This window comes from Strix uralensis, chromosome 1, assembly GCF_047716275.1.
Source record: "Strix uralensis isolate ZFMK-TIS-50842 chromosome 1, bStrUra1, whole genome shotgun sequence".
Lineage (NCBI taxonomy): Eukaryota > Metazoa > Chordata > Aves > Strigiformes > Strigidae > Strix > Strix uralensis.
The window spans coordinates 150193037-150307869 of NC_133972.1; the positions used below are offsets into that span (position 1 = coordinate 150193037).

The 114833-nt window shown below is 40.8% G+C and overlaps 2 protein-coding genes and 1 non-coding gene across 3 annotated transcripts; 1 reads left to right on the forward strand and 2 right to left on the reverse strand.

Moving 5' to 3' along the window:
• The first annotated feature begins 15792 nt into the window (after nt 1–15792).
• Nucleotides 15793–92320, forward strand: MATN2 (matrilin 2). Its single transcript, XM_074885096.1, has 27 exons — nt 15793–15857; nt 25282–25450; nt 39386–39955; nt 45384–45506; nt 49924–50046; nt 56662–56784; nt 63996–64118; nt 68028–68150; nt 70082–70204; nt 72424–72546; nt 72704–72826; nt 73185–73307; nt 73401–73523; nt 73734–73856; nt 76894–77016; nt 77111–77233; nt 77324–77446; nt 77616–77738; nt 77929–78051; nt 78193–78315; nt 78482–78604; nt 80658–81071; nt 83675–83827; nt 87862–87933; nt 88498–88605; nt 88844–88939; nt 91972–92320. Exons 2-27 carry the CDS (start codon nt 25318–25320, stop codon nt 92022–92024), a joined length of 3813 nt encoding a protein of 1270 aa, XP_074741197.1. The 5' UTR covers nt 15793–15857; nt 25282–25317; the 3' UTR covers nt 92025–92320.
• A 1537-nt stretch (nt 92321–93857) lies between these two features.
• Nucleotides 93858–97885, reverse strand: RPL30 (ribosomal protein L30). Its single transcript, XM_074885108.1, has 5 exons — nt 97810–97885; nt 97669–97719; nt 96498–96643; nt 95258–95388; nt 93858–94025 (listed from the first exon to the last, which is right to left on the reverse strand). Exons 2-5 carry the CDS (start codon nt 97687–97689, stop codon nt 93976–93978), a joined length of 348 nt encoding a protein of 115 aa, XP_074741209.1. The 5' UTR covers nt 97690–97719; nt 97810–97885; the 3' UTR covers nt 93858–93975.
• On the reverse strand, nt 94250–94384 carry LOC141935131 (small nucleolar RNA SNORA72). The gene has a single exon (XR_012626470.1). It is a non-coding gene; the product is annotated as a small nucleolar RNA SNORA72 (small nucleolar RNA).
• Nucleotides 97886–114833: the final 16948 nt, after the last annotated feature.

The window sequence follows — 114833 nt, forward strand, 5'->3', positions numbered from 1 at the left end:
TGTCCAGAACTACAGGAAATTTTCCAGGTCTGATGAAGTGTGTGACACAGAACAGGGCTAAACTGAGCTACACTGAAAGCTGGGGCTTCTTTTTCTCCACATCATTATAGGGATAATGTTGTGCTAATTCACATGAAATTTCTGTAAACTTTAGCTTGTCTAACTAAAGAATCAAGGCGTCTTCACACACACCATACGTGCATAAGTACAAGTACATGTGTCCTGCCAGTACTTCTAATACCTTTTGGATTTTGTCCAATTTGAGTTAAAGAGGGCAGGGAAGTTATGGTATAAAACCCATGACATTCCTGGTCATACTGTAGATAGACAGCTGAGTAGGAGGGAGCAGATAATGTAATATCAGTTCAGCTCTGGTGACGTATCAGAGAATCCACATGGGAGATGAGTTTCCCCGCTCCCCAAAAAAATTAGATTCTCTGGGTTACATGAAGAGACATGAACTCAAGATGAAGGGTTTTTATCCTCAGTTGTTGAATTCATTCTCCATTTCCACATCTAATCCTGGGGAATTCACACCACAGCTTTTCTGCAATTCATTTTTAATAGTCAGTCATCTGTGACACAGAAATCCGTTAAAAGCCTGGCTTCTTAAATTCCTGTGCTTTGGGAACTGCTTTCTCCTAACAGTGTTTTTTTCACTATTCCTTGCATTTTTTCCTTTCTCCCAGATATTAGGAGCATATGCTTACTCAAATTCTCTCCTGTTTTCTTATCTTAAACTCTAATATAGCAGTTTATTATTAATAATTTCTAGTAACTTGAGTGGAAAGAATATTTTTAAGGTATGTTGACATGGAACATGAGAAATATGGGGCCAAAACCAGCAAGTAAGAATGTAAACCTTGATAGTACCAGAAATATAAGTAGATCTTTTGCTGAAATCTTCTAGTTTTTTAAAATATCTGTTATAAGGCATTGCAGGCTTCACAACTCCTACACATGCTAAGGTACAAATCCCATTTCTCTCATCTGTGCCTGATGCTCTTATTCCTGATGGAACAATGCAGCTTCCCTTCATTGTACACTCATTCATGCATCATATTGAAGAAAGCAAAGAGGAATTTGTACTGGTGACCCAACAGTGTGGCACTTGTGCCTGTAAGTACATTACATTTTCTAAAACAATCATTAATTACCATTATTTTAGGTGTTAGCCTGTCTGTACTTCTTTGGGAAAACCTCTAGTTGGTAAAAACAATCCGGACATGATATGTTACCAAAGGCCATATCAGATTGATTTATGGCCAGAGAAAAGTTTGGCAAGGAAGCAGAGGGAATGATAATTAGTTTGAAACAAATGCCAAATTCTGTGTTTTCAAAATACGATATTTCTCACCATTACCCTGTTGGCCCAAGTATAGCAACTAGGGACACCATGGACAGTTTTAACAATTTTTTGCGAATATCAAGTACGCACACTGATGCTTGGCATATGCAGGATGGAATACTTGGCTACCGGTAAGGACAGAATGGAGAGAAGAGCAGCAATAGGGACAGAGCACAAGAGGGCAATGTTCATGTATGTCCTTTAAACAGCACAGAGAGACAGATGTCATTGCATCGACAGGGTTCACTGCTACAAACCTGGTTGGCTTATGTGCTCTCTTTCTCCTGTGCTATGGCCAGGAGGAAACACAATTGCTCCTGTAGCCTGTTACATTAGCTGTTATGCCAGCTCTGTTTCAGACTTCTATCACTGGAGTGGATGATACCTTGGTCTTACTTGTTGTAAGATTTATTTTTTAAATCTGAAGGAGTATTGGTTAAATTCCTGCCAAACTGTCTAGTTTGACAGAAGACTCCGAGCTGCTTCTCTGGAGCTAAGTTATATCCTTAGATGTTGCTCCCCTTAGAGGTTCTCTCCTTAGAGGCTACTCTCCTTAGAAGCTCCCTCCTTAGAGGTTGCTCTCCTTAGAGGATGCTTCTCTGGAGCTAAGTGATATCATTCCAATTTACATGTCTCTGTTAGCTGCAGAAATTGAAGTCAGGTACCACAAAAAAAATCATTTCTTGCAAAATTTCAGTGCCTGTGGCTACAGAGATGTTCCAGCACTATATCAGTTCACAGCTCTGAGAAACCCAAAACAGCAGAATCACAGAATCATCTAGATTGGAAAGGACCTTGAAGATCATCTAGTCCAACTGTTAACCTAGCACTGACAGATCCCAACTACACCATATCCCTCAGTGCTAAGTCGACCCTACTCTTAAACACCTCCAGAGATGGGGACTCCACCACCTCCCTGGGCAGCCCATTCCAACGTCTAACAACCCGTTCTGTAAAGAAATGCTTCCTAATATCCAGTCTAAACCTTCCCTGGCGCAACCTGAGGCCATTACCTCTTGTCTTATCACTCATTACTTGGTTAAAGAGACCCATCCCCAGCTCTCTGCAACCTCCTTTCAGGTAGTTGTAGAGGGTGATGAGGTCTCCCCTCAGCCTCCTCTTCTCCAGACTAAACAACCCCAGTTCCCTCAGCCGCTCCTCGTACGACATGTGCTCCAGACCCTTCACCAGCTTCGTTGCCCTTCTCTGGACACGCTCGAGTAATTCAATGTCCTTTTTGTAGTGAGGGGCCCAAAACTGAACACAGGAATCGAGGTGCGGCCTCACCAGTGCCGAGTACAGGGGTAAGATCACTTCCCTGTCCCTGCTGGCCACGCTATTTCTGATGCAAGCCAGGATGCCATTGGCCTTCTTGGCCACCTGGGCACACTGTTGGCTCATGTTCAGCCGGCTGTCAATCAACACCCTTAGGTCCCTCTCTGACTGGCAGCTCTCCAGCCACTCCTGCCCAAGCCTGTAGCGCTGCTGGGGGTTGTTGTGGCCCAAGTGCAGCACCTGGCATTTGGCCTTATTGAAGCTCATGCAGTTGGCCTTGGCCCATCGCTCCAGCCTGTCCAGATCTCTCTGCAGAGCCTCCCTACCCTCGAGCAGATCAACACTCCCACCCATCTTGGTGTCATCTGCAAACTTACTGAGGGTTAGCTATCTAAAGGGAGGCTTGGCTCTGATAAATCAGTATTAGAGTTCTTTCAGAGAAGGACTCTGGTATTTGTAAGTGATGTTTCCACACCCATGGATTTGACCCAAAATGGTTCTGCAACGTGGCCAGTTTTTTAGCTGAATATCTCAGCAGGGTGTGGAAGCCAAATCTGTGACCTTCTGCCTGCAGCCTGTGTCTACCTCCAGCAATAGAGGATACTGAAGCAGCAGGACTACAAACCTCATTGTCACCCAGAAGATATAAATTTATTTCAAACCAAAAAGGCAATTCTACAACTATATCCTAGACAATGAGCTACAACAGTAGTTTATTTTAATGAAGAACTTATATGAAATCTAATGCAGTAATTTTTTTTTTTTCAGATTATTCTAATGTTTCAAACAGGACAATTTTCAGAAAGTCATGACAGGTTTGTCCTTTGTAGCCAGAGCTGGACTTAACTAATTAGTCTGAGCGGAGGACACAGGGTCACTTGGAAGGTTGAATAAACAGCAAGAAGATGAATCAGAGATGCAGCAGAGCTGGCTACTTGGCTTACAGGAGAAGCTTGCTAGCCAGCAGAGACAGAAGAGCTGTGAAGCTACTCTGAGAGAGGGAGTTGCAGCACAGCAGAGTCTCTGCAGCCATTTCAGAGGACTTCTGTTTGCTCTGAGGTCAACATGAACAGCAATAGCAGGGATGAGCCACACACAGCTTTTTAGCCCAGAAACTGGGCTCCTTTACAATTCCTAAGTGCATCCTGCTAATAACTCTAACAGGTTTCTGTTTTCATATAAACTTTGCCTAAGTATCCAAATACTTCTGGGCTTTGGAGGGGTTGAGAGATTTTTTTTGAGATTCCTTCTACTTCATCATCAGGAACTCTGGGGAGTTGATCGCCTGTAATTTTGAAACTTTCCCTCTCCATAGTGCCCCATCTCAAGTGCCTTCGTGACAGCAGAGGCAAGGATGCAGTTAGAGACAGAGGTCCAACATTGGTAGACTTTTAGCATCAAATCCTCTGAGAACATTCAGTGTCAGGATGGGCAAGGTGTTCTTAAAAATACAGATACTGTCCTACTAAGATATGTTCTACTTTGCAGATAGCAGATCTTTCAGACTCCTCTCTGGGCCAGAGGCAAGTACAAACAGGCATCCTGTCTCTTATGGAGAAAAGATGGATGGACAGACAATTGCTTTTATAGTTATATTTTGTGCGTCATCAATACACCTGTATAAAACCTGTATAAATAAACAATAAATTGGTGGGACGCTCCCGAAGACTGGTATTACTTACATGAATGCAGTCATTCTTGGCAATATCAGATGCACCCACCTGAGGGCAGCAAGGGCAATGAAAGTAAAGGAACAAAGGCAAGAGCTGGCAATTAGTTACAAATATTTATCTTTTGTGAGTTCATAAAGTCTTCTCCTCGTCAAATCATTAGAAAATTGGAATGGGTTTCATTTCCCTCATTGCATTAGAGCTGAGGATGAAATTAGCTTTATCAGTTGCACAGGTCAGCTTAAATTTCCTGCTAGTGTGTGATCCTGCTTTGCTTTTCATAAAGAAAAAGCAACTAAGGAAGTTCAAAATGCTTTTAATGAACTAGACTAGTTGATACAATAGTTTTGGGGGTATTTTTCTCCAAAAATATTGAATCTTTCTTCTTTTTTTAATGCAAAGGTTTTCCTTTTAAATACAGACATTTATTAAAGGTATCTGGCCACATTTTCATCTTAGGAACTGGCTGGTTTCTGTTTCAAAGGTATATTTTCTTTGTGTTTTTTTATCTTGTAAATTAGCAGCAAAAAAAGCCCAAAGCACAACATAATACACTGTTATCTTTTGGTTGCTTTATCCTCTTTTTGCAATTCCATTTTTCAGCCTGGATAAAAAGTCCTGACACAGTAGTTTGAAAAAATAAAGTACAACAAAGGCAAAGTACTGTTATGCTGAAAAGACACTGTAAACACTCCAGGGATCTAGAAGAGTAGACCCCCTGTGAAAAACTGAAGCTCAGAAAAACTGAATTGTAACCATTGTACTCTATTAGCACTGAGCAACATAACATATGTTTTCATAATTGCCGCTGTGTGGCTGTGCAGCGGCAACATTTAGATGTGGGCCGCATTTAACCTCTAGACCTGCCTTAGGTGTGGCCCTTGTACGAGAGGCTGCATGGGCAGCAGTCCCAGCTGAACTGGGACCAGTTCATTTCATACAAGCAGCCTGAGGATGAGCTAGAAAAAAGGGTGTCTGAGAAAAGGAGGGAAGTGAATGTTTGAGAATGTGCTTTTGCCTCAGAGGTTATGAGACCAGGTAGAGTTACAAGCTGTGAAAGTTTTGAGATGTGATCCCTGGTCATGTTTGTGATGTCTGCATACACCCAACATGTGATGTCTTTTCCGGACATTTTTTTAGTTTCTAACTAGCATTCCTGCACTATACTTATCACAGATAACAAAGTAGATAATTGATTATTCTTTGCTTTTGAAGCAAAAAGAGTTTATTCATCTTATTTCAAGTGTAACTTTTCCCTTTGGGTTAGATTCGGTGGCAGTATTAGTAGTATCCTTTTACTACCTAACCAGGTTTAACTCAGCAACAAAGTGTCCCAAGGTTACTGCAGATCTTTTTTGGCATCTCATACTTGTTCTTGTACCACAATTTTTCTTTGATGCCTTTTCCTGTGAAATACCATCTTACATTTGGATGGATTTTCCAGATATTTCAGGTCAGAGAGGATCGAGGACTTTTTTTTTTAACATTACTATATCTATATCTACAATATCTACTGCTATATCTAGTAGTATTTTCAAGAAGCCTTTCATCCTTTGTCCTTTCTCTACAACTTCTTTTTCAAAGTTTTCTTGCTCTTCAGTCTTTAAAAGCACAATGATCTGGTGCAGAGCCAAAACATTGGCAAATGCCACCACCACCATCAGTGGTGGTACTCAAAAAGCATGTTTTTGAAAGTTCCTGAATTAAAATTTTTAGACTTCAGGTATAACAGAAGATTCATCATACAAGGCTGTAACTTAGCAAGGCTGAGCACCATCCTTGGGGATCTTGTTTAGCTCACTTCCTACCTACATTTTTCCATAATTCTGTCATTTAGTGCATTACTCAGAAAACTGATAATAGAACACAGGACTGCTTGGGGAAACAGTCAAACTATCTTTTTTTATTTTATAAAGGGGCTATGAAATGGATCAATATGGGGTAGAGTGTAAACATTATACACTTGGACATTTCTTAGGCACTTTACATGATACAACAAAATATTTTGACTAGACAACTAGAATGATATAGCAACAGTGTTGCACATATGAAATAGATTGCAAAACAGCCAATAAATCTCAGCTGTATGTGAGCAAAGAATATTCAGTGAGTGTGTTTCAGGAGAAATTCTGCAAGGATCAGTTTTTGACTCCATGGTGCTTAAAACTCTTCATCCATGACTTTAAAGAAAGCATAAATCATCAATAAAAAGGGAAAAAAACATCTATTTTGTCAATATCTTAGAGCTGTAAATAATTCAGGCAGAATGTTTAAAAAACCTTGCAGTGGGTTAGCAAAGAGCTGAAAGAACCATTAGAGAATTGGAAAACATGCCATCACGCGAAAAAGTCAGGAAACACAATGTTTTTAATAACTCAGATTTAGGAGGTGACTTAAGGACACCATATAAGTACATAGGGAACAAAACTTCAATAAAAGGTGTCTTCAATGCAGCCAACAGAAGTGTAACAGCACCTAATGATAGAAACCTGCAGATAAAAAAATCGGACTAGAAACAAGCTGTTTTCTGCTATTTTACATCTCCATCCTCATCATAATGTTTTGTAAGGGATTTTTTTCTCCTTGGCAATTTTTTGAGTAACAAAGGACTGTTTTTGTAAGGCAATCCCAGGAATGAATTCAATCAGGGAAATTCTGTATCTTTTGGTATGTAGAAGGCTCAAAAAAGAATGTTTAATTCCAAAATTGATGTCTAGACAGCATGTTCAATGGTTGCCCAAACTTAGAAATGCTTCAACTTGCTCCCTTTGTATCTGAAGTTCTGCACTCTGAACCAGGTTTTCTCCAGCCTGTGGAGCTTGACATTCACCTCCTGCCTTGTCCCCAGGGGGATCTGGTAAGGAGAAAGACCTGATAATTTTGTTTAACACACCACCAGTTTGGACAGGGCTGAGCATGCTGGTGCCCAGCTCATGCACAAGCTCCCTGAAGCCGTTCAGCCACCTGAGTCCCCCTGCATGCTCTTAAAACACACCCAGCACAAACTGGCAGAAATCTGCTCCTCAAAATGCAGAAGTGGCTCTTAGAGTCTTGCAGGACAGTCCGAGATGCAGGTGTGGCTTGGCTGTTGTTAACTGCTGTTTGCGCAGAGGCTTGGAGCATCTGCCCTGGAAGTGTGTCTGAGAGAGAGCACAGGGTCACCAGCGCAATGACTCACAGAGAGCCAGCCAGACTTGCCACCCTTGTCTCTCAAGGTCCTCTGCACAGCCCTGGCAGCAAAGACCAGACTTCTTGTCTTATAGGTGTTGGAACAGGATTGGCAACAAAGGGAATTAATATCTACATTTCCTTATGCACTTCATGGAGCACCAAGTTTTTCTGGGGCCATTGCCAGAAACCTAGGTGTTGCATGGCCAAACTTTCAGGAGTCAAATATTTTTTAAGGTGATAATTTTTTAAGAAACCACCAAAACCTCTGAACACAGGCTTAATTTGAAGACCATGAGTATCTCCTTTAAGTTCAGTACAGGCTTTGGTGCCTCCTATTATCTCCTCAAGATGGTTCATGAGTCGGACTTAACTGGGCATCAGCATTGTAGCTGTACCATAACCAAAAGAAAAGATGCTTCCAGTATGCAACATTTAATCAACACCAAACTGGTTCATAATAGCCACAGTTCTCTGTATTAATTAATATACATTACCATACTAGCCTTTTAATAGAACATATTTCAGCTGGCTCGTTCAGAGGCAGGCAAGTTTCACTAATATGTTTTTTGCGTTAGCTTTTTTTTTTTTAAATACAGACCAGTGTATGTGTCTAAGTACTGCATTTTTGTTGATACCTGCTAGGAGACACTCTGCTTCCTTTTTAAAGTAGTAATATCATCAATTAATTTCACTAAAGATGGAATCAGGGTAAATCTCAAGTCAGGAGTCACAGCAATGACAGATCAGTCAGGCAGGTATTTCTGCTGCAAATGATACCACAAAAGCACCCAGGGATCTTGTCGGATGGGCTACCATTTGGTTGCTTGGCATCTGAATCACTAAAATTTAAATGTTGATGTAGTTTTCTTTTTTTCATCTTTGACTTACATAATTCTGTATGAACACCATTAGGTCAAGAGCCAGATTGCCTAAATTCTGCCAAAGTTGTAGTTCAGATGAAATTTGGGTGCCTGTTTTGAGAACAACACAGATATTACCTAAGATTCATGAAGAACTTTGTTATTTTGCTTAAGATCCAGAAATGGGTGAAAATTCAAACACATCATTACATTTTTCATTGTGCAAGGACTGATTTAGAACTAGCAACTCGCAGGCTTTCAGGATCATGTTCAGATCTAAGTTCAGCTCCTTGTGTATATGATATCAATTTTGTCCCAAGAACTGAGTAAAAAAACATCATCTTGGATTCTGAAGGAGAGTTGAATTTAAGCATGGCATGGCTCAAATTACCAAGGGAAATGCTGAAAATGAATCTTTACTGTCCACATGTTGAAAGTTACAGCAAAAGTAAAGCCTGTGAATATAATTGGCAGAGTAGCAATCCCGGGACAATTTTTCAGCTATTTAAACTAGGTGACTGCTGTCCGCAAATGAATTCAGTATGTATTTTAACAACAGCATATAACTTCATTGAGACCCGCCTCTGATGATATCATCTATCAATTTTTTTTTCCATCCATAAACATTGTCTAGTCTAAACAGTAATCATATATTATCACACAATTCTTCTGAGGAAAATGAAGAAAGGATATAACCTATACATAAGGCAGATGCTTGCTTTTCAGGTACCAGCTGCAAGAGTTCTCATTTTCTTCTTCCGAAATATTTTAAAGCATCAGATGAAGTTTCCAAGAGAACTTCAGTAAGAAAAAACTTTGTTAGTTGCAACGTCTGGGCTTCAACAAGCAAAACTTTTGCCTTTTGCCCATTTCTCTGAGCCACTGCAGGAGATTTTAGCTGCTATTCATGGCAACCAGAAAGATGAAAGTCTGCAGTGGTACAGAGACAGCAAAGCAAAAAGGGCTGAACCGAGGCTGTATATTGTCTAGTCATGCACACCAGTGAGTTATTTGCCTTTTTCAGATGTCTTAAGAATATGAAGTGGTTCTTAGAATTAAGTACAGAGCCAGCCAAGTTCCTAATCCTCAAACATCTGGAACTAAAACACAGCAAAATCAACACAGAAGTGTGGGAGAAAAGTGCATGCTCTTTACAAACTCATAGTCCTTCAAATCCTTTGATCTGTTTCAGTTCCCCTGGGTTTATATATCTATAATGAAGTTCATAAACTGTGAATCATGAACAGAAACATGCAATTCATGTATCACTGGTCCATCAATAACACTCAGGCGAGTCCTTTTTACCACAAGTGAGAAATAAACACTTTGTCATTACATCTGGGTTTGAATCTTTAATGAATTTGTTTTTAACCAGCAGCATGTTCCTGGAATTAGGGAAAGTGTCAGCTGAACAAGGGTATCCATGTACACGGTTTTCAAAAAATCTCTCTCTTCATTTCTTTTTCAAGGCTATATACTGTACCATGTTCAAATTAGAATCATGTAAGTGTCAAGGAGGTGGCTACCAATGAAAGAGATGCTCAAAACAGCAAAGAAAAGAAGTTAAATGCATGCCTGAAGTGGAAAAGGCTTGTGAACATAGCAAAAGGATGTTTTTTGGGGGGTGATGAGATATAGCATGTTATCTATCTACTTCTTCAGGAAAACAGATTAGATACAGCCTTGAACCTGTGCTGGGTCTGTGTGGCAGGGTTTTTGGTAGCAGGGAAGGGGCTACAGTGGTGGCTTCCTGTGAGAAGCTTCTCCAAAGCTCCCCCGGCTCCAAGTCAGACTCACCTCTGGCCAAGGCTGAGCCAATTAGCGATGGTGGCTGTGCCTCTGCAATAATGTATTTAAGAAGGGGAACCTGAGAGGGGGTTGGGAGACTTGCAAGGAGGAGTAATGAGAGAACACCTCTGCAAACACCGAGATCAGTGGAAGGAAGGAGGAGGAATGGGTGTGTGGCGGGGTGTGCACCAGAGCAAAAAGCTCCCCCTGTATCCCATGGTGAGAGGGCAGGGCCACCCCCCCACCCCACCCCCCCACCCCCCCACCCCCCCCCCGCCACCTATGGAGGTCACCAGAGGAGCAGAGATTTGCCTGTGGCCTGTGGAGGATCCCAGGGACTCTGTGGGAAGAAGCAGTCCCCACTGTTGTAGTTCAGCGCTGGGAGGACTGCAACACACGGGGGTGACCCACGCCAGAGCATCTTGAGAAGAATGCATCCCGTGGGGAGGACTCATGGTGAAGAGAGTTTGTGGAGGACTGTCTCCTGTGAGAGGGATGCCCCTGTGGAGCAGGGGGAAGAATGCAGAAGGCTGCCCTCCGCCCTTGCAGGAAGAAGCATGGACTGACTGCACCCCCCATGCCCTGTCCCTGATCGGCTATGGGGAGGAGGTAGAGATATTGGGAACAAAACTGAGCCCGGGAAGAAGGGAGGGGTGGGGGGAGGTGTTTCTAAGATATAGTAATGCTTCTCATTGTCCCCTTCTGTCTGTTAAGTGTTGTTGTCGTTAGTGTTTTGAATTAAAGTTATGTCCTTATATCATCCCCTAACAAACCCATCTTTTTCCTGTGACTCTAATGGGTGAGACACCCCCCCCCGTCCTTATCTTGATTTCTGGGCCTTTTGCTTCATTTTCTCCTTCCCAGCGCTGGGGGGGAAGGGGTGAGTGAACAGCTGGGCTGTGTGGTGCTCAGTGGCCCTCTGGGCTCAAACCACAACAAACCCCATATCCTTATCTTTTATTTAAATGATTATAAGTGATAACAATGGAGAATCATACAGTAATTGAGAGCTACTGACCAACTGTAACATACCTGCTTTACACAACAGTAGTTTTAATCACAACAGACATTTAAGCCAAAAAAAAAAAATCTTTCTTCTCTTTATTTAGGAAGAGTAGTAGAGAAAGAAAAGATTGATATGGTTTTACTTTCAAGCTATTGTAGAAATTTGAAAATCCTGCTGTAACTAGAAGGAACTTGCATTGTATGTTTCTTAAGATACCAAGTATCTGCTGATCCAGCACTTCAGGGGTCAGTGGAGACAGCTTCATTTCAGTGAGCACTGGACCCAGGAAAGGGCATGTCTTCTAATTATATAATTAAGTCTGATCTTTCCATTGATAGACTCCAATTTACATATTCATTGAAAACTCTGCTTGATTAATTGCAGTGCAGTGTGGCTTGTAAACCCTGTGAGTTAATATTTCACATACGTTATAACATTTCCAATTATAAGGCTGTCAGTTTCAAACATTTGAAGTAATTTTAAAAATATGGTTTGATTTTTCTGCAGATTAATAAAGTCACTTAATAGTACAACAGCTTTATGATCTTGTTTATAAGCATTTCAGACCTTGCATGTGAATAAATAAAATTTGAATTCCTCCACTAGTAAAAGCCATAGACTTGTTATTGCACTAATAACCATTTTCATGTATTTATTTCAACCGTTTTTACTAAAGTCTAAGTATTTTCCTGTCTGTAATAGAAACTAACAAAATTTTTGTCTAGGCCTTTGAGAAATCTGTCTTACTTCTGCTTGACTACCCAATGCTAAAAACTTTGCTATCTATAAATATTTTATTACAGTCAACACAAAGGCAGGATAATAAGCAAGAGCAGCAGCAACTACAAGCAAGGGTGACATGAACCTTAAAACACATTCACGTCAAGGGGAGCAGACAATTTCCATCCCAAATGACAGATGGTATCATACCAATTTCATACAATTTTCATCCCAAATGACAAGTATCATATCAAATTTTCTTAACAATTGGATTGAGTCAGATGGTGCCTAATGAAAAGCAGTTAATACCTTAGAGCAACTTGATTTGTACAAATGCAGTCTCAGCTTTTGTTCTGATCCAAGTAGTACTAAAGACTTCAGAATAAATTCAAAGCAAAAAATAAATATGTTGTGAACCATGAACAAGTGAATAAATGGAGGGTTAGTTTCCCAGCATTAGGTTGTGCTCATCTAACCTGCTTTTTTTAGGCAAAGGAAATGCAGTAAATCTGATCTGTCTGCACTTCAGAAAAGTATTGTGACAGAGGATATTACTAATTGAAATAGGAACTAGGAGAAGGACTGTGAGCTAAGTATGGACCTAGATCATGGTAATAGGATATGGAACAAGGGATTGTTCAAAGGGGAAAGTCAGATAAAAAGTTATTAGCAATTACTGAAAGATCAGTTTGGGAATCTTATTTAACATTTAACTTTTTCATTCATTAAATTGGCAGGCAAAAGTGGAAGTTTTCTGATAAAACACAGGAGAGTCAATAGGCATTGTAAATGTGAAGGGGGAGGATCTCATTTGGAAAGAGCCGAATAATCTTAAAAATGAAAGTATTAGAAGAGAGAGGAAATACCATAGTATAAAATGAAAGATCATATATTCGGTAGAATTTATCCACTGGCAAACAGGTGCAGCTGCATATATAAACTGAACACAATGAAGACCATCAGCCCTCAATGGTAATGCGGACACTGAAAATTAAAATGAAATCCTAGACCGCATCAGGCAAAGTATTTTCAATAAAAAGAAATGTTCTGGTGAGAGCTCGTATGGCATATCATGTTCAACTCTGCCACATGCACCAGAGGAACCAGCTCAGCACATATACAGTGAGAGCTTGCTTGTTGAGTGAAACAAGTGAAGGTTGCAAATGATTGCTGTCACTAAATACAATACAATACTAAATACCATACAGTTCTAAATACAATACAACACTAAATACAATATAAGCCAATCCTTGGAGAAGGAAAAGAGCTGTTTAGGTTGAAATACAAAGTTGGTACTAGAAAACCAGTGTAAAATGGCCATAAATACATTTAAGCTGGAAATTAGTAGGAAATGTCTAACTACCAGAAAGGTCTGAAACAGTCCTCTAACAGCAGGAAGAAAACCAATTCACTGCTGTTTTACTAAAGCACCTGCCTTTAAGATGGAACGTACTTTCTGAAATGTGTTTTTCACATTATGTGGTTGCCTGCGATAATTCAAAAGCAGCCTACATCACTGGGAGTTTCTTCCAGACTGAGAACTATCCTTCCAGCCACTGAGAGAAGCCAGGAAAGGAAAGAAGAGACTCAGAAAGCCTCTGGTATCCAGCTAGTGATCTTCAAGAAGCTTAATAATTGCCTGCAGATCAAAGCACGGCTTAATAGAAACCTTCAGTTTTTTCTAACTTAACATCTTCCAACTTTCCTCTACCCATCCTCCCAAATGTTGACAGACTGAACAATGTCTCTCCCAAATCGAAAAGTCACACTGTGGGAGTGGAGGACAGAAGCTCATCATTTGAGGAAGGACAAGTGGCAAAGAGGCAATAAGACTCTGTAATGTGGAAAACACACAGAACTTCTGGGACAGTATTAAATAAATAGCAAAGTTGATTAATAAAGTCAAGTAAAAATCCCCTAATCTTCTGAGCTGTTTATGAAACAAATAGATGCCTTACTGTGCTGACTCACTGCCATCATACCCCCTCCTCTGATCTCCAGCTGGGATACCTTCTGTGTTCAACAGCAGCAGGCTGCACGGCCTCTGGGAAGAGGTAGTGTTGGGACTTCTTATGCATAAATTGGAGCTGAAGCCACCAAGCTGAGCCTCTGGGCTCTCACATCATCTTCTCACCACACTACTTCCTCTCCTGCCTTTTGTTGTCCTCTGGCAACTCAGCTGGTGCCTCAAGCCACAGCAAGTGAAATCTTCAGGGGTACAGATGCTATATCTTGAGATGACGGAGCATTACCTGGGACCATGTCTGGGGCCTTGTCCTATGCTACAGTACAAGGGATGAAACAGAATGGCCTAACTGTTCTGCACTTGGCTCTGCTGGGTTTGCTGTAATGTCTATCAGTGTTCATCTGCCTTTTTAATTTTTCCCTTTCCTCTGGCTACAGCAGAGGTTCAGGAGCCAGTGCTCAGAATGAAAGATGGGGTGAGTACGGCCCCTTTCAGTTTGAGATTTGCTCATCGTTTATACCCCCCTTTTTAGGGATTAGATTTCGTACACTCACCTCACAGACAATTAATTGTGCCTTACAAAACTTACCCAAATCAGCTCTGATGATTTCCAAAGTTGCTCACCACCCCAGCAACTCTGAGGGGTACAGATTCCCTCTCCCAGACCCCGCTGACACCTGATGCACCGGAATTGGTGTGGCTTGGTGATTTTGTCCCTTTCTTGTTGGACGTGACAGTAAGCCCTGCTCACCTCTGCCGTTTGGAATGGCTTTCACGTTTGTTTTTTTCCAGGAAACAGAAATTGCCATTGCTTTGGAACAAAGCAGGAATTTTATTTTTTCTTCTTCATACATAATAAAACCGTAAGTGTTGATATAAACCCCACACTCCACACTCAGCTTTTTCCACCTGGACTATTGACCGCGCCACTGCCGTGACAGCTGAGAAACGACAGTCCCTTCTACCTGTCCCATTTATTTCACGCCTCCCCCGGCGTTTTCGCTGACGGGGGCTCCCACAGGCTCGCCGCTGTGGCAGACACCGCATGATTCACCAGGGACTGTTTGCCTTGGCCCGGAGGTCCTCCGCGCGGGGAATGGGATTTCCATTCCCCGACTTTTCCCTTGGTCGACTTCCCTGGAAGGGAGCGCGGGCCCGGCCCGGGGAGCACGGCGCTGGCCGGGGAAGGATGCCGCCGGCCCGCCGCGGGGCCGCCAGACCAAAACCACGCCGCTTTCCTCTAGCGGGGACCCCACGGCCCTCTCCTGCGGGCAGAAGCCGCTCGGCCGGGGCAGGCCCTCCCCCTCGGGGCTGCAGGAGCTCCCCTCGCCGCCCCCCCGCAGCGCAGGGCCAGGTCTGACAGGGAGGAACCGGCGGCGGGGCCGGGTTGCGCGGCGGGCGTGAGGCCGAGATGGGGCCACAGCAGCCGGGAGCCCGGCGGGGCCGGGACCCCGGCGGCGCCGGCAGCCCGCGTCCCTGACGGGAAGGAGCGGGTCCCGCGTCCCTCGGGGGGCAGGCGGGAAGGCGTGAGGCCGAGGGTCCGTGTCCCGTGAGGGCCGTCGATCCCCCTTCTTCCCTCACGGCAGGCGGGAGGGAGCGGGAGGACAGCCCGCGTGTCTCCCGCGGGACAGGCGGGAAGGAGCGGGACCCCGTCCCTTACACGGGGCAGGCGGGCGGGAGCGGGGCGAGAGCCCGTGTCCCTCACGGGGCAGGCGGGAAGGAGCGGGACCGCGTCCCTGACGGCGGAGGTGGCTGAGGAGAGAGGGGCTCGGCCACCCGCGGCTGCCTCCCGGGGAAGAGCCAGCTCCGGAGGCCTGGTCAGCGCGGCCGGTGTCTCCCCAGCGGGACCCCCCCTTTCCCTCCCCTCAGGACGGCCGAGCTCGGGGACGGGGCTGGCGGGAGGCGGCAGCTCCCCTCAGCCCGCGGCGCTCCCGGGGGGGGCGGGGGGGGAGCGCCGTCCGGGGCCGCGCCGAGGGGGGAGGAGGCTCCCGCGCTCGCTCCCGCCCGCCGCCGCTGCCCGCCGCCGAGCGGAGTGGCCCCGCCAGCCCCTCAGGTAAGCTCGGCTCTGCCGCCCGCGCTGCCCTGCCCCGCCTCGCCTCTCCCGCCCGCCCGGCGGGGCCGCGGCGCCCCGCCCGGCAGCTCCGGCAACCCCGCTGCCTCCCGCGCCGCCCGGCGGGGCTCGGCATCGCTGACACCGCCGGGGCACGGCACAGCCCCGGTCCCCCCCGCCCAGCGGCCCCGGCTCGGCGGAGGGACGGTCCTGCCCCGCGGCGGCGGTGCCCCGGGAGCCCCTCCGGGTGAGGAGGCGGCCGGAGAGGGCCCGGCGGCCGGCGGGGGCTGCAGCGCGGGCGGCAGGGGCCTGGCGGGGAGCGGGAGGCCGAGGCGAGGGGCCGGGGCTGGGGTAGGTGCTCGCTTACGGGGTCCTGCCGGAGCGGTTTGCTGCTCGTGTTCCAGCCGCAGGAGCAATGTTCCCCTTTCCTTTGGGCTGCCTGGGTCTGAGCATACACTCTCTTCCCCGTGCATGCTTCGGTAACTCATTTAACAGTGTATGTGCTGTAAGCAAGAAACCCACTATATTTTAAAGTCAGTGCAGAGGCTGAGCCAAACTTCACCTAGAAACATTTGTTAGTGAGTAGCCTGCAGGTGTCTACCAGCTTCCAGCAGGACAGGATGCGGTTTATCCCCGGGCAGTGGGTACAGCCCTGCAGGTAGCTCTGCACTGAGCGGTCACCTCGGACATGCGGCGGGGGCTGCCGGGCTTCCTGAGAGCAGTGTGTTTGCTGGAGGTGGAAGGAGCAGGGGACGGTTTGCTGCATGTTATATACTTACCCTGGAAACCCAACCTAGATGGTGCTCTTTAATCTTATAAAAATTGTTGTGGCATCTTTAATGGCCACATATTCCTGTTTCAGAAGGCAGTCCTTTCCGTGTCAGACTAGCTGCTGTCACTGCTTAACCGTGGTTTAGTGCTGACTGAGAGGGAAGAATGCAACCTACTGATTTATGAATACTTCGTAATGCTTGGGTTTTCTTTTGGGGCCATTATTCAAGGGGTGTATGATCCTGACTGAGGTCTGAAAAGGTGACATGCTGTGTTGCGTGTTACAGCTGTGCTACTGTCAGGCAGCAGACTACTTCAGAAGAAATTATCATACTGAATCCCATCATAACTTCTCCTTAAATCAAGAGCTGAATAAAATACACATACGGCTTTTCCATAAGATCCTACAAAATCAACAAAATAATTTTTGAATTATACACTTTTCATATAGATGTGTCAGCTTTAAGCACCGGAGTTTTTAAACTTTTCCTCGTGTACTGTATATCACTATGAGTATAATTATATTCATCAAATTAAATTTGATTTATTTTATATCTTAAGAAAATGTGGCACTCAATTACAAAAGGGTGCAGCTAAGATTCTCAGTCTTGCACTCAGTATTCACACCTAATTACTTTACATGAGTCTTTCCATTGACTTCACTGGGATTTCTCACAAACAAACTAATGCACACTCTAGTGTTTATGAACTGGGACCCTGGGACCCAGCTGTAATAGCAAAAGATGTTTTAGTACAGGCAAACTAAGGAAAGGCTAATCAGATCTAAATACTCTCCTGTGACTTATAAACTTAACTCCATGGGAGGGTAAAACACTGAGCACTGCTATTTAATTATAATCTGGACATCATTAACAAGCTCCTTTTATAAAGCGTACTCATTGTGAGATCGTGTTTTCATTATGAGCAAGGAGTGTTTGGAACGGAGAGGTTTTAATCCCCAAATTACTGTTTTACACTGGTGCTGGTACTGAGGTCAGTGTGGGTTTGCAAATAAGTTTCAGAACTATTCTTTTAAAAAAAAAAAAAAAGTGCCTTTCTGTTTGGAATTAACAGTCTGTTATGGTTTGTGACTGTACTTCATAGAGACAAAACTAAGCAGCCCACATATGTATTATATGTCATATAATATATGCTTTCATATAAATACCTACTCTTCATGGTAAAAGTGAAGTTTCTCAATTTTTCCATACTATTCTTCTGGGAACATTGTGGAAACTCTGATGTCTAGATCAGATTCAGAACCAGAAAGTGCAGAGAGTCTTCCCCAAAAGAACAAGATAATGAAAAGGTCTATTGTCCAAGTGGCAACTGAAGAAAATCATAACACGGAGATTGATGCTGTCATAAAATAAGAATTCCCACTGCTAAAGCTTGCTGTCTGACCACTGGAAACTATGCTGAGTAAACCATACTATGGGTGCACTGTTCTACAGCATCACCATTAACTTTTATATGGTGAGTTTCTGAGATTATTGAAATGGTCGTCAGCTGCTGTTCTGAGCAGGGGTTGGACCTGATGACCTGCAGAGGTCCTTTCTGACCTAAATTATTCTGTGATTTACTAGTTATTATTTTTACAACAGTGGTACCAGGAAGCCTATATGTGATTTAGATGAATGACTTAAAAATAACTAATAGATCCCTTAAAGTTCTTTCTTTCCTTAGAGTTGTAGAAAATTAAATTATACATGTAGTACATATACTCTAAGACCTTTAGATGGCTGAGTCCATTGCATAAAAGTCCTACCATGATATTTATACCTCACAATTAAATGTAATGCTGATCTTTGCTCTTTCTGATATGCTCTATGTTTTGGTGTGTATACTCATCACAACGTGTGTGTGCTTATCTGACCTCTGTGCTTGGACAGGCAAGTTGTTCTTGCCCCATCCCCAATGCTCTTCTGATGGCTTCCAGAAAGCACTTGCCCTCCCATATCCTGTAGCACCTTCAGCTGCACTCTGTGTATGGGTACTCATGTACAGTGTTTGGCTTGTGAGAATATTTGGCTGACTACCAAATATCATTCACTTCCCTTCTAGAAACTGCTCTATGATGTATTTTGGGTCTTCCCTTTACTGTTTCAAAATCTGAGTTAATTTAGTCCCCTGTCACATTTGATTTTATTAGTCCAAGATACAACTCAGCTGTGGGCATGTGTAGCAGCAGTCAGAATAATTAAGTACTGATGGAGTTTGTTTCAGCTGCAGCCCAATTGCTATACAAGGCAGGGGGATCTCTCAGTACAGAGAGCACTGGAATATCCTATTAGCTGCTGAGGTAGGCATTCATGCTGGGCAAGGACTATGTGAACACATAGGAAACAAATCTGGGAGACTTTGTGAATCTGTGGTTGTCATCCTGTCCCCATCACTATGCAGACATGTCTGGAACAGGCAAATTGCCATCACATGCTAGGATCATGCCCTTCTGCAGACATAAACCAACGTGTGGTCCTAAAACTTCCTGTCAGGAAGTAGACCTTCATGGACCCATGCAATGAATTTGTCCCAGTCTTCTTGTGCTGGAGTACATAACTTCTGGTCCTAAACCCACTGCAGATTTGGGTTACTCTTACTGTCTGGACATTCATTATTTTAGATTGATAAAAGACTGATGTTGTCAAGTCAACAATTAGTTTTGTTATTGTGGTGGCTTGCTGTACTACTATGAAAGCTGTTTGTATTTGGGTTGTCTGTCTCCAGATACAACTGAATGACTAATTGACTTTTAGATAATGAGTTTCCCAGATTCATCTAATACTACTGACAGCATGAATAGCCAAAGTTAGGTTCTTAAAAGGAGCTGAAGAAGGTGTTAACAAGGAAGTACCACTCTGCTGCTTTTCAGGACTTGGTGCAGTGGTGGGTAGGTTCATGTGCATGTAGTGCCTGCCCTTAGGGTTGAGGAGCAGGTGAGGAATTTACAAATTTAGAGCACCTGCAGCCTACTTTCTTCTTCATGGTTTACTGTATTGGTGAGACGCAGTTGACAACTGTGATTTAGGGGAGTTTTACCTGTCCTGTGATGCTGAGCCTAGTGAAGCCCTTCTTGTGCAGGAGTGAGTCACAGAAAATCCAGTGCATCATTTGGTGGAACAGCATGACAATTGAGTGCTCCTTTGTAAGGGTGAAGGCAAGATGTTGCTTCTTGCTGATGTGCTAAATACCGTGCTCCTGATTGTGGCCCGCTGTCCCCACGTGACACCTGCATAGCTAGTGACAGATACAGTGTTGGACTCTGGAGCTCTATAACTGTTTTTCAGAACTGGAAAATGCCTGTGGCAGCAACTGCTCCAGAAAGACAGAGGAAGTTATTAATACTCCATGTTCTGATACCCATGCCACACACAGTGATTTTAATGAGTAATGGACTAGTAATGCATATGCTGGTTTATGGATAGTGAAGTACTTTGGAACATGCTGCAACTGATAGTTAACAGGGCTTTACAGTGCCTGCTGTACTTAATTTTTTTAATTTCTGAGGTGATGGGATTGAGAATGAGATATTTTGTGGCTTTCATGTAATAAGAGCTCATTGGTTTTCCAAGTATTTCACTGTGCTTGCAAACTTGGGGACACAGACTCTGATTTTATTGACTTGGATCTCTTGCAGTTCCTTTAACTTCAGTAAAAGCTTTTGATTTGATCGCAGTTTCCTGTTATCTTAGAAATGGGTAGATAATGAGGGGTGCTGAAAGAACTTCAGAATGTTTTACCTTTTATGCGCTTACATTCCTTGTAACTTAAAAACACTGAAGTTAGGTCTTCTGGCAGCTTAATGAAAGTAAATGGCTGTCTCTTTTAACTATCAAACAAGACAAGCTGAAGGCAGCCTCTCTGGTGGTAATAGCTGCTGCCTCTGGTGCTTTTTTTGCCTTCCCTTTCCTTCCCATCTATGATGAGAAATTATATAGGGATCAAGAGAGGGGATATTATCTGCAGTTACTAAAGGTGTCAATGTTTCAGGTAACTGCTGAGAATTTCCCCTCCTGTGCATTGTGCCAGTTTTGGTGGCAGCTGAAGAAGGTGGAGAGGTAGGGGTTTGTGGAGTTCATATTTCTGATTTAGCCTTGGAAGGGAACTTGTACTGCAAGATAAGGAAGAAGACCACCCAGAGGAGCAGGAGGCATGAGCTGACACATATTACTACCCTGGTTTTCCAATTTCTTTTTCAGCATCATCTGCCCAGCAAAGACAGATACATTTTTAAGGTACCTGAATGAAAAAAAGGTGGCCTTCCAGACTAATGGAAGGGTTTCCTGATTCTGTGAAAGAAATTTCCCTGAAGTGCAGTAAGAGACGGAAGGGCACTGACTTCAGCATTGAGCCACAGAGCATCTCTTCTCCCTTGACATTATTTAAGAGTTATCACAGTGAAGAGGACAAATCTTAATAACATGCACTGTGCAGTGGAGAAGGTCATTGATTTATCATCAGTGACACTGAATATTCAGTAGTGTCTCTGCCCAAAACAGTCATCAATCCCTTATGAGGAGGCTTCCATGGAAAGATATTTGAAAGGGTAGAAACAGGCTTGTGGTGTTTGCGTGCTGTCCAGCAAAGGAAAAGGTTATTTTAAAGATGAAGTCACAATTTCATTTTTCAGCATTCTTACACTGTAGTTCATGAAAATTGAAAATCCATAGCAGCACATGAGAAAAAATATTCTCTTGCATGGGTGTATGGCTAAGCAAGCACAGGTAAAATTGATAAGAAAACACCATGGAAATATTTAGCTCTTGACTTGCAGCCAGTTAGGGAGCAAGGGAAGCCTGAAAAGAACAAGAGATCCTGTCTATTTACTTGCCATCTTCTAGGAGATTCTCCCCCTTTATACCAAACTTCTTCAAGATAGCCGTAGCTATTGCAAGTAGCCCTCGTCAAATTGTACCTCTGTGAGCAGCAGTTGCCTGTTCTCTGTTAGGAGCTTCTTCACATATCTAGCAGAGTGGTGTGCTGCACTGACTGCTCCAAGGTTGCTGTGAAAACCCTGCATAGGACCCTCTTCTTCCTCTCTCCATGGGTAGAAGAACGGAGCAGTGCAAGCCGGTGCATCTGGTGCCCAACCTGGTTAAGGCCCACGTGTTGTCACACCTTCTCTTGGTGTCTTTTGCTTTTGAGGTGTTTGGGATGTTTGTCATACAGTGACTTGGTCTTGGGTCTGACCAGGGAAGTTGGCTCCCAATGGTATAATGCTGAATACTCCTGCTGTGACAGCTGGAATTGAAGTGCTTGAAACATATTTTCCAGGTAGCCACAGAAACATGTGCTTGTAAGTTTTGTGCTTTGGGAATGTGTTCTCAGCTGGTAGGTTAGCCGGCAATGTGAAGATACAAAGAGCTGTGCCAGCAGCCTGGCTTAGCCTGCTGGGAAAATGAGGTGTTAAATACCAAATGTGGTGCACTAAGCACCATCCAACTTCTAGAGAGAGGACAGGGGACCTTGCAGAAGACCCAGAAAATAAAGAGAACCATGGGACAACTGTGCGGAGAAGCCGTGCAGCCACAATACAAACTGGTCATGTAAAAATGCAAGCAGCAGTGAACACAAATATGTACCTGGAACTAGAGCAAAGAACACAAGTCCAGACTCTCATGACCTCAGGAAAGCAGCACAGAAGCTTTCAGTGTGAATGAAAAGGTGGCAGCAGGCTTGGATCAGTGGCATCTGTTATCACATAGACAGCCTTTGGCTTTGGGAACTTGTTTGGGTTTGTTGTTTTTTTTTCCTCATTGAAAATTGATGCAATTTCATGTTAATTTTGATTTTAGATTAACTTATATATCAAAATTTGTAAGATGGGGCAACTAAAGCTCTCATCTGTTAAGCATTGTTTTCGTTTGAAACAGTATTTTAAAACACTGTGAGGAAAGGAGTGTGTTGATAATAGATCTTTCTTTTTTTAACGAGAATTGGCTCTTTTTTGGTGGAACTGTAAGCAGGCTTGTTTTCTGGTTATCAGGCTGGTAAAGATATTAAGATCTAAGGTTTCTGAATCAAAATGAGATACTGTTGAACAATAGAAGTGATCTTAAGTTTGAATAAAAAGATCCCCAGAAAACTAGGCACTGTTATTCAATGCTCCTGTTGCTTTAGTACCCCCAACCTTACTTTTCAAAGGGACTGGTAAAATCACACAAAACTGAAAATGTACGGCTTTAATATGTTTCAGAATTCAGGGACAGCTATAAATGATTACACAGGCATTTCGGTTTATGTGGTCAGCAAATATGAGATTTGCATGCTGTATAAACATTTTCCTAACAGAATTCAAACACTTAAAATCACAGCAAACAAACACTTTTTTTTTTTTTTTTTTTTTTCTCTTATTTCTGAAGTTGCCTGGGGACAGTTGTGAGCCTAGTGAATTTGAAATTGCAACCACGTATCAACAATTGCTACAAAGGTATAAAATATGTTAAGTGCCAGAATGTAAGAGGGTTTAGTTTGGGGTACTTTGCAGAGCTGGTAGGACTGTACTGAGTCACTTCTTTACCACAGTTTCCTTTGGCATCATGCTGTTACTGAATGGTTCAGCAGCATGTTGTGAAGGTGCTCTGCCACAGTATCCTTGGTTCTCCATTAGTGTGCCATCAGGAACTGGTAAAATGGCTTTACGTAGAGATTAGCCCAATCTTCACAGCTGTTTAGGATGGATAGAAAGGAGTTAGGCCACTGGTAACTGGATAACAGCCAGATAGCCCTCTTGAACAAGCTTTTCATGCCTGGTTCCTGTGACAGCCTTGTAAGGAGCATATTTCTGTATGCTCCTTAGCTCTCTAAACATGGCTTCTGTGCTAGAACTGGCATGTACCCTTGAGGTCCTGTTGCCTTGTGTGCTGAAGGAACAGGCTGGAGAGAGAGGAGGCTCCCTTGCACAGCCCTGTGTTTGTTGACAATGTTCTAAGGAGTGAGGAGACAATGTGGGAGAAGTTTTCATCGGTAATCGCCAGCAGTAACAACTGTAGCCTCCAGCAAAATTTGTCCTGTTTTCAGTGGTGTGCTATTTGCAGTGTCCATCTGTTTCTGACTAGAGCACTGGAAATACTCTACCAATAATACCATTCAGTTGTCCATGCTGCTAGGGCTCCAAAAATTTAATTTTTTGTGGCCACTATTATAAACACTGACTATTTACACCTCTTTCCTGGTTTGAATGTCCTTAAATCACGTATTGCCTGTTACTGGATAGTATTGAACATTTAAGCAGGGCTGAGCATTTTGAGTGCAAATACTCAGTTCATTTTGCTCTCTGGCATATACACCAAAACGTGTTCGCATGTGGGGATGCTGACTAGGATACACAGAAGGAAAAATAGATTGATAGATAGAAAAATTGATCAATGTGTAATGGCTGTGCAGGACAGATTGAAGAATAATGTATAAAATCTCTTTTTTAGAGAAAATATTTACTCAGAATGTTCTTTTCTGCCAGTGGGAATGATTACACAGCCATTCCCATCATGGTGGGAAAGAAACCAATTTTCTTTCTGAACTGGGGCATTTAGTTGCCTTCTCTTACAGACCTGTGGTGCTCTCTATCTGCTTATCAGGTTTAGGACCCTATTAAAATTGTTTTCAACATCATAATTACTTAACCAAGAATTACTGTTAAAATTTGCACTGCTTCTAAAGTTTCCACTCAGATTCAGGTAGAACAGTTCTTCGCTGTGAAAGTGGGTAGTTTTATCCATCTCTTGCACACCTAGAGGAGCTCTTGACTAAGCTTCATCATATCACCAGATCGAAGGCTGACTCTAGCTCCTGTGAGATGCTCTCTCCACAACCCACAACAATAAAGTTTTGAGGGAAGGTAGAAGGAATTTCCATCTGAGGAAGCCCACCAACAGGGAACATGGCCAGAAGATGAGCCTCTGACATGTCTTACCTGTCTGTTTGTGGGCAGAGTCAGCCATGGCTTTTGATGATGCCTTAACATACTCCTTGGCAGGAATCATCTCTTAGTGTAGGAATTTTTCCTGTCAGCTATTCTGTTTGACAAAATTTCCTCATAACCTATGGCAAGCTCATTGCCAGTCCTCAGAAGTCTCCTTCAGTAAACAAGATTAATTCTGCACTGTTATCTTCATGCGAGCAGCCACAGACAGTCTTCTGAAAAGGAAGCATGAGCTGTTGCCAGTTTTCATTTACAGTTGCTGTTTCTGGAATATATTCCCCCCTCTTGTTTTAATTCTTCAAGTATTTCTGAAGTGAGTATCCCTCAGACTGCAAGAACCATTAAACTTTTGAAAAAATGCAACTGAGTGCTGAGTAAAATAATGAAAATACATTTGTGCCCTCCTCAAACCTGTTTATTCTGACAGGCTGACTGAAACAAAGCTCCTTTCCTTGCTTTAAAAATACTTGATTATTATGAATAATTGTAAAAGTCAATACATTTTAGATGTTAACTATGAACTTCAACTAACAATACTTATAAACACTATGCAGGGTCTGCTAACTGCTACTTTATTATGTAGATCTTCTTTCTTGAAGGTCTAGGTATTATTCCATGCCAGTATATCTCCATGTTTGCATGGGATGGAAGGAAAGTGATGTAGCTGGGTGGCTGACATGATTACAGTGTATCTTTTTGTGTAATTAAAGAGCTCATCTTTCTCCTTTATTATAGTTTCACATCCTTGAATATCCCTCTCCTTCTTGGAAGATGAAGAAAATGATTGCATGCTTCTTTCTGCTATTTGGACACGCTCTGCTTTCCACTGTATCTGTCATGGCAAAAGATCTCCCTGGAGGACGTTTCACTCGAAGAAGGGATGTTAACTCACAATCTCTACTAGGTAAGTTACAAAAAAAACTCCAACAAACCCAAACACCACTACCAAAAGCCATCTCAAATACAAATGATAAAAGGCATGAGCAACTGGCCAAGCCTCGGCTGAGCTAGTTTGTAATAAAAAGGAGATTGCTGTTTACAAGGAGGAATATGAGAAAGTTTGTTGACCAGTTAGCAGCTGTTGAAAGAAGATGTTTACTTTTGGGGTACTAGATCTACTTTATGTAAGTGGTATGAAATAAATATTTGCTACAGGACTATTGTCTTGGAAAAAAGACCTTATTTTCACTGTTTAGAGAAAACACATATTGGTCCATGGAGTCAAAGCTGCCTTTTACCATGCCAGCAAATTTTAGCTGTCTATGTGTATGTGCTCTGCATAAGGACGATTGAATGGGAATGGAAATGAGGCTTGTCATTACATTACTTGATGCTTATCCCTTCATTTTGTCAGGTTAATTTTATTTATAATGAGTAGCTCATTTTTCCTCTTTTGCCAAAAATCTGAGGACAGGATCTAACACTTCTAGCTTGTGACTGTCATATTTTAAAACATAAGGTTCATCTCTCTTGTTGATCACTGCCTGTACATCATCAGGCAGTTTGCTGGTCAACTTTTTCATCTGCTAACAGTTCATGGCTTAGAATCATTTTCTTTTGCTCATTGTTTAAAGTAATTGTCAGATTATGAAAACATAGTATGGATGGGGTTTGGACACAGCCCATCATTAGGGATTCATGATACACATCAGTAGTAGATCTAATCAGATGTATTTCTCCAGCCACTGGGAGATGTTAAGTAGCCTACCTCCCCATAAAGGTCACCTAACCTCTAGGGGTGAATATGAGGAATGTGAAATGTCCTGCAGAAGATGTATTGGGAAGAAATAAGAAAGCAAGCTAGAACATGGGAGAATGGGTGACAGAGAGGGGAGCACCAAGTTTTATCAGTGAAACTCTTCTCCAGACAAAACATAATCCTTTAAATATGTAAAATTCCATAAAGTAACATGCACAACCTGTCCTTTGTTAACTTAAACCCATTTGTTTTCAATTCCTATAGAACAAATTTAAGCCAAATGACAACAGATTTCCCTTTCTTACTCACCTTTCTCAAAATTAATAGATGTGGTCTTGAGACACTTGGGGTTCTGCAACTAAAGGCTGAAAACCACAGCTCTGGAGATCTAGTCCACCAAGAAACATGGATGTGGAACAGCAAAGAGAAATACCCACATTCAGACCTTACTCAGGAAGACTCTCAAACTTTCTTAAATACTAAATTCTAAAATGTGATTAAATAGCAGCCCCTCCTGAATATTTTAGGGTCCCCAGCAAATAACCTAAGTGAGCTTATTACTTTAAGAAATAATATACCTGTCTCTTTAGAAAATTAACAAAATAGCAAAGTGTTATCTGGAGAAACTAAAAGGTGTCACATTTCTCAGCTTGCCTTTTTTCCCCGTGATGTTTAAAATTGCTTTTATAGCCTCTTTTTTCATATTTTAAATAGTGGAAAATGTATTAAAATAATTAGCACTTGATATAAATCAAAATGTATAGATTAAATTATTTCTTTCTTCTTTCAAAAGCCATCCAATTTTTGGTCCCTGCATTTGGGGTATTCTGGGTCCCTGTTCAGTTTGTCATGTGCAGGATGCAAACGGTTCTGGCAGCTCTGGCTGAAAGAACCTTTTCAAGACATTAAATGATGCAAGAAACTTGGGACATTCTCTGGTCCAGCCCATAAAAGTACGTGGCAGTTTGGAGTCAGACTCTTGGGCCTTGCATTCTGTTACAATAAATTAGGTCACCTGCTTCAGATTCAGCAGTGCATATAAACAGTGGCACGGTTAAAACGTGCCTCCCTGTAAAGAACAGAATGTGTAAAATGCATGCCACTCTGCTGGAAAGCTGTAGCATTCCTTAAATGACATGAGAAAGAATGGGGCCAGACCATGATCTCAGTGACATCAAGTCTATTGACTTAATAAAATCATTCCAAAATTACGCAATTTACGTGCATTAGAAACTGTCCCATTCTATATAATATGTATATTATAAATAGTAGTGGCGATGACAATTGCTGCTGTTGTGGAAAGATGTGGTTGGCAGGCAAAAGTGAGCAATATAGCTGCAAAGAACCAACAGATACCTGGAAAAGTAATAAAAGTTCATGCTGGGTTTTTTTGGGGGCCTTTTTTGGGTGTCTGTGTTTTGAGGACTAAAATGAAGGATTATGCTATGTAAATATTAGTAGCATTAAAATAATTTTATTCCTTTTTACTTCATTTTGCCATTTTTAAAACAAAAGTGTACTGCTGTGATGACTATTTACTGGTAAAATACTAGTAGTGTCCATGTACAGAAGTTAAAGTCCTTGGTCCAGAAAACTGACAACATGAATAAGCAAAATGGAATGGATGAAAAATCCTGTGGGATTGTCCATGTAGAGATAAAAGTACTTTGGGATCCAGTTTTAGGAGGATTTAATTTTCTGGCAGCCATGCACTAATACTTCATAGATTTCTTAATTGTCTTGTTAGGGCTAATAGCCTATATGTTTTAATGAAGATTTCAGAAGGAATGAGCTATGTCTTTTCTATGTTTGTGTTATTGCCAGTCTTTCTGCTAAACCTCAATGTGTATTTTTTTTAATTTGTCAGATCTTTGCATTGCTTATTGTTGTTTAAAATTATTATTGCTATAGTTAATAATTTCCATTAAAGATCTGAAATCTTTTGTGCAAGGATCAACTGGACATGAAGTTTTTGGAACAATATGTGTCCCTTGAAAACCAAACTGCTTTGCAGGTTTTCCTGTATTTAAACACTGAATCAAACTTCAAAGTATTTAAAACTTGTCATTTGTGCCAATTTACTTAAATTTGTTAACATTTGCTTAAATCTTTCTTGCAGCATATTAGTTGTAGAACATGTATAGGTGCTTTAGAGATAGAAAATATACATGTATGTCTCATAATAACAGAATTTCTATTAGATTGCTGGAAATATTGTTTTAATGTAGGTGTACTTATGTTTTAAAGGATCATTTCCATAGTCCTGCAAGATCTTGTGAAATAACAGAAAGAAATAGGATGGTCCATTTGTCTTTCCTGTAGCGGAGGGCAGTCTCCTCTCCCCTCATGTGACATATGAACTAAATTTTGCCTTCTCTTTCCCCTCATCAGTAATTTGATCCTGAATATTGGATCTTTGGCCCTATCCTAATTCCTTAAAGTAAATTAATCTTTTATTTTAGAATCTTCCATTTTAAAGGTTTTATCAGAGCTCTGGAGAGTTTTTACTTAGCTCTGACAAAATAATTGCCCCTGCTGAGCACAGCTGCTTTGTTAGATTACACACAGATCACTGAAAGCACAGTTTGCCAGCTTAGCATTGCTTCTTGGATGCTAAAGAAAAGTAGTAATGGAAATATACTTGGATACATGGTTATAAAGATAAAATTATGTCTGTTATATTAGCTAATTCCCTTCAGATATAACTGAAATGGACTTCTGCACCTAAATAGACTGATGAAGAGCTGTATCAGTCATCCAGAGTGGTGATTTCCATACTGTGATTTCAAGGCCACGGTCAGAGGTCCACAGCACCTTTCAGCACGTTCCATGTTCAGAAGCAACATATGCCCAGTCCTTGCAAGATGTAGCTTTTTCGGAGTTTGATGTTGTGAGGTTTTTTGGTGGAGCAGATTTGGGACTTACGCCCTACTGCATCTTAATCATTTATTATAAAACAAAGCAAAGCCAAATTTCAACATTGTGGAAAAAACCCAAGTTTTTGTGTGTTTTTTTTCTTGGTGAACTCTTGTAAACTGGGCATGTATTTCATGTCACATGGGCATATTTCTTTGCAGAGTTCTGGAAGTGGATGCATGGGAATAATTGAATAAGCTGTAGAATAATATTCTAAGCAATAACATTCCTTCTGTTCATTAGGAATATAAAACATGCACCTACCAGTTTTTGAAAATAACTATGTGAGGAGAAAAGCTAATTTGAGGGGCATTCCTTTAGGTACTACATGATACCAGAAGAAAGAAACTACAGGAGATTAACTGATACTGCACAAATTGAAACAGAGAGGGGAAAGGAGGCCAAGAAGGAAATGTACTTGGCTCCTGTTCAGTAGAAACTGCTGCTAAATGCAAATGTCCCTGTCTGTGTTAGATTATATTTTGCAACAAAATATGTAATGATTTATCTCTTGGTTGTATATATATGATTCCACTAATAATATGAAGGGAAGTAATGTGAAATACACAGAGTGCTCACTAAATTTATGAATCACTCAATAAAGTCAGTTAAAATTATTCCAAACATTCTTATATCCAACCCAGTTCTTAAACTTGTGTGTATGTAACTTTAGGGCTCAAGGACATTATCAGGTTAACCATTCTGGGTTAAATTTTAGCTGCAAATCAGAGAGGAAAATATGTGACAAAAGTGAGTCTGGTCCATGATGCTTCTGTGGAGTGCAGATAAGATTTCTGTTTAGTTTTGGTTGAAGTCATTGTACATGTATACACTCAAAGCTGGCCAGAGATCTCTAAATCCTGCTAATGTGGACTGCTGAGCCAACATGGGATGATAACTGCTGTAAGAAACTCATTCACAGCCTCAGTATAGAATCTTCATAGAATCATAGAACAGTTTGAGTTGGAAGGTATCTTAAATATCAACTAGTTCCAACCCCCCTGCCATGGGCAGGGACACCTTCCACTAGACCAGGTTGCTCAAAGCCCTGTCCAACCTGGCCTTGAACACTTCCAGGGAGGGGGCAGCCACAGATTCTCTAGGCAACTTGGTCCAGTGTCTCACCACCCTCACAGTAAAGAATTTTTTCATAATATCTAATCTAAATCTATCCTTTTTCAGTTTAAAGCCATTACCCCTCATTATATTACTACATGCCCTTGTAAAAAGTCCCTCCCCATCTTTCCTGAAGGCCACTATAAGGTCCCCCCGGAGCCTTCTCTTCTCTAGGCTGAACAACCCCAACTCTCAGCCTGTCCCCATAGGGGAGGTGCTCCAGCCCCCTGATCATTTTTGTGGCCTCCTCTGGAGCTGTTCAAGCAGGTCTATGTCTGTCTGATGCTGGGAGCCCCAGAGCTGGACACAGTACTCCAGGTGGGGTCTCACAAGTGCAGAGTAGAATATGTAGCGTATGTGTGTATGTGTTATTTCTTCACATAGGGGCAACTCTGCCAAGTTTTTTTGTCCTCAGACATGTTAAGTAACTCATTGTAACTGAAGTCTGCATTGCAATTGAAGTCAGAATTGTGTCATAACTACATCATGTGTTTGACATATTGTGCTGGTATAGTATTTGGGAAATCAAAACTATTCCAAGCAGTAGATAAGGGTAGGAAGGGGTTGCAAATTATCTTTTGAATTATCACATATTTAGTTAAAATATAAGCAAAATCCTAACCAAACTTTTATAAGGATACAAGATCATCAAATATGTATCAGTTTAGACTCTCTCTAATCAAAACATAAATTTGCCATATAAATAGAGATGTGTTGTATTTGGAAAGAGAGAAAGCAAAACATTTACAGTCTGTTAAATCACCTGTTTCTTCCTTCTGATGTGTGTAGGTACATCTTACAATCATTGTGCCTTGAGGCAATATTAGTAATTGCATGCTTTGCTTCCCAGTAGTGATTGTCTCAATAGCTGAGAGGTTTCCTCTGGACTTTATGCCAAGTCTTGAAACTTCAGCTTTCATCTTAATCTCCCCTGCAATAGCTGTGGTCCATTATCTACCCAGCTGGGGTCTAAAACAATAGCAGGAAGGTTGCACTTGCTCAGACCACCCCACACTTTCAGGTTTCTGGGTTTTGTTCTCAGTGGGAGACCCTCCTCTGTGGCTCTGAGGCTTGGTAGCCTGGCTTGTGCTGAGGTTGTGCCTCCCCAGCCCCTAACAGGGGTCCTGGAGTCTGAGAAGGTGAGATCTGGACAGTGATCGTATCCCTGCCCAGCCAGTTGTTCCCTGCAGAAGCTGTTACCCTTAAGCAGGCCTAACTAATGAGCCATGAGGGCTAGCTGGGACCATGACAGACCCCAGGGATTTGTGTCCTATTCTGAGTATGCTCATCTGCAGTCAATTATGATGGAGATCAGAAAGTTGGGATTTTGGTCTGTGTTAGCAATTTTTAACCACATAACAACACTATGCTTGCCAACTGTCATATTTAGTATTCATTATTAATTTTCAAGTCATGTATCAAAATAGCATTCGCTTTTAAGCTGCTTAAAGGGCAATTCAGTAATTAATGTTATACGGGTTGTAATTCTATTTCTATGAGCACAAGAAATTTTCTTGTATTTCTTTAATGTGTATTTCCTCTAACAAAGCCTTTTCTTTTCCCTTCTTCCTCCTTCCTCTCTTCTCTCTTTTCTTTGTTTTGCTTTCTTATTCTTTTATCTTTTCTCCTCTCTTTTCTTTTTTGTTTTTCCCTTTTTCCTTCTCCTTTTCCTTTTTTTTTTTTTTTTTTTTAAAGTGATTTGTAAGTTTTCCACAAGGAGGAAAGAATATCTGCTTCTACAGTAAAACTGAGTCACGTACTAAATGGCAAATGCTCTTTGTATTTCTGAAATTGTTTGTTACTACCCTCACAAATTACTGTGAAATACCATTTCTGTTTGAAAAAGAGTTTGCCTTGACAATAACTCACTGATTAAAATTGCAAACTGGTTTTATGTGTATATTCTAGAAGAGCTCAAAGCCTCCTCTGTGTATTTTGTCTTGAAGGAAGATCATGCCAAAAGAAAGAACACTGAATGTTCAAAAGTGTGGTGTGTTTTGCTTAATTGTGAGTACTTTAGCTTAATAATTAATAAAGCACATATGTGCAAAATTAACTTGAAAATCCTGGAAACAGCATTTGCATAACTTAAGGAACATCTCATTTTATAGGCATGAGTGGGTAATCACTATTGTGAATGAAGTCAACATGCCTTTAAATTGCTTTGGAAGCTGGAAGACACCTTCTACTTATTCAAGTGCTGCTGAAGTGGTAGAGCTAATGGTTTGCCAGTGGGCATGATGTCCCACATACTGTGGGGGGCAGGGGGGATATGGTGTACGGCGCTATCCCATGGTACTGTTTCTGGAACTATTCTGGAGAAGTGTCTAATACTTAGACTGTTACCAATGAATAGAAATATGTGGTTCAGGTCAGCTGATCAATGAGTAATGTTGAGGTTGCTAACAGATTTCCCTGTAAACAAAGACATGGGCAACTTTAAAAAAAAAGTATGGATAGGAGCTTTTAAAACATTAAGCTAATGTACTGAAAGCAGAACAACACAAACTCAGTAAGGTCACATTGTTTCACTGAATTTTCTACGCAGCTACCAACAGTTACTTACTTTCTCTATCTGTTCCTTCTCTAGTAATTTATGTGTCCTTTCAACAGTGCCCCAAGTAGCTCAGGCAAGAATAGGAATTTCAGATCTTCAAGGAGAAAGGTATGAAGATCACCTTCTCCCATACAATCACCTTTTTTTTGTTTTGGTTGTGATTTCTTGTTTTACAGATGCATGCAGGAAAAGACAGAGTCACAGGCACAGTAAATGCTTCCAGACTGTCTGTGGGAACTGGATTCCAAGTACCATTAACTGTGTGTACTACAAGGTTTCTCCATCATGGCTCAATCAGCAAGTTAATTCCTTCTCTCTCATGGGTGTGAGCTATGCTCAGCTGAGAGCATGTAACATTTGTTTCTGTTAGGAAGTGGTGGGTAGGTGTTGATGCTGCTGGGACTGGCATCTTCATCCCTCTGTCCGGGTGTTCCCGTGCCTGCAAGGGAAAGCAATCCACTCCCTGGTCCTCCTGACCATAAAAGCAGGTTTTCCTCCTGTCAGGAAACCCAACATTTTCCATCTCAGAACAGCTGAAACATGCAAAAAGAACTAAGAAACTTGAGAGTATCCCTACACCATACTTTGGCCTCATGCCAGAGACAGCCTCAGTCTCAGTAAAGAAATGGAGAAATACTAGGAGTCAGTTTTGGGACTCTGGAATTAAGAAGACTTTATATTAATAATGACATGTTGGAAAGGATGACATAGAAGGAATAGAAATAGTGAGGTGAAATGAGAGCAAGGTAATGGACCCTCCTGCAGTGACTGATAATGAAGCATTTGCATGTAGAAGGAAATGGAAATCTGTGGACAAGAGCCTCCTGCTGTACAGTTCTCCCAGAAATTTTGGAAGTTCAGAAAAGATTTTGTAAGAGGCAATAAAAAATGTCTGGAGGCTGTGTTGCATTTAGAGATTGTTCCCAGATGAAGAAATTTGTAAGGAGGAATCAGTGAGCTGCCAAACTCATAATGAATCTTTGGGTTAGGGCCAGAGGCCTGTGAATTTGGGGAAAGGCTGAGCAAGGATGGGCCCAGGGAGCACAGGGGCAGGTCTTAGACTCAGGGTCTGTTACAGAGCTGGCAAGAGGTGGAGTCACCTGCAGAACCAAGTGCAGCATGTATGTGTGCCAGGAAAAGGGTACTGAGCAGTTTCTAACATTTACTTCAGGAGCTAGCTATGATTATATCTTAAATGCGCCATAACACCCTTTGCCTTTCTCTCAATTAAAATGGCAAAAAAAAAAAAAAAAAGGAGTGGAAGCTAACTTGCACAAAATGTCTCACTAGAGCCAAGAAGTGCTTGGAATTACCGTTATTCTTCATTTACTCTTGGCAACAACCACAAAATGTGTTTTCCAAACAGGAACAATGTTACATTAACTGCCATGTACTTCGTGCTTGATCTTTGCAAAAGAAGCTGCTGCAGTTTCCCAGACGGTGTATGTAGGTAATTCACAGATACGCCTTTTTTCCCATCCAAGCATTTTGCTTTTGGTATATTTATGGATGAATTGCAAATTTAAGTATTCTTTACTTGTATGATTGTGCAGCAAGAGGATTAAACCTTCTTGATGAACTAAGAAATCTTTTGGAAATATCTGAGGACCTGTCAAACCCAATCTTTCTGTCTGTATATTTAGCTAAGGAAAACCAGAATTCTGGACTTCAAGAACAAATATTTGACACCCAGCAAGTTCATACATTTTGAAACAAATTTGGTAGGAGTTATACCAAGATTTATAAAGAAGGAAGTTGTAAAGAAAAGAGAGGCAAGTAAGGTTGAGGGCTAGAAGAAAAATGAAATAATAAAATGTCAAAGAAGAAAGAGAAATTTTATATTGTGCTGGGAGAACAGTTTTCTCCTCTTTTACTTAATTCTGAGTGGAGACTTTTGTTCTGTCACTCAAAGATAAAATCTAAAAATAAACCCGGTGTTATTGCTGGCAGTCCGGGACATGTAATTTTTTGTATATACATGACTGTGGAGTGAGCTAAGAAACACAATATATTGAGTCTTAAAATTGCTATTAATGCATTGCCTGCTCAGGCAATAATTTTTCTATGCTCTCATTTATTCTTAACTGATCTCATCCTTCCTTTTTGCTTGAATTGTCTTACTCTATAACAAACATCTTCATGGAACTAATATTTAGTTGTTATAGATCACTTTTTCAGTGTTTTAACTTTGCTGTAGTATTTACCAAATTGGGCCTTTTGCTTTGCATACATCAGTAGCCTTCTTTAACATTTATCCATTCTCATGTATTAGGATAAAGACCTACATAACCAAATAAGTAATATTCAGATTAAAAAAAAGAAGTATTAAGGAGTCCTAAAGATGTAGGACAACAATAGAAAATAAATAACCCATCTTTAAACAATCAAGTTTTTCAAGGGAGTTGGCTTGCAAAAACTTTTGAAAAATCATCATTGGGTCCTTTGAATGTGTTCAGTTTGAATATCCCAAAATGGAAATGTTTGAGGAAATTAAACAGTGCCAGGGGACATTTTTAGGCGTTGGGACTCCACCATTATTGTTGCTGTTAAATTGCTGGAGCTGTCTCTGGCCCACAGTGGTTAGCATTCCCCAAGCAATCCCAGTGCATGGTTCAGAGGCTACAGGGGGACAGGAATTATTCCCAGTAGGCAGCTTGCATACAGCCACTCTATTTTAGCGGGAAGGTGAGTTTAATACTGTGGATCCAGGCCAGCTTGGCCTCTGAGCTTAGCCTGTATCTTAGACTGCTCTCTGGCACTGAGACCAGTGGTATAAAACAGCCTGCTTCTGTACTACTAAATACCCTGAGCTTACAGTGTGGCTGCATCCACATTGCTTATTAGGATGGATCCCTGGCTCATACTACTTCCCATATCATGCCTGAGGATTGTTTGAGAAAATGTTAATTGTCCTAGGACAAACAATACCAGGAACTGTTCTAATGATTTAACAGCCTAGAAGAGACAATTCCAAAGTTCAGGAGAACTCCTTGGTGATGCTTTAGTTATATTAAGGCAATATAGCATTAGTTAGAAATAAGATGAGAGGGTACAAACACACTCTCAGACAGAGACCCTGGGTGAGTAAGCAAAGTCGAAGCAGCGTGAGCTTCATCAAAGCCGAAGTAGGCGTTCAGGCCTGAGCATAGTTTGCTTTGAGAAAGGAGTAGAAGGAAACCAACAGAGATCAGAGAAAATAATTTAATAGAATTTTCAGCTTTAGAGGAAATTAAGATGCTCAATGTGAAATATTCTTTTAAGCTTTGTTTTACGTATGCCTCAGTAATTAGATCCCAGCTGGATTCTTCTAAGTAGAATTGAAATTTTGTTGCATTGTTAATTTTGCAAAGGTGGTATCACTGTAACTGCCATTTACAGACAAACTGGATATTGAGTGGAGGAGGAGAACATATTTACTATTGACTTGACCCTTCCTTCCCTTGCCTGTCTGTCCTTGTCTTGCCTTTGGATAATACAACTCACACTGAGGGTTTTTTTAACTTTTGTGTTGGCAATACAAAACCTCTGCTGACTTAGAAGCAGGTTTATGGATGAGTAGCTCTTTTCAATGAGTATGTCACTTTTCATAAGAAGAGTGGAAGGGGATTACTTTTGGGTACAAGGATATTTGCCAAAGTTGTGAGAAAGGTCCCTATTTAAAATAAGAGCTGGTAAGAGGAAGAGGTTATAATTTACAGGGCAAGTGCAGAAGCATGCAACTGCTAAAAAGGTGTCACTGAGAGTTAGTCATTACTGATTGCCACTCCTCAAAATACCACCCAGCTGGAGTTTTGCTTACTAAAAGAGTTACAGTTTAATTTTCATGGAACCCATCTCAGCTAAATCAACTTTAATAATTACAAGGTTGTTAAAAATTCCCACCACATCAGAAGACAAAGATCTTAAATACATTTTAATTTGGAAATGTTTTGAATTTCTATAGATAGAATTTTGCTAGTGAAAGTAGTTTTGAAATATACTGTATTACATTCAGACTGAAATTTTTCTTAAGTAATTTAGCACAATGGGGTGTGTTTCTGGTAGTACTATCCACTAATGCTGTTGAGGTTTTTTCCCACCAAGATTCATACCTGACTTCAAAATACAGTCTCTTCAGACTGGGATTCAAATCTTTACATTCAAATTAAAAAGATTCAACACCATGGTTCTAGCTTTGACTTGTTTTAAGGGAATTTTACTCTTCTCCCTTCTCTGACCTTCCCCTCATGTACAAACACATATTTGTAGCTTTTTTCTGTAATTATCTTTCTTTCCCCTTGCTCTCCTCCCATAAATCGTATCTGAGAGTTGTCTTGGTATTACAACTGTGCTGGAATATTTAATATTATATTAGTAAAAATAGATAATAATTAGATATGCCACTAAGATAATAAGATGGAAAATAGTTAATATGCCAGGATATCTGTATCCCATTAGATTGGGAATTTTGTTTCTGCTCAATTTGGCTTGCATTCAACATTCTCTGATTTTGAAAGAATAAGCAACCCGAGCATATTCCTACGCTTATGAATAAAGCCATACTGTAGACTGCACATGAATAAATCCAAGTAGTCATTTTTATTGTCATCAAAGAGCATTTTTATTCTATGCCCACAAATGTTCTTGGTAATCTATGAAAGAGGCCTCTGAGTTAACAAGTGAAAACAGGCATCTTTCTCACCCCTTGCCTTGGCAGAAGTACATGATTAGCATTCATCAGCAGTCACAAGTGAACTCATGTAAAGGCTTGTCTACAGACAGATGTTCTTCCAGTTGAGTCTTTGATTGGCCCACTTGTACTTGTGCAGTATGACATGACCTTTAACTATATAGTCAAATACTACTTTTCCATGGAGCATTTGCCTCATTCAGTGCACAAGATGGATGAAAGTGCACTGGGAACTGAATTCGGCTGGGCAATAAGGGAGCTCACTGATTACGGATATTTCAGCTTAGTAAGATGAGGATGCCACTGCAGTTTGTTGAGTATTCTTGCCACCTTTAATCTTTCAAGCCAGGCAGACGAACAGGCAACTAGCTACTTCACAGGTTTATTCATAGCCACAGGAATTTAAGAACACAAGCAGACACACTGATTGAAGCCATAGGTCTATCTAACTCAATGTCCCTGACAGCAGTGAAAAGTGGATGATATGAAAAAGTTTAAGGACAAGACAATACTACCTGCAGGTATTCCCCCAACTGCCATGCTTTTGTGGCTAAGGGATTTCCTAATCTGGGGAGGTCTTTAATGTAAATATTAAACCTCAGTTGATTTCTCTTCATCAGCATCCCATTAAGCCCTTTAAAGTCCTTTTAATCTTTTGCCATATGCTACCTTCTGCTGGCTCACCTCCCTCTGCTTGCCTTAAGCCTGCCATGTGCTGACTTTCTGTGAATGGTCAGTCCCTACCCATTCTCATCATGACTTCATGCATATGGCTTATATCCTTTCAAAAAAGAAGGATGTTGATGCCAGAGGATATACCCAGGGTCCCAGAAAGCTTGTAGCATGACCAGAAGGCAGCCAGCCTTCACTTCTGCTGTTACCCAGGCTAGCTTGGCCTGCCCGCCTGTGCAATTGTCAGATATAGACATACCCTTTGGTATTTCTGCTTCAGTGGCTTTTGGAAACAAAGACTGATGATGGCTGAAATAGAAAATTTCAGGAAGTGTATGAGTGGTCTTTTGGCCAAGTTGAGTGCCACTGTAGATAATAGGATTTTCTCTCTGATGCAGCCACAGAACTTCTGTGTGTTGCTGAGCTAGTCCAATAGACAATACTTTTCCCAGATGGCCATTAATTATGTGTTTGAAATGATAGGGTTTGATTTGCAAAAGTGCTGAACACTTACAGCTGCAGCTGACGTCACTGAGAGCTGTACTTTGTACGTGCAAAGTGCTGCTTAATGCCAAGTTTCCTGAAAAATCAGTCCCTTCACATCTTGTACTGTTGGACTAGATGATCTTCAAGGTCCTTTCCAACCTAGATGATTCTGTGATTCTGTATCGGTCACTGCAATTAACAGATGTTTTTGACCTGAATTTCTTTGTATTCTGTTTTCCCTGTTTGTAATGGAGGACTGATACCACCCTGCCTCTTCGGAGTGTTAGATTTCTAAATTCTAGGACACTACCACAAGAAGCATCACAGTGCAGCCCACTCAAATAGTAACTGCGTAATTCAGAGGGGGTTTCCATCCTGCATGGGATATGAGGTCAAAATCTCAACAACAATGGCAGAACAGGGTGTGGCACAAGTGTCTACCCATTCCACTGCTGTTAGCCATTCTGGGTACCGATCTCACAAAAAAAAAAAAATATATATATATATACACCAATCACGTAACAGGCAGCTTTTGTTATTTACTGGAGGCTGAATTTATATTGCCTAAATAGTCTTTGTTCTGGCATTTGTTATTTTTCCTGTATTTTCCCAGCACTTGTCAGGGTGTTTGTTTAGACAGCATGTTTGAGACATCAGGTCAACCTGAACTGATTTGCATGTTGAAATTTTTGTAAAATACTTCTGTTTGCATTTTGCTTTCCAGAAAATACTTGCAACAACAAACGTCTGGACCTTGTCTTCATCATTGACAGCTCTCGCAGCGTAAGTCCTTATGACTTTGAAAAAGTGAAGGAGTTCATTTTAACTATCTTGCAGTTTCTGGACATCAGTCCTGATGCTACCCGCGTAGGTCTGATTCAGTATGGCAGCACAGTCAAACACGAGTTTTCGCTGAAGACATTCAGGAGGAAGCAGGACATCGAAAGAGCAGTGAAGAGGATGATGCACCTGGCAACTGGCACCATGACTGGACTGGCTATTCAGTATGCAGTGAACATCGCATTTTCAGAGTCAGAAGGAGCCCGACCTCTGAAGCAGAATGTGCCCCGAATTATCATGATAGTCACGGATGGGAGACCTCAGGATCCAGTGGCAGAGATTGCCACTAAAGCACGTAACTCGGGAATCCTGATTTTTGCCATTGGAGTGGGAAGAGTAGATATGAACACACTGAAGTCCATTGGGAGTGAACCGCATGAAGAGCATGTGTTTCTGGTTGCTAATTTCAGTCAGATTGAAACACTGACCTCTGCCTTCCAGACTAAACTTTGTGGTAAGGTTTTTATCTATAGACTTGAATGCACAGATGAAAGTAAAACACAGAAAAAAAAATGCATTAAAATTGGTTTTTTACATGGAACCTTATCTGTCAGAATATATATACTGAAAAAAGGGAGACTAGCCAGACAACATTCAGAACAGTCATACATATAGGGAAAAACTAACTCTACTGCAAAGTGCCATAAAATGTGATCTAATTCCTAGTGGTCATAAGGAGTGAGGCAAATGCACATATCATGATTTTCTTATTCATTGCGTAATAGCAATAAATTTACAACCCTCTGCTATTTGAATATTAGATAAGTTGTTGTCTATTGATTTTAAATGTGAACTCGCTTAGTGCTGAAACTGCAAACGGATAAACAATGTTTTGGTTATTTAAAAAATTCTATGGAGTTCATGTACTCCTCTTCCAAAGCTTACATATTAATTCTCTGCAAACAAATATCTCTGCAAATGCCTTGTGACTGGAAGTGAAACACAGATACATGGTAGTGGTTTTATTCCATCCATTTTAAATACAGAAAGTTAGGAAAAGCCATTACAGTGATATTATTCATTCATACAATAAATTAAACAATATGTTAATAGGTATTAATTTACCACAGAGAAATTGCTTTTATCTGTAATACCCTGATAAGTAATTACCTTTTACAAATATCATAGCATACATGATTAATTTTATTCCAATCTGTGTACTTAATATAGTTTTCTTTTTTAGTTTTTCTTGAGATAAATATGAAAGATCTCCATGCAGATTTGGCATTAAGTTGAGGCATTTTCAGCAGAGGCCAGAAAAAGAATGCATGGTGGGATTGAATGCTCACTCATCTCTAGGTATGCTTTTGCCAGAAAAGAACTGAGGCTTATTGTCAGGATAGTCTGGAGAATTTTCCTTACTTGGTCTTTTCCAAAATTGTTTCAAAGAGCAACAGGACTCCAGCTGAACTGCATCAGCACAAAACACCATCACAGACATTCATCAGATAATAGATTTTTTCCTGTTTCTTCCTTGCCATATTATTAGCTGGCATAGTAAGATACACTTAAAAACCAAGAAAGAGTAAACTAAACATGGATTGAGAGTTCAAATGGAATGAACAGTAAATGCTTCAAAACTTCATTTTACTGGATTTTTTTAATTGCATTTTAGAAACAAATCCAGTACAAATACCACTTACTCATTTTTTTCTGACTAGGCAGTGTCCAGTAAATGTATTAGAGTTTTATAGCTCACTTTTAGTCCAAATACATGTGATCCTCAATAAAACCACCCCTCCTGCAGATGGAGGAGTATGGAGGTGACAGGCATTGCTGCTGCCTCCGTTTCTCAGGGAATGCCTTCACAACATTTGCTGTGTCAGGAATTGAAGGTGAGATCCAAAAATGCACTTAAAAACCCAGGCTCAGATGCATCAGAGAATTTAAGCTGTTAGATTCATATAGATTTCAATTTAAGGGACTAAATTGCAGATAGGATTGTGTCTGGATTGCCCTTATGTCTGTGGGAATGTGTCTTTATGGTTCCTGTGAAGATAAGAGAAAAACCTGGCCAAGTGATGAAGCTCTGTAAGGAAAATAAAAAGTAAACCAAATTAACCACTGTTTGCCCATGGATGGCAGAGATTACCCAGTGCCTAGCAGCTATATTCTCAGAAGAATCCATATAAACTGGCTGTGCTCCATTCTCTGCTAAGCCAGACTTTCCCTACAGTTGCTGTCTGTGGCTGCTAAAGACTTGGGGGTGTCAGAATCAGCAGTTGAAGTCAGGGGATCCCAGGGGCCCTTTTTTTATTACCAGTCAGCAAGGTAAAAGACAAGCAAACAGCATCCTGGGAAATCAGAGGCATGAAGAGTGAGACAATAGTTGAAAAATCAGGAGAAACAGAAATGGGGACAGAATCCAGGAAAGGAGGTGGAGATTGAATAGAAGAGTGAGAAAGATGGAAGTTGGGATGGAGCAGTCAGAAGCAAATAAAGTCTTTATTATTCTCCTGTAAAGTAGATAGTGGTGTAATCCCCATTCTACGTTGAAGGAACGGACACAGAAACAGGATTAAGACTGTCAAGACTGCCCACTAACTTTAAATATTTGACTCTGCAATTCCTGGTCTGATTTTCTGGGGCATTTACTGTTTTTACACTAATATGACATACTAGTCATGGCTTTACAGGCTTTACCTGCAGCAAATCCAGATTCAGGTGTCTCTAGCTGAACACACACCGCATAATGGTTGATGCTTGCTTGAAGATACTGATATTATTGGCTTGCCCAAAATCATATAAGGACCCTGTGACATAGACAGAGATAAAATCTAATTCACAAGGCTCACATTCAAATTCCTTAACTATGAGATCACCCTTTCTATTACTTCAGTCCCTGGCTGTGTCCACCAAACTCCTCCTGCAACAAATAAGGTTGTAGAAATCATACAGACAGCAGCTTCCTTCACTGCAGAAATCTGACTGATGACCAGAGTATCACTGATTCTTTCAAATAGGTGCAACAGAGACACTTTGGAAAAGATGTTATGTGATAGTATATCAGAAGATTGGTAACAGATGGTAACAATGTATTAAAATCATAGAATGGTTTTGGGTTGGACGGGAACTTAAAGATCATCTAGTTCCAGTCCCCCTGTCATCAGCAGGGACACCTTCCACTAGACCAGGTTGCTCAAAGCCCCGTCCAACCTGGCTTGAACGCTGCCAGGGAGGGGGCAGCCACAACCTCTCCGGGCAACCTGTTCCAGTGTCTCACCACCCTCACAGTAAAGAATTTTTTCCAAATATCTAATCTAAATCTACCCTTTTTCAGTTTAAAAGCGTTACCCTTCATTCTATTGCTACACTCCCTGATAAAGAGTCCCCCCCCATCTTTCCTGCAGGCCCCCTTTAGGTACTGGAAGGCCACTATAAAGGCCTCCCTGGAGCCTTCTCTTCTCCAGTCTGAAGAACCCCAACTCTCTCAGCCTATCCCCATAGGGGAGGTGCTCCAGCCCCCTGATCATTTTTGTGGCCTCCTCTGGAGCTGTTCAAGCAGGTCTATGTTTGTCTGATGCTGGGGGCCCCAGAGCTGGAGACAGTACTCCAGGTGGAGTCTGCTCACAAGAGCAGAGTAGAGGGGGAGAATCACCTCCCACAACCTGCTGGCCACAGTGCTCTTGATGCAGCCCAGGATGTGGTTGGCTTTGTGGGCTGCGAGTGCACATTGCTGGCTCATAGTCAGTTTTCCATTCACTGATACCCCCAAGTCCTTCTCTGCAGGGCTGATCTCAACCCACTTGCTGCCCAGCCTGTATTTGTGCTTGGGATTGCCCTGACCCATGTGCAGGACCTTGCACTTGGCCTTGTTGAACTTCATGAGGTTTGCACAGGCCCACCTCTTGAGCCTGTCAGGGTCCCTCTGGATGGCACATCCCTTCCCTCCAGCGTGTTGACTGCACCACACAGCTTATTGTCATCAACAAACTTGCTGAGGGTGCACTCAATCCCACTGTCCATGTTGCTAACAAAGATGTTAAACAGCGCCGGTCCCACGACCGACCCCTGAGGAATGCCACTCGTCACTGCTCTCCACTTGGACATCGAGCCCTTGACTGCAACTCTTTGAGTGTGAGCATCCAGCCAATTCCTTACCCACTGAGTGGTCCATCCATCAAATCCATGTGTCTCCAATTTAGAGACAAGGATGTTGTGTGGGATGGTGTCAAATGCTTTGCACAAGTCCAGGAAGATTACGTCAGTTGCTCTTCCCTTGTCCACCAAAGCTGTAACCCTGTTGTAGAAGGCCACCAAATTCGTCAGGCACAATTTGCCCTTAGTGAAGCCATGTTCTCTGAAGGGACTGAGTTATTGGGATGCCTATCATAGAATGCTGCTTTTTCCTTTTTTTTTTTCAATTTTTAGTACTCTGTTTTGCAGCCTTATGTTCTTTTGATATGGGAAGACTGACTGTTTTTGTAGTAATGTTCTGTAGATTCATATTCTATAGCATTAGTACACAGTAAGATTTTCTGACTCTAACTACTGAAATTAGTATATTTTTCATTTGTCATATTTGAAGTGCTTCCTTGGTCATACCAAACTGTACCTGATGTTGGAAGCTAGTGAAATATAGCCAGGAGGAAACTTCTGTTTAGAAAGTATCAGAGATCATAAACTTCATCTTCAGAATGACAGAAAGATGAAAAGACAAGAAGTCCAAGCAGGTCTGTATTCACATAAATAAAAGTACTTGAGAAGTTTTATTATGACTGAAAACGATGAGATCCAAGAAGCTGATTAAGAGATTTGGGAATTGTGGTGGTTTGTATATTAGTAATAAATGCATAACTCTGGAAACCATTCCAAAGACCAAATACATAGTGTGTATCTCAAAACCACATTTTTTTTTCCACAAGTACCACACATACCACATGTTAAGTTATTTATCAGGCTTCTGTTGTGGCTGCTAGAAGATTACTGTTAATATCTATTCCATAAATCTGGAGATTTGTCAACCTAACACAATAAGGAGCACATCAGCCCCTAGTTGTTGTTGAGTAAAATATATTATTTTCCACACAATGTTCTCTGAGAAGTAATTCACCTATATAGTATAGAAATTACATACAAGCAATGATCCAGTGAAAAGAAAACATTCAGATTTCTTAATTCCCAAATACTGATCTGGAGAAAAGTAGTTCAGCAATTAATTTGACAAAATGGGCCCACTATTCTTTTTCTTTCTTACTGTCTCAGTCTTGTTGCATTTTACTACTTGCTATGAGAGACATAAAATACAAATATTTAAAATAGACTCAGAAAGACTTATACGCTGGAGTGTAGCGCAGCTCAGCTCCCACTTACTGAATCTCTGAGATGCATGACCTCAGTGTCATCATGTATTACTTTATGGTCCTCAACATTAATAACTAAGCAAGCAAGACTCTTCATCAAGTTGTTTTCTAATCATTCTTCTTTAGTATTGTGCTGTGTGGTGATTTTCTTCATTCAAGAAATTGAATGTCCTCTAGAACAGTTTGTACTTAAATTCCACTTACTTTCTAAATTTGAATGTGGTAGGTTTGTTTCATTGTCTTCTTGGGATCACCAAGTAATTTGTGTTTCCAGATACTCTATTGTATATTTTTATTTTGTTTATTCCACATGTAATTTCATATCCAAAAACATGCCACCAGTATCAGCCATTCATAAAATACTTAAATTCCTACTTTTTTTAGGAATAAATACATAGTACTGTTTGTTAAGGATTTTTTTACAGTCTTACAGGTTTAAGCTTCCATTTTTGTCTTTACTGTCATCACTTAATTTGAAATTTCTAAATTACTTCAGTAAAATTTTCTACACCTTTTTTTTTTCAGTTTTGACTACAAGTAAGACTAGCAGTTAATAACATTTTACTTTTTTTGTTTCAGTGCCCCATATGTGCAGTACAGTTGAGCATCGCTGTGATCACTTCTGCATAAACACCCCTGGCTCCTATGTATGCAGATGTAAACAAGGATACATTCTGAATGCTGACCAGAAGACTTGCAGCAGTATGTTATCTTTCTTAACTTTTCTCTTTCGTGCTCCCAAAAAGTCCTTAACATCACATACCCTTATTCTTGGGTTCATAAAGAGGGACTGAGTTCAGTATATGGTAATGGTAATCATCATATGGTAATCATCAGAAAGAGTCTGAAAAGGTGAAGTTGTAATTCTTTTTCTTGTTTTGTGTAAATGAAGTGCTTCATTTATCTTCCTGAAATATATCCAGGTAATTTTTATACAGAGCTCTGCAGAGGTATGCTGTGACTACATAAAATTGCATTTAAATTCTATTGGTGTAATAAGTTCAACAAAGAAAGAATGGTTTTATCATCTCACATAAAGTGAATACAACTACTTCAGTAACTTGTCTAGATAGCAACCAGTACTAAATAGTACAGAAAGGTTCCATAAACCCCATACTAGAGAACTGTGAAATAACTTCCCATTCTGAAAAGCTCTTTCTAACTGCTGCTTAAAGTATAAGGGTTTGCAACCATTCAAAGAATAGTTTCAGAAGTCTTGCTTCTGCTCTCATTTCCTTCTTTAAATGGGTTGACTTTTTTCAGTTTTAAGTAATTGACTTTATAGTTTATAATAACAAACTGTATTTCACTTTGTGACCTTTGTAAGCAATACTTCTTTTGTCCATTTGGTCCAAACTTGCTTTCTAGTAATTAAGAGCAGACTACATTAGATGGGTATGCCAAATTTATTTCTGTATCCACCATAATTTTAAACAAATTATGTAATACTGTTTTTAATTACTTGTGGAAAATATACTTGCTAAAAGTGCAGTTTCTTATCCCATGACAGTGCATGGATTCAAGTGAAATTTGCCAAACTGATTTTAGCCAGAAGAAAAATTTTGGAAAATGTCTTTTCAAAAAGCTGGTGAGAGCATAGGATGTACCCTTCACAACAGATAGTTTAGATTTAAGGTGAGGGATGCAGGCTCCAATCCTATCCTTGTGCTTGAACTCACATGTTCCACATCTCAGGAGAGTGCCATAAAGCAATCAGGTAGCTTGGGGTTAGTGGGTTCTTAGTCTCCCTTGCTTAGTTTTGTATTTTATATCAAATACTTAATGACCACTGAAACAGCGAAAGTATGTTAGTATCTGAGACGACTCTGCAGCTTGGGGATTAGAGTCGTTACATGTGCAGTGGGACACATGGTTGCAGTCAGATACTCAGTAAATAGGAACTTGAACAAAAGAATGTCAACACCGGAGTGATCTGGGCATTCTCGCAGCTACACTGAAGCATCTTGAGACCCTTCGGGCTACAGCAGGAAACTGCTTTTGAGCTGTTCACCTCCTGTGCTGTTGAACTATGGGATGAGTTGCATTTAGGAATCTCTGTTTTCTAGTCCTTTTCATTAGCATCCTTCACCAAATGTAGACATTTGTCATACGCATGTGTGTGAATTACAGGGGAATGTTTTGTGTTAAATGAAACAAATGTAACACTTTATTCATGTTTTTGTTTCCTCAAGAAGATGCAAAAAAAATAAATCCAATCTGGAGTATTTCCTAATTATTATTTGGTTCAGCAGCTGAGCCAAGACAAGAATAGTGACAAGAACAATTTTTCATGCAGCCTTTTTTTTCTGCTTCTGCATATTTGCTCTTCAGAAGGCAGGTGGTCAGAATCCGAAATGATGGCTCCAACTATATAATCACATTTCAGTAATATTCTCTAACCTATTCTTTTCATTGTGTTTGTCTTAAAATGCTTCTAATTTAAAATGTTTGTATCCTTTAAACCTTTCTTTTAAACCCTCCATATGCTATTAATTTTCTTAAGTAATTTTAAAGAAAGAATTATTTTGCTTTCAGTTTTCTGGAAGTTATTTGAAATTAGAAGTGTCTCTTTTTTTTTTCATTTCCTCTCACACGTTTTCCCCATCCTCACCCCTAACATCAATTTTGACAATTGAAATTTTTTTTGTGAGTCAACTAAAAAAATTTTAATTACAAGTGTGAAAAATTCTTTCTTTATTGTGTCTTTTTCTTTTTTATTGTGTTACATTTCCATAGTTTTTATCAGCCAGTAGTTCAGCTTTTGGGCACTGCACTGCTTCAAATTACAGATTAATTTCCAAGGGAGTTTTGGAATTGTGTAGTTTTCTTACTACACAACTTACTTACTACACAACTTACTTACCCATGCACAGTAGCCCTCAATACAGTTCCCTCTCTACTATTTTTTGAAGCCCATTGCTGCATTGTTTTACTTTTTTTTAGCTATGACTCAGTCTTATATTAGTTTTCCCCACTTACCAGTCACACATGATTTGCTTGACTGTGTACTTGCTTTGATCATCAATCAGATGATACTAGATTGCAGTTTGCTAATTATTAAAGGAGAATGAGTCATTCAATGTGTTTGTAGCCGACTTCTAATGGACTTTTTTCTACATCACCAGACTATGAACACATTTTAGCAGTTAGCACTGGAAACCTAATATTGAGAGCCATCAAACTGGCCTTAAATGTGCTAGGGTGGTGCAAATCATTGGTGAAGGGGAGAGATGATACAGTAGCAGTCTAAACAAGGTCAGAACATTATGTCTAATGGCTCCCCAGAGAAGTAACAGAATTCATGAGGATAGGGGACCAAACCTGAACAAACTGGACAGCTTATTTCTGGAGGTAAGCGGAAGCATGACAGTAGAAAAACCCAGTCTGTGACCATTTTAATTACCTTCACTGGCTGCTCTTTGTCCACAAGTGCACAGAGACAACATGTTCCTTACGTCACCTCTAAGTAAAATAAATCTTCGTCATGTTTCTCTTTAGTACAATACATGATCAACATAAACCAGATGTATTTATCAAAGGTTTGGATGTATTTGTCAGCTCTTCCATGAACAAATAGTTTCTTTACATATATATTTTAACACTTTCTAAATTAAACAGTGCAGAAAAGATGAATGGCATGTACCTAAAGCTATACTCTCTTTTCATTCTTCTGTATCTAAAGTTACACTCTTTTTCATTCTTCTGTTCCTTTTATTTTTATGTTGTGAGAGTACACCATATCAGTATTCACTTCTTAAAAGCCCTTAACCAAATGGCTACAATCAGCAGTGAATTGACAACTTTGCTTCAGACTGGAAAAGGGTGTATTTCTCTTTTGGATAGTTTTGTCCTTGATACATTTCCTTATAACATTATTTCTAAAAAAAATTATTTCCTTGCATTGAAGGAGGAAAATCTGTCATACTTGTGATTTGTTGCTGTCTACATGAAAAAAAAAAAAAATAAAAATAAAAGCAACTCAGCTATCTTCCAGAGCAAAACTAGGGGAAAAAAAGTTATTTTGTTTAACTTGAAATATTCTTACATTTATTTCATTAACATGGTTTTGCATCCATGCAAAGGATGCTCCTTTCACATACTCTGGTCTAACTTATCTAGAGAAGAGTGGTTGTGTCAGATAATGTCTATTATTTACTCATTACACTGTGTTTGTTTAACTTAATCTCTTCCATTCTTCTCTAGAGATGTTCAAATCTTACATTGATATGCAAAATAGTACAAAAGAGGAAATGTAGCTGAAACAATCTGGAAATTTATCTTCTTTGTGGGTGTTTATACTGGAACAAGAGAGTTAAATGACTGTTTATGCTGTTCATCATGCCACTTGATATGAAGCAGACAGCTATAAAAGAAAATTCATATTTGCTTGGCCAGTTTCCTCAAAAATGTTCCAAAAGCCTTTTTTGTAGCTGTAAATGGTCATTATGTGTTGAGCAGTCTTTGGGCCTGATCCTGAGCAACACAAAGTACTCTGCTTTCTAGAGATTTCACTGGGGAAACGGGGTTCTCAGAAAGTTTTAGTCTATTGAAAAGAAAGCCCAATGTTCTTCATTTGGCCAGATGCTGAACTGACCTCATTTGTCATAGTAATTTTTCTAATGAGGTCTTTTGCTTGGGAAGGGTAACTGGCTATGGTATTTTGCGCAAAACTGAAAAATTAAAAAACTCAGAAATTAAATATCCTCAAGCCTTTTGGTGTTGCGTTTTCCTTTTCTTTCCCTTTACAACCTCGTCATCGTTTATCTGGGAGGGTTATGCAAAAAAGAAAAAAAAGACACAAATAAACACTTTTTTTCCCCCCCGAAAAAACTGAAGAATGCCCTTCAAACCTTTTAGAGAAACACTTAAGCAACTCAACTAGACACCATTGGCCCATCATTGTTGCTGCCTTCAGCTGAAGGAATGAGCTCCTCAGCTTTGAGTGATTGTTCCTGCTGACATAAGACTTTCACTTTGACAGAACAATGGCATGATCAGTGTTAAAATGAGCTCATCTCTAAAAAGCTGTTCATAGCTTCCTGAAATTTATTTCTGATCTATAGTCTACCCGTGCATTATAGGTCAAAGAATTTCATATTCATTGAATTATGTTTTATAGCTCAGGACCTTTGTGCTGTGGAGAAACATGACTGTGAGCAGATCTGTGTGAACACACCCGGGTCTTACGTCTGTCAGTGTTATGAAGGGTATGAGCTTGATGCAAATGGAAAGAATTGTGTCGGTGAGTATGAGTTTAGAGATTCACATTTACCTCTTGGCACAAACCAAAGGGAAATTCAATGTAAATTAATATCCAGTTTAGCCATAGACAATGATGGGAAGCTCTCTTCTCCTATGAGTGGTAGATAAGGAAGAATACATATTGGCATGTTCATAGGCCTTTACTGATAATGAATGGTGACTTCAGAAAATTGTTCCAACTCATTTCACACAGAAAGTAACATTGCTGTTTTGAAACAACACACCAGATGTTTTATTCTAGATCCGTGTAGGTGGCCAGCAATGTACTGGCATGATATATGTGGCCATTAAAAAACAAACAAAGCCAGACAAACTCAGTAGCTCCTCCTCAGATAGAAGTTATACATAGAAAAACTTGAAAGTGGACAATTTCTTGTCATTTCTCACTTGGTTTTATGATCATGCCAGGAGAGATTTCAAACTCTTTTTGGGAAGATGACTTTAAGGAAAGTTTAGCCCCCCTTAAGAACCCATCCACTATGTGCCTTTGATTTTTGCTGTGGGCAGTAAAGAAGCAAACATCAGCTCTGAGAATTACAACTCAAAAGAGTGACTGTGGAAATACAGTATAATGATTTTTAACATAAAACATGCTTCCCTCTCTATTACCATATAAGTATCTCACTCTTCTTCCCCATTTAGACACAATAAATACTTTTAGGATAATCTTTTTCACTATCCCATTAGCCTTCCTGTAAACTTTTCATCCCATGCTACATTTTGGGAAAATACTGTCTTCTGGCATCTACCACAAAAAAACTCTAGTGAGTCCTTGAAAAAAAATGACCTTATTTGCTAAGTATTCTCTTCAGGCAAGCACTTAAATACATGCTTAATTTCAAACACATGCTGAAATCCCATGGAAGTGGATCCAAGTGAATCCTTGGCCCCAAATCTGCCACAGGTCACCACAATGTCCATCAGTTTACTCTTTCTTGTCATTTTAAACTCTAACATAATATAATCTGTCTCTTATTACCTTCACAGAGCTATTACCTTGCATAATCCTATTTTGAGATGCAAAATAGATGACAGTTTATGGAACCGAAGTTTCTGCATGTAGTTTCACATGTGACACACAAATGAAGTCTTGAGGTTTTTTAGACATAGGATAACATATGCAGTTTTGAAGAACGTTCACTCTGTACTTACTCTTCAGAAATGTTTCCCTTACTTGTAGCTTCATGATCTCAGTACAGGAGTGTTTAAATTTCTCAACATAATTTATCTTCAGCATAATTTGGCCACTAATATACCATTTTAACAACCTGCTTTCTAAAGTTGTCTTGTTTTGAAAATGCAGCTAATGATGGCTATTTAGGCAAGAAGGCCTATTAGATGTTCTGGGCCAGATTTCTACATCTAACACTCCACAGAAGTTCATCCAATAACTTTAGCTAATCCTCTTGACCTTTACCTGTGTTAGGATAAAGCATATATTTCTGTGCTACTGATTTGACTATATCCTGAGACAGAAAATCCGTGACTTCTGTGGTAGGTTCTTTTATCCCCAATTCTTTCCTACCGTATATTCTAATGCAAAATATTTATGCTTAGTGGCATCAGCTGTTGTTACTATTTTCTCCCTATTAAGTTGAAGGGTCCTTTACATCCCAAGATATTCTTACTGAGAAGGTAGCTACCATAGCATTGTAGGGATAAAAGTAAATTTTGGTGAAATTCTTTGTGTGTCAAACCTACTATTATCCTCTATAATAAGTACAAAGTCTATTTTTCTTATTAAAAGCTTCAAAATATTTCTATGCCATTTATTAAATTTCTTAGAGTGGCACTTGTTTTTTGCCTGTTAATAACTTCTCTGCAAAGTCTGAAGAGTGTTATTTGGAGGTGTGATAAATCTTTAACATTTTCTTCTATGTCCTCACTGACTCTCTTCGACATGGAGACATACAGGCCTATTATAAGCTGCATTGATGACATTTGAAGCTTCCATATTCTCAGTTATTTTCATTATTTTCAAAATACAGGTCATGCATGGGTTCACTATGGTATCTTACATTTTATAGCTGTCTTTCCTCTCCACTTGATTTCTATTCATTTACACCTAATTTAGCAAAAAACATGAACTCATGCCATTCATACCCCTGCAATAATTAGTAGTCTTAATTGTGATCTTAAAGCACATTATTAGCACTTCTGTTTTTCAATCTTCTTTTTAATTTATTTGACCATTTAACTTTTTCATTTCTTACTGATGCATGTGAATGTTTCAATGTATATTTATTATGTTTTACTCATGCAGAACTGAGCCTCTCTACATTTCCTGAACAAGAAAAGATTGTCTGGGTAGTTTGCAGTTTTGTTGCTAGTTTGTCTACAAATCCTATTAGCTGTCAGTCTCCAGAATTTGACTTTTCAGATTTGAACAATTTGAGATTTTTGAAGAATATGCTTCTACCAAGAATGTACAGCTTCTGCAGATGTGATCACCAATGTATAAGCACTTGCTGGAAAATCTTGTAAAGAAGACTGTGTAGTGATAACTCTCAGTTTTCATAACTCTTAAGCTAGTTAACCATTCTTTTCTGTGGAGTATTTATTATCAAATGAGCAGGATCAGAAGAAAGATCTTGATGTACACATATACCAGAGACCACTGAGTACAACAATTTTGCAAAAAGCAGTGACTTCATCAAGGTTATTTTCTCCTCTTCATCCAGAGAACAAAGAGAGAATTTCAGCAAGACATACACATTGCAGTTGTCTCAAAGATCTGAAGGTTTCTCTCTAAGATATCTAAGACTTCTAAAATTTTAACTACAGCAAAAGTAAATGAGAAAGTACAGAAAACTCATTTCACAAGCAGATTTATTAAGTTCTCTTCCTCCATTCTGATGGGCTAATTTCTCTGGTTAAGGATCAAAGGCAATACTAATTGCTTTATTGACATGTCAGCCAGTTCTCTGAATGGCAATAATTAAATAAAATCTCAGGACCGGCAGTTTACAACGTATCCATTCAAAGCGAGCACTGAATGGCCAACCACTCTGACTGTTTGTAACACAGTTTATGAACAAATTTGTAGATGAAACAGTATTTGAAGTTGTCTGCTCAGTGATAAGTATGGCTGGCAGAGCACTATCACTTTGCCTTTTTAAAAGCTTTTCATGTTAACTGCCCTCCTTTCACATGAACAAAATCCTGCCAGTTAAAATCGGGTGGTAATGAGCCATTCTTTCTCCATCATGCTGCTGGACACTCAGTCTCTCTGCCTTCTTGGTATTGCTGGACATGCTGTCCTCTCTTTCCTGGCACTGGTGCTAGACTGTCTCCGTATTGCTGCAGCTGTTGGGCTTGGGACCTCTTCTCCTGGCAGTGATTAGGCTGCTGGCGCCTCTCTGCAGTCCTAGCACCGCTAGATTTTTTTGGCTGCTTTCTAGGTTCTTACGAGTCATCCATGAGTCTGCGCTACTCTTCCCCCCCATTCTTTTTCATTCTCCTGATGGCTTTACTTATTCTATGATCTTTTCTTCCTACCCTTTTCTCTAACCTTCCCCTTAACTTACTCTGTTCTCCTAAGCCTGAATAATCTATATAAACATCATAGGAGTAAAACAACAATAGAAGAGAAAGGTGACCCATGATGTCCACAGTTCAGAGAGGGCAATGTAAGTACCCAGAGTGCAGAACTGGTAACTGGAAGTAAAAGATGGCTGTCATCACTTACCAGCTAATTCCAAGCAAGAAAAACAGGGTGAAACAAACATGGGGAGATGACAACTGAATTAATTGCTTGCTCACTAAAAAGTTCATTAATGCATCCTTTAGAAAAGTTCCTTACTGAAATAGACATGGGCTAACATTAAAAACAGTGCGATCTCTAAGTGTTCACATTCTAGTCTTTATCTCATGACTCAGTACAGAAATATGGAAATAAAACTTTAAAAAATTAGAAAAATATTATTCTGATTTGCTCTTATACAAACTGCGTATATTTTCTGCATACCAACTAAAGGATTACAGTACTTCAATGTAAGAAATAGAGATTTTTAATTTTTCTCAGTCTTTTCAGGAAGATTTAACTCCATGGACAGCTTACCTACTTGCTGACTGGCATGCTGTTGAGAAGTTTCTCTTCTAAGCAAGTACCACCAAAATGAAACATGAAGCTAAAAGATAAATGAATTTGTAGGTCAATTACTAGTGCCAGTCTGCAAGGCTAAGTCTGGCTAGAATTAGGGCAATTTGTATACAAAAATTATTGAAAAAAGGCAATAATACTTATCTCCAAAAGTAACTGTCAAGATAATGTTCTCTCTTGAACTGTGTTAGTGGAAAGACATTATTCTTACAGGCCAACAGACCTACTTCTTTGAGTAAGAGGTCCCCAGAAGGCTATAAATGGAAAAAAGCAAGCCTGGAAAAATTAGTTATTTATTTTGTGGGTTTTTTTCCTTTCTGTCCACAGTATATTAGCAGATGCATAGCCATAAGAAGGCACAGTTCCTCCCTCAAGAGATTGTCATCTGTAAGTGCTTAGGGTCATAGTTCCTCAGATGTTGATAATAAAGCATTCTAAGACCTGTTTAGTTGTCTCTCAAACACCAAAGCTGGTGAAAGGGCTGGAAGACATGTCCTGTGAGGAGCAGCTAAGGACTTTGGGCTTGTCTAGTTTGGAGAAAAGGGGGCTGGGGGGCAACCTCATTGCTCTCTACAGCTTCCTGAGGAGGGGAAGTGGAGAGGGAGGTGCTGATCTCTTCTCCCTGGTATCCATGGACAGGACACGTGGGAATGGTTCAAAGCTGCACCAGGGGAGGTTTAGACTGGACAGCAGGTAGCGTTTCTTTATGAAGAGGGTGGTCAAACACTGGAACAGGCTTCCTAGAGAGGTGGTAAATGCCCCAAGCCTGTCAGCATTTAAGAGGCTTTTGGACAATGCCCTTAACAACATGCTTTAACATTTGGTCAGCCCTGAACTGGTCAGGCACTTGGACTAGATGATCGTTGTAGGGCCCTTCCAACTGGAATTACTCTGTTCTGTTCTGTAGTCAGGCAGTTCAGGTATTGTGGTAAAAATGCATTTCGTTAGGGTTTAAATGCAGAGGAGGAGATGACCTTATGGAGTGATCCATATAGGCTGTTTCACAGGTATGATGCTAGATAGAAAAAAAAATTATATATTCTTTGGCCTACTTATTTCTTAATGAATCTTTTAAAACAGTTGAAAATGTGCATGTGGTTAGAATTCATTTAAGAGGAAAGCTGACTAATTGTATGACACATTATATCCTTGAAATACATATTCAGTAAATACATTTTTATATGAAGCTTATTCAGTCTGGAAACAGGAAGGTGCTTGCCAGGAAAATGGTCTCACATAGCAGCCAGTAAATAGTCTAATTTGACTTGATTCAACACAAATATTCTGAAGGGTTAAAAGAAGCTCTTTCAGAGTAACTAAATGTATTATCCGCTTTCCTGACTAGATGACTTTGACTAAATATCTTGGCACACCTGAGCATACACATGATTTGCAAAGACAGGGCTATTGAAGAAAGAACTGATTTCATTAAAACAAATTACTGGCTCTTAAAGCAATTCGCGAGGCTCAGCAGTATAAAGTAATGAAAAATGTGCTCAGTTGGCAAAGAAGGGGAATCTGTCTCGTTAAATGTCTGTGTGAAGCTGAGCACATTACTGTCTTCTGCAGAAAGAATCAGTTAAACTTGCCTAATGTGAGCCTGGCAGCTCTTTGGGGACAGAACACCTGCTTTGTGACTTATCTGTAGTTTCTTCTAAGCTTTCTTTGTGAAGAAACAGCTTAACCTGCAAAGAAATTTTTAAAAAAATCATTTAACTTGTTTGGCACTTTTGAATTGGCTTGACTGAGTAAACTCTCTAAAGTATTACCTTATTATCCTTTGGTGATCTATCTTGTAAATATGGGTTGGCATAATAAATGACCAGACTTGTGAAATAAGTGACTGGACGAGCTACGATATTTTATTCTCTCATACAAAAGGTATTATATAAGCAAAATATCAGTGGTGAATATCAGCTTGAAACTCTCAGGCTTCATAGCTGCAGCTGCTTTGTACAGGATGAATCTGGAGCACATCAGAGGGAATGAATGTACTGTGACAGTCCTTGGTGTAGAAGGTATTGCCATGGGTCTCCTATATACTGAGGCTACAGGAACAGCTCTTGAGAACTAATACAACTGGGAGGGAACTAAGGAAAAGTAGAGCAATTCCAGGACTGAGTCTGGAGACACAGAAGACAGACCTAAATCAAGCAAACTTTGCTATGCCCTGGGCTACAGTGTGAACATCTGGACAGAGTTACTGACTGAGGCTTGGTTTTCAGATCTGAGAAAACATGTTGAGAAGGCTCCTGACAATCCAAGAGCTGATGAATGTTCAAAGGGTAAGAGAAATGACCCAGGACTCATATCAAATCTGATCTACCAGCTGATATTGAAAGTGCACTACTTTTTGCAGAAGGGCTCTTCAGAACAGAAATGTCTTTTCTTTTTTTTTATAGCTACTATGTGTAACTAGTATCATAATATCTATGTATAATAGTTTTAATTTTGTTTTTCTAAATTGTACATGTTGGTCTTGTTCTTTTTCAGTTGTAGATTACTGTGCTTTGGATAACCAAGGTTGTCAACACGAATGTGTTAACACTGAAGACTCCTACTACTGTAGATGCCACCCAGGGTTCATTTTAAATCCAGACAAAAGAACTTGCAGAAGTAAGTTGTGATGAGGTTTAATTATGAACAGTTTGTACTTCTTCTGTCTTCCAGTTCTCAGCAGTAATATTCCCACTGGTCCTGGGAACACTGAATAATGCATCAGGTATAGAAAATATTGGAGTGTCCTAGAAGCCAAAGGTCTTGAAAGCAATGCAAGTTGTTTTGGGGGGTAGTTTGGCTTTTTGGGGGAGGGGCTAAGGAGAGAGGACCTCTAATGAACAGGAAACTTTTAACATGAAACCAGACTCCTTTTCAACAGTAAAAGCCCAAAGCTTTGTCTTGCACAGTCTCTGATTATCCATATCCAGTTACAATATCATCTCCCTATCTGGGTAAACAAACAAGTCTGTACAAGACAATTTATAATGTTTGGTTTGTAAGACAAACTAAAATTAAATAGAGTAGTTCCACAATCAGAGAAGACATTTCAGCCTCTTTTCCTATGGATTTTTCTCAGGAGTGGGTTCTTTTATAGTGTTCCAAAGCTCTAGCAACATCAGTATCTTCTATCAAGCTTCCATGTTTCCATCAGGTCCTAGTAACTTCATGGCTTTTTTGTTTGTCAAATTTGATTGATACCAGGCTAACAAGCTCAAAATACCAGAGTTAGGAGGGGATATAAAGCGGAGGGGAACTGACATACCAGAAAGTATTCTTGCCAAGGCTTCCTATAATTGGGAAAACAAGCTAAACCCTCCACATGTTTAAGTCATAACTCACTTTCAGGAAATGTGAAGGGAAAACCGTAACCTACCTTCCTAATTACCTTTCGTCATAAATATGGGCCTTGATAAAGAAATGTTACTACTGTGTCTGTAAGCAGACAAACGCCATTAGTTTTATGTGAGTGGAACTGCTGATGCCAGTGGTGAATTTAGCCCATATTATTGAATAATATGTTCAAACATTATTACTCAAAAAATGCATCAATATAGCACTGCATCTCTGCTTTTTACAGCCTTGGGGACATTTCAGTCTTTATGATGAGAGACTATGTTAACCTATAGGCTGGACTGTATATTGTGCTTGGTATCTATTTCACTTAAATTTAACATTTAGAAAGAAAGATCTAATCCAGGCTGTACATCTGACCTTATGATCAAGGGAGACACACACTTCTAGAAAGCCATTGCTCACAGCTCTGACACAAATTTACAGAAGTACCTGTATTTTCCTTGACTATGCAGGGAGCCTGGATGACACCTAATTTTTAGATGGTCAGAGTCAGGGGAGATAAATTTTCTGCCTTCCCAAGGGCCAGAGTACAGTTTGTACTGATTCATGTTGCTTGTAGATTGTATGAACTCACCCGTGTATCAAGTATCTGTCAGCTAAGGGCTGGCTAAATTCTCTTAAGCTTCCACTATCTATAGATTTTTGAAATCTTGAAATCTTACTATAGTGTAAGTGACACTGCCCAAGCACAATTTTTGTTAATACCTTCAATTTAAGAATGTGGATTTTAAGCAGTGTTTTCTTCCCCAGTTTGAACTGAACAAAGACCTTAAAACTGCATAAACATTTTAAATGTCTCAAGTAGTTTTCAGCTTATGGTCTAACTGTATGAATTATTTCAACCTGTTTAAATCAAATGCTGGTTGGACAGGATTTCTGGAAGTCATCTACTCTAGCCTTCACTTCAAAGTGGAACTGCCACAAACTGTGGATTGAGTCAGCTATGGTTTTGTCTAGTTGAGTCTCAAAAAGCTCCAGTGGAGAGTCCACAAACTCTCTGGGCAACCTATTCCACTGCTGCACTGTCCCACTAGTGAAAAACATTTTCCTCATGTCCAACACAAATCACCCAAGCCACAGGTAGTGACCATTGTTCCTTTTTACATCATCTGGCACTGCCAAGAAGGGTTTAGCTCCATCACCTTTGTAATGACCTACAAGAAGTAATTGTAGGCTGCAGTTAGATACCTTCTTTTTCACCAAACACAGTAAGACCAGATTTCTCAGGTTCTCTGCACAAGTCAGGTGCACTATACCCCAGCAGAAGGTCTCTGTTGAGCCCTCTTCAATTTATTCCCTTTAACTGGGGGGAGAAGGGATGGGATTGTTCCAGAACTGCACAAAAGCATGTCAAGTGCAGTCTCCAGCTGGGCCTGGCAATAGCCCTTGTTGATCCAGAACCTGACCTGCAGACTGACTTCCTAACTTGACCATGGCCTTGCCCTGCCACTGTGGACCTGCCACACTGGGCTGTGTCAGACCCTGGCTGCCCTCACCAGGAGTGGCGCCACCTCATCCTGACATGCAGGCTGGCTTCCTGGCTTGACCTCAGACCTGCCTCACAGCATGTACTTGTCTGATGGTCTGGACTTCTGGTTAAACCTGGCTACCATTTCCAGGCCTGTCCTGCTCACCTTGCCTGGGTATTGCCTGTCTGACAAGGCCCCTACCCTGCTCAGCTGTGTTATAGCCCTTGGCTCCCGGCTCTCCTTCCCTTAGGGAGCGGCTGACCCATGCTGCTCCCTGAAAGCGGGTCACTTCCCAGTCTGTACAAACTGTGGAGTGTTTCCAACCCAGATGCAGAACTTTGCAATTCTTGCTGAACTTCATAAGACATCTTCTGGTCCAATCATCAAGTTTATCAAGGTTCCTCAGTATTGAAGTTCTGCTGTTTGTTTTCAGTGACTGTCCCTAGTTTAGTGTCACCCACAGATATGCTGAGGGTGAGCTTTGTATCATCACCTATGTCACTGATGAAGATGTTTAGCAATGTGACCCCCAGTACTGTCCCCTGTGATTATTATCAGCAACCAACCAGACATGAAGCCATCGATCACTATCCTTTAAGGCTGGTGGCCTGGCAAATTTTCACCCCACCTAACAGTTCTTTCTTCCAGCCTATACTTCCTCAGCTTCCAAATGAGAATGCTGCGGGAGGCAGCACAAAGAGCTTTACTAGTGCCAAAGTCCTTGTTCACAGATGCAGTCATTTAATCACTGAAGGTGAATGGGTTGATCAGGCATGGTTTGCCCTTGGTAAATCCATGTTGACTATTCCAAATAATCTTCTTGTCCTTCGTATATTTGGAAATTAATTCTGAGAGGATGTGCCCTATGATCCTGGGACTGAAAGGTGCATATTGGTCTATAGTTCCTTGGGTCTTTCTTCCTGCCTTTTTTTTAAAGATGAGTGTAACATTAGCATTTTTCAGTTATGAGGGACCTCTCTCAGTCCCTGTGGATTTTCATACAGGATAGACAGTGGTGTCACATTGCCTAGCTCTTTCAGCACCCACAGGTGAATACCAGTCATACCATGGATCTGTCTATATCCAGTTTCTCTAAGTAGTCTCTAACAGAAGTTGCTAGCCCCTCTCTTTCCCAAACTGTACTGATACACATGGAAATCTGGGAGTAGGCTTTGTCTATGAGAACCAGGAATAAAAAAGGTTTTATTTTTTTCAGCCATTTCTGTATTGGTCATCACTAGGTTGTTCTCTCAGCCAAAAGGCCCACATTTTCTGTGACTTTCTTTTTACTACCAGCATATTTGTAGAGTCCCTTCTTATTACCCTTAGTGTACCTCAGTAGTAATAGATCCAGCTGGGCTTTGTTTTTGTCCCAAAGTACCTAAGCAATGCTTTATTCTCCTGTTTTTTTCTTGGTCCTTCTTTCTCCCTCTACTATTTTCCCTCTTTGTGTTTTAGTTCACTGAGAAGCTCTTTGATCTTCTAAGCAGATTTTGCAGTTCAATGGAATCATTTGTTCCTGAGCTCTTAGCAAGTTTTAGAAATCACCTAGTTCTCCTGGGCATCCTTTCTCTTCTTGGCTCTTTCCCAGGGGATTCATCCTAGCAATTCCCTGAATAAGCTGAAATCTGAGCTTGTAAAATATGGAGTCTGAATTCTGCTGTTTTCCTTCCTAGCCTTCTGGATTGTGAACTCAGTCATATCATGGTCACAGCTGCAAGTCAAGAAGAACATCACCCCTCAAGAATTCGTGGTAGGGAGTTGTCACCAAGTCTGTGCAGAAACCTCCTGAGTTGCCTGCACAACATTGTCTTACCCTCCCAGTAGGTGTTTGGCTGGTTGAAATTTCCAACATGAACAAAAGCCTATGAGTTGGAGACTTCTGCTATCTGTTTGTAGAAAGCCTTATTCAGTACATCCTTTCGGTCAGGTAACAGACTTCACCACCACATTCCCAGTGTCATTTCCCCTCTGATCTTGACCAGACATGTTTCATGTTGGATCTCTGGAATGGAGGAGATCTTTAACATATAACATAAATGTACACTGCTCTGCAAGGGAGTGCAAGCTAGGAGCCAAGGATGGCTATGAGGCAGGCAGGGTCAGTAATCTCTCTGACAAGGCCTTTGATCCCACAGCACCCAAAGAAGAAGAACAAAACAGGCCCTAATGACAGTAACCAGACTCATCCAACAATCCAGTGATCACCAGACAAGTCCATAGCGTCAAGAGAGGTCTAAAGTCAATTCAGGAAATCAAATCAGCCAGTCAGCAGTCAAGATCAGCAAAATGCAAGGCTAGGCACAGGCATACCTATAACAAAGCTCAGGTAAGAACCAAGGGTGAGAGCCTGACATTAAATGCATTTCCCAAGCCAAGGGGCAGAGGCCGCGGACAAGGCTTCTCACAGATCTGTGCATCTCTGCCATGTTAACTGCATTCTGTTTTGTTGTAAATGCTTTAAATTAGTGTAAAATTAAGGGAAAAAATACCATCAGGTTGCAATTAGGGAAAAATCAAAGTGACTGGACATGGTAGGCCCTAGAGATTGATTCAGAAGGAGCTGTCAGGGCTGAATCAGGGCTAAATGAGCAAATACTATATCAAATCATTCTCTTTCAAGATGCATGTCTTCAATCTAAGCATAAGTAAAACTTACTAAGCCACTTTTGCTTACACTTTGTATCTTTTGAGCCTTGTTAATAAAATAAAGCATGAATGAAAGAACTGTGTAGCTCTTAATGCTACAAAAGTCAAGACAGAATGAGAGCTCTTCAGAGCAAAGTGTCCCCTAGCTCCCATATGTTCTAAATCACGCTGCCTTTGAGTCAGTATAAACATGAAGAAACAAACTTCAGATCACTGGATTTAAAATGTTTGTAAATTTCAAACCTTTAAAATAAATTTCTACATATTTGGCTTATGTACTGAATCTCGGGGATGATCACCAACTAGCCAAGACTCATACCCATGCTTGACCAGATCTCTGCATCAGCAAGCAAGCCTGGGCCTGGGGCACCAGCTCTCGAGATCTCATGATTTTCTCAGAGTCCTGGCTTTCCTTTCAAAAATAGAAAGTAAGCTTTCATGCCCATATCTACAAAGAAAAGCTTGAAATTGTAAATGTTATCAGTACAGTCATGCATATCTGACAAATGTTTTTTCTGGGAATTACTCCAAACTTCTTGGAATGAAATACAAGGAACACGGCTCATGAGATCAACCCTGCCAACACCGGCAGAGTAGTCTATGTATGGCTGGAAGAGAGCTGCAAATTCAGATTTTTCAGTGAGGCAGGTAGAGGTCACTCCTAGCTACTAAGTTAACTGTTAAGGGGACTTTTGCCACTCTTGCTGCTCCCTTCAAGGGGACTGATGGTAGCTTCTGCTTATACTTAGGGGTGCTGAGCCTCAACCATTTTCTTTAGGGAAGACCCCTGTTTGAGTTGTGGGTGGGTTCATGTAGCTGGTAGCAGCCTTCTGTTAGCATCCTTAATCTGGACTGTGTTAATGAAATGTGGTTTTAGTGTTCCCAACATAATAGCTTCAAGGTTTCAACAAAGATAATAATACATACTTTTCAGCTCTTGTGGTCATCTTCTGAATCAGTTATCCAGGAAAATTCTGTCCTGACACTTGAGTTAGCAAGGATTTGAGCAGGTAAACGCAACACAGCACTGAGTAGGTCCAGAAGGCATACGGCTATATTCCTTTGGTACACACACATGGTTTTATGGTTTCTGTCACTCCAGTGCAGTCTTGAATAAACCATGTTTTCTAGTTTTGGGTTTTTTTTTTTACTAAACAGTTAAGGTATCTCTGTGTTATTTAGATGTGTATGTGTGTATGATGTCATAAAAATCTTTGGTAAAGGAAATGTTCTATAAATGTATGAAATGGAGTTCATAAATGATAAAATACTCCTCTCAGCTTTTCTTAGAAAGTCGCATTCCACTTTGTTTGTCCTGAAAATATAGGTGGTTTATTATTGCTAAGGGCTTTCATCATATATAAAGGCTCAATTGCATTAGCCCACCACACATACAAGGCAAGAACAGTTTGTGCCTCAAGAAGTCAGTTATCTCTGGGAATAATAATTAACCTCTGAATATCAGTTTTCAGGTTGTGTAATCAAGTTTTGGGTGTTCAGAAGTGCCTGGATGTCTTTAAAAATGCGACTTACTTCATTTGTGATTTGTTTCTCTAGTTTTAGCAGTGCTGAGGGGTTAAGACCATTCTTTCACTAGTATAAATTAATTAACTCCACTGATATAAAACTAAGTGATGGCCAGAGGGTTCATCTAAGCAAATGTCAGGTTCTTTGACTTCATCAATAGTGGTAAACACCATGTGGTAAATATCCCAGTGCTTACCGCACAATTACTTTTCTTTTTAAGGTACTTTATACACAAGTAGTAGCTGTTTCTAGACTTTGCTCATCTTCCCTTTCATGAACATTTTAAATGGAAGAACTATGTAGCAAACACTCAAGAGCTGTTAAAACACCAACGCTGTTGATGACCTGATTGTTCTTCTTTGATCTAATGAATGGCTTTCAAAAGCATGTTTGTGTATTTATTACAGATCATATTTAACTTGCTCTGAGTAAAATAGAGGCAATTTTGATGAGGCAACATATAGGACTTAGATGCAAAATGTTAAGAAGTATTTAAGATTCTAACTTTACTGCATGTAGTACATGTGTTCTCAAAGAATTCATTAATTCATAAGAATTCATATTAATGGTTGGACTAGGTGATCTTCAAGGTCTTTTCCAACCTAGATGATTCTGTGATTGAAATGTACATATCAGGTACATCTAAGTATGGCAGATATTTGGAAAAAAGGAACGTTTTATTTTCATTGTTTGAAACAATATGTTAAAAAGTCAAAATGGTGCCTAGGAAAAAAAATGGCTAAAGAAAAGAAAACAAAGTGAGTGTTTTTCACCTAGCTTATTTTTGAGGAATTACATTCCTCACTGACAGAAATTTTTCCCATTTAGGACCAGACTATTGTGCTCTTCAGGACCATGGCTGTGAACAGGAATGTGTTAATACAAATGATTCCTATTTTTGTCGATGCCAAGAAGGGTTTAGACTTAATCCAGATAAGAAAACATGCAAAAGTGAGTAATCCTTTGGACATAATAAAGTTCATCTGCTGTTATTTCTTAAACCTGCTGTGAATGGTTTCCCTTCTGAAAGGATGAAAGTTTTCTGTATAATTAAGGTTGAAACAAATGTTTCTTTGTAAACTTGAATTTTAACAAGCCAGACATGCTGGAAAAATATACTGTTTGCTGTTTTGTAGACTAGATTGTATATTAGATGTTTTCTGAAGAGATTTACAGAAACCTGAGGAGTAATATAAGAACCAGAGTGGCTCAAAACCAATAATTTCATTAGTTATTTGAAACTTTCTGACCTTGTCTTGTAGTGACACAGACAGCTTTTTTTAAAAAAAAAAAAAAATCACCTTGCTTTGCCCAGTTGGTTTAGCCAAGGATAGATGTATTTCATTAGTTTGGGAAAGTATTGGATAGATAACGTAGCTATTAAAATCAACTTGAAGTCTCATACAAAACCCCACAGTTTCCTAAAAAAATTGTAAAAACAGCCTTAGCAATGTCAGGATTCTAAACCAATCACACATACTATTTACATTAAAAAGACTTCCGTGTTACAGCTCTCCTTGAGTAGTGGCTTGGAATCACAGCAGCTTTTCAATGTAATGTTGATGAAGTTTAAGGAGAATATATTCAGCAAAATGAACTAGCCTGATCTGGTGACTCAGTTCTTGGGGGGAAGAATTGTACTGCTGATATTGCTTGGAGCAACGTTATTATATTTCTAGATGCTCATAAAATTTATCTGGTTTTGGAACTGTATTTTCTTTCAGTCTTAAAGATGCGTTCTCATGAAGCATCTTTGTCTACAGAGTACTGGTTTTACAACAATCCATGCTATTCTGTTTTTTATTATCTATATGGTATCTTAATACGTTCATGTTTTTGTAGATTGGATGTGCCTTGGTGAGTGTAGGAGCAAAAGAACAGCATTGCATAGAATATTTATTGCCAAGGATATAATTGCAAATTAAAGGCAAATTGTAATTCCCATTTGGGGTATTTTTCCTTAACCTTGAGGGCCTTTGGATTTGGCTGTAAACCTGGTGACGTTTCCAGGATTAAGCTCCTATTCCAAATCTTGTTATAACAAGGATATATCATGTTAGATAAGCTTGTAAAATAAAGCAGAACATTTGCATATAGGCCCTCTTTATAAATCAGGAAGAATGCATCACTGGTGACTAGCACCAGGCATTCCTCCTTCACCATGCATGACTTCTGATGAATACAGGAGCAGGTCTGTGGGAGTCAAAGTGAAGTCTTGCATAGCCAAGTATTTGCTATCTGCTTTCAGATCCTGAGCTCACTATCAGCTTTAACAGGTGTCCAAAGCACAGAATGCAGTATCATTTAAGAAAAGTGAGTTTTTCTAAGCCATTTTACTTCAGAAAGCCTCGTGGCTGGCTTGAGTTCTTTACTGGTTTTCTCTCCACAGAAGCAAACTTCTGTGCTTTAGGTCAGCATGACTGTGAACATGAGTGTGTTAACATGGAAGAGTCTTTTGCATGCAAATGTTATCCTGGATACGCCCAACGACATGATGGCAATACGTGCAGAAATGAGTGTGTCTCATGAACTGCAGCGACTAGTTACTGCAGTGGGGCGAGGTGTGAACAGAATGAGAAAACACTCCTGGGTCCCTTCTGAGATCTGAGCTATGCAAACGTATGTTACTGTAACGTCCACCACAAGCCAGGCCTAGTGAAGTAATGCTATAGTGAGATCCCTGATCCAATAGAGAACTAAAGCATCATCTTCCCCAATCCAAATAACTGGGAAAATGTGTTCAGCCAATGTGTCTAACACAAAAGCAGTGCTTACTCTTGAACATCTGTATCATTGCTATGGGCTGTGAAACTGTAGCATACCTGATGCTGATGTATGCTGATATGTGGAGATACGTAAAGACTTCCCCCTTCTATATGTTTACACTTTCAGTGATCTGTTGGATAAAATGTCCTCTTTTAATAAGAATGTTTCTAAACAAAGGATCAGTGTTGCACCAGAAAAACCCAACAAAATTGCCCACTTGACATCACCCAGTTTTTAGAAGATATTTTTATTGCAGAGAACTATTTTGCACATCATCTAAAATATTGGCAGCGTTTTTCCCTGATGTACTTACAACATATTTTTCCAAAGGAACACTCAGTCACTGAAATTAAAAAAAAAAGTTGATAGTCCAGGGAGTAATTATTTTTAAATAAACTGTTTGTGATAAAGCCATATTTAAGGAAACTTGGATGTGTTGCAAGAGCTCAGAACTTTTAAGCAATTAGGTTTTAAGCTATCACAACTTGAATATCTAAAAATTAATGTATCCCAAGACACACACTGTTTTTAAAAATACCGAGCCTTCCTGTGTCTCCTCACCTTCTTACATTTTTTTACACATGTAATGAAGCACACATGATGGCCAAATTGACAGTTATACTAATTTCTAAAGCCTGGTAATTAGCAGCTTTGTGATTACACCACTCTTTGAAAGAGTGTGTTACAAGATTCTGCATGAGAACCAAAGTATTTAAATCTTAAAATTCACGTTAGTGTGGGTGTTTGTACTGTAAAAGACACTGCCAAACAGATGCAGTTTTTCACAGAGAATACTGGGGGGTTTTATTTCCTTTTTTTTTTCTCCACATTTCTTGTGTGCTCTGAGAAGTTACACAAGCCCCTTCATGATGATGTAAACTGTTGGAAAAAGGAGAATGTTCCAGCTGGAACTTGCTTCAGCTAGTAAAAACTGACACCTCAGCTTCACTTACTCAAGCCAACATTATCTCCATCTATGTATAATGGTAAATCTGGACCAATTACTGCAAACTCATTGCTTAGTTAAATAAACTAATAAACAGCAATATTTAGAACTAAGTAATTTTTCATTAAGTACAGAATATTTTTGTGTAAACAAATAGCTGCAGGCATGCCTGTTCACATCTGTAAATGATTTGCAAATAGAGACATATGAGACCATGTTTGTGTCTGAGGGAACTCCACTACTTATGATCAAGTTAAGCTAAAGTGATCTGGGCCTATGTAACTAAAAATAGCACTAAAATATTATGAGGAAGTTCAGTATAAAGCTTTTTTCCTAAAATGTGCTTTTTCTATACTTACAGAGTCAGCAGATTACATAGTACATCTGCAAGTGCACGTATCTCACCCTACTGCTTTGCTGTCCATTCTGAGACAATATAATTGTTAAACAGAATTCACACTTCTCTCTCCCTTCCCTCACCTTTCCATCTTTCACACAACCAGTTGCATACAAGACTAAAAAAAATATTCCGTTTTATCTTACTTAGAATAGGAATAGGAAAATCAAAGAAAAGGAACATATTAAGACACTCTCACACTCATAAGTCATATCTGTCCCCCACTAGACTTTAACTGCTTGAACCTGCTGTCAGGTTGAAGTTTTAAATTGGTGATTTCTCATCCTGTTGAAAAAGAATTTACTGTTTATGAAATAATCTGAAACCCCTAATTTCTATTTCAAGAGTTACTAATATTCATACTTTCTCTCTGAGAAAATTTTATGGTCAACAAAAGAGAGAGTCTTGCTTTTTAAAGAAAGAAAGCATGATTCTGTGGGTAAGACCAGGCGAGACTTTGAGGTTCTCCCTTCACTCCACTTTGCATTAAAAAAACCTTTGTGGTTTTTGGCAAGGGAGATCTGCGCTTCATCCAGTTTGTTATCTGCCAAGTGGGGTTGTTATATTCATTTCACTTATCTGTTGTTAATTAACTCAGGTTACTCAAATAGGTGGGGATACTGCATAAATAAAAAGCTGTACTGATCTTTTTCCCTTGCTCTGCAAAGGCATTGTGTACTAACTACAGTGTCACAGTGTATGTATCTAAGGCTCCAATGTGATTTCTTCAATTATTAACACAAATCAATAGGAGTGGACCACTGTGCTGAAAGCAATCATGGCTGTGAGCAACTGTGCCTAAATACTGATGCCTCCTATGTCTGTCAGTGCTCTGAAGGATTTGTCATTAATGAGGACCTAAAAACCTGCACACGTAAGTCTTGTGAGAACCTCTTTGATCTCAGCTCACCTGGGAAAGGACACACCTTCAATTTATTCTTGCAGTCTGCATTTTGATAATACTTTAATAATGATTTGAAGGCAGAAACAGACAGAAAAAGGACTTAGGAAAGGATACTTGTCAAGATAACTGTAAATCTTCACATATTCAGAAAAGTTCTGGAAGATCTGTTCATCCCCAGGTGTTGAGGACAGATTTTCAGTCACATGACAAATGTGTCTGACTGACAGGTCATCTTGACAGCAGTGTCCCCCAGGCAAACTGCATCAGCTTACCTGGGGCAGGAGGAGTGAGAGTCCACACTGAGCTTTACATTTTGCATGGGAACCCTTAATAGCTGATCAAAAGTTGTCCTGACAGTTCTCCACGCTTTTTAAATCTAATGATCATTGAGAATCATTGCAGTTTCACAAATAGCCAAATTGCCTCCTTCACTGGAAAAATAATGTATAGAAAGGGCCAGGAAAAGAGGAATGTGAATGCATTTTGCCTGTTGGCTTCTCCTTGACCTCTGATGACAGGGTTTTGGCCACTTTTTCTACAGATTCTGGAAGTATGTTATTTTTCAAGCTTGTTGAGTGTTGAAGCAGCTCCAGAGTTTGCTTCTTTTCTTGCACTTGGGCAACACAGTTTTAACAGAAGTCAAACTGCAAGTGCTCAGTCACAAAAATGATCTAGGGTGAAGTGAGGCAAATCAGCAAAGGCAATTCGTCTTTGTCTTTAACCTTGTCTTTGCCTCCATACTAACCTTTTTAGCCCATCCGATACCTTGACAGACTTCGCTTCTGTCTGCCACTGCAGCTCTAGAAGGTGGCAGACAGCGATGCAAAAGCAGAACTAGTGTACATGTAAAAGCAATAGGGTCTACTAGAAACAATTTTTCTAGGCATTTATCTAAAAGAACCACTGGAAATTTAGAAACAGACAAACTATGGGGTTTTATTGACTTGCAAATGGAAAATCCCTTTTCCTTTGTAGTAAAAGGAGGTCGGTTTTTTCACTCGAGTTATTTTCCTCGTAGACATTTTTAGGCTATAATAAAAAGAGTTTTGGCACTTTGGGATTTCCCAAATGAGCAGTTGAATGGAAGAGATTAGCATTTAACATATACAACTCCTAATGGGAAGACATCTGGGAATTACAATTCTGATGTCATATACATGGGCACAATGTATCTTAAGACAGCTGTGGGAGCACCTGAATGGTAAACAGATGTCCACTCTGACAACTCATTACAAAAAAATGAGTGACACTGTGTGTGTATCCAACAGACAGTAGCAAGTGCTGTCTGCAGGATCCCAGGGGTCCTATGTCTTTGTATTACAGAGAAGAAATACTTAGGAAATTTGAGATGAAAAATGGACCATATTTGACAGTACTTGGCATTCACAACTCTTTGCAAAAGCTTGAATAGTCTAAGCCAAAGCCCACTGAGGTCCCTGAGAGGTTTTCTGCTTGCTGCCATGGCAGCTGGGTCAGGTGCACAACTGAGTTCTGGGGACTGCCACCTTCACATCGGGCCATTTAGAGACTGTATTTGAAGAAGAGTGTTCACAAGGTACTTTTTATGTCTTTGCTGTCTTATGTAAAATCATTGCTGAAGTGTTTTGTTTTTCTTAAATTCAATTTGTAATACTAAGACATGCACTCTATTGAGCTATGTTAAGCATAGGAAAGTATGTTTTCTCAACTCTGCTTAAAGCAATCAATGGAAAATACACCACAAGGCCCTCTTACATTTTGTTGAAGCTGTATGTGTATTATCAGATAAGGAACTGGATTATTGTTTAAGCAGTTCAATGTATTTACATTTACTTACTTATACGTCATGCAAATCCTAGAGATGAAAAATAGTTGATTCATTATTTGTTAAATTTTTTTAATAACTTCCATTACTCCTACAGGAGTTGACTACTGTGCTCTGAGTGATCATGGCTGTGAACATTTGTGTGTAAATGGCGACAGATCTTATACTTGTCAGTGTTTTGAAGGATACAGGCTTCGTAACGATGGGAAAACATGTAAACGTAAGTTATTTTTCAGCAACTCAGATTTTTGTTACACACATAGAAGAAATCTGTAAGGTGGGATTTGATTGCCTAAATATTGCTGTCCAGAGTCATTTTAAATGCTCAAGGATTCCAAAAGTTCATAGTTTCCCCTTTGGCGTCATATTTGCCAGCAGGACGTCAATACCTTGGATATGCTAAGGCATCTAAAGTGGTACTGATGCATACTTTTAGGCACACCCTAAACATCTGTGCCATTTAAAAAGTAGCCCTGAAATTGGACTGTTGTAGATCCCAAATTATTTTATTCTGACTTACATCCTTATATGGGACAATGTAATTTTCTTCTCAAATCAAACCAAAAATATATAATGTTTCTAAAGTGTTTTACAGCATGAAGCTTTCAATATTATTAATGGAAAGGTAGTTTTATCCAGCATGGGATAAGGATTATTGCAAAAGAGATATCATAATTGCATTACACATTTGACTGCAATATGCCATTATGATGAGTGGCAGATATCAAGAAAAAATTCATTGCAAATTTTTCTCCATTTTTATAGCTTTGATCACTCAGTGATCAAAGAAGAATCATGGATCATTCTCTGAAAAACACATGGGCATTAAGTATTTTGTAACTGTATTCCCAATAATATCCATAGATGTCATCAACATCTGCTGTTAAAAAACATTAACAGAAAAAAAAATTGAAGTCATCCAGATATTACCATGACAAATGAAAAGCTCCTTATTGGGCAAAGATTAATGGGATAAAATTTAACAAGTCCATATTCTGGATTCTGCACCTGAGACAGAGTAACAAGTCTAAATTGGGAGAGGAGTGGCTGGAGAGCAGCCCTGCATTAAGGGAGACAGGCTCCATACGAGTCAGCAGTGTGCCCTGGCAGCCAGGAGAGCAAACCGCATCCTGGGGTGCATCAAACACAGCATAACCAGCCAGTCAAAAGAGGTGACTATCCCACTGTATTCAGCATTGGTGCAGCCTCACCTTGAACACTGTGTGCAGTTCTGGGCCCCACAAGTTAAGAAGGATGTGAAGGTCCTTGAATATGTCCAGGGGAGAGCAACAAAGCTGGTGAAAGGGCTGGAAGACATGTCCTATGAGGAGTGGCTGAGGACTCTGGGTTTGTCTAGTTTGGAGAAAAGGAGGCTGAGGGGCAACCTCATCGCTCTCTACAGCTTCCTGAGGAGAGGAAGCAGAGAGGGAGGTGCTGATCTCTTCTCCCTTGTATCTAGTGACAGGACATGTGGGAATGGTTCAAAGCTGCACCAGGAGAGGTTTAGACTGGACAGTAGGAAGCATTTCTTTACCAAGAGGGTGGTCAAACACTGGAACAGGCTTCTAGAGAGGTGGTCGATGCCCCAAGCCTGTCAGTGTTTAAGAGGCTTTTCGACAATGCCCTTAACAACATGCTTTAACTTTTGGTCAGCCCTGAACTGGTCAGGCACTTGGACTAGATGATTGTTGTAGGTCCCTTCCAACTGAAATAGTCTAGTCTAGTCTATTCTGAGTCCTTGCAGGAAAATAAAGGGTGTGGGGAAGAAAGTGAAAGCAAGGTGTTAATTTATCTAATGTTAATTAATAGATTTTATTTTATTTTATTTTGAATTATGAATTGCATCTAAATTCTGTGTCAGAAAACCACACTGAACATCTGCTTGCCCAATTATAGCTGACAATTTTCCAGAATTTCACAGCAGGATCATATAATTTGTTTTTCTTGCTACCCTTAAATACTACATACACCGAACTTTTGTAATCCTACTTTACAGAAAAATGACAAACACCTTCTGAACTTAAGCACAGAGAAGAAAAAAAAAAACAAAACTATTTCAGGTTTGAGCAATTTCATTATTGAAGATAAAAATATGATGATAGAAAGATATGTTTCTTACCAGAAAGTTTACTTGAAATGTTGATGAGGGATTTAGGTGCCTTTGGAAATCCCTGTGGGTCACTAATCTGCATGCTAGGGACACATGAAATTCTACAGACTCTAGAACTGGAGCAGTGCACTTTTCCTTAACAGAAAGGTTGTAAAATTAGCAGGACAAAGATGTACCCTTTTGTTACAACAAAAAAAGACAGCAAGTGCTAGAAATGATTTGCAGGATTAAGTTAGGAAGGGCAAGAACATTCAGTAGCTGGGAATTGTAAGATTTTGAACATCTTGCCCTTAACTAACACAATTTTTTATCTATTAAATTATTCCCAGGTAAAAATGTCTGCAAATCAGTCAACCATGGCTGTGAGCACATTTGTGTTAGTGCTGACAATTCCTACATCTGCAAGTGTCGTGAGGGATTTATATTGAGACAAGATGGCAAAACGTGCAGAAGTGAGTGACCAATATCTATTGAACATTTTTGCATGTGCATCAGGCAAGGAAAAAAAAGGGTTTTTTCACTTCTTACTGGAAAAAAACTTCCTTTTGATATCTATATTTTTTTAACATGTTCTCATTTGAAACCTGTATTTATATCAATCGCTCCCAGGACAGGACATCTGCAAATCGGTCAGACATGGCTGTGAGCATATTTGTGTTAATGAAGATGACTCGTATGTTTGCAAGTGTCATGAGGGTTTTCTGCTGAGAGAAGATGGCAAAACATGCAGAAGTACGTACTCGGATAATTACACATAGACTTTTATGTACAGTATGTAGATTTGTGGAAGTGTTTTAACAATACAACAACAGTTTACTGTTATAATATAGGACTAGTGTTGTTATACCTGCCAGAAGTTTGTAAGAGACTCTGTGGACAGAAATAGTGTATTTTAATAGTCAAACTGATATGACTGGAGACAAAAAAGACTCACAGTTTTTTCAGGTACCAAGAATTAGAAGGGTTTTCTGCCTAAATTTTTGCCCATTTCTTTCAGTGATATTAGTGGACTAATAAAAGCTATTACTTCTCTCTGCATGATACATTCACTATAGATGTGCTTTAACCAAGTATCATCAACTATTCTCAGATAAAGACATTTGCAGTTCAGTTGACCATGGCTGTGAACATGTTTGTGTTAATGCTGACGAGTCATACATCTGCCAGTGTTATGAGGGCTTTGCACTAAGGGAAGATGGAAAAACATGTAGAAGTAAGTATCCTTATCTTTAATAGAAGATTTCCTCAATAATCTGTGCATTCATAGATATGTTTTAAATACCAACAACCTTAATTTTTTTTCCAGATAAAGATGTTTGCAATTCTGTTGACCATGGCTGTGAACATGTTTGCGTGAATACTGATAGTTCATACATTTGCCAGTGCTATGAGGGTTTTGTATTGAGGGACGATAAAAAAACGTGTAAAAGTAAGTTATTTTATGTCACTGTATTTTCTTGCACTCAGAGATTTACTGAAGAAACATATTGTGTTAGAGGTAGGTCTTACAGGGGATTTTGTTTGACAAAAAGGAGGCTAAATTCTTTATTTACTAGAAGCTTATTACTTTTCATCTTTAAATTTTTGGAAATGTTCTCATTCATCAAACTGTAGTAAATAAAATCTAAATTATTCCTAGATAAGGACATCTGCAAATCAGTCAGTCATGGCTGTGAACATCTTTGTGTTAATAATGACGATTCATACACTTGCCAGTGCCATGATGGATTTGTGCTAAGGCAAGATGGGAAAACATGCCGAAGTAAGTAGCTTATGAATAAAACAAGAAATTTCATTTTCCTTTTATTAGGAGATTATTCACTGATTCATAGTACTCAGAATGGAATATTGCTCTCTGTAGATCATAAGGCTTCTATGAATTGGTTATTGTTTGAACTAAGCATACATTTCAGAAAATCAGCCAATGTTAAGGTGTGAATGTAGCTTTTAAAATGTGAACTTCATTTCTAGATTATGTTTAATTTTAATCTTGAGTACAGGATGTTGCTGCATTTGATGGGCTGAAGTTTTACTTGCCACTGTGTTGTTCTGTGTATATTCATGCAGATCATGACTTAAGCTGTTCCTTAACCTCTTCACATGTTCTTTTGTGAATGATAAGCAGATGAAACTCCTTCAGGCTCTTTGTATGTTTTCTAATCTTTTCATGTCTCTTCTTGCTCCCCTAAAACCTCTGCTATTTATCAGCACCCTTGTAGGGGCACCACAGTGGTACAAAATCTTCTAATAGGAGACGCAGGAGAGTCCAAGGTAGAGGAACTATAGCCCACCTAATTCTTATTTGAATATACCTATTTTTTTAATAATCTGCTAGCCCTTGTGTTCAGTTAGTTGTCTACCATGATCATAAGCTGTTTAAGACTCTTAGTCACACAGGTGTCCCACATCCTGTAAGTACAGCCTTCGTTCTTTGTTTCTAAATGTATAAGCTTAGTTCTGACTATTATAAAATACATATGATTTGCTGTTATCCAGCTTGCAAAAAGATTCATGTCTCCTTATATCAGCAGCTGCTCTATTTTTATTTGCCATTCTCCCAAAACTGGAGTAACCTACAAAATTTGACAGTGATTATTTCGTATTTTCTTTTGCCTTCTTCATAAAAACGTTAAGTAGTAGAAAAGCAGGACAAATTCTTAGAAAGCAAGGCACTTGATGTTCCCCCATTTACAATTTATTCCAAAGACCTCTCTAGCCAGTCTTATTCCATATGAAGTTGATTATGTAGTCTGTTTTTTAATCAAAATAAATACCAAGACTGCTGCCTTACTGGATGCTCCATTGTATGAACAGCATGAGCTTGATGAGCCAGCCTCATAATCAATTTTAAAAGATATTTATTTAGTTTTCCAGGATCTATTTTTCCATAACACCAAGTTGATTGATTGATATTCTCTTTCTTTGATTTTACTCTGAATCAAGTTCCACATTATCTATTCCATTATTTTAATGCAGATCAATGTCAAGCTGACAGGCTCACAGTGAACTACTCATCCTTTTCAAGCCCTGGAACAATAGTGTTTTTTCAGTGTGCGTGCCTACACTGGGGATGCATCAGTGTTTTGGGGCTTCCTCAGAGTTCTAGGAGTTACTGAAAAATAACACCAAGCATCCAAGGTGTTCTTCAGCCAGGTCTTTTACAACTCTTTGCTGCAACTTACTGATTTAAAAATGTGTGTGGTTCAGTAGGTGCTGTGTGATCAATCTGCTTCTCAGCTGATGAAACGCTTCACTCCGGTATCATCAGTAGCCTATTTCAGAAGTTCAGATCTGAATACACTAAATATTTTTAACATTTCTGCATTAAGATTGGCAATTCTACCATTTCTGTCTATTAACAATACATTGTTAGAATGCCTTTTGTTCCTAATAGTCTTTAAATAACTTACTCATACTATCTTTTATTTTGTTGGCCATGCACCCCCTCGTTCTTTATCTTATTATTTCAGTGTTTTCAAATTCCTAGTATTTTCATGCTCGGTAAATACTGTGATTGTGCCTTTCTTTCAATCATTATTCAAATCTTACAGCTGTTTTCAGTTTCAATTTCTAAATGAGGTTGCTTTTGCTTTTTTAACTACTCTGGCATTCTTTTTAGATTATGGGACTACATTGGGGGAGGGGGCAGGTATCTAGTAAAATAACCTTAAACAGTGCAATCATTCACTTCTTTTATGTATTTATTATTTTCCCCCCATCCCAAAATACTATGGCTTATATTTGTTTTCAGCTATGTAAAACTCATCCTTTTGAAGTAATAACCATGTCTGCTGCTGGTTTGTATTTGATCCTGTTTATAAACAACAAATGTGTCTGAATTGCATACAGCTGTGTATAAGCAGATGCTAATTTTCACTTACATGATAATTTCTTCTTTATCTGTTATAATGGGATCTAGTTTAGATTGCCATGTCTTAAATGTAATGCTTGTTGAGTTAGAAGATTGCCCTCTGTAGCAGTTTTTGGAATTTTTATATTGGTAGCATAAGACCTCCAGGTAATTTGGCTCATATTGAAGTTCTTGTAAAAATAAAAATTTCCTTACCTACACATTAAACCTATGTATTTTACTGAAAAGTCAGTCTGAGCTTGGCTGTCAGTACTATTCTACTTTCTATGTAAAGGTAGTTCCTTTAGCAATTGAGAATATTTTTTTTTGTGTTGCAGTGAAAAAGAAATAGGAAATGCTGATAGATGGCTCCACTTCCTTCTGTACTTTCTCCCATCTATCCTTGAAGAGGTTTTAACCAACTGGTTTTAACATAGCAGTCACACAAATCCTCCCATCAATTTTCAGCAATACCAGTTAGATTTTATTTATTCTCTTAAATTAGTAGTTCCTATTCTTCTGGGGTTTGTTCATGCAGACTCTTGGCACTGATTTAAGGATGTTAAAGAATTATTTTGCTTCATGTCCTGTGGTGTTTTGCTTAATTTTGTTTTTACCAGCATGAATTTGTGCTAAATGACTGAATTATTCCCTCCTTTCACTCTTACTGCTCTTTATATAAAGTCCTCCTCCTTCATCTAGTCAGATTACTCCTAAAATAATTTATTGTCAGTGGGAGGCCATCCAAACCATGCAATTCCTTCTGCTGAGATGGTAGAGAACTCACGCTCCGTGTAAGCTAAGCTGTCTATCATTTAACTAGCCAGAGATTTGCTTTCAGTTTACAGGCTTCCATCTTCCTTGCTCATGGGATTATCCCCACACTGTTTGTATTTATAAAAAAATTTTAACTAGCAAACCACATTAAATATTATCTAACTATTCCCAGGCAAGGATATTTGCAAATCCGTCAACCATGGCTGTGAACATGCTTGTGCTAATGCTGGTGATTCATTTGTTTGTAAGTGTCAGGAGGGATTCCTGCTAAGAGAAGACGGAAAAACATGCAAAAGTAAGTAGTCTGATATTTATCGGCACACTTTCTTTCTGCAGCTCATGCTTGTGTAGAAATGAATTAACTAGTGAGAGCTGTCATCTGTTTTCAGATAAAGATCTTTGCAAATCAGTCAACCATGGCTGTGAACATGTTTGTGTTAATACTGATGATTCGTATATCTGCAAATGCCATGATGGGTTCCTACTAAGAGAAGATGGGAAAACCTGCAGAAGTAAGTAGCATGAGAACTTACTTTGATGAATTACACATGTAATTGAGGCCTCTGCTGATGTATGTTGGCTACCAACTCTTCTCTTTGCAGACAAGGATATTTGCAATTCAGTCAGCCACGGCTGTGAACAAGTTTGTGTGAATACTGAAGATTCCTACATCTGCAAGTGTCATGAAGAATTCATACTGAAGGAAGATGGAAGGACATGTAGATGTGAGTAGCCTGAGCTACAAAAGTATGTTTATATTTGAGACTTTTGAGTGTCGTGGCTGTGAGTGTTTGCACATGTGTATGTTTGTGATTTCTAACTATTTGAGCCAGTTAATAAAAGATATCTCTCCCTAACGAACCTCACCTCACAAACTCCATCCACTCTTCTCAGATAAAGATGTTTGCAACTCAGTTGACCATGGCTGTGAACATATTTGTGTTAATACTGATGATTCCTATATCTGCAAGTGTCATGAGGACTCCATACTGAGGGAAGACGGGAAAACTTGTAGGAGTAAGTTCTGTACTTCCTGATGGGTTAATGAAACACACCATGCAATGGTAGTGTGTTATTTGTGTCTTTAATATAGAATCAACTTCATGGAAGTGAGGTCCTTCATGGAAGATTATTGCCATAATTTTTACAATTTGTGAAAGTTATTTACCTAGCTAACTGTGCTAAATATAATTTTCATTATTCCAAGGTAAAAATATCTGCAAAACAGTCAACCATGGTTGTGAACACATCTGTGTTCCAACTGGCGATTCATACACGTGTCAGTGTCTCAAGGGATTTATATTGAGGCGAGACAGGAAAACATGCAGGAGTGAGTAGCTGAAACTTTTATGGAGAGTATGTTTTTTCAGTCGTAAAAGAAATAAGAGACTTAATTTCACTCAAAGCTTGTTCATACCAGTTTTGCATTTCAGAAATGGTCTAATAAGGAAATTCTCTTAACAATTCTCAGATAAAGACCTGTGTAAATCCATTGACCATGGCTGTGAACATGTGTGCATTAATAATAACAATTCATACAGCTGTCAGTGCCATGAGGGTTTTGTCCTGCGACAAGATGGGAAAACATGTCGATGTAAGTAACTCAATATGCCTGTCAGCCACTCTTCTCTGGCATTGCTACCTAAATGAACAAAGATGTTATACTCCTTTGTCACACATTCTTCAAATATCATGTTTGGAGTCTTTGAATTTATAAATATGTTAAATTGAATATACATAAATATTTCAATTTTTCCCAGATAAAGATGTTTGCAAATCAGTTGTCCATGGTTGTGAACATATTTGTGTTAATAATGATGATTCATACATCTGTAAATGCCAGGAGGGATATGTACTACAAGAGGATCAGAAAACATGCAGAAGTAAGTACATTTTTTTAAAGCATTTGTTTCTTTGATTTATAAAATTACTTGACCTCACTTCAAATGCCTCACTTCAAAATGATATAATATATGAAAGCCCAAAGCATACATGAGTGTGATGGAAAATGTCTTGAACAATTAACTTGATGCTCTTGCAAGCAAAAAACTAACAAATTGGAACAGTTGTTTTGGTGTAGCATCAAGTACGATAATAATTCTTTCCAAACTTCAGGAAAAAAGCCAAAGTGAAATCTTACTATCAAGAAATGTACGCTTTAGTCAGATTCATATACTGTGGAGCTTTTATCTTTATATCCTCCATTTTAAAATATCATTAATTTTATTTGCTTATCTTCCAACATGACATGCTTAGAGTATGACATGCATTTATCTCATCACCCCTTAATACTTGGAGGAGAAATTCTTCTACTGCAACTCAGTAAAAACATTTATTCTGCAAAAATGGATGCCTTAGTTGGAGAGACTGTTATTATTACCAAAAGAATGATAACATGTTCATGGCTGATCTCAATCCTAACTAAAACCATTCACTGTGAACTGCTGCCCTATCTTGACTTATGCAATGATACTAAGGTGGTTCTGATATTCACACTCATTGCATTTCCATCGCCTTAGTACATGTGACACATCTTTTCCTCAGATGACTGCAGAAAGAAATTCTTGGACAGCAGTTTTAAAATAGAGCTATTGTCTAAGAAGAAAAGCCCAAGCCTTAAAGCTGAAAATTCCTTATTCCTACACTGACTTGGTAACAGACATCTTCAGTAATTTCTACAGTCAAAGTAATTTCTGCTGCACAATTCTCTCTTGCATACTGCTTACAGCATTCTTACTATACAAACATCAGAGATGAGTGGAGGACAAAGTTCATTTGGTCCAGACTAAGATGCAAATCTTACATTCCTTAGCATGGCAAATTCTCCCTGGAAGCTACATTGATCAAATAGGAGCTGAGCATCTCTGCAGCCAGCCCCTTGCACAGAGCGTGCTAGTCCAGGCAATTGCTTTCCAGAATAAAGTCTGCAGCTTCAAAGACAATCTCAAGTCCCTAAATCCCCTAACCTTGTCATGGATGCACAATGCCTACAAACTGCTTTGATATTTGTGTGTGCACTTGCCAAAAAGTATGAGAACTCCAAATCTCTCAGTCTTCTGACAGACTCCCAGCTTTAATGGGGAAACTAGAAAAGGTTAATTTCAGCAATACATAAGCCTTCTAATTACAAGACTGTTAGAGTCACAAGCAAAAAATCCATATATAAACAATTCTGATCCATGTCTATCAGCCAGGCACATTTCTAGCATTTACTCTTTCACCTATAGTTTTTTAGCTATTTTTCTGCTACTAGAGGTTTAAGTTTGTTTTATAAAAACATGTGCATTGTGTGAATTTTGTCCCCAGACCTGAACCTCATCCTAAGCACTCGGGCAGGCTTCCTAACACTTCCCTTCTAGCTCAGCCTTTCCCACGCTCTTTGGCTTTTGCCTCACTGTTTCCTGCCACTCTAATAGATTTTCACTTTATATACAAGTGTGGCTTCACTGACTCATTTCTTTGTATCACCTTTACGTTTTTGCTACTTCTGCAACACAAATGCAGCTCCATTAATTCTCTTCCATGTCTTTCAGTGCTGGTCATCTACACAAATGTAAAGTTAACATACTGGCCTATCCCTGGAATAAAATAATGGCAACTCTTTCTCTATATCCTACCTATGTTCTTTAGTGATGCAGTTCTCTCCACTTAACAGTCATTCTTAAAATTTGCAGATTGTTGCTGTATTTTTAAGAGTTGCAGTATTCTGCAAAGCAGTCGGTCTCACTATATTTTTTGTTAAATTCTTGGTGATAGGCACACTCTTAGCTTTTAATGTAGACTGTACACATCTTTAGACACACTGGCAAAGTTGGATGAGCCAGAAACAAGGTACTCTAGACGACTTCTGAGTTTATGCACTCCCTGGGTATCTAGGTCCCTTTCTCAGCTTGTGGAGTTTTTCATGATCTGAACACTCTGCTGCTTATTTCACAGGATGCACTGAAGGCCCACTTGACCTAGTGTTTGTGATTGATGGATCAAAAAGTCTTGGAGAGGATAATTTTGAAATCGTAAAACAGTTTGTCTCGGGAATCTTGGATTCACTTGAAATTTCACCCAAAGCTGCTCGAGTTGGTTTGCTTCAGTATTCCACTGAAGTTCGCACAGAGTTTACATTAAGGCAGTTCAGCTCAGCCAAAGACATGAAGAAAGCTGTATCGCAAATGAAATACATGGGGCGAGGTTCCATGACAGGACTGGCTCTGAAGCAAATGTTTGAGAGAAGCTTCACAGAAGCAGAAGGGGCAAGACCATTTTCAGCAAATGTCCCTCGAATCTCCATTGTGTTTACAGACGGACGAGCCCAAGATGAAGTCTCTGAGTGGGCTGCTAGAGCAAAGCAAAATGGTAAGTGGAGATGTTTCTGACTCATTCTAAAAGGCAAATATTGTTAGAAATAAGATGTAGTAATAGTATGGATATGGTACCGTGTGTGCTAATCAAGAGAGCATTTGCCATAGCAGCCTGGCTAGTACAGTGACCGCTGTAGCAGAACATCAGGTCTTTGGTATTCACAGGAGCCTCTGTGACAATGTGTGTATGTCATCTGTAGTGCAGGACTCATGATGAGTGCCTCACCACTGGGGTTCCATGCCATCAACAGGTAGTGGTGCTACCCACCTGGCATGCTATGCAGTGCCCTGAACATATCCACTAAGGGTAGACATTTGATACAGAGATTTGAGAACACTGGGAACTTCATGAAAAATTCTAAGAATACAATAAAAAACCCCCAACCTGTCTCTTCAAAATAGAAATCTATCCTCCTGAGAAATACTATGGTAATAATTGATGATGTTATATTTTTATTTACATATATTCTGTATTTTTAGCCAATTTTATAATGTTGATGGTGTTCTGGAAGGAAGATAGGTCCTCTTTATAAAAGGATATAGCTGTAGTGCTGCCTATCCTTCTGTTTCTGTGTGTCTTATCAGGTGATATGCTGAAATGTAACTGGAAACTGGTGATTTTTAATTTAGAATATGTCTGGGCAGAAATCCATCCTCTAGGACACCTGTACCACAAATCAGAAACTTCTCAGCTGTGTAGCAGAGTCAACTGAAAATTGTCAAAACTTTTCAAGAAAATAAAGGATCCCTTTTTTTCTCTGCAAAACATTTTGCATTTTATGAGAAACTGCTTTAAGAACCATGGCTGATGGCCCACAACAGAGGAAATGGTCAGACTTTAAAAGATGCTGCACATCTTTTTCTGTTCTTGTTGTATTGACTTGATATATTAATCATAACTTGATACATCATTAGTGTCATTTTGGCCAGGCCTAATACCTCTCTGTAATAAGAAGAGGGAAAAACATCCAAGGATATGAGAAGAGCACATGCTAACAAGACTGCCATTACAATGAAATATAACCAAAGTGGCTTTTAAAATACTGAAAACAAAACCAAAGATTTATATGCTAACTAGTGAGATCTGGGAAAGTACATGGGAGATTTGCAGGACTGAAGAAGGGAAGAAGTACAAGCCAACCTTGCTTACTTGCTGAATGAAACCTCAGCTCGGGACTGATTACACTGATATTTGTAATGCTACAAGCCAAATCCATCCCCTGTGTAATTGCAGCCTAGGCAATGTAGTAATGCTGAATATGAAATTGGCTTCGAATGCTTTATCACTGATATCTCCAAGTCTTTAAAAAGCAACAGACCTCAGCATGACTGGTCCATTCATTAAATTGAATCAGCTTCTGGTGAATGTTTTACTTTCCTGATTAAAGCACAGTGGTAGACAGATTCATGACAAAGTAAGGAGATGCTTATGTTAAATATTAAAGAGTTGGAAAATGTGACTTTTGTGATTTTATCAGGCCCAGGATTCTTCCGCAAAAGGGTTAAAGTTGCAATTCAGTGAGCATGGAGCTGTTATTACCCCATGATAATAAAGAGAGATCAAACTTCCTCATCCTAAGTTTTATCTGAAATCAAACAGCTGAGAAGGCAGCTTCTGCTCTTGAATCTTAAAAAAGAGCTTGAAATTCCGTGAAGCTAACAGTTGTGTTATGAATCACAAAATCAGTAGTTGTGGGCACTTTCTAAGCCAGAACTGACGTAAAGAGAAATGTTGTATCATATGTTCATGAGAATAACTGCTGAAAAAGGGGATACTGAAGATCACTATGTTTTGTATTCGTTTCTTGTTTAAAATCTGTCCAGTGAGAGCACTGCAAACCATGTCCTTCTTCCCTGCTTTCAGAGTGAAGAAAACTACAAAGCTTCATTTATTTTCTCCCTAGCACCTCTGCTGGGGAAATGCTTGTCCTGGGCATCCCTGTTGTAAGGGTCTTTCTCTCCTAGCCCCACAAATCGTTTCTTTTCCCCTGTTCTTTACCGTCATAGGTCTGGGTGACTTTGCACTGCCTCCCAACCCACTGGGATCCCTTAAGAGTGTAAGAATCTAGTCTCAAAGTGCTCTGAGGATTTTGATGAAACACTAAGTATTTATATTTTTCTAAAAAAATTTTTTCTAAAAAAAAAAAACTTTCAGGATTCTACCCCATTTGCTAATATATAACAGGTCTTCCCATCACCCCAGTAATTAGCTTTATGGCACGCACCCTAAGCACACAAGACATACAAACCAGGAACTCGCAGTGCAACTGTGAAACTGACTTGTGTGATTCTCTTGGATGTTTTACAGTACTCTTTCTGGGTTCATTTACTATCAGTAGTGGCCAGGGAACTGTCATCTCTGTGTCTTAAAAACTGTTAAATTACAGCAAAGCAGTGACTTTCTACACCTCTCAACAGCTAAAGCATATTAAGCCTGTTCAAAATCAATTTTGAAGTTACACAGCATATACATTTCTTGTGGTCTCCCTTTCTCTCTAAAATGACTAATGCTTATACACTCTAAAATGACTTCTCATGGAGGAACGAGGGTTTAGAACTGCTGATGTAATAATTATATGCAATTTCTTTTGAATCTAGGTATAATTATCTATGCTATTGGAATAGGAAAAGCAATTGAGGAAGAACTGCTGGAAATTGCTTCTGAGCCATCATATAAACACCTCTTCTATGCTGAGGATTTCACAGCTATGGAGGACATAAGTGAAGAGCTAAGAGCCCAAATCTGTGAAGGTAACAGTATTTCACTTTCACTGAGACAGAAGAGGAACGAATGCTTACAGATTTTTTTGCAGGCTTAAAAGGACAACTAGTGTTATAGTATAGGTCATAGATCACTGGTGTCAGACATTGCAAGGCGTAAGTCACTCATGGTAATTTTTCTGCCCTTTAATATGTGAGGAATATTTACCCTTAATCTATCATCAGGTAAAGGTATATAATAAATGTCTTTATTTTCATAAAGGTTGCATAAAAAGTACACTTCTGTGCCCAGAAGAATCAATTGCTCCCTCCCTTTTCTTTTTCTACAGTTAAGTCAGCCATGCACTGAACCCCACCCTGCCAAGGAAGCATGATCTACTTCATTAGGAATGTGCAAAAATAATCAGGGATTTGTAATGTCTTAACGAGAATTTAAAAATTACTCCTAAGACCAGTGGCAAAAAACCTAAACACAGCAAAACAAATCATCAAAAGTTGTTGTACATATTTATAGAAGACTAAAAATAGTTCATTGAACATGCATTCACAGCTACAAAGAGTGGATCTCAGTTATGCGTGAGCTCTGAGTTTTGCTCCACAAATGTGAAAGGTTTCTTCCAGAAAGCATCCTTCCTCACTCTGGCATAAACAGCCTTGATATAAACATTCCCAGCTGAAGTTTTGCAAGGAGAAGGGGGAATGCGAGCTGGGACAAAAGCTGTTCAGCCAGAGACAGGACAGCATGTCTCTCCCACTCACACATTCCCAGGACTCAATATTATTTGTACATTCAAATTGGTACCTGAAGCAAAATTCAGAAACATCACTGTGAATAATATTAGTCATAGCACTAGAATTGTACAAGATTATTTAATTTTCACTAGCTTTTATTTGGTTGTTTTTCTTGGAATTAAATGCAAATAGGTTTTATTTCCTTCTTTAACATTACTGTGTAAAATTGACTGGCAAGCAGCAGTTCTTCCTCATACAGATGTCAAGGAAGAATCTGAAAAAAAGAATCTGAGAATGTTTCCTAGCTTGTATATTCTTTGTGTTTCTCTCAGTCCTAAGAAGCCCTAGTTCCATCTTTCTGAAATACAAAATACTGTGATAATATGAAACCAAGTCTGTTCAATTAACCTTCTTATTAGGCAAATAATCTGCTGATGACAGCATGTCATCTTAAAAGCTTGGGGAGATGCCAAAGCCAAAACTATCTGGCAACTGGTGTAATTCTCACTCCCTAGCAAACCCCAGAGCTCGGTGATGGAAATGCATCCTTCAGGTACCCACAGCTGTGTTTTAGCAACCACAATGTTCATTTTTTATTTAAAACTGTTACTTTCTATATGAAAAATAAGTAAATCCTGCCCCTTTGTGGCAGTTTCTAGACTACACCTCTAATAACAGCAGAGCTGGTGCCCCTTCAGCTTCCATCCCCCTCCTCTCTCACCAACAGGCAATGCCTCACACCTGTGAACTGAGGACTGACACAGCCTTGTTTTGTGGACACTCCAGGACTATCTATTGCTCATCAATTCACACCACCAGAAATTCTGCCTCTAAGCCTGTTACACAAGCTGAAAGCTCATTTTTTTTTCCCCCCTCTGTTTTGGTTTACAGCCTAAATTTTTCCCTCCAGGCAAGGGCAGTAATTTCATTTTTATTCCAGCCTTGGTCTTTGGCTGAGGACTTCTGAGGCTCCAGCCTGAGAGGGCAGTGGGAGACCCTCTGAACCTCATGGACTCCACTGACAAAGCCTCTCAGCCCCAGTCCCCGCTGTGGATGGGCTGCATGTTTCCAAGTAAAGCAGAAGCCCTCCAAATCTCTTTTGGGGCAAGGCTTTTTCCTTTTATTCTGCAAGAAAGCATCAGCCTTATAGAAGAGCTACTGATTAATTATTCTTGATGACTAGTAGTAAAAAAAAAAAAATATGGTGGTTTCTCTCTTTTGCCTCTTACTAGGAGGAAATCAGTTGGACAGTTCCTACTCATTGCCTTGGTTAATGTTCACTTCTCATCTGACTGGAAGCACTAACTACAGCAATATGCACGTAATATGTACACACTCATCATGACTGCCTCTTCACCCCTGTTCTGAGCATGTGCATTATGGGAGCCTTTAATTACACGGTCACACACTATATTTGTCACAAGACCCCAACCCTGATCAGATGACAGTATGCAGCAGCCTCCTGGATAACATTCTGTTCTCCTTCCAAACTGCGGAACACTTTTGAAGACATGCTTTTTTGAAGATGCTTTCTCACAGTCTTTTCTTAACAAAATACTTGGGTTTTGTTACAAAACAGAACACTGAAAACAAACCTTTAGCATTGTTCCCTGACAAATTTGAGTATTTATGTTGGCTGCACTGACTTCACCAAGGGACTCTGTTAGGGTTAGCAGCTAGCTGCTGTCACTACTTATTATTCACAGCTTTACAGAAGTGATGAGATCAGAAATCTTTGGACCCTAACCAGTTTCTCAGGAGTTTCTGAAATTCTCAATTTTCATCCCAAACTGGAGACCATCTGCCACACTTCTACCAGTATATCTCAGTCTTCCTTCCTGTCCCTTACATCTGAATCCTAATTATTTGTCTATACCAGCCCAGTATCCAAAGCTCAAACTTTCCAGGTCAGTTCCTCTGTCCTTCCTAGAGAGCCTCCTCATTAGCCTACAGCTCTTAAAGATTTACTTCTAGAGTAAACCATTACCCAGGGTCAAACACTCAAGGTTCATCTTACTTGTTTCTTTCCTCCTGCACTGGAAATCTCACCATCCTTGTTCCTGTGGTCATTCGTCTGTCAGACTCCTCACTCAATTTGTTTCACTCATTCCCTCGGGATCTCATCCCACACCTCTCTGCCCTGAACTCTTCTCCAAAATCTGTGTTCCTTCCACCAGCTGGTTCCCACACAGACTTTTGGACATATATAAATACTGTAGTTCTGCCCACTGAACTCTGGTGGTCTTACTCAACCATGCATCTCTGTTCATTCCCTGTTCCTCATGTTCACTCATCCCAGTCCCCACCCAGAGGGTCTCATCTCCTTCCCAGTGCAACTTTGCACAGCTGTGTCCATCAAAATTCACTAGACCAACAGATATCTCAATAGCTGTAACAAACCTGTAGGGCCCAGAAGCATCCTCCACTTCCCTACTGCACCTTCATGGCATATCAGGAGAGTTTGCACCATCACCTTTCAGTGAAGGAACAACGGGTACATTCAGAGGGAGGGAGTCCCAGATGCTCCATCTGCTCCCCTGGCATAGTTGATCAAGTTGTGCAGTTAAATGTATGTTCTTCAGCTCATGTGGGGCATTAAGAGCTCCACAGTTAATTGAAGGTGAAGCATTTATTTTCTAGAAAAGAACCATTCTTAAGGAACCAAACCGCCTCTACTTACCCTCTTGTGGCAAGAAAGGGGTAGTGCACAGAGTGGCTGAGGTGGTTATACACCTACACATAAAATTGGCTTCCATTTCTCTCTTGACTGAAGAGATGGGTATATGGAGTTTGAAATAAATTCCTACATTTTAAAGACTATGCTTCATGAATTAGAACTTGTATTTTTGCTTATAACTATAGTGCATCAAATAAAAACCCTACTGCACCCTTCTCACCTCAACACTCCCAACACCCTGATCAATGTTTCCCATTATAAAGGAGAAAATTGAAGGAGAGTAAGAAATTTCTTCCTTCTCCAAACAGTTTTATTCAGTTCACCCCAAAGGACTGATGGATGACATGCAAGAATTTTCACTAAAGGACACAAAGTAGGTTGCTGTCATTTCAGACTGCTTCACTACTATTAATCTATTTGTAAAGCACTTCTCGTTTTGGAGGAGTTCCTCCAGTAGTCTGAGTTGAAGGGTGAGTCCTGGAGTTTCCATCAACACTGGACCTCTTCTAAACTGCACAGGTATGAAGCATTCTCCACGTGTTATGAGACACAAACACTAAGTTACTGGTAAGAAACATCTCTGCTTCTAGGGAATGTGAACATTTTTATTGCTCCTTTTGTGATCTCATTTCCTTTGGCAATTTCTTTCTACCAGCCTTGAAAATGTCAGCTCACCAGCAGGATCCAGCATCTGGGAGGCTTCATAAGACTGGTCCACAGCCTTCAGGTTGGCTGTTTTAACTCAGTATCCTGCTGTCTCCCCAGATCATTGCTAAATTGCCTTTTCATGAGACCTTCTGTAGAGAACCCTAACAATTCACCTAGGAGAACTGTTCATCCCATTCCCCTTCTTACCCTCCTCCAAGCCACCCTCCTTTCTGTAATTCAAACCTGCTTTGTACAAAAAATTTGAGATTCACTGTAACAAACGCATGGCTGCATGCTTCTTACACCATCCAAATGAATTACTTCATGGGGAAACTTGTATTTCAATACTGTGCTTGATATTTCAAAGCATGTTCAGCTTTCAATCACTTCTGTTTCTCACAGGAACCTTCACAACTCCCTTTCAGTTCTGCAACCCACAACTTGTATCATGTATACAGTAAACGCAGCCTAACAGCTCGATTCCTTCACATCTTTGTATCCCTAGTCCTCTCCATGAATGATCCTCACTGCAATCAGTGAGATTACTAATTAAGGAGAACTCTGTGCATGTGAGTAGAAAAAAAATATTGTATAATTAAGCAAAGTGGGTTTGATTTTTAGAGTTTTGGGGGGTTTCCTGCAGGACCTGAATCAACCACGATAGCCATCACAGATGTCATTGCCTGTCCCAGTCTTGCAGTACACCACAAGTATCTTTTTGAAGACAGTCACACTCACTCAAGAACAACAGGTAATCATGTTACCTTTGTTTAGAATAATACAGACTGCTCTTTAAATATATAGACCTAAATGTTGTGTGCTATTTTCCAGTATTTACAAAATCTGCCCCAGAGCATTCCTTTGGATGTTGACCTGAGAACAGGAAGCTGTATTAAACCTGCTCTGCATTTATAAGTCCTTGTCATTTCCTCCCCCATCCCTTTCAATTTATTCAGCATTTAGCCTATGCTTGACTGTTTGTTTTTCAGCAACAGCTTCAAAAGATAAAGACCAGTGCAAATGTGAAAACCTTGTGACATTCCAGAACTATGCAACCAATGAAGTAAGAAAACTCACCCAGCGATATATCCTTTCAGAACAATTGTTTCTTACATAGAAGACAAGGGGGGCAGGTTACAGGAATCTAACACACATCAAGTCTAAGCTGTCTCCATAGCTCAAATCAATCTACTGTAATGAAAAACTAAACTACTTAATAGATAAACTCCAAGAAGCAAGGCTTTAAGACTTGAAATCTGCCTCTCCTTCACAGAAGGGACCAAAATATTAATAAGGATCTTAAATTTTAATAATTCCTAACAGTAGACCTCTTCAGGGACAGCAAAGAAATGACACGTCAGATTCAAGACTAACACTCTTTGCTTTGCGTTATTTCTTCAGATGGTATCAAAACAGCGTTTACTGGCTACAGGAATCAGAATACAGGAGATGTTTCCCTTCTGAACTGCTTGGTGAAGCACCACGTGCAGTGAGTCATTTAAAACAATACTCCAAATGAAGAGGAATTCAGGGGACTGAGGTCTGATTAATATCACATAAACAAATATGCAGATGAAAATTAGTTAAGTGCAGATCGATAGCTTCCCCCCCAAGTTAGTCTGTCTTTTCAAGGGAGCTGTTAGTAGAGTAGCCTTTACACTATCTGTAACATCCACCAGATGTCTCAGGAGACAACAGGAACAAATTTGCAATACAACTTTCTGCAGTATTTATGCAACAAGTTCCTGAGGTTTTTTCCAAGAAAGCTGCTTCTGCCTAATCAAATAAATAAATAGAAGATGTGATGTCTTCTTACTAAGTTTTTTAACTGTGTGCAAGATCAATAAGCACTTATTTTCTGCACAGAAGTGCAGTGATACAAACAGCTCCTAACTGTGTGCTTCCTATACAAGAACCGCTTCAGACTGAGGAACCTGTGGAGTTAACAGTCTGTCCAGAGTCAGGCTAACAGAGCCCTCGGTGGCTGTAGCAGCAGGCAAGACCACAGAGGGCTCTGTTAACAATGCAAAAATACTACCTGCCAGTTCAGACCTTACCTCCAGCTATTTTGTGTAACTGCTCACCTTCCCAAGTGAATCCTTCAGCAGATAGCTTAAGGAATCACGTTCTTATCACCTGATTAATTTTAAATTACTCCATGCAAAGAATTACTTCATCAAGGGGGAGAAAGCCAGTGTAAGGTTATTGCTAGGTGCTTCAAATGCTCATCAACATTTATACTCCTCTGAAGGGACTTCTCCAAAGCCTCTAAATTACTTTGGAGAAAAATCTCTAGGTAATTTCCCACATTCTTAAGAGCATTATCCAGACACAGTTCCAACCTAGATGCTGACAAGAAAGGAGACCACTCCTCCCCCTTCAGCTGAAGCCTTAGCCTCTCTACCATAATCTCAGGCAGCTGGGCTATGAGGAACTCTGAGCTTACTCAGAATCGAAGAAAGCAGAGCTTAGCAACATGTGCTTTTTTGGTACCTGAGCAGGCAACCCTGTGATTTTTAAGAGTCCAAGAGGGACTCAAGGTGATGGAAGCACTGCTGACACTGAGCCAAAGACCTACACATTTTGACAGGAACAGTGCCAAGCACCTCCCCAGAGCACTGTGCAATCACTGCTTTGAACAGAGTAAGAACTATGCAGTTTCCTCTCCATTACAAACCTTGTTTCTCTGTCTTATCTGAAGAGCAGCTCAGATACCAAGTGATATATTAGTTCTTGGTAACTGCTGAAGACTGCTGGCCAGTCCCCATACCAGGGATCTGGGGGGAGAGGGAGAACTGGCTACAAAACTAGCTCCAGTTACATAGCATAAATTCAGAGGGACCAATCCACACTGTTAATGATTTGTATCCAACTACATTTAACTAGCAGATGAATGCAGTTTCTACTGCTTGAACTTTGCCTCTGTAAACACTTGAGAAACATTGATGTTGCATAGAAAGCACCTCAAATGACACTAGCATGCATGTAGTAATCCCTTCTGCATGACAGTTGAGGAATTACCAAACACAAACCTGATGTACGGGCAGGCTGGTCCCCACAGAAGCAGGACTCCCACTCTTGTGCCTTACTAGCAAGGGGGTAGATTCTCGGGCTGTCAATGTGATGTGGGGGGGCACATGGCTGTTCTGGCCAGACTCAGAGCCTCAATTCAATTTGCCTGTCTACCCTAACCAATATCTAACAGACCCTTGTCTAAGATCCCACTTTTATATGCCAGGTTCTCCATTTTCCCTTGTGCAAGATCTTAAAGCATTGAAATCAAGACACTAAGCAAACAAGCAGAGTGGGGTGCAATAACTTAGTCCTTTTAAGGTGGGCCTCAGTCCTTCAGTTCCCTCTTGATGCTAGGTCCCCTCTTCCTCTCAGCTTCCCCTAGCTCCAGCCTTACTATGGCTCTTGGAGAGAGGTGGTCAGGTGAATGATACCAAACCAACCTCCTGCCACTGACAGACCATTCCTGTCAGCTGGAGGTGCTATGAGGAAAGTGATGCTGTACACCGCTTTACATTGCTACAGCTTCATATTTTCAGTGGAGCCAGCCACAGATCCCATGGAACTGTCTCTGCTCCACTCCACATCTGTCTGGAACCACTGGCTTTGTGAAAACAGTACCCTACGCTACACCACACCACCGTAAGGCAGGAATAGATCATCAGCAGACATTCTTACTGCAGTCATGGAGCTCCATACTATTTTGTAATTGACTGTTAGCTAGTTTTCCATGTGATTAAGTGAAACATTTTTTTTAACAGCATTAACTAGGATAAATATTTAGTTTCCCTTTAAAATAGAGGCCAGTTTTCAGAACCACTGGCCTTTTTAATAAGCTGCAGCCTGAACTTCATGTCAAGGTATGCCTGTCAACAAATGGGGCTTCACACAGCTTTCTCACCTCAGCTGATTGAAGCAGAACAAGAAAATACAGGGGAGTATGATATCGGAAACTACTGGAAGTCAAAGAGGATAACAAAGAAGAGAAAAGTACATAGCAATCAAATAAAGTACATAGCAACAGAAGACCATAGCAATCAGGCAGCTGACACTTCTTCTATTAATGCATCCTATCAGTACCTCTCTTTCCTTAACTTTTGTCTACTGGAAGAAATGACGAAGAGAATGGAAGACTTGGAAAACAGGCTAAAATACTGATCAGAATTTAAAGTGTATACTACACTGTATATTTATACATACAAACTTGTCAGAACTATTTTCTTAAACTGGTTCAAAGTAGAACAACAAATCCATGTGTCTGAAGTTGCAAAGATTATTTTGAATCCCTGCATCTATATACTATGTGTTCTGTCTTGCATTGATTGCAGATAAGAAATGTTGAAAATTTTATATATATAAACAATTTAGTAACTAGCAAAAATTCTAATTAAGCAAAACTAAACAACTGAAATAAGCTATGCAAAATAATAAAACACTTATTTTTTGAAGTGAAACCTCCATGTTTTGAAATACTTTTAGGGTATGAATTTATTTGGCTTGCTTTTCTGCATTTCCCTCCTCCACTTTGCTAGTATTTTAAGCACCCTGTCTGTGTGCATATATATAGTTCTATATATACATACATATACAAAAACAAGTGGGACAACATTCACAGCAATTAGGTTTCACTTATATTCTTCAAACGAGTACTGAGATCAGTTGGAAGTAAAACTACAAATTCATACATCTGTGTTGAAACTGTGATGAAAGTAAATGCACAAAGGGGGAAGTCTGCTGGATTATCAGGGTATCACAATCCAAAGTTTCAAGTACTTTTTCTCTTATCACATCCAGACCATGTAACTTCTCCCTACTGTTCCTCCATCAGTATTCAGTGATTCTCTAACTTTCCTGAATGCAACTAGTATTTTAATTATGAAAACATTCTTTGGGCAATACAAATAGCTGCATGCCTCTCTGTCAAACACTAAGACACAAACAAATACAGCAAATTGCTTCCAGCCATTCTGGCCAACTGAAATGCCTTGAAGTTTTACTTCTTTCCCTTGGCAGAAAACAGCATGCTTCTGCTAGCTTTACTTCCACACTAACAGCAGTATCTAAACTATCTCTTAAACTGATCCAGACCTGTGGTTTAATAGGTAGAGACACCAGCACTTCTTCCTTTGCTTTGACACACATTGGTTTGCCTCTTTACTATCTCCAAATGGAAATAAACAACTTCATGCATTCCATACCTGAAGCAGAAATAGTTGCAGCAAAACTAGATAAAGTGATCTCACATAAGCTAATGAGTGTGCATGGATAGGTAGCAGCAAGCTTTAAAAGGTACTTTGTGCTTTAGCATACTTTGGCAAACACAATGCAAGTCCTGCAAGGATACCGGTACATACTGATTTTCATTAGGTGTTTCTTTTACTGCATGTCAGCAAAGCACTGACACCTCCATTAATAATCACTAGTAATAAGGAACATCCTGCAGGCACTGTCTTGCACAAAACAAGCACAAATCTGTAAAGATAGCAATGTCCTCAGTGACTTGAAAACACCAACTCATCTGTCTTTAACATCTTCAGAAAACTAAAAAAGGGACTAATTTAAAATTAGATTTGAGAAGTTAGATGGTATCTTAGGATATGTAGCATCATACTTTCAATGTCTAGCAGCTATCCTATTTGCTATTTGACAGATATATATTCTCTTGGAAGGAAAGACAAAAGGGATAATTTGCATTAGTACTTTGTGATTGACTTGGAAAAAATAGTGTGAATTTTTCAAATGTAAGTAAACCCCCTGGGATCCCCCACCAACATCCTAAATTTGCTACTGTACCTCACATTACGCCTTGTTTTTGCATTAGCACTCCAAAACTGAAAATTAAAGCAGCCCTAGCCTGTTGGGATTTGGCACCATACTTGCCATGATCAAGTCTTCCTCCACTTACCTCTCAAGATCCACAGCTTCCTGAGAAAGAAACCAGCAAGTTTTGTCCTGTGAAGGTTATTTCTAACAGAACAGGAAACACAGCAGTGGTAATCAATCTTCATTTATATAGTTTGTGCCCTAAAACCAGCAAAGGTATAATACAAATTTTTCTTAAAACGCATCTGTAACCAGTTTTATTGTAGAAATAACACCTTTACAGCATTTACTTCTCACTGGTTTGTTCTGGCATGCTTCTAATGATGTCAGAGTCACCTGTAAAACAAAAATATATTATTACAAGAGGACCCACAGAAAGATCTGTTTTCACAAATAAGCCAAAAAGTAAAAAACACTCTAACACACTGATTCCACAAATATAAAACAACTTAAAAGCAATACAGTCTGTTTAGAAAAAAACAAGTCATTTTGATGGCTTGATTAAAAAGGCTTTTAACTATTTTGCTAATCCATACACAATATTTTTACAGTAATTATGTACCTGTCACTAGCATTTACAAAGCCAGTACTAGAGCAACAATCTAGTCCTGGAGGACACAATGCATAGTTTTAATATAGCGAATGTCTAGCCTCCCCTGATCACGAAAATATCAGGACAGCGAGAATATTCGCATTACATAGTGGTAAAATTTACTTGCAGTTCCTTCCCCACCCAGAATGAAACCTAAAAGTAACGTTTTGAAAATTATGTTTACAGCTAGTATTTGAATACAAGCAAGCTAAATAGTTTTCTGAAGAAACAGCATATTCAAACCAATGTCATTTGGGGAACATTTGGTCAAAGTTATTACAGAAATCGTTAAGTCCATGTGTATGTATTTTGCTCAACAGAACAAAAGATTGATTCTTCTCTTAGAAGATTCTGGAAAGAGGTTGAGAAGTCACCTCATGAGCAGTCTGTATCAGGAACTTGAGCAACCCTGGGACAAAGAGTGCTACCAAACCATAGTAAATACACACAGACTTACAGTTTTAAAATGGAATTTTTAATTTAAGTTTTCAACCCTGGATTAGTATCCACCTGCATATAGGTTATTTTTGTGTATATATCATTCTGGGAAGCAAAACCACTCACAATCCTGCCTTAGATTAAGATCAGTCAAATAAGGTTGATATAAACAGCACGTTGCACAAGCTCATATTCTAACTGATGGGCTCAGAAACATGTACCATAAAGTTGCTTCCCAGCCACTGAAACCTCATTACAGACCAACAGGTAGACAAAATGAATGCTCACAGGATTTAGCAGTAAAAGAAGCCATATGCAAACATAACCAGCTGTAATTCCAGGTTCTAAGAACCTAGGACTCACAGAAGAACAGGATCTTGGTCAGAGAAAACTATAATTAAAGAGTTCAACCTGACAGAAAAGAACAGCAAAGTGTGTCATCATCCCTGCATGTTACTTGCTCAGTGCTGCTACTCACAGGTGAACAGAGGAACCATTGATATGTCCCCACTTGGTCACTATACTGCAAGAGACATACCTGGGTCAATGATGGCCAGTGTGCACACTCTGTAGTATTTTCCGCATGCTGTGCCCAGTTCGATGTTGTTGCCACTATAATGATGGACACCAGTCTTGGCAAGCATAGCGTAGTACTCAATCTCTGATTTTCTGAAATTCAAAAACTACGTGTTACAGTACTGACAAATGATTCTGATTGACTATAAAACAGCGAGAGCAGCTTTAGCTCCAATCACACTTAAACTTTACACAGTTTTCCTTCCCATCCAGAAAAACGCATCTGCTCCTTGCCAGACAGCATCACTACTGTGTTGTGGCTCAGGAACCCTTATCCAGAAGTGTGCTGAAGGTATGCAATGGCAAACCCACTTCTGGAGTGCAAATCCTTGAGGTTGCTCCTACACATGTTCATTTCTACAGGGAAGAAGGGGATTCAGGACTTCCAGACTTCCAAAAGGCTGTAGGAGCTACGCCAAAGTACATACATGACAACCATTATTAATGCAGATACCCAGTGGCTGCTGAACAAACATCTGGCTGCTGCTAGCTGTTAAAGAAACTATCTTGCTTTAAAAAAAAAAAAAGCAAAAAAAATTCAATCTACATTCCCTTCTCTTGTGACTTCCACCAGGAGATTCTAGTGGTCAATACTGTTCCTCAAGCACTTTTGGGATTCCCACTAACATACTGCCTACTGTAACAGTCCTGCCATTTCTCAAGTATCTAATTTTGGTTTTCTGCATTTAGTTTCTTGAATATGTTACTATCTCTCGATGACAAAAAGGGCCAGAAATTCAACAAGGAAATTGTCAGGAAGTTAGTTAAGATTTCATTCTCAAAGAAGCAATTTCACTGACCAGGAACCTAAATTTATAACTTACTTGGACAGCAAATTTTGTGTTCTTCAAATATTTCAAATCACTGTCAATTACTAGTTTTCTTACCTGTAAAATTATTTTCCAAGACAGTACTTTGAAAAAACATAGGAATTCAGTCCCATTATACTTTTAATGAATGCTATCACAGCGTGAAAAGCTTACAGTATCTTCACTAGTGCAAAACTCTTTGAATTAGAAAGCTAGAAAAATCTTGGAAAGCATTTCAACACATCCAGATGCGAAATCATTATATATCAAACAATCCATCACTTTTATTTCACAGCACTCTGGAATATGCCAAAGTACTCTGCATTAATAATTCACTGTAGCAATTAACATGACGTACATACCATAGAATTATTTTTTCATATATCTGCTTACCTCAAAGCAGGACAGTTGTTGGCTAGGATGACCAACTTGGCTTTGCCCTGCCGAATCATTTTCAGAGTCTGTTTGTATCCTAGCACATATTTACCACTTTTCATAACCAGCTGAAGTCTAGAGTTTATGGACTCTAGGGACTTTTTCTGAAAAAGATGTAAAAAAGGATTATAGTATGTTACTTTACGTTTTGCAAAATGACAGAGACCATAAGAAATTAACAAATTCCAAATACAAGCAATCATTTAATAATTTCCCTATAGTTTGCAATGCAGAATAAGAAAAGCCAGCCTACCACATAAGTATGGGAAAGCTTGTGGACAAGAGGGTTGCCAGTTGGGAACTGTTAATGTTGGGTTGATGGTTGGACTGGATGATCTGCCAACCTAGACAATTTTGTGATTCTGTGATTCCCAACTTCATAAAAATACTTCTTACCCATGTATCTTATAACAGGAAAATACATCTTAAAGCATTGTTGCTGCGATCTACATTAATCAGTAACATCCGGGTGTATTTGACAAACAAAAAAGCTCAGCTAGTCAAGTCCAATACTACTTCTGCCTTGCAAATTTAAGCCAGGTTTGGAGTCTGTCTGTCTCTTCCTAGGGCACACACTAGTAGCGTTATATCAGTTAGCAGAAACAAGTAATCACACGCTGTACGAGCTGACACTCCCAACGGGAGAGCATGGTACTCATGACAACAGGTAAGTTCATTTGCAAGGACGAACACCTTCAGCCAACAAGAAACCCGTACTTTCCAGAGTCGCTCTAAGAGAAGGGCAAGAACATGACAGGAAATACAAAAGCTGAGCTCCAGCCGCACCGGGAACTCAGCGCCAGCTCCCCCTTCCTCCAGCTGGCACAGGCCCTGTAAGCAGCCCGGGAGAGTCCACAGGAGGGAACCGAGATCAGAGAAGCCGGTGGGAAGCGGCCGCAGGGTGCGGCTAGCAGCCTGCCCAAGGAGGGCACGGCCCGAGCTCTGAGGGCCGCCACAGGCGTCTCCGGCTGTGCCCAGGGCCCCCCACCGCCCCAGACCCTGCCGGGGCCCACTCTGCCTCCCCGCAGCGCGACCCGCCCCCCTCCACCGCCCCGTCCCGCGCAGCGCCCGCCGCTGGCGGAGGCCGGGCCGCCGCCACGTGAGCCCGGCGCGGCCGGCTCCCACTCACCGTCTTCTTCGCGGCCACCATGTTGCTGCCTCGCGTCGCCTCGGGCGGTAACTGGAACACAGGAGTGAACGGGGGGAGGGATTAGCACCCAGCAGCGGCCCTCCGCGCCCGCCCGCGCCGCCCCGGCCGAGCCCCACTCACCGGAGACGCGCCGCCAAGATGGCCGGGCAGCCAGAAAGGAGTGAGCTCCCACAAGACATCGCGGATCCCCGCGCGGCAGCTCTCGCGAGAGCCGCGCGCAGCCGCCGCGCCCCGCCCCGCCCTCCGGCCAATGCGCCTGCGCCCAGCCACGGCGGCCAGCACGGGTTGAGGGGGGAGACCAGCGAGCCCTCAGGAACCGGGCCGCCGCCATAACTGCTGGGCTGAGCCTCCGCGGGTAAGGGGCTGCATCACCGCCCGTCTCCCTTCGCCCGCCGCACAGTCTCCAGTGTTTCACAGAGCGATTTTAAATGCCCTTCCCGTCACAGCCTTGCGGAGGCTTCAGGTGCTGATCAAGGAACCCCCTTGCAGGGAGAGTCCCAAAGGGCCTGAGCCTCTGGACTGTCACTTCTGCCACAGGGCTGATGTGGAACATTATGGTATGGAGAAAATAAATCTCTTCGGCATCACAAGCCACTGGAGCAATAGACACAGAGGCTGGTCTGACTCCATGTCACCCTGCTGTAGGTGCTGATCACACTGGCTTTCTCTAAAGCAGCAGTGCCTGCATTTTGCTAGGCCCGACAGTGTCTGCCTGCCTCTATAACTCTGCACTGTGGTCATAAATAAACTGTCCCGATGAGATGCAGCCCCAGACTGAGCAAACACCTGGATTTCAAGCATTAAGCGTGCCACTGAGCTTGGGAATAGCTCTGGGCCTGAGACTGCCCACGTTAGTGGGTTCAGCTTGGGTTGTCCTTAGTAAAGCTCCCGGGTTTGCTGGGGGCAATGGCACTTCTCTCCCACCTGGCTGTGCGGTGGCCTTGGCCCGCATGAGAGCAGCTCTGTCCACTGCTGTGCTGGAGTCACAGTGCAGGGAAACCTCCTCCTGGCCCCTGTGGGCTCTGGAAACCAACGGCTTGAAAATTAGCTTGCTGAACACGCATGCGCAAGCTATGAACATGGTTATGACATGAAGTTCTCAGTTTCAGGCTAAGAACAGTTATCACTCTGACAGTGGTGTCCGGCCTAGGACAGACACCCCAGGTTGGAGCAGGGAGGAGCAGCGAGCACCACTTCAGCTGGCACCTGCCTGGGCATTGTGGGGATGAGCAAGGTGGGTGTTCAGGGTGTGAGTTTGGGGGATTATCCTGTGACAGACCTCAGGAGGAGGCCCAGGGGTCCACCCACAGGACAGCAAGTCTTCTGGTATGACTTCATGCTCTTAGGACACACTGCACCAGAAGGGTACCCCAGAAGAATTTAATTTTCTTATGACATTACAAAGCTAGCGTAAAAGCTTTTCTAGATTTGCCTGGGTTAGCACATGCATGGGAGGATCTTGTGCCTGTTGGCTTGAGGAAGTTTGATGCCTTTGCTGATATGGGATATGTAGCAACAAACTAAAAAAGCTGATCCAAAGCATGTTGTATTCAGTTATTCTAGTATGCTTGTATTAATAAAGCTTATTTCAAATAGGGGGAATAATTTATAGCAATATACTGTTATGCCTTTCTACTGGCATGGCTACCTCCATGCTACCTTTTTTCTGGTATATGATCACACACCTTACCGAAATATTTATAAGAGGATAACCTTCTCAGTGACAAGCAGCCTCTGGTCAAAATGCACACCATCATCCCAACTATTTTTTCTGTGTAGATGCGGGGTAACAACCTTAGGTTTTGACAGATTAGTTCAAGCACCTAGATTAAGATCTAAACTGCTAACACCGAGATAAAGATGAAATAAAGGTATGTTAGAAAAAATATCACCAAACTTAAGTGGAGCTTAAATATCCCAGGTGAAACTCAGACATTGGTCCATCTTTTATTGTAAAGTCCTCTGGGAATAATTTCTAGATTAATCACATATAAATATGTACTATATCAATAATAATAAAAAAAGTGCTACATTTTGATGTGTCTTATTAGTCCAATTTCACTTACTGAAATAATTTTCAGCCCTTTACAGAGTATAATTAAATCAATCTTGAAGTGTACTTCAAACTTTTATTTTCTTTGGTAGCTGAAAACTAAACTCCATTTTGCATCTTATTTTCTTCTTGTTCCGCTTCCTCTCTGTGCCCCAGCACTCAGGTGCATTGCTGTTATTCCTACCATCAAATTGTGACTTTGCTTTTAATTCTTTAAACTTTTACCTGGTTGGTTGTGGTCAGGTGAAACAGTCATCTTTTCTTGCTTGTTGTAATTACTAGCAAGAGAATATAAAGCTCAGTGGGCCTCGTGAAGTCCTCAGTGCAATTCCTTTCGATTATGCCATGTTTTATGTGATCCTGCAAAATGTGGGAGCCGTGCACTGCTCCGGAAGAGGGAGCTGTTTTCAAAGGTACCCTTGCAACCTCCGCTCAAATTAGGAGAGAATAAAATACTCTCCTTAAGAGTTTATAAAACTAGTTCTTCCCAGTGATGTGTTTTTAAAATAACCCTGCATTTCCTAAAGATTTTTGTGACAGACACTTTGGTCATTGGACCCCAAATTCTGTCCCTAAATCTGGGTGGTATAAGGATCAGTGGGGGGAAATAGATGCAGAAATGGGCACTATTGTCTCTCACCCCCCAAATCTCTCTTCTGTGGCCATGAAGACCTCTCCTGGGGGTCTGTGGTCCATAAAATGTCCTTTATAAAGGCAAAGGGCCAGCCCAAGTCAGATGAAAGCAACACTAAAAGGAAGAAAAGACTTTGGCCCCACCAACGTTCCTTAAACAGTATTATACAGCCACTCGTCTGTTAAAAATCAGCAGCTGGGAGTGAATGGGTATTTACAATGCAGGTGTTTGAGAATTAAAGCATGGGAGAAGGCACATCAGGCAGAGTTTGGCACCCAGGCACCCCCTGCAGGGGATGCTGAGCTCCCCTCCACGACAAGGCCATGATACAGCAGGAATAAAAGGAGAGAAGGAGCAAGCATCAACATCTCCAACAAACAAATCTCAAGATGGAGAGACCCAGGGAGCCGCTGGCAACCTTGGGAAAAGCAGCATTACTTCTTCCAGCACTAACAGCAGGTACCATGGCCGCAGCCAGCCCTCCTGCCTGCCCCACTGGCCACACTCAGCCAGGATCAATTCCTTCACATGCTGACTCAGGTATTACTCTGGCTCTGCAGGCTGGTGCTCACTTTGGCAGTGAAGATGAGCATGCAGGGAATGGAGAGTACGTGGGAGAAGCAGGGTCACTCCTCCTCCCTTACTGCTTCTCCCACCCTGGCCCTTACTCTGCTCTTGCTTAGTGAGAGGGCAGGGGCAGAGTTTCCAATGGAGAGGGAGATAATTTAATCCAAATCTGGAGAGCAGTGGCCTTGAAGGAAGTCTCTCACCACCCTCATCCCCCCCAAAATGCTGATAAGGTTATGGAAGAAAGCACCAGTTAGAGGTATGAATCAGGAGAGTAAGAGCACTGTGGGAAAAGTTACTGGTGGAGCATCCCAAAAATTGGAGAGCAACTTCATCATTTTGGACCTGGAGAAAAGTGAAACCAACTCAGTGTATCTGAGAAATTCTAAGTGATCTAGAAATGGAAAATATCTAAGATAGTAAATAAGCCTTATTTTCTTTGAGTCTGGACATGAAATTACAGATTCCTGAGTCGTGACTGCAGTAACAGTAACAGCCTTTAGTTGAGGCCATAACTTCATGATACATCAACTTCAGTAGAGATGGCAGCTGAAGGAATTCCTGCCCTGATCTTTTTTTTTTTTTCCAGAGTTCTTTTTAAGTCAAGTCAGTGCTTCATTTGGTAACGTGTCCCACAGCAGTACTGACACAACCAGTGTGAAGTTCTGCGGGGGGTGGAAATGTGCAGCCAGGGAGGGGGAGGCAAAAGGATAAGGCAAGGAGCTCCACGGCAGCACTGACACCAATGCCAGCATGCCAGCAAACAACAGTGCAAGCCATGATGGCTGCATATACTCATACTTGAGGACAGACAAGCAAGTTCATGTGTTCTCCTTCACATATTGGGGCTGGCTGGGATCACCAGTGGGTCTCTTGCAGCAGTTCAGCTGCAAGGAATAAGCACTAGGCATACTGCAGATGTGGGCCCATCTGTGCAGCACAGGCACACATGTTTCCGCAGAGAAATCCCAAAGCAACTTTTTTTCCACGTTATGGAACCCCAAACATTGCTCCCTCAAATGCAATGGTGATAATACCATCAGCTTGTTAACAGGATGGTCTCACTGCGATTCGAAAAATGACATGTAGTCCAATCACAGTAAAATGAGGCACTAAGAAAAAAGGTAGGTGTGCTAATTCTGTGTGCTGCTGTGGATGGTGTATAGTTAACTGAGAGAAAAGGTTGGAAAGAAGAGAAGAGAAAAGAAGAAAGAAAAATTAGTACTGAAGTCTAAAAAACGAGGGGTACATGGACACCCTGTGGCACAGCCTGGGATGGATCACTGTTAAATTTTCTGAACTTCTGAGATCCTCATCAAGCTGAAGCAGCAGCACCACTGACCCTGAGAGAAAGTGGGAATCACCCTGACAGCCAGGGGCGCAGAGGAACGTCTGAAGCTGAACCCCTGCTTACCCCCCTTCCCTGAGCATCATCAGGCAAAGGGTAGAGCTCAGGACTTGCTCCTTGTCAGAGCTGCTGGGTGCCTGAGACAACAACAGGTACTGACCCATTACCAGCAAAGAACCAGGAAACGTGTGCTGTGATTGGGGGGCACTTTCAAGTTGCAACCTCTGCTAGAGCCACTGCAAGGCAGAGGCAGTGTATCTTCAGCTATCCTTCAGGTGCCAGAGGTCACACGCTAACCCTGAAAGACAAGATTCAATTCAAGCAAGAAGACTCATCTTTTGAAAAGCCACATCTTTATTTTACCAATATGACCAAAGTATACTATTTTGGTAGGATGAAAATATGCAAAAATACAGTCCTGTTCTTTCCTACGTTTTTAGTCCCATCAAAATCTCTGCACAATTACACAAAAATGTTGTCTGAACACCTGCAGCCATTGTTTTCTCCTTTTACACTTGTCAGGGCTATTAAAAGTGGCAGACTGTATTTTCTGATAATCATCGTATTTACAGCAAATGCAAACATGTTAATCCAATTTTCACACAGTCATGCACCAAACTATCCCCTGTATTGTCAGGCAGACAAATGCAGCTCTTTGTTTCAGATCACTGAGAATTTGGAATCCCAGTAGTGCACAGGTCCACTAGACGTGGATGCAAACCTCTCCTTGGCCACCCTTTATGATGAGAAGGGAAGGAAGGGAAGGAAGGGAAGGAAGGGAAGGAGGGAAGGAGGGAGGGAGGGAGGAAGGAAGGAAGGAAGGAAGGAAGGAAGGAAGGAAGGAAGGAAGGAAGGAAGGAAGGAAGGAAGGAAGGAAGGAAGGAAGGAAGGAAGGAAGGAAGGAAGGAAGGAAGGAAGGAAGGAAGGAAGGAAGGAAGGAAGGAAGGAAGGAAGGAAGCTGTAGAGGAAAATGGGCCAAACACAGAAAGGTTATCTCATTAAGGAACAGGGAAAATCTTTATTGTGAATTCCTGGATATCTGCACACCTTGGATATATCTTCAGCCAGTAAAAGGATGCTAAGAAGTATGTGTATATGCACATATATAAAAATAAATATATATATAAATACATATATTTGTAGACCTGTATGTGTTGCCAGCTTAAATATAGTGCCAGTACAACAAGATACTTGCATGTTCTAAGGGCCAAATTGTGCAGAAATCCACAGGTGCAGATTTCTAAAGATAGTAATTAGTCTGGTAAGATCTTCAGATTCCCTCCTTTCTAGGAAATTACAAGGTATGTCCTAGGAGCTAAGTTTCAAGGTCATTGCCATCCCAGGCAAAACAAAAATAGTGGTTTCAGAAGGCAGTTCTCTGCAGTTCATAAATCACAGAGCAGCCTTCAGGGGAGCTACACAAATTTGCATTTGACCTGAATTATCTGCCACAATAAACAATTTAGAATATTTTACTGCTTGGTCAGTACTGGTCTTTCTGTACAAAATAGTCAAAGAGTTGAGAAAAGGAGTCACAGTTTAAAAAACAAAACTCATGATTAATATAATGTTCTGAAAAGTCCGCTGTGATTTAGAAAGTCCCAGGATTTGGGTCTATCAGAAAGTAGATATAAATTTAATAGCTGCAGTACGAATCATATCTAAAATATTCAAAATTATTAACAGCCAGTGAGCTCTGGAATGAGTGAAACAAGCTTGATCATGTAGTAATAGCCTGAGACACTTAAAAATTGCCATGACCTTGGAGAAATCTTTACAAAGCTTGCTTTTGGAAGTGTGTTTCTGCTTGTGTGTAAGAGGATATAGGTATTTGTTGCTCTACCTCTGGTGATACAGCTAACCCTGAACACTCACAGTTTACATTTTATTTTAATTTCCCAATTTATATTCCAGAATAAAATAGTTTTCCTTTGTAAAAATAACTAATTCAGGATGATTGATTAGTTTGTTTGTTGTTAAACTACTTTCGTACTGCCTTCATTTGGGGCAGCACCACAGTGGTTCAGATTAGAGAAGCCACAGAGTCGGTGGAGAGGGGCCCTGGCCAGGGGAAGGGATGGGAAGGCTACCAAGGATTTTCATCTGCCAACATCATTCTGCAGCTGCTGGATCACTTGCAGTCATTTTTGGGGGACTTTGTACAAGCACAGGGCATAGCTTGTGAGTGCTGCTGCTGCCATAGCCCTTGCTCCCGTACCCTCTCGCTCCCTGCCCCTGCCTACTCCCGCCGCTTGTCACACACCCAGGAACCTCATCTCATTTTCAGTCTCACACTTATATCACACTTCTCCAACCCTGAGACTCCTACTTCCAAAACACCTCACCCTGCATCACTGGAAAGTGCACATCACTGCCACTTACCCTGGCCAATAGGTGAGCATGGTAACACAGTGATACGCACTATCTAGAAAGCAGAAATAAAAAGGTCAAGCCTAACTGGCATCAGCCCCAGCCCTGTCTTGGCCTCAGCCATGTTTGCTTGGACATACAGAAGCTTGAAGAAGGGAGCATGCACTAGTTCACTTTTGCACAGTGAACTCCTGATCTACATCAGCATGTGTAACCTGCCCCCAAGGTAAACCCAGGGAGTTGCCACTTTTGGTGGAGGGGTGATCATCTTGGTGCTCCCAGCAAGGCAGGCCAGTGGCACAGAGGCAGCTGCGGAGCAGCATGTTACCCCGAGGGAATGTGTTTGTGCCAAATGATCTGGAGCGGGCACACATTGCCCAAGCCTGACCCATGGCAATACAGCTGATACACCAAGGGGCAGCCTTGTCCTACCATGTCCAGCTACCAGCTCTGTTGTGTTCAGTCTTTCTGCTGAAAAGATGCAACTTGTCCTTTACCCATGGGAGGAGGGAAGGAGACCATGAAATTATTTAGTGATTCCGGGCGTCACTTGCCAAATGGTCCTTGAGTTCTCATTCCTATTCATGTACCTTATCCAAGGCCTGTTTAAAGAACACGAAGTACATAGCAGCCCTGACCTTCCCCATGAGCGCCCTTGGCTGCTGATACGTGCCCACACATGTTCCCTCTCTCGGGCCTCCTAAATCTTGAATTCCTTTCTCCACTGCTTCAGTGAGATGGATGGTAGCTGCACTCTGCACAACTTACCCTTTGGTTAGGATATGGAGGGAAGCAGGTACAAAGCTCCGCAGGCAAGAGATGGAACTGAATGTAGCTTTTTCTTTTTTATTTTCCTCAGTGCCCGGTGCTCAATGGGTCTGTCCTGGTGGCCCTGCCTCTCTCCCTTGTTCTCTGAAAGAACATCTTAGAAGAAAGGTGGGATATCAGATACATTTGCCATCCCTCCCTTGCATAGGTGCTGTCTGTAGGCAGCTTTGTCAGCTGTCGGGACTCCTTTGCAAGCACAGATGCTTCTACTTTGCTATCTGTGGCAGCAGAGCCTGTCCCAGTTGGTAGGCAATAGGTGGGTGCCTGGGTGTCTTCACACAGACGTCCACCTCTGACACTGAGGCACCCACATTTGTGCTGTACAGGGAACCCACAGGTGCTGTGTAGGCAACCAGCCTAGCTCCCACCACAGCGCTGTCAGGATTTCACACCAGCTGCGTGAACGTTAAATATTTCTGAAATTAACTTTGAAGTTGCTAAGCCCTTCGTTGCACTCCTGCTTTTGTGCTCACACGGCAGCATGCTTTGCTAATGGTAGTTACCAGCATTTCACTGTCTAGTGTCTGGTAGAAATCTTCTATATAGCCACAGAGAAATCTATACAGCCTATAGTTTTTTCTATTTTTTCAAAAAGTGTCCTAAAAATGAACTCAAGCTGAGGAAGCAGAAGTTAACGTGTTTAGGCTTACATGGTGTCTTCCCTCCTGTGTTGCTCCTCATATGTTTGCCAGATGATTTCCTGGAGTGACAGAGGTGCACTCAGTGTGCATTGCACATGCCGTGAGTCTGACCGGGTACACCTTATATCCATACAGTACGTACCGTGTCTGTATCAGTCTTTCCCAGGTGTGCCACAGCTTGACACTTGTCCTGCAGATACAGTACACATACCATAGGGTATACCACATGTCCAGGATTTCCATATGTCCTGCAGCCCCGCTGGAGTTACTGCTACTGCTCCACCTTGACTGCAGGACATCAACAAACCCTGGACAAACCTCCAAAGACAATATGATTTGTCTGGACACATTTCTGGATGGATAAAAAACGTTTATTTAGAAGAATGGGTGATAACTCAATTTGAAGGACATAATGAAACATGTCTTGGGTGCAATAAATAAAATACACTGGCCCTGTTTATGCAAGCAAATATATGTCAAACATTCTTAATACTTACTCTCTGGAAAGTTTCTAAACCACCTGGACTTCCCTGGACATCTACTGATTTGCCTATATGCAAATATAAAAATAATATTATCTTTATTTTACCTTTAAGGCTGATGGTAAGGGTGTTACAGGTGGCTGCTGAATCCAGGGGACCCTGCAACTCAGGGATTACTCCTTGCTCCCAGCCGCAGAGTCCCGAGGTCTCCCCATCCCAGTCCCACGGGTGCATCCAGTGCCGTTCCCGTTTGCAGGGAGGGCCCGTAGCGAGGCTGAGCCCCCTCTGTGCGTGCAGGCACACACACCCCCGGGATGCCAAGGCACAGCACTGCATGTAGCAGCACATCCCACATACACCGTCCGTGCAGACAGCCCCGTCCTGCTGCTCCTCTCCGGACTGGGGTTCCCCACAGAACCCCCACAGTCTCAGGTTCACAAGCACAACCACATTCATGGACCCTCAAACATCTGCGTGGCATCCAAGTCCGCCTAATATCCCCGCCCAGACCCTGAACCCCCTTACCCGCTGCACGGCTCGCCCTCTGCTCGTCGCCAGCCTGCCCCGAAGCTTGCTAGCGACTTTTAACTACACGTACACGCACCCAGGATTAAATTCCCGGGTGTCCAGCTGCTGCCCCACAGGCCTGCAGTCCCCTTCTCGGCTGCTGCCACAGACCTTGCGGCACCCGCACGGAACACAGAAAAAAGCCTCAAGGGCGGGATGAACACGGCGGGTGGCCCGGAGTGAGCAGGGACGCCCCGCCGGCCGGGGGCGGGGGGGGGGAAGTGTTTTAAGGCACCATCGCCAGGGCCGCCCCTGCGGCCCCCCCGGCGCCGTCGCTGGGCGCTGCACGGCGGCACCTCCAGCCCCTCCTCACCCCGCCCGGGCCGGGCACTCGGGAGGAGGCTGCAGCGCCGGTGTCCGCGCCGCGCCCGGCCATGGGCTGCTCCAGCAGCGCCCGCAGCCGCCCCCAGGAGCCGCCGCCCGCCGCCGCCGCCGCCGCCGGGCCGCCGCCGCGGGGTGAGCAGGGCCGGGCCGCGCCGGGCGGGGGGCGCCGGCCGAACGTGCCGGGGGTGGGAAGCCGCGTTGCCGTGAGCCGCCGCTGGCCCGCGGGTGGTGCCGGCCCGGGGGGGGCGTCCCGGGTGGGCCAGGAGCCCGTCGGGGTTGTCCCGGCTTTGAATTCTGCCCACGCTGCCGATAGAGCTACGCCTCGTGGATGATGTTTTCGTGAGCCGCTGCTGCTTGTAAATGAATGTTACGAGCGTCGTTCCTCTCCGCTGACTTTTTTTTTTAAATTTACAGACAGGTCCTGCTGTTGGTCCTTTTGTATAATACCTTGTAAATCCAATGCTCCCCCCCCGCCCCTTAAAAATAGTAGTGACCTGGCAATACCTGACCCCGCCATCCTTCCTTTTTCTTACAAAATCTGTACATCCACCAAACACAGTTTACAGCACCGGCAATACCCTTGTGACTTTGATCTGGCTCAAGTCACAGGGGATAAATTTGTAGGATGCTCCCTAAGAATATCCTTGCTATTCATTGGAAGCTAAATAAAACTTTGTTTCCATATTCATCATACTTACCTCTTTGCTACCTCAAGGGAGGTTTGGAAACACTTTTATAAGGACCTGAATGCTGCAGTTAACAGATATTGGCCTCTTCAGAAAGGTACATGCTGAAGATAGATAAAAGCTGTTTGCATTTCATTTTACTGCATTGCTTTCCTGTTTTCTTGAGTATCATCTGTTGCTGCTCTTCTGGCTGCAGCATCTGTGTTTTCTGCATGGGTTTATTGTCCATTTGTTGTCTCACAGTGTTGTGGTGTGTGACTGCAGAGGTGATAGCAGGTTGTACGGGGTGAGCGTTGGCTGTGCCACTACAGAGCCAGCATACATCTTCAAACCAAGGAGCCCTACTGAAAATACCAGCAGAAATCTCTTTATACTGTACCTGCTGTCTTGTTCACCTGATCAGTGTACCAAATTCCTCTGCCTTTCCATCCTCTACTGAAAGATATTTGCACAGGAACACTGAAGGGCTCAGTGAAACAACTGAAGTAATTTATTCTGAGTATTTTAGGAATTGTGTCTAAAGGCCTATTCATGTTAGGATAGGTTATGAAATGTACTAAATACATAAACTACTGTCATGGTAATGATAAAGTGCAGTTTGTAATTACAGCTGAACGTTCTCCATTAACGGGGCAGTTACTGGCCAGATATATTAGTTATTTTCTAATTTAGTTTAATAAGAGGACGATAATTTGAAAGAAACTTCTCTAAATGTGTTAATAGGGAAAAAAATATTTAATTTCCTTCCATTAATGTGTAACTCACAAAAATGTGAGGCTTTTCCGAAAGGAAAGAAAGAATGCAAAGGGAAAAATGCTGTAGCCATGATCCATTTAAATTCACTGTGCTTTTCATTGTTTCTCCAGCTGAAATTGTCTACAGCAGGGAAAATAAAAATTATAAATTTTAAAATAAAACAAAACTAGAAGGCATCCTAGGAATGTAGATTACCGCATGATGTTCATTCTTCTTGGGGATAAAGGTATTGAATAGATTACTGGGAGGATTTATTTTTTCCATATTAGAGAATTCTTTGCATTTCAGATGAGAGGAGAGGAATGCTTCCAGGGTTTCCAGCAGTGCAGGCCTTGCATTGCATGGCAGTATTTTATAATCCAATTTATATAAAACATCTTGATGAAGAGAGGGCTAGCTGGAAGTTACAGGGCTGATGTTTATAGAAGCTGCAGGAGATTCCCACTAATAATGGGTTTGAATTGTTTCTTTTATTGGTGACACCAATTGAAAACTCTGTATAACATGCTAGTTTTCATGGCTCATTTATTTCTGTCTGTAGGTTTTAAATGTTCCCTGTCCACCTGGTACCAAGCAAGGTGAAGGCATGAGAAGTGTCTAAAGGGATAAAAAATAAAACATGAAAAGATCAAGTCTCTGGTCTCTGAGTGTACACTGCTTTTTTTTAGTCACAGCTTAGAGGAGCTTAAGTTTAAGACTTCCTTGCTGTTATTCTGATTGGGTATCTGTTTCATGTTCAGCTTCGTGTTAGGACAGCGAGTGCCTGGATGATAAAGTGTGATAGAGATCTAGAGAAGGTAAACAGGAAAATATATTTCGTGTTTCTTGTTACATAAGAACTATGTCACTTGATGAAATCACTAGCAGCAGGCTTAAACCTAGCCAGAATGTGTTTTACAGGGTGTGTAAGTGGGCTGTAGACCTCATTGCCACTGGTTATGGAGGCTGAGTGTAAATGGACTGAAAAGGGGCTTGGGCAGGTTCACAGAGGAATGTCCACTGATGGAGTGAAACGCAGCCTCGTGGGCTAGGTCCCTCTGCCCTTTCCACTGCCCCTTGGCAGCTGTCAGAGGTGTCAGGGGTGCTGCCCGGGGTGGGGGGGGTGTCTGTGGTCTGACGCGCGTAGCTGAGCTTACCTCCTTTTTTTGAGTTGCATTATAAATAGCTATAACTGTGTGAATTTGGAGGGGTTGGTTGGACCTTCAATGGTTTTACAGTTCCAGGGACAAATGAGATTTTACGTGTCCCATAGTCAAAGTTGCTTTCTGTCTTGACAGTCCAGATTCACTGTTCTTGATCTTCTCCTGGCTTAGCTGTCCTTCCCTGGGTCTGTAGGCACACACTAACTAGGTGATGCTTGCCAGGGAGGTGTTTCGCTTGAATGCCTCAAAAGAACTGTGAAGTTTTCCTAAGAGCAGCAGCGTTCAAGCAACTGTTTTAAGAGCAGGATGTATTACATTTTTTTGCTGTTCATCTAGGTGTGTATGAAGTATCATATGGTTCTGCTCACTGGCTTTGACACTGCAGTCATCATTTGCTCAGAAAATACAATTTGTCCAGTTTTGTAATTATTATATAAACAGATTTCGTACATGAATTCCCAGGGGTTTCATCCTGACATTCCTTTGAAGGAGGTTAAGTACAAGCTCTTGTCAAACTGAATTTAATCAGAAATTTATTAAGTCTGTCTGATAGGTAGGTATAGCTCATTTTGAGTCTTCAACTTTTATCCTTAAATACCTGTCAGAGTAATTTTGCCATTTCTTTATTCACAAATTTTGTCTGCCAAAATGGGCCATTGCTTTACTTAGCCAATAAGTTGATGAAAGATGAAAGAAGCAGAAGTTTTAATTTGTTTAGGCTTCCTGTTGTTGAATGTTTTATTAGACAAAGCGTACTATGAATGATAGTTTAGTATTCAAAAAGACAGACAAACTGTTTTTTATTTAAGAAATGGGCACTGTGCACCCTCTGGGATGAGAAGGCTCTTCTTGGTGTTTTTGTTCAGCCCACCCAGAGGCAGCACCAGAAGTTTCCCACATGCAACCCAGGGCAGCAGCTCCCTCCCGCTCAGTACGTTGGTTCTGTGCATGGTTTGGGGCAGGAAAGGGGCTTCCTTGCATAGCGTCCCATCACCAGCAAACCTTCTGCACACTTCAGATCCATAAGGCAAACTGTAATAGGACATTGGCCTGTAAACGGTCAGCTCTCTTCATATAAAAATACATGATGTGCATCAAGCCAAAACTTTTTTTTATGCAAGAGCAGCACCATCCTCTGCTGGATATGTGTAAGAGCAGCAGACCTGTGAAGGAGTATTGTCCATAGCCAGGTGGAAGCTCTTTGGCAGGTAGTGCTTGTGCTCTTCGAGATTACATGCCTGCTCACCAAGTATCTGTAATTCTCTTTTTTCTTTCCTTGTCCTGCCATAACTAAAAGCATCATCAGGTGAAAACACCCTGACTGCAGACAATCATGAAACCATAGCTGACCAAACACAGTTGGACCCAGCGGAGGATGTGAGTCTTGCCCCTGAGGAGACAAACCCCAGCAAGCATCCAGCAGGAGAGGAGGCTGGAGACGTGATTCTGGCCGTAGAGGGGAAGATCGATTTGGTCAGTAGAAGGGAGGAACCGGAGGGCACTGAGCCCCTGCCTGCAGGAGCGGAGGAGAGCTCTGAGCTGCCATCTGCGTGGCGAGAGGAGAGCAATGGGCCTTCACCTCCAGCACTGGGAGAAGATGGTGGGGTGCCATCACCAGCACCAGCAGAGGACAGTGGGCTGGTAGAGGGCAGTGACAGCTCTGCAGTGGAAATCATCAAGAAAGTACATATTACTGAAGAGGACCACCTTATTGAGGGTAATATTTGTGCTTTCATAAATTCAGGAGACCAAATTCTCCCTCCAGGGACTTGTGCGTGGGTCCTTCTGACTTTACTGAAAGCCTCATGTGAGCTTCTGGAGCCAGAATTTGGTCCGGGGAGTCTGTACAATGTGGGGCATAGAAGAACGTGGCTGGGGAAGCCTCAGACTCACAAGTCCAAGCTGTAATAAATTTAATCAACATTTCCAGTCATTATCTCTGCTATTTCATTTCATGTCCTTTTTGTTCTTAGCAGGTAAAATACACCAGCATACCCCTCATTTAATGTGTTTCTATGTGGTTCAGACACATCCCTTAATATTTGCAGAGACCAAAGGCTCTATTACTTAGTCACATGTATTAATTATAAAGCAACTGTCCCCGTGCACATGAAGTTGGAGAGTGCGTGCCAGAATGTAGAAGAAAAAGCATTTCTTTGATGCACCCTTGGCATACCCAATCTGTCCTCAAAGCTTGGCCACTACATGAGCAGAATAGAAGTAGCAGTGGAGGGACATAGGGCTGGGCTTTCCAGAAATGTTTGGAGATGACTAGCTGGGGAGGAAGGCTGCGTGAGGAAGCAGCGGTGGCTGAGACAGCAGGTATTCCCACCTGCTGTGAGAGGGACTTTTAGCTGGAGGTGTGCTCATTCCCAGAGATTGCAGGCTCTGCTTATCTTTGGGTTAGTGCCCAGAGGATGTGTGTCTCCCATGTGCTGCATATGCAGAAGGTGAACACTTCACAGAAGGAATCGGATTTCTCCTAAATGGTACAAAGCAGCTCGGTGAGGAATCAGATACTTCCTGGGGGAGCATTTCTTCAGGGAATAAGCAGGTAAAGTACATGAGAAGTATTTCTCTGCAGGGAAATGTGGTATCAACAACCTTCCTCACTCCACATTTGCCTTGAAGAAGTGCAAGATGCAGGAGAAGGACTGATCTGTGCGAAGCCCAGACCCAATTACACGCACTACCGCTAACCCTGCGGCTTTGCAGTGCACGTCTCTGAGCTGGCTATATAAATCTGACTCTTTGCATTCCAGTAGCTGAGCATGGTGGTTGGCTTGTCCTCTCCTGTGTCTCTTCACAAAGGAATTTTGAGGTTTCTTCTACATAAAGTGGGCATCTATCCTTTGGAATAAAGTCTCATTTTATGTAAGCAGTAAATGACCGGATGCTCACCTGTAAAACATGTAGTATTGCCCAGCTGGAAACTCCAGTTTCATTAATCACTCTTTCTAAGCTTCAGGGCACAGTGCTGGAGGCAGCAGTATGACTGAACGCTGTGGTACGACCTCATGCCCATGGAAACACATTTACAGCTGACCATTTGCCTGAAGAGCAGTTACAGGGCTTTGACCACCAAGCAATTGATGCTGCTTGCAGGGCGAGTGAACAAGGCTTTTGGGAAGAAGAGTTTTGCTCCTGTTTGTTCCAAGCTAGAAGTAATATCTTAGCTTGTGTGCATTATCTTTCCCTGAGGCATGTGATGAAGAAGGGACCTTCCATTTTTATGCTGTGGTGCATATGATACTTAGCATTTGTTTTGCTTTCCTTTATTCTTCGGTAGCTGTGTGAGTAAATTAATTAGGTGGCAGCTTCCCAGGGAAAGCACAGTTTCAGCCAGACTGGCATGTTACCATGTTTTCTATTTCTGTTTTGTTCCAAATGCAAATAAAACTGCACATATAAAAAATAAAATCCAGGAAAAATAATTTGAACAGGAATAGTACTCATGATGTGTGTTGAATAGAGCATCAAGAGGATTTTGTGAAAGCATCAGGAGAACTTCACGGGCATGAGGCACACGTGTAGCTGGATGATGGAAAGTTAATTGGGAGCATCCTGTTTGTTCCCTATGGATTCATTCGGGGGTACCTTGGTAAGGGGCATTGGAGAGCTGACAAAGCAGAATCAGGTTTACAGAAAAGAGCTGGGGCACTTGGTGCTTTTCTCAGTGGATCCTAATTTGATCTCCATGGTTACCATTCCCAGGTGAGACGGGAGAAGAGGTGGAAACTGAGCTGCTCAGTGAGATAGTAAGTGGAGGGCCTGAAACAAAAGAAGAGGAAACAGGAGAAGCTGTGGATAGTGCAGCAGCGACAGAGATAGGTATGTTGACAGAGGAGGGAAGGACCACACGGGTTATTGTTTAGGAGACAGAAAAGACTGTGCGGTCCTTAATGAGCACATCTTGTCATCCCCCTGCTGGCATACAGCTGCTTTCTGCATTTTCACACAAGAGAGAGCGCCATAAATATTTTCGTTTACATTAAGAGATATTTTTCAAAGCAATCAATTGGAAGTCATTCTTTTTACATGGGTTGTCTTTATATTAATACTTGAGTCCTACTGGTGATAAATTATCCCTCTTTGGGGAGAATGCTAGACCGTAACATGCAGTCTTGGAAAATAAAAACCTATGTTAAAATCATGACTCTGCTCATTATTATTTGCAGGCTTGTTTTTATGAGATAATGCCTTAATGCTGCTTTGTGATTTCCATTCTATGCCAGACAGTCATTTTAGATCCCCTTGTTCTGCTTATCAGCTGAAATCAGCAGTGTGGTGCTGGGATGAAAGCACATTGTGCAGCAAATGCAGTCACATGGTGGGAAGGAAAAATCACAAGCCAAATAAAGTGCCTTTGGAAAATCATCACACCAGTGAAGAGAAGAATTTGAGGGGATAGGACTGTCCTTCTAGCAGACTTGGAAATTCTGTTCGCAATTCTGTCATCATGGTCTTTCCACAAAAGTTATTTCTTCTTCCTCCACATTCGCTAAGAATCCCACACTCGTTTATTTTGAGTCCATCACATAAGGTATTTGCATGCCTCAGAAGGCAGTGGTTACCCCATAGTATTGCTGCAAGGTGGAAAAGGATGAGCAGGCAATGCAGACGCCTCCTCCCTTCCCACCAGTGAACGTTACTGCAATGACTGAAACTACTTTTCCCCTGTCCCCTCCCTCCTAACCATTGGCCTACATAGCCATGCTCAAAATCTCTCTGGGCTAGTATTTCTGT

Excerpts from the sequence above, each read along its gene's own strand:
- MATN2 (XM_074885096.1), top strand. The coding sequence starts at position 25,318 with ATGAAGAAAATGATTGCATGCTTCTTTCTGCTATTTGGACACGCTCTG. Across the intron at positions 45,507-49,923 it reads TGACCAGAAGACTTGCAGCA|CTCAGGACCTTTGTGCTGTG; the intron begins GTATGTTATCTT and ends TATGTTTTATAG. Across the intron at positions 56,785-63,995 it reads AGACAAAAGAACTTGCAGAA|GACCAGACTATTGTGCTCTT; the intron begins GTAAGTTGTGAT and ends TTTCCCATTTAG.
- RPL30 (XM_074885108.1), bottom strand. The coding sequence starts at position 97,689 with ATGGTGGCCGCGAAGAAGACG. Across the intron at positions 95,389-96,497 it reads AACAACTGTCCTGCTTTGAG|AAAATCAGAGATTGAGTACT; the intron begins GTAAGCAGATAT and ends TTTGAATTTCAG. Across the intron at positions 94,026-95,257 it reads ACTGGCCATCATTGACCCAG|GTGACTCTGACATCATTAGA; the intron begins GTATGTCTCTTG and ends TTTGTTTTACAG.